The sequence below is a fragment of the Bombus pascuorum genome, chromosome 15 (genome assembly GCF_905332965.1).
Source record: "Bombus pascuorum chromosome 15, iyBomPasc1.1, whole genome shotgun sequence".
Classification (NCBI taxonomy): Eukaryota; Metazoa; Arthropoda; class Insecta; order Hymenoptera; family Apidae; genus Bombus; species Bombus pascuorum.
In genome coordinates, this window is record NC_083502.1 from 1,906,849 (window position 1) to 2,028,744 (window position 121,896).

The following is a 121,896-nucleotide window of genomic DNA, read 5'->3' on the forward strand; positions in this document are numbered from 1 at the left end:
CACCACTCTCTCGTAAAAGGAAAATCCAGTTGAAACTTTACGAAGTTTCACGTTGCCGTGTGAAGCTGAGGCCCCGAGAGGAGTGTACGTTTCTCGAAGAATGATTCTTCTATTGCAAAATGTAATTGTTGGTGTATATAATGTACAGGTTGGTTAATTCAATTCTTACGTGAAAGGCAATTAAAAGAACTAGGGCGATAAGTGCGTCGGAACAAATTTACTGAGAAAGGTGCCGTTTAAATCGCTGCTCTTTCTCTTTCAAGCGCAAACTTTCGGTTCCATCGTGAAGGATTTAAGTCACTGAAACGTCGAAAGTGTAGGAACGCAGATTGGAAAGCGGAGAAGCGGAGATGGGGTGCGAGCCGAGGATCACTTTGGGAACGTACTGTATGAAGAGGCGGGCTGTGACTCTGCAGGAATTGGATTTTTGTGGGCTGAAAGCCGACATGATATTTCGTTGCTCTGGCTCCCCACCCTTTTCCCCTTATCTTTCCGATTATCGAGGCGATCGTCAGGCCAGAAGCCGCTATCGTTTTCAGCTCGACAAATCAGGCTGCAAGTTCGATCGATCGATGGAACGGAGATCGCCGCTCGGATTTAATCGCGCCAACCGGCCGATACGACGAGCTTCGTTTCGTTAAAGGCTGCATTATCGCATTGGTGGCGAAGCGGGCAATAAAAAGGATGTGGTTGGTCGGCGGTAAATCTGCCAGCAACTTCTGAAGAAGCGCTAAAGTTCCACGGGCCAACTTGCAATCGGCGCCGAAGAAAATGGCCAATTTCGTCCTCTTTAATCAGACGGCCGCGTTTCCTCCACGCGCAGCCATTTTTACTTGCTAAACTGCAGAGTCTCGTGCAAATTCACGTTTCTCGGAATATTCGCTTGGCAACTAAGTGATTACGGATATTGTCGTTAGATGGTATCGACAAAATCCGCCTAGTCGATGTAATCGAGCTTTTCACGGACATTACGCGCATTTGCTGCAACGTTACGCTTTCCAAAAAGAAGCTACGAAATGTAATTTATTGCGCAAACCTGTAAGTATGCCATAAACGCAGGAGAATCCGCGGCCAGTGTATGGAATAGCGGAGTTTCTCTTTTTCGGGTTGAACTGCCCGAATTCCAAAGAATGGCGTTTATGTGCCATTCGTTACGATCTGCTGCGACCCGTTTGAAATCGACCCGTGAAACTGAAATGGGCAACTGTAACTGGACTTAGCGTCCTAAATCAAACTTCCACGCGGGGAAACTCCTTTCGAATCCCGCGAAAAACAAAAGGGGTCCACCGTTCTTTTTTTTCCTTTTTTTTTTTTTCGTTTCTTTTCTCTCCTGGCCCGTTACCTGACCAGGTTGTCTCATGGCTAAGGTATCGATGTCCTTCTAACGAGAATCGTTGGATCTCGCGGTCAGGGTCCGGTAAAGTGTCTGTGTTTTACGAGTCCAAGTTACACAATGTAGGAAAGTCGAATGGACCTCGCACTGCAACAGCAGACGTCGTAAATTAGCCGAACGAGGGTAGGCAACCTCTCGTAGGAAAGCTCCGTTCCTTGTTTTTTCAGACCTTTCTCCCGGCACTTTTCTCCGCATACTCGTCCACCATTGTTTGTTTATCCCGACCTCGGAATTCTTTGCAGCGGGCTTCTCGTCCTGTTCAACGATATCGCTCGTTTACTCTGTGCCATAAGTAGGCGAAACGATATATGTAGAGTCAGTAATAGGCGCTGGAACCTGAGTTTCCCAACGATACGATGTGTCTCAGGACTGTCGAAACTTGAGTCACTTGGGATACGTAGATTTAGATTTAAACGTTAGTCACTAATTATTCGCGTTATAGTATCACGTCAGAATAATTTACTTATAATTCTCAATGAGAATTGATTGCAAAAATTCTTCCAAATAAAAAAAAAAAAGCGAGCAGAAGTCTCATAGAAAGAAGATTAAAAAACACCCCACAGACCTCACTAAAGAAATAAAATAGTGAAACTCGAAGATGGTATCCTGCTGGGGGGAGTCCTCCACGTGTTATTCAGCAATTAAGTTAGACAAATTTAACAAAGGTCCAGCTGGACAAATTGTAAAGTAGAAATTAAATAATAAAAAAAAATCATATGAGACAAGAAATAAGGAAAAATAGAGGAGCAAAGGAGATTTCGAAAATCGTGTTAACCTAAACGTGACTACGTTTAAATAAAAGAAATAAAACAGTGAAACTTGAAGATGATATCCTGCTGGGGGTATCCAACCACGTGTTATTCAGCGATTAAGTTAGAAAAATTTAACAAACGTCCAGCTGGACAAAATGTAAAGTAGAAATTAAATAATAAAAAGAACCATATAGGACGATAAATAAGGAAAAATAGAGAATAGCCATCCACGTGTTATTCTGCAATTAAGTTAGAAAAATTTAACAAACGTCCAGCTGGACAAAATGTAAAGTAGAAATTAAATAATAAAAAGAACCATATAGGACGATAAATAAGGAAAAATAGAGAATAGCCATCCACGTGTTATTCTGCAATTAAGTTAGAAAAATTTAACAAACGTCCAGCTGGACAAAATGTAAAGTAGAAATTAAATAATAAAAAAAACTATATAAGACAAGAAATAAGGAAAAATAGAGCCAAAAAGATTTCGAAAATCGTGTTATTCTAAATGTAGAAATAAAATAATCAAACTGCAAGAAGGTATCCCACTGGAGGTGCCATCCACATATTATTCTGCAATTAAGTTAGAAAAATTTAACAAATGTCCAGCTGGACTAATTGTAAAGTACAAATGAAATAACAATAAAAAAAGAAAAAAAAAAAGAAGAAAAGAAACTTGGAATAGAATTCGACCCCCGACAGTGCCAGTTTACTCTATTTCACTTTACAGCGATACGTCAAATGCTGCCTCCATTCCCGTTTTATCGGTAGGTTTTAAAAGTTTCAAGCTTTCATGGCTTTACTTACCTTCCTGAGTTTCGAAAATTTGGCACTTAGTTAATAGTTAACAAGCACTTCATATGCTTTCGCCCAAACGGTGTGTCATCGACGCAAGGAATTACTTTACGAGAACCTTTGCGTCCGATAACATCAGGCGATGTCGTTAACCGCGGGTTAAACGTTACTGTCCGATGACATTACGTGCAAGTGGACTTTGACGTAAAGTTTTCGAACGTGGAACTTTGTACGGAAAATCAACAGACCTATCGGACAAAGTCACTAAATATTAAGCTGTTGCGTAAGAATCTTCCTTTTACAAACATCTGTCTTTTACAACAATTGTATAACAATATGAGATGTCAAATGTTGCCTTTATTTTAACAGAACAAAATGGATCATTCGTAGTTGAATAAAATAAAAATAATATTCGTAGTTGAAAGTATTAGTCGAAAGTTAATAGTATTCGTATCAAAATAAAATTCGTAGTTGAATAAAAATTAATAAAATCGTCGTGCATCTACTATGTCCATATAAAACGAGAGAATCTTTCAGCATAAACTAACAAATTTACACATACAGCAAAGTGTCCAAGAAACCGTAGAAAGTTCAGCATATTAGAAATGCGGAATTTCATTTTTTCAAGATTTTCTTCAAGGAACCCTTGGACGAACAATGTGTATGCGTCTTAGGTAATGCGTTTCGATTCGAAAATGTCTCACACAGTTGTTTTGCAACAGAGGAGTAACATTGATCAACGCACATAGTATAATAAACAAACTCTGGACAAAGCAATTTCGCTGCTACGTGCAACCGACAACCAGCCACAAGTTCGAACCTTCCCCCCTCGATCGGTATAAATAGACGACCATGTTCTGCAGACACAGTGAGTCAGTCGTACGAATCAATATCAGTATCGAGTCATGAAGATCATCGGTCGAGCGAATAAGTATAACAATTAGTATCAGTACCGCAGTGTCGCGCAATCTTACGAATAACACCGAGCGAGCAGCGCTTGCGATTAACTTCGTATTCTACAATTTAAAATTAATTAATCTACATACTAATTTAACCCACAACGCGTCCACCACAAATGTACGCTATTGGCAATTTTTCAGAATTCTCAACGCTATTGCACGTGTGCGACATTACCGTAACCTCGGACGATTAATAAACAGTACCGTCAAACGTTTCGATGTTATCGATAAATATGGAACGTGTTAGGGAAACGCAGTTTGCGAATAGCGCGGATTCGCGATAGTATAACGATGGTTCGAGGGTTTGTCTATTTCTCGTCGGTTTTGCAAAATTAAGCAAATGCGTTGGATCGCTCGTCGACCCATCGCCAACGATAGCCATTTTCTCACGTATTAGCTTTTTCTCGCAAAGGGTCGAGCTTGGCTGTCGAAGACGATTCAGGTTGGCGTTTCTAGCGAAAATAAAAGTTGGTCTGCCGGTCGATAAGGGACTGCTGTCGGATAAAGGACCTTCGGAAAAGTAAGTAGTCGCGCGGCTGCGGCGCAGAAAAAGCTGTGGCGCGGTATCAAACGGTGGAAATAAACGGGCAGAGGAAAAAGGAAAGAGGGAAGGCTCTCTGGGGTCTGCTTTCAGATAGCGAGACTTCTTTTTCTTCGCCGGCTGACCTCCCAGAAGTCAAATTTTCCCCGATAATAACTTTTCTTCCTTCCTTCTCGCGCGTCTTCGCGTATCTCGCGACGAAACTTGCAGCAATTTATTTACCGGGAAGCTTGCACTCGCGAACATCCTTTAGCGATCTACGGTTCCAGCTATGAGCAAGAAACGATATCGCGGCACAGATTTTCAAAAATCTGACAGACGAACGTCAAGAACTTCCGTCGACTTTCTCGGTCATTCGCTTCGAGATCGTTCGCTTTGCCGAGAACTGTCGTCTCTGGGCTGGTAGTTTGAAAAAGCAATAAGTAATCCGAGGGAAAAACATGCGAGGATCGTTAGCTGCGTTCTTATTAAATTGCTTGCAAACCTGATTGTATAGGCAAATCGTCTTAATCGATAAAAAGATGAAACTATCTTTCCGAGGAATATGGCGCACCTGGTGTAGAGGTAGCCGATATCGCTGTTCCATATTTGCAACACGATTCATGTCCGTTTAATGTTAATTCGATATTGGAAATTGTTGGCAACGTTAGGAATAAAAGATCGCACTGGGCGAGCGTAAATACGTTGCTCGACAGCCGCAAACATCCTTCGCTCGTTGCGATTGATCTTGCAAGGAGAAAGTTTCAAAGACAAAATGGTATTGTACGTTGGGTCGCTTTCCTCTGTAGTCGGAAAACGAAGGTCGACGGGCCATCGCTTAAGGTGATTTCGCTAACGACGCCTAACGATGGCAATACTCGATGACTCGTCGTTGACCATTAGCCCGAACTCATTATGCCTGGAATTCTTCGTCGCGTTCGGCAATGCCTCTCGAATTAGCCATTGAAAGAGACTGTCGTGCTTTCAGGATAAAAAAAAGATAAGGGACACTTTGAAACAGGGTTTTATGACGCTTTTGTACCTGGACTGTCGGACAAACCACTCGTCCATTGGCCTCTACCGCAAATTCGCGGACGCTTTATCGCGATTCGCCTACTCGCAGGACCCGTCATTTGCCGAAGGACGACGCGCCTTTGATGATTTTATTGACCTTTAACTTTCCAATCTCTTTCCAATTTGCCCCTTGTCGAGCTTCTCGAGCTTCCCTCCACCAAAATCAAACTTTGTCGGTACAGTGTGTCTTCTTCGTAATTGGTCGAAAGTGCTCGCTATTTTGTCGAATTTGGAAAAAGAGAAAGAGGAGCGAAGATCGGCTGGGCGGAAAGAAACGCGTCGATGTCAATGCAACTATTTTACTTTCACAAACAAAACCAAACGCGATAGAACTTGCGGTACTCGCGTGTACAGCCACGTTGATTTATTTCCTTCTGTCTGTTATATACACGCGAGTATTCACACTCCTCGTCAGAGAGGCCAAAGAGCTACCTGCAGCTTAATATTATTGAAAATTGCTGGGCGGAATGGGAAGCAGTAGCAACACGAACCAGAATTAAAAAATGCAATTGTACGCGAATGGGATACGTTAAGTCAAAATTATATCCAGAAACTATACAAATCGATAGCAAATCGTAGAATATACGTTTGATTAAAGTAATTATCAGTTAACGACGAAGCAAATAATGGAGAGATCTAGTGTTAGTGCCAGCGTTTCGAGTATTCTACTATCCAATCGCAGCACAGATTTTCAAAAATCTGACAGACGAACGTCAAGAACTTCCGTCGACTATCTCGGTCATTCTTTGCCAAGAACTGTCGTCTCTGGGCTGGTAGTTTGACAAAGCAATAAATAATCCGAGGGAAAAACATTGCAAAAATATCAAGCAGCTAAAATTGAAAAAGAAAGCTTCGTTAATAACAAAGCGCAAAGTAGAACGTGGAAAGTGCATTGGAAAAATAAATGGAGAAGCATGCCATTCTCAGACGAAAAATATTCAACTTGGATGGTCCTGATGGGTTCTAACATCATTTTCATGACGCAAGAAAAGGGACAATGTCGGCAATTCGACGACGAATGGGAGGAGGCAGCGTGATGGTTTGGACCAGCATCGGTTCTTTCGGCAAGACAAGTATCGAGTTCATCGTTGGGAGAATGAGTAGCGTCCGATACATAAATTTAATCAAAGAACAAATAAATAATCATGCAGAACGCATTTCTGGACCTGATTACATCTTTCAACAAGATAATGCATCTATACATACATCAAGATTGGTCCAATCATATTTTAATGAAAATAATATATCTACTTTGCCGTGGCCTGCACGCTCCCCGGACCTTAATATTATTGAAAATTGCAGGGCAGAACTTGTTCACGGCGTATACGCGAATGGGAAGCAGTAGCAACATGAACAAGAATTAAAAATGCAATTGCACGCGAATGGGATACGTTAAGTCAAAATTACATAAAGAAACTATATAAATCGATGGCAAATCGTACAATAGAAGTGATAGAAAATAAAGGGGGATGTAGCCATTATTAAACAAGTATATACGTTTGATAAGTAATTATTGTTAGTTACAATTTAAGTTGATTATTATTTTCTTATTGTACACGTGCTATCGTTTCGTTCTTAAAATAAAACAATTTTTTTGTTACACACTGAACCTCGTAATATTTTTAATTATTTTCAACGAACCGCATATTCTCAGCTTACACACGAAAAAGTCTACACGCGTCATTGAGAAATTAAAGATAGCTCACATGGACGAGGAGTGTAGTTGAGGAAATCAACTCGTCCCGTTATTAATTTGACCCACACCAAGTCTCGCACGGGCTCGCAATAGCTCACGTGGGCTGTCTCTTTGACGAGGAGTGCAATAGTATTTTATTTTATGCAAATATTCTTACTTTGCCAGAAGACTCGTTTTAGACAAGTCGAAGATGAAAAGGTATGTAGCGGCACATGAGCTAGATCATATTGTTGTTTTGTCTTGGAGTAGCAACATCGTTAGGATACACACGATGTATTAATAAACAAACTCCAGGAAAAATAATGTCGAACAAAGACGAATTTGAATTTTCCGACTTTCCCTCGACTAGCATAAATAAACGGACGAGATCGTAAGCAGTTCGGTTATCAAGCAGTTACCAACCAGTTATCGTTCAGTATTTATCAGCGATGTTATTTTGCGAGTCTCAGGGAATATTGTCTGTATACTAGTTTATTTCATTATTTTTAAATATATTCTCGTCTAATAAATCTCACGATCGAACATCCTCTGCACAAGTCCTCCGCAGGTACTTTGTCGTGGGCGATCGAATTCGAATCAGGTTACGCTACTCGCAACTTGTGTCAAGGCAAACACAATGGCCCCTCGAGGGCAGCTGCCCCCCGTAATGTTCACGACGATCGATCAATTACCAGGAACACGGGGATCCATTCTCGCGAGTAGGATTTTTTAAGAAGTTCGAGAACGAGATTGCAAAATCAGTGGCGTTAGCCGAGAACTCTAGCTATCCCTAACGACTGATCTTCCTTGTTCCTTTTTGCAACGCTAGGATCGCCGACCGAATGGCTGAATAAAACGTCCGAGCGAATTGCCACCGTGTTGCCGCGGATATCCGATCGACGAGTTGCTGTACGCGATGCGAGTGCAGTGTATCGCGCGAAATGATCATTAGAGCGACGCATAGAGCAGTCAATAGAGTAATCGTTAGAGGTGTGATTTAATCGTGGCGCAGCAGGCCGAAAACGAACTCTCGCGGTCGACAAATAATTCGATCGAACTTTATTCGCGACCGCTGCCGGCCAAATGAGTTTCCGAACACATTTAACGATAATGAGCTTCGACCCCGGTGAGAGGCGGGATTATTTCGCGCGCCGCTTATTCCAAAGGCTGCTTTCGCTAAATCTGGATTATCAGGCGGAGGGTGAGGCAGAAGGGGGATGGTTGTGGTTAAAATACGCGCTCGGTGAAAGTGCAAGTAGTCGCGATAACGTGGCAACCCGATGAACCTAAGGTCACGCGCGTACAGAGACAGAAAATTATCGGCCAATTGCTGCTCTATCGGGTGAGACCCTGATAATAAAGCGACGATAGAAGCTAGAAATATCGCATAATTATTGAGAAAAAGCTACCGATTTCGTAACCTAAATCGCTGTTATTACGAACAGAACGCGTAAGTAGCTGTACGTAACTAAATATTCCGAATAATACTCGTGGTGTCATTCGACCAAAGCGACACAAAGCGCTGTACCTTCGAAACGCAAGCTCGGCGCGCCTAATGTTCCCTACGGTGTCGATGTCCCTCCGGTTCTTTCGCCGAATATTCCGAGGAATGCACACGCGGCGACCTAATAAACGCGCGCGTAGTGGAATATCGAGGTAAGTGATAAGAGGAAGTGACATTAGCGTCATAGCGAAGCAACACAATTCGTTAGTTGTTGATTGCTAATAGTTCAATAACCTTTTTCGTTGAACATCAAGAGTGTTGCTTGTGGGCACTTTCAGCAACAACCGCCTCGTACTATACGCGGTTGTTGCTTGTGGGCACTTTCAGCAACAACCGCCTCGTACTATACGCGGTTGTTGCTTGTGGGCACTTTCAGCAACAACCGCCTCGTACTATACGCGGTTGTTGCTTGTGGGCACTTTCAGCAACAACCGCCTCGTACTATACGCGGTACCTTGAAAAGTACGTTCGCCTGTAAAGTAGCAGCCCGAACAACGGAATCTAAATGGGTAGGTACCTACCTAGGTGCTTTTGCGCGTAGGTACTTGGAAGACTAGGATTACAGAGTCGTTCGGGCGCTGTATCGACTACGACACACGTTCGGTTCTTGGTACATCGACCTACTTCACAGTTCCCGAATTCGGTGAGTTGTAATTAGCGAATATCGTGGTCTGCTCGCGTTGTAACTCGCAGCTACTTGGAATGGCCGATTTTTATTCGGCTCGCCAGCGGATAAAGTTAGGGGAATGGTCATAGATCAGGTGGCTACGTGAGTCTTGCTGGAGCAAAGATATCGACGCCGATTTATTATTCCGGATGAAGGAGTACGCGTGACGAATAGCCAAGCGGTGCTGGTCGAGCTACTCTATGCGAAATGGAAAAGGGACAGGGCAGCGTGGACAAATTACAAGGGTCGAATTACCGTTAGGACTATTAGTGGCAATTAGAGGCTGAACGAAGGACAACTTGGAGAATAGAAAGTCACTCGGAAGCGTATTATCCCGTAAGGGTATCCGGCGCTTAGATGATTTACCTTCGTTATCTTCGATCTCCGAACGATCTCTACGATATTTTCCATTTCCGATTTTCCGGACCGAATAACCACTGGAAATCGAGACGCACGGCCCGTACGTCGGCAGAAGATCCCGAGGAGTCTCGGGAAGACGGGAGAAGGGTAAAGAGAGAGAGAGAGAACAGAGAGGGGAAATTGAGAGAGAGAGAGGGGTTGAGAGGGGAAACAAGAGCGGTAAAAATGAATCGATAGGCGGAGTTTTTCATGACGCGGCGCTGGAGGCGCCAGAGGGTGGGGGTCGCGATAGGCGGAGTCTGGCTGATTTAGGGCCGCCATTTTGTGACAATGGACGAGAGGGGGGGTATGCCTATCTGATTGGCTGATCTACGGACTTCTCTCGTCCCGAACAAGCTTCTACAGATTGTTCGGTTGTACTCTCCGTCGGTACTCCAGCCACCCGGCGACCCGGCAACGCCGCCAACCCGTCCACGGCCCTTTCCCCCACCACCGCCACACGCACACCGCGCTTTTACCCCCACCCAGCCGACCCGCAGCGCCGTGAAAGCGAGACACGCGTCCTTCCCGCCACGGAATCGAACCGACCTGACCCGACCACACAATCACCGAACCCTTTCCTCGCCGAGATGCTTCTTTCGCTAAAGCGCCTATTACGTTGTTCTCGCGATTAGCCGAAAGGCTGAGAGCTCTTTTCGCATCCTAGTTCGGATCCTGCCGATCTTGGAAACCGATGGTCGATAAGACAACGAAGGAATATCGTTCGTTGTAAACGGTCGCCGAGGCATTCCTCCGTTTATGTTATCGTCTCGAGGTCATTTATCTTGCAAAACTCGTCGTCCGTCGCGATGATCCAACGACTATCTACTACTATCGTCGTACGAGGTAACAGCGCGATTAACAAGTTGCGTGCAAGGTTACTTTCTGTCGCGTATTTGCGTCGCAGAGAAGAGAAGCAAGAAGAATAAAGGACAGGAGGAACACCGAGGAATGGAGATAAGAGAATAGCTAAAAATAGGTGAATACGTGCTACGAAGTATACCGAAATTCTATCTGAAAGCTAATGTTCCTCGAGAATTTTCCCCAGCCTCGAAGGTAGAAAGCGGTTCCGAGAACGATCGCGCGTCCAAGGTCGTTGGCCCGTGAACAGATCCCGAATCGACGCGTTTAAATACTCTTGGGTGGAAGACGGATTCGAATTGCGTGTAGAGGTTCGAGAGGGCAACGTGGAAACCGGTGCAGTAACGCGCGGATTGTTAACGCGACCGTTAACGATCTCACGCAGGAAGCATAAATCAACGATCGGCCTTTTTCTATTCCCAGAGAAATGGACTTTGCTGGCCGAAGTATTTTGCAGTGGACTATACTCTTTAGAGTTTGAACAGGTTTGGAATTACGCGATAGGACGAAAGAAAGCTGACGCGTTATCGATACCTATCGATCGTCGGAGTCAATCGGTTACTCGTTAACGCCGTTTGGCGACGTTATCGACGAGTTCTCGCGGCTGCATCGCGATAGAGCGGATCGGAAAAGTCAGCCGCTATCGGATCGCCCGACCTGGGCCAACTTGTAACGCCAGTCGCTGCACTCTTGTCGTCTCATCTCTCGTTGCTTTCCGGCCTCTGGTTTTCGGAGGAGGGGCGTGTATCTTAATCGTCGTATCTCATCTAGATAGGCCGCCGGCATCGAGATCGGCTCACGGAAACGCGTGCACGCGTGTACCTGTATCTAGGTAGGCACGTAAGCTCTGTACGGTCGCCCGACCCGCTCCAAAACCGAACAACGCACCATCGAATTACCAGACGATCTCCAACCTGATCCTGTCGCTCGTCATTCTATCCGTCAACATCTACGACGTACGAAGATTACAATAGCGAATTTGAGTCTCTAAGGCGTCGACCATCGATCTTCACTTGCCGCGATGTCGCGTGGCAGCAAGGTCTTCCTACGGTACCTGTCTCGCGAAATTTAACTTCAACGCATCGCGAAATATGTATCCTGGTTTCTCGTAATTTCGGGGTTGTTCGGCCACGTTCGAGGTCGCCGATAATTTAAAAGCACGCGTGATGTAGAACGCTCGGCGTAGTCGAAAGGGCGGATGAAAAATTGGAAGAAAGGGCGGACGAGATTTCTTCGAACGGCACGCGGAATCGCGCAATTATCGGCGGCACGCGGTGAATATCCGCGGCGATAGAACGAGCGCCAGTGGAAAATTCAATGTTCCCGAGCGAATTTAATGCAGTTCTCACCACCGATTGGCAGATACTGCGGCTCGACGCTGCCAAATCGTTCCATCAGACCGTGCACGTACCATATGCTCGTACGGCCTGCTTTGAATACATTAATAACCCCCGGCGACTCGGAATATTTGCACGACAAATTTGCGTAGATCGCCGATAACCGCGCGTCTAACCTAACGTGCAAAGTGTTTTACAATGGAACGCCGGCGAAATTTACAAATGTTTGCCCGTTATAAATATTTCGGCACGTTACCCCTCCGCTACGTGTCTTCAACAGCTTTCGCGAGATTCCAAGTTCCGCCGTTTTAAGGTCCGTCAAAAGAAAAAATCGCGTCATCCAAATTGGCGAAGACCGCGTTGTTGTTACACAGATTTCTTATTCTACGAGTTTTATCGTACGATCCAACTGACTTTTGTAACAGGCTTTTGTAATAATTCGCCTAGGCAGATACGAAGATCAACTGTGCTAACCTTCGACGTACTTCTCATGGCAGTTGATCGAGACGATCGTATCCAGAGCGAGGGAAACGCAAGCCCCATGGAGACCTACGAACGTCTGACAGCGTACGAGGTAGTTGGTTATCCTCGCTGTGAGAACATCTCGACGAACAACAGGAACAACAGTCTCAACGACTGGGAAACAACGCAACATCGGAGACTAGGAAATGCGACTGGGAAAAGTGGACACCGTGGATGACGACGAACGCGGTATGGATGATGTATAATACCTAAACTGTTACATATAAAACTATGGTAACCAATTCGGGTGCGTTGCACGTGCGGCGCACGGAAACAACATCGCACGGTTGTATATAAATGCACCTTTGTTTGTTTGTATTTATTCGTTCACGAAATTCGACACAAACATCTATACACGCAACGTGCACTCGTTTCTTACGATTTAAACCGCCAGATATTCAGTCGTATAGATACAAATACAGTCCTTTAGCGGTTGATGTATACTTTGATGAAAATTGAAAGATTTTCGAGTGGTCTGCCCAGCGAAACGCAGCTAACTTGAAACGCGAGATTACCAGATTTGCAACAAGATACAGAACAAGAATAGAAACACAGCCGAACCCGTGCAACACAACAAACATCGCAAGAAGACTAAAAAGGAAACACCCAATAGACCTCATAAAAGATATAACTTAGAAAAAACGAAGCTGGCACCCCGCTGGGGGTAGCCGCCCACATGCTATATTATTTTTTATTTATATTTTTTTTTCTTCACCAACAAGATATAACACTTTACCAAATGTCCACAAGGACAAATTGTAAAATAACCAAAATAAAAAAAAAAAAAAAAAAAAACTTGAAACGCGTGCAGTGAATTTTTCCAACTTTCGTACTAGAAGTTTTTACCGTGGTAAATATATATTCTGTTTACAGTAGATATAATTCCATGTCGTGAAATTATCTTTATAATTGCCGTTCGATGAATTTTCCTTCGATCCGCCACTGTGTATCCGCGTACCTAAGGGAGCAGGAAGATAGCAGTGGAAAATGCAGAATCATTTGGATGAAGTAGTTAATTCTCGACCAACAGATAGCAACGTTCGACGAGGATTATTGAAAACTCGGTCTGGTGGAAGGCAAAGTGCAAGGGCGAGTGGCTTGCTGGTTCCTAGACTTTGCAAGTACCGTAAAGATGTCCCCCGGTGAAATCCAGCTTATCGAAGAAGGAATATTATGTAGATGCGGCTGCTAGCCAGGGAGGTGTTGAATAATTCCGTCGGATCAGTGCGCTGATTTCATCGTTCTCTGTGGCGAGCGTGTGCGAGCGCGTGCCTTTACGCAGGTGTACGCGCGCCTGTGTGCGTTTGTGGCGATGAAAGAGATGCCTTGCGCGATCGGTCGACCCAAATTTAGATCGGATCGAGGAAAACGGGAGGCACGGCGCGTGCCCCGCGCGAAGATCATCGCTCAGATAGACGCTTTCACGCACACTGTCCCTAGCAATGCGATTGAAAAAATCGCTCCGTTAATCGGCCTCCTACTCGCCGCTAGTCTTCGCCGAGCCTCCGATCCAGCTTCGTCTCCGATGCATTTTCCAGCACTGTTTTTTCAAATAATGTAGGTATGTAGGTAGATACCGTGTTTCGATAATAGGTTACTATGGATACAACGTTTGGCCGCGGTTCGCACTCGCAATATTAATTAAGCACACGTCTCTCGTTTACGACGTTCGTGACAAGAAAAAGGAAAAACACCTGCAACCGTTATCGGTTGCCGAAGAGAGCCTGTCACGTGCCTACGCGCGTTCACACACAGACGTCGCGATTATGCTAATTGCGATTCATTTTCCAACAGTTTCTTCCGCTCTTTCTCCGCTCGATCTGCTCCACGTTACAAAAGTGTAGAGAGTTGGAAGCGACTACGACAGGATCGTCGTCTGTGCGCGCGTATCGATTTCCTCTGAAATATCCTGCTAGACGGTAGTCCGAGTCCTTTTTCGAGGGAGAGCCGGAGAAAGGCGGAGATGAAAAGATTGGAAAAGTCGCGAAAGGAACATAGGAATGTTTCAGCCGGGTACGTAAATTTGCCGGCTGCTGTTGACGGATCAACCGGAAAGCAAGAAACTGGAATCGTAAACTCGTTAGCGGCTCTGTCAAACGTATTAACCGCGAATCCTCGGATTCCGTGCACATCCTCGATTCGGCAAGCGAGTGTAAAGAGGGCAGCCCTAGAACGAACAAGGGAAGGAAAAAAAGGCGAAATCGCGGTTGGAAAAACAAGAGGCTAGGCACCGCGGAAAAAGGAGCGCCGCTAGGGTCCTGCTGGAAAGAAGGGAGAGGGTCAGTGTTGACAGGAGAAGCAACACGAACACTGCTGGGTCGTTCTCGTTGGTTCTATGGTGGGGAGGGAGTAAACGCCCGTAGTAGGTTGGTCCGTGGCAATGGGCGTGACCGGGTCGTGCCGAGTCGTGCCGAAGGCTGACGAACGTTAACGAACGCTGGTGAACGCGAGGGGAACGTCGAGACCGGTGTTTTCGTTCGCCTTAGTTCCGCGCCGGGTGCCACGACAGTCGCATCGACTCGAGTTTACGTGCGCGCGCGCGCGTGCTTCCAAAAATCTTTCTCTCTCTTTCTCTCTCTCTCTCTCTATCTGTCTCCCCTCCCAACGCGGATCGAGCAGTCGAGCGAGAGGAAAACAGACGGCAGAAGGAAAGCCAGGGGAACGCGCGGAGACACGCGAACCTGACATCCCGACGACCCGGTTTCAGCACCAAGCCCAGCAGCTTTCCGTGCACGATTTACCGTGCTCGTTTTCCCTGTGCATCGGTTTCGTTACATCGTACTGTTGTTTCTCACGAACGGCTCGGCTACGACTTGGACGACGACTTGGACGACGACTTGGACGACGCGCGCGATACACAGGGGCCCAGCTATCGACGCGGGCAACCATCCGAACGCCACGATGTGCTGTGTGTGTGTACTGTGCAGTGTCTTCTTGGTGCTAACTTAGTGATAACGATATTGAAACACGCCCACAGAGCGACGAGACGCCGCGCGGCGACATACCGCGCCACTCGGAATTCATAACTGTTCAGGTAAGCGTGTTTGGCTCGTAACGATCGCGAACCGCCGCTCCATCGACCGCCGACTCCTTTTCCAGAGAGGATCAGCGTGTGCCACTCTGCTCCGCGGACAACGCTTCTATCCTTTTATCGGTGTAACGAACGCTAAGTCGAATTCGCAGTAGACTCCGTGACAATTCCCAGGCGAATACCTGCTAAGCGCCAGATCGCCGCACACTTTTCCTCTGGCGCCTCCGTTCGATTGTCTTTCGGGTTGGACTGTTCCCTTCCGAGTGTGCTATAGTTGTTTTTCCTTCCGCCGTACAGGGTCGTTGTAGGAGGTCGTTGTACATCACCCAAGGAGATGTTTCTGTTCGTGTTTCTCAGTGCGATGGAGTTGAGAGCGGAGTGAAAATCCGATCGCTGTGCAGCAAAGTCTGCGTCGTAACGTCGACGTATCGCGATAGAGTTGCCATCGGTCCGTAGATCGAACGTCGGAGAAATCGGAATTGTAGAGACCCGTGTGACAGAGTTTCGGAGTCCCATCGATGCTCCGATTCTCTTTCTGATAGAGAAAGTACGACTTTGGAATTTAGGAAGTCTCGAGTCCTTATATAGGAGAAATTCAAGTTGTCGGTAGATTGCTTTCGAAATTCGTACGTCTAACGTTTGCCTACCTTCGCGTGAAAAATGTAACGGCTTATAGTCGGGCGCCTGCGATTCCATACAAAAACGGCGGCGCCTTTTTATTCGGATGGGTCGTTGACTCCAGTCTATTTAGAGGTCGAAGAAATTGCTTGTTTGCTCACAGCAGTGGGACGAAAAGATGGCGCCGACGGTCGCTAATTCTCTTTCACGCTCCGCTGTTTATCTTCAGCTTGCGTACACACCACCCTACGAAACTAAAAGTTAACTCGAATCTTGGGAAAATTCGCTTGCAGTTACCTCGCGTATTCCTCGCACAGAGACGGTCAGTGAGCGACAGAAATGTCGCGTAATCCTATTCGATTGGGAATTTTAGGTTCCCAGGGGAAACCGCGGCATAGGAGAGTCCAGTTTTTCCGATCGATCGGATTACCGGCTTTCCATGTTAAATTAGAAACCCGATGCACGAATAATACTCGTGTAACTCGTTACGGTTGATTGCCCAACAGTTTGATTTCCACGAAAACAGAAAGAGACACAGAGTGTGTGTGTGTGTGTGTTAGACCGGAGTCGATCGAACTCCGACGGCGCAGGTAGATCGACCAATTCACCGGAAGAAACCCGGCGAGAACGCGTGGTGAGTCAGGACTTTCCGCGACTCAGGATTTTCCTTTGTTCTTGCAACGACCCTCTGCCTGCCGTAGCGAAATCTGTTGACGCGGAAATGAAAATTACGAGCGTCGTTAGTGTCTGTCGTAGGTATCGTCTTTGAGAAGCAACGAGCTCCGTAGAAAAATTGCCAGTTCTCTTCTAATCGATTAGCGAGCGAAGGACGATCGATTCGACGATGACGTCAGCGGAATGATTTAAAATTGCTGTAGCTAATCCCTATAGGGATACAGCGTGATGATTCGCCGCTTCGTAAACGAAGAGAATTGTCGCTCAAATTTACCAAATTCTCTACCATAGCGCGGAGTTTGGACTCGAAAGAATCGCTTTCTAAGTACAAGTTTCATCGTATCGCCATCGATTCGTATCCTGTACGCGGCTCGATCAGTTGCCTTTAGTTTCCACGTACGTTCCACTTAGCAGCTTATTAACATACGTTAACGTCAATCATATTTTCTTTCCAACCATCGAGTTGACAACTGCCGTGACCGATTGTCACGTCGGGTCGATCGCATTCCCTGTAAACACAGGCCGTCGTTCGTCTCTTTTCAAATTGTAAAAATCTCGTTCGGTTTGCGTTTGTAAGATTCCACGGAGTTTGGATGTCGAGTAAACAGGAAAAAATGGCAGGTCGAAAGGTAATCTGCGTGTTGCCATCGTTTGCAACGTGCCAGTCGGACGCTGGCAATTGAATTTTTCGGAGCGACAGGTAGAAAATTGGAGGACAGGGCGGCCAGTCGGCGAGAAAGTGGATGATTTTCAAAGGGAATTCACCCCTTGCAGAAGGGAGGCGATATCGGCCGATGGTTTGCGCGCGGCCTATAATTGCTAATTTGCAAGTATAATAAACGACCGTCGGTTTCTGTTTTCATTTATTAGCCGCGAAATGCCTCCGCTTATTAGCGCAACCATGCATTCGAAGCAATTCGCTCGTTTCTTCGCGATAAACATTCTCTTCGCCGACGAAACGCCGGCTGCTTCCTCCTCTTGTCCTCATCCTCCTCCTCTTCCTCCTCCTGCCTCGCCATCCATCGATTCTCCTTACTCGAATTTTTATTTAATTATTCTTCGTCCTTCGTTCCTCCTATGGAGCAGTGTATTTAATGGAAAATCACGAGGGAATTTTCCAGCGGAAATTCATATACGCGGATTTCGCGCCCTACCATCTTTAAACGTAAAGAATCGACTCTGTCATCGACAGATCGCGCGTTTTCGCTTCGTTTCATATTTTTACCGATTGCTACAACTGGAAAGAAATAGAAGAAGAAGAGAAACAGTATGGAAATAGGCGTTTGATTTATTAAATATCGCGATAAGTATCCTACTCTGGATATCTCGCGCATCTTTCAGACATCGTACACGAATTGTGTGCAGCGTTCTACACCCTCGAATTTCTTGTAAATGCGCAAGAAGCCGCGGTCTAGTCATCGGTAAATCGAAGACGACGATATCGCAGATCACGGACGAGTGCTCCATTGTTTCTGTAATGAACAATCGAATTATTGGTCGATACGATATCGAGTAAGATCTTCGTATTGCGAAAATTCTTGGTAACGTTGGCTCCAAGGATCTACGCGTTTTTCTGCTCGTCGGAAATCATCGAATCCGGTATTTCCCATTTATCAGGTTCGATGTGAATTACGAGATCGGGCAATTCTTCCTCGTAAAGACGATCGACGTAGGATTCCGTCGACGTCGTCGTCCACTTTGCAACGAACGTACAGTGTTTTATTCGACAAATTTCGCCTCCAGGGGCGCGTACTTGCAGCAACGTTGCTCGTTGCTCGGCAGGTTCGCAGGTCTGCGAGTATCGCGTTTCCCTGTCGGAGCCTCGATCCGACGGCTGCGAGTCGCAAGCGCGTCTTATTCTCATCTTCGTCGTTCGCACTCGCGTCGACCATCTCCATCGTCGTCGAGTTTTCGCGCTTTAGGATTTTCTGCCTATCCGAGTCTGCAGCTACCGCATAATCAAAATTCGCGCTCGGTTTTGCAGTGGCTGGGCAAGTGGCGAACGAAGGACACAAAAAGACTTTGTAGTTTTGCAAAGGCACTTGGTGAGAGCAACGAGTAAACGTAATTCGTACATAGCAAAGAATCGTTATAGGCTATCGATAAGGAACTTATGGTGTCAATTTGAAACTTTCTTTCATCCGACGATGAAAGTCGAATTTCGGTCGACAGCATAGGATTCTCCGCGTCGCTGTCTTTCGCTCGCGTTTCTAAAAGGTCTAAACCAATTCTACTTCTCCGCTGATCTCTCAAGAGATTCTAACGGCATATCGGAAATCTATAACACCTGATGCGATCTCCGTGGTAATTTAAATATTATTCCATCGCCGCTGTAATACTTGTAATTCCGACTTACGCTGCTTCGTCGGGGAATCAATTTTCCCATCTTGCTCGGACCGACATGACTCGAAACGTTACGCTTCCACAGACGCCATTCGAATACGCGTAGTTTCCACATATTTGCTTTTTCCATGCGATGTGATTTTCTGGTCGCCGTTAAAATAAAGTAGCCCAGAGAAAGAAGATGTGGGGAGGGACGAGCGAGCAGCGATCCAAGAGGCGCGTGATTAATTCAGGCTCGTGGAAAGATCGGCCGGAACAGGACAAAGATACGTTTCGCGATGCTTCGGGGAATAATCCGACTGGATACATTTTTTTCCACGTTGCACGCGAGTCTTTGGTGGACTTTGCTTCGAGTTCGAGGTCGTCGCGTAACGATTTTCGGCGCGGTGTCACGAAATCGGCGGCGATTTGCTCGCACGTGCAACGCGACGCCGTTCTTTTTTTTCGGACGGAACAAGATTAACGAATCTCGATAAGATTAGTCTACGCGATACGTGATCGGCCGGCTCGCTTCGATGGAGGTGTTTTTTTCGCCGCGATGATGTAACGTCGTCACCTCTTGCGATAAATCGTGGAACGTCGCGTTGCCGCGATTTTCGCGCCGATGACGCGGCGATGACCACGATGGAAGTTAACCGGGTTCTATCCCGAACCTTCCGGGCAAAAATCTTATCTCTGCCTCGCCGATAAAACCAGATAAGACCCGTTGCCTTGCATCTTTTCGCGAAATATCGTCGTTCCTGCGCGAAATCGCCAGATTTAATAATAACGGAGTTGGACTCTGAACTGCCAACGACTTGAACTTTGACGATTTCACCGTCCGTCGAACTTCACCTTCTCTGCCGACGTCCTTCGAGCTTTAAATCTTCTCGTCTCTGTATCTCTCGAGATACCTGGATTTTTTCAATTATTCTACCGGTAAAAGGAGATGTAGTACGCGAGAGGTGGCGAAATTACGTGGAATGGTAGAATGAAATATTTCAAAGCCACGCGCGCCTTCGGAATACTTCTCGAGATACAACGTCCATTTCGGCTGACAGTCGTAGGACAACGCGGTTAGATTTTGCATTGCAACTGCTGCGTCTGTAATGGAAGATTCGGACTGGAAAGGGTGGGACGAAAAATGCGTAAAACGCAGCAGCGTACATTCTCTTGGCTTATTTTCGACTTGTCTAATCTTGTCTAAAGTCATTTGGTAGTTTTCTTATCGGCAGGCGAGGTTGCTTATCTCGATGGTCGAACCATTCAGGCCCACCTCACGATTTCAAGGAGTGATCAGCCGAAAATATCGACGCCGGCAATCGCGATCGTCTTTCCGCTTATCCCCCGCCATCTCTGCCGTTCGCTTTCGCGCGATTCGCTTCCTCCGGCGACCCTTCGTCGTCGCGAAACGCAAAAATCGCAGTTGGGCCGGCGAATTCTGTCATTTTTCCGTCCTCCGCTCGACCCGTTTCTACGGGTTCCGCAATTTTTCTTATCTTTTGGTAGAATCACCGCGAGACTTCTCCAAGTCGCCCGACTTTGCGTATTTTTAGATTTCAGTCGGAATTTATGCAAAAGTTTTAGAAGTTGAGGATCATCCGAGACACTTGGCAGTACAGTTCTTTGATTTTCCAAACGCGAAGTTAGCTAGGCGAATAGCCACGAGAAAAGCACCGTGGACGTGCGATAACTCGAATTCGACAGAATCGTAATCGCTTGGAAATGGAATGGAAGGAATCGCGTCGTTAACAATTCCGCTCGTTAACAATGTCGCAGACGATGATAGCTCGGAGGTTAGAAACCGGAACGTTGTGCACTTTTCCCTAAATGGTGGAAAAATTGGCGATAATCGCGAGCGTAATTATAGAATTGTAATTAGCGTAGAAAGTAGCGAAGAATTATTGGAACCGCGTAGAGGCCGATTTCACGCTGTTAATCTTATCGCCAGGCTTTTTGTGTATATCTTATCGGATCTCGTTCTCGAGTATTTTGTTTGGCCTGGACATATAATTTTGAAAACGCCTCGTCCCTCTGTCATCGACTACCTGTACGTACGTAATATATTTTTGTAGCAATTCTATCGACCATTCGAAACATTTATTTCCTCAAATTTCTATCGAATCCGCCGCGTTTCCGTGGGACGATCCTCTGTCACGATCTTCCCGAGGAGCAAAGTCCTTGGAACCAGCGTATTATCATTTTCACGCGTTATATGTACAGTTACGTATCGTTGCCTACAGCTGACTGGCCGCACTCGAATTATACAGCAAACGGTTCTCTAACTGTAAATAAATAGACGAAAAAAGACTTTGTCCATTGCGGTGGTTTTCCGAGCGTACAGCGCTCTATCGATATCGGGCGATCGGTCCTTTAGGTTACGTCATCCACGACCTTGATCATCGACTGTGTACCCGGGCCGATTGATAAATCATTTGGAGGCACTCGATGGTCGAGTGGGCCGAGCACACATCAGTGTCGCCTGGCTGAAGCGCGCAGATCGGGAGCTAATTAAACGAGATCTGTCGGAGCGATCGGCTATCGTGATCGCGGACGGGTGAGTCTGGCCGCGAATTTCTTGGTTTGTTCGCGCGTTTATCTACGAAGATCTGGCCGAGAGATCGACCCACCACCGCTGCCGCCGCCGGCCGGAAGGAAGAGCCGTGGAAATTGGCCGGTCGATCGACGCCAGCGCGACCAACATCCGATTACCATGTTGGGCGTGCGCGCGCGGCATCTTACATCGGTTGTTCGCGCTGCTAGTGCCTTTTCCCTCTCGTTATCTCGCAGCTTTTCACGAAATTCGCCGAGGAGCGCGTATTTGCAGAAGAGACCAGCGACGTTCCTGTGTCTTCGTTCATCCGCGTGTAGTCGCCTAACCAGATAAACCGACTGTTGGCAGTCGAATCCCGCGGTTTTCGTCGGCCACGTCTCCAGTTTCGGTGATGTTCGTGTTACGTAACCCGCGAATGACATGTTTTTCTTTTAGTAGCAGCCGGAGCGGAGTTACGCGTGCACGCGTAATTTTCGACGAAACGACGTACGGCAACTTTGACCTTGCGCGATTTCAACGTTTCGCGCCAATGCCTCGCTTCGTTTAGCGGTACAGGCGGTTTCGTAGTTTCGTAAAATCGCTCGCGGACGAGTAAGAAAGTCGATGTACGTTGCCACGAACGAAGTGAGCGACTAACTTACGGACGACGCTGTGTACTTACCTTTCCTCCGTCCACTAACCGCACACGCTTTTCTTCTTTGTCGTTGCAGAAGGCGGGGTCAGAGACAGATTTTCCTCGCGATCGTGAACGAAGCGCCAGGATTACCTATGACCTGGCCGAGCGTCTTCACCACCAGGACCACGCTTCCGGCAGAGAGGCGTTTTTGGCAGCGTTCCTAATCCCCTTTCCATCTCCCTTCCTCCTCGCGTCCCCTTACCCCCGGACATCCTTCCTGGTTCTCCCCCTGCTGGAGCAACCCCCTCTGAACGATCCGATCGTCGACCTTTCACCCTTCCGCTAGTCGCAAGAACAGCATTCTCGACAGGATGGACATGAGCAGCGAGTCGAGCGCGGCTAGGTGGTACGAGCCCCCTAGGTCCACGCTGGAGCCGCCCTCGGGGGGCGCAGGAGTCGCCGGAGTCGTCGGCAATCCCACCGATTACAGAGGTTACTACCCCCACGCAGGACCAACCGCCCATCACCCCGCAGCCGCCGCACATTACGCTCACAGTAAGTGTAATCATCTTGTTCTTTTTCTTACCAGCGCTTCAAGCACGCTTCGTTAACGGACTGAGAATTTTCATGGGAGTTCACATTTTCGACGGTGTAACGAAGCGTCCTTACCGAAGCGAGTATGTACAGAAAACAGCGTACTATCAGGTGGTCTTTTACAGCGGTGCACCTTCGTACAAAAGTGAAACCAAGTGCGTAAAATGTCGCGGTGTTTGTCTCGACGGAATAAAATTCGAGAAAATAATATAAACGAAAAACATTGTGCGTCTGTTGTTTCCTCGTAAAACGAAAGACAGTTTTCGGATAACCTAATAGTTCAGACGTCCGTGTGTTTTCGATATTCGTTGGTTCGGGTCGCGTGCGTTCCAGTTGCGCTTTCCAGTTTCAGTGTATTCGCTACGACGAAGCCGATTCGTCGTAATAATTTCCATTTTCGTGTTTTTTTTTTTTTTTTTTTTCTGAGATTAGAGAAGGTGTGGTAGGAATTATTCCGCTTCTTTCGGTCAGATCGTGCAGGGTGCTGGCCGAATTTACAGATAAGATATCGTTACGTTTGCTTAGGCAAATACACCCGCGGCACGTAACCTGTATCTTATCGTCGTCTTCGCCGAATTCTTCTCGCTTTTCGGTGAAAAGAGACACTCGATTTCCAGTTGATGGATCGATAAATAAAGCCAAAGGAAGCTTCTTTATCGCGGCCGATCCTACTCGAATCTGGATTTTTCCTTCTTGCACGTTAACCCTCGGTGTGATCGACGAAAATGTTCAAATGTTCAGATGTACAGCGATAACTTTACTCTCAATTTTCCCTTACCGTAACGAGCAACGTCTCAAAGTATCCGCTCGAGCGAAAAGTCATTGGAAATTGCGATATAATTTCACGATGAAGTCGCGTATGTGCGTGACACGCATTGCTACGCGTTCACCTTGCCTCTTCCGTCGCTGCTTGGTAATTGTAATTTATTCTATCGATAATTGCTATATAATATATATATGTGTGTGTGTAATAATTATTACGTTAATGATTATAATTCGTAGTTTGGATACTAATAAACAAGTACCTGCGGAACGCGACACTTTGTATAATCTCGTAAAACTTCCCTTCGTAACTCCAACCATAATTTACTCCGTATGGGATAAGTGTATGGGGTAGCCGGTTAACCGCTTGTGTAAAAAGCGTGGGTATAAATAAGTTTGTCAAGCTTCGTTATACAAAATATTTTGCATACATTTTTCTCTCAAGAAACGAGCAGCAAACGTTAAACGATATTTTGTCATAGAACGTTAACGATTGTCCAAGGGAATGTAAAAATTGGTTACTCGTGTAACCGGTTATCCACACACGGGGGTTAAAGATTAAAAATTGGTGGAGGGAAGGGGTTGCCGCTGGCGTGCAGCGGTGTTTCCACCCCCAACAGTCGTAAAGCTGGCCGACATACTCGCACGGGGTAGAGTACGCGGGTCGCGTCGGTTGGTTTTTTCGCGTGTCTCTCGTGACTCGGTTCAACGATCGGCTAATGGCGTCTTGGTCTAGCTCGTTAATTACCACGCGGATATTTAATTATGTCGTCGTGTCCAGGCTGCCCTCCGGGGCACTAAAAAATTCCTGGAAATTTTGCAAAACATCAGCCTGGCTGCACGAAACTCTCTCCTCTCGCCGTTAAATTCTTTCGGCGGCGTTCTTTTTTCGCGGTTAACGATTCCCATGGTCGACGGTTTCTTTCGAAACTGCTGGCCATCGTTTCACGCGAAGACGGACGATCGCGTACTCGCCGGAAGTGGATGGAACGCCGGCCTCGAATTAGAGGCGAGTACGGCGATTGAAAACTAACATGCTGCTTCTTAACCTCGAGGCCGGCATCTCGGTGCGCAATCGAGCCTCGATTATCCACTTTCGAGCACGCGAACGCGTACGCCGAAACGGCGGCTCTCTTTCTCTCTGTCTGCTGCTCGCCGGTTCTCTCGAACCCTCGACACCTTTGGCAAATGACTTTTCATTTCCAGTCGACTATTTCACCGCGGTCGTCAAAACGAGCTCTACCCGGTTAGCTCAACCCTGCCGCGATCCTCGAAATTTTATGTCGCGGTTCTGCCACCAGCAAAAACACCTTTAACGCGTTGACTGCCACGACACCCGTATTCGGGTGACGGCAAAGTTTCCGGTAGGACCGCGTCACCCATACTCGGGTAGCGCTTGTTCGACTACCTGCGAAGGATCGTCGTAGGAATTTGAAAGGATGTTGCAGAGGAAATAATAAAACTATGGAATTGTTATAAAAGTAATACGAAAATGGTTTATGAAGAAAATGATTTAGAATGTAAAACTTTAAAGCATCCTATAGGTAGCTGAGGTTGGTCGGGACAATTTGGACAATAAGTTGTTGTTTTCTTTAAATTATTTTGCGTCTTTGTTCGCTCCATTCCACGTCTTTCATTTGCATAATGTAGTTTGTATGCGCGTCTAATGCTTGTTCCGGAATCATTTTTCCCAACGGCGATATTACGCTGACTCCGTCGAACACGAGGATTTTTTGTATTTCCAGACAACCCTAATAACTTTCAGCTAACTCTCTAAATATTCTAATATTTATATTCTTCCCTGTTGCAATTTTGTAACCCGTCAAAGCGTTTTCGACAGAAATTCGCAGAAGGAGTTGAACGCCAAGTTTTCTGTGCCATTTGATTCCTTTTCTAATTTTGGCGGCATAAGGAAGCATTTTGTCGGAATACCACACTTTCCTTCGTTATATTCAACAACGGCTAGTGGTTTTAATATTGCGAACAAACGAGACGAGAGATCATTCTTGAGACCACCACTCGAGCGACTCGCATTACTAAAATGTCGATGGGAGTGGCCTTTTTTTTATTTAGTAGATTATGTACAATCAATTCTCACACAGAATTTTAAGTAAATTTCTTTGGCGTGGTACTGTAACTTGGATTACAAAAGTTCATAGTGTGTTTGATTCTAGTTGAATCTAATGCTTCGATCCAAGGGGTATCTCCTTTTTAGTCTGCGGATCTGCTCCGTCGTGTCAAATAATTGCGTGATTCTTTAGCTGCAGGTATCTTAAGGTGGCGATGTATTGTTTGCTTGGTGGCATACCAAGGTGCATCTATTAAGGACCTTAGAGTTTCTGATTGGCCTGACGGAGATTTCAGTGAAAACACGCGAGCCAGTCAACGTGTTAACGTTGAAATCGAAAGAAGGATTCACAGGCGTATCGATTCTCTGGTATTTCGTCGAAGACTGTGACACAGGTAGTTCTCCATATCGAAGGAAATGGACTAATCTGAGCGAAAGAAGGCCGCGGGGTTAACCGAGCCTGGCGAAGTTTCAACGGGCCTCCATTCTCTCGTCGTTGGTTGTCTGTTTGCGCGTCGCTTTTCGCCCGTGTGTGTAATATGAATTTAAAGGGAGGACGAGGCCGAGAAAAAGCGATAGCGCGTACGGTCTAGGTAACGCCGATAGTTCTCGGTTCTCCGTCGCTGGCCAAGCATGAAAAAGCAGAGAAGAGAGAGAAGAAGCTGAGAGAAAAAGAGCGCAAAGGGACTGAGAGTAAGAGAGAGAGAGAGAAAGGGAGATGGCGGTGGGACAGAGGAGGGAAAGGAGCCAAAAAGTGCACGAAGAGGCACGAAACTCGATACAGCCGGTCGGATCTCGAGGCCCTGGAACGCGATATCCCTGATTCTTGCCGACGTGCATGGATCATACTCGGTCCTCTGTTAACTCGTGCTGCGCTAAAAAACCAGCGCCCTAATCGGAATCAAATCTCTATCTGTCGTTGGAGCCGCGGCTGCTCGCCATCCCTGCGACTTCTTTACGACTTCTCTCCGCTCTTCTTTCCCTCTTTCCTCTTTCTTGTGCTGGCTGCGTCGGTGCTTGACCCCCTGACACCGCCGGCCACGGTCCTCAGGAATTCCTGCTGGCCGTGTGAGAACGTGTTTCCAGAGCAAGCAGTCGTTTCTCCGTCTTGCCAACGTCTGATTATCGCCTCCGATTGAAACGTCACTACCTGTATCCTCCCCGTCATCCATCAGTGTACCAGTCGCTGTTTTGACAGCCGAAGCCTCGCCAACCTCGCGAGCAGCAGACTCCAGCACGCGTATCGTCCCACACGGATTCTTCCACTCGATCGAATCGAATCCTGTTTCACGAAACGACTGCCACGCCAGGAATTTCTTACAGCCATCGTCGTTGAGAATTTTTCACCAAAGTTGGACTGGTTTTTGGCGAAAATCCTCTTCGTGCTCGATTAACGCTAAATCCTCGATTTCTCTATGTTCGTGGGAAATTTATTACATTTCAATTGCGCGGGCATTTTGTTGCTCGAAGGTGCGTTTAACTTGTTCCGTGTTAACATAACTCTAAAGCTACCAACGATCGAAACGCGTAAGGATTGCATAGCAAGAAAACTAGCGTGGAAGATAGGCAGGAAAATAAGGGAAACGTTTGTCCGTTTATTTCACAAAGAATCGTTCAAAGTCTCAAAGAGTCGTCGTTGCAAGCCCACGAAACTCCTATGGAAAATCAGAAATTGGTCGCTTTGACCAGCCTCTGGCGTATACCTGCTTGCACTAAATGACGAGGCAATGTAATATTTCTGCTTTCTGTAACAGTTGCTAGGTAGAACGAGTGCACTTGTTCCACCGCTATTGTCAAAAATACTTGCCGCGTAAAAAATGCGCAGTCCAGTCGTTGGAAACGTACGATCGCTTGCAGTGTGGGGTCGTCCGAATCTGCCAGCCTGCAGACTCGTTAGAGAAACGGTTCCCGGAGGATGTTTCTGTCCGCGAGTGATCGATCGAGGAAAGTGCCACGCGGATCGGGGGCGTGCAGGGCGATGGGTAAAAAATAAACAAGACAGGCGGACGCTCGCGCTCCCCGGGATGCATAATACACACAGTGGTTGCGGCAGACAGGAAGGAAGCGCAGCCAACCGCGAAGCCCACGGGCTCTCAGAGAGGTGCATACGTAATTGCAGGCCACGCGGGAGGCGCTGCTTTTGTAGGTTACCCTCTCCTCTCTTTCTTTCTTTCTTTTCCCTCTTTCTGACTCCCTCCCTGTCCTCCTCTCTCTCTCTCTTTCTATTCTTCCATCTCTTGCTATCTCTGTTCTCGACCTGCCGATCCTCCCGCTGCGCTCTTCTCGTGCGTGTTTATCTCGGTCGTTTTATCTGGCTGGCGTTGCACCGCGCGTTTTTCCGTCTATCCGCTCCGTCTCTCGCATTTTTCCTTCTCGCTTTCCTTCGTCTACCTGCGGCCGCTTAATTGCTCTATTTACCCCCTGCTCGCTTCGGTCTCCTGGCTGCGTACGACCCCGTCGAAAGTTTCGCCGTGCAACAACGAGCGCGGAGTCTCGTTTCGTGCGAGCAAATGTGCAGGCCCGCCGCGACGAGCAAGCCGGAGGATCCGCCGGTCGAACACGGCGCACAGGTCGTGCAAAACTCGCGACCGCCGCCATCTTGCGCAAATGCACACGCCAACCGAAGGCGGAGCCTCTCCCGGGGCTCTCTCTTTCTCTCTTTCCAGGTTGCGTCTGTCTTGCTGGCCTCTCTCTCCCCCGGAGAGAGCAGAGTCTCGCGAGGCAGATGCAACTCGCGATGCAGCTTCGCCGCGATCAATCTTCCTCCTCGTTGTTGCTTCTCTCTCTCTCTCTCTCGTTCGCCTCTGGCTAAGAGGGTTCCTCCGGAGTCTCGAGCCGGTAGCCCCCTCTCGGTGTCACGATTCGACGGCGCGCAGGCTACGCTCGCCCTCCGCCTGGCAGATTTTTTACTTTTATCCAGAGGTCAGCCAGTTTCCTGGAGCCGCGATCCGTTTTCTTTGGAGCTGTCGCGAGCGCTCGTGGATTTTCGCTTCGTTTAGCCGTCGGTGACGGCGAGCAGAAAATAAGAGACGAAAAATCGATCTCGTGGTTTCTTCTTGCGAATAATTGGCGAGCGCTTAAGAGAGCTCGCGGCGAGGAAAAAAGAATCGATAAAGCCGGGGCAAGCGTATGGGGTGAAATTGCATGTTATTACGAGAAAGCCGCTGGTGGCGGTCGACGACCAAATGAGACGTTATTTTCTCCTGGAATTTCGTACACGCCGTGAATCTTATTACGACCGAGGCGCGCTCTCTCTCCGCTCCTCCCTACTTCCACCCCTCCATCTGGCCTTGTTCTTTTTCCCTTTGTTTGCCATCGTAATTCGGCGATTTACGACGTGCCGTGCCGAAGTATTTTCGCGAAAATAACTATCCTTAATCTTTACGTGTCTTTAATGCTGCGAGATAAGTCGCGTTTCGTCGGTAGCGTTCGATGAACTCGAAAGCTCTGCCTGCGCTGCCCCCTCAGCTTCCAGCCGTTGCCAAGGAAAATCGCGTCCGATCGAATGGCGAGAAAAATCGCGAGACGGTTACGAGTGGTCGGCCGATTCGTGGAATCGCGGACTGTTAAGGGCGATAGATGGCTTAATCGAGGAACGGTGCACGACGATCGCTCGATGACTTACTCGAGCAAAGAAGAGGCGACGTAACGAGGGAATAATTAGCCGGAGCTGTAGAAACGCGGTTGGAGCCTTTCCTTGGAATAGCGACGAGAGCCGCGCATAATTCACGCGATTTCCTTTCTCGACGCGATTTTCTCCTGGCTGGCTCGCAGTGAATGAAATGGCCGCGTTCGTTATCCGCCGCGATCTCTCGCCTCAATGGAAAACAAGCGTCCGCGAAATGGCCGCCAGAAATCAATTTCCATGCATTGGCCGCTGTTGAATCAGCGTGGTTAAAAATTCGTGCATCGACAGGCTTCCTTGCTTTCTCGTTACGTCTTTTTATACGTTTGTATACGTCGATAGGGAAAGGCTCGTCCTTTGAAAGCGACGGCCCGACGCTTTGAATCCTTTCCAGCCTTTCACGCTCGTCGCTCGTTCACGACGCCTGTGCACAAAAGCGACGCGGCCACAGTCAACGGTTACCTCGGGGCGCCTAATTATTTGGAGTGCAGCCGCTTTGATGTCGAATGCCCACCCAAACGGAGATACCACGCGTGTCGCCGCGCTTTCCATTCACCGGATAAATCGCACAGAGAAGATTTCGCGCCTCTGGAAACTCCGCCGATGAATGAGAGAATCCTCCGCTTTATCCATCGCGTCGCTCGCGAAAATCTCCCAGTCGCGCACTTGGTGCAATCCAATTAAAAGATTCATATCTTTATTGCATTTTCAACCTTATGGAAATTGTATACGTAATGTCGGATATCCGCCGACTTGCGAGACCGTACCGCCTCCGACCTTGAAACGTCTCATCACGCGCTCGCTTGTCTTTTCCTCTTGCATGGCAAACTCGTATTGCTTCTGACCTGCGCCACCGCGCGCGAGTATTTGGACACCCGGTGCAGCAATCCCATCGAAAGACCTGGAGCTTTTATGAGATTTTCTACGTTAGGAAAATCGTCGTGTAACGTTGGACACGCTGGCTAGAGCGAGATCGCACCGTGTTGGACATTGAAACGTCTCATCGCGCTGATTTATCTTCTCTTCGCAGAATAAATTCGATAAACTCGACGTACCGTGTTGTTTCTGACACATATAATCGTGCGGAAGTATCAGAACGCTTGGAACAATTTAATCGGTAGATTGGTATTTGTCGAAGTGAGTTCCATTTTAAGGAAAACTCGACGTCTTTTTTAAAGTTTAGTTTTCTTAGCTCGAGAACCCATTGAGTATTTTTTAGCAAATAAATCAATTTGAAGGATCTCTTAAGCATTGTAGCTTTCTAGAAGCATGCATTGCGCAGATGGTGCAACGGGGTACAGACAGGTCAGTTTTCCGTAATTGTACGAATACCCATAGACCCCCATGGCTTCGAAGCTCTTTCGTAAAGCAACGCTGCCAGCGGATCTGGACTAGCATACACATTTTACTTGTACTTGGACTTGCTCAAATATTTTTTTTTATTATTTAATTTGTACTTTACAATTTGTTCAACTGGACATTTGTTAAATTTTTCTAACTTGATTGCTGAATAACGCGTAGATGGTATCCCGCTGGGGATTTCGAGTTTGACTATTTTATTTAAAACGTTTGGATTAACACGGTTTTCGAAATCTCTTTTGCTCCTCTATTTTTCCTTATTTCTTGTCTTATATGGTTTTTTTATTATTTAATTTGTACTTTACAATTTATTCAACTGGACATTTGGTAAATTTGTCTAACTTAATTGCTGAATAACACGTGAATGGCTACCCCCAGTGGGATACCTTCTTCGAGTTTGATTATTTTATTTCTACGTTTGGATTAACACAATTTTGCTTCTCTATTTTTCCTTATTTCTCGTCTTATGTGGTTTTTTTATTATTTAATTTGTACTTTACAATTTGTTCAACTGGACATTTGGTAAATTTGTCTAACTTAATTGCTGAATAACACGTGGATGGCTACCCCCAGTGGGATATCTTCTTCGAGTTTGATTATTTTATTTATACGTTTGGATTAACACAATTTTGCTTCTCTATTTTTCCTTATATGGTTTTTTTATTATTTAATTTGTACTTTACAATTTGTTCAACTGGACATTTGTTAAATTTTTCTAACTTGATTGCTAAATAACACGTGGATGGTATTCCGCTGGGGATTTCGAGTTTGACTATTTTATTTAAAACGTTTGGATTAACACGGTTTTCGAAATCTCTTTTGCTCCTCTATTTTTCCTTATTCCTCGTCTTATATGGTTTTTTTATTATTTAATTTGCACTTTACAGTTTGTACAGCTGGACATTTGGTAAATTTTTCTGACTTAATTGCTAAATAACACGTGAATAGTTTATTCCCAGCGGGATGCCATCTTCGAGTTTGACCATTTTATTTCTTTAGTTTTTTTTTTATTATTTAATTTGCACTTTACAGTTTGTCCAGCTGGATATTTGGTAAATTTTTCTGACTTAATTGTTGAATAACACGTGGATGGTCTACTCCCAGCGGGATGCCATCTTCAAGTTTGACCATTTTATTTCTTTAGTTTTTTTTTTATTATTTAATTTGCACTTTACAGTTTGTCCAGCTGGATATTTGGTAAATTTTTCTGACTTAATTGTTGAATAACACGTGGATGGTCTACTCCCAGCGGGATGCCATCTTCAAGTTTGACCATTTTATTTCTTTAGTTTTTTTTTTATTATTTAATTTGCACTTTACAGTTTGTCCAGCTGGATATTTGGTAAATTTTTCTGACTTAATTGTTGAATAACACGTGGATGATCTACTCCCAGCGGGATGCCATCTTCGAATGCTTAACACTAGAACTACCACGCTAGCCAACTCGACTGGTTTTACAATTTCATTTTAAAATTCCTACTTCGTGTCATCTTTCCTCCGCAATGATGTAATGACTTTCGCAACGACAACTAAGAGAATAATATAATGAATTTTATTTTGTATTTTATTTATTCAAACTGAAAATAATTTCGTATCGAGACTACTTATGCCAATACCAGCCAAAATGTAAAATTTCTTGCAATCTGTTTATCGAACTCCAATTAATCAGTTTCCTCGGTTTCTACAACTTGCCACACGTTTTTCAAATTTTTACCGCGTATCGTTCGATGTGACGATATCAGTTATCAGGAAAATCCCAGATCGATCGTTGGATCGCTAGATGCTAACGTTAGAAATACCACAGTAATCAAAACTACTGATTCTGGAATTTTATAAATTTGTCAACCCTCGTTTAGGAATCCCGAATGGATTAATAACACCAAAAATGTGCTACATAACATTGAATTGCTTCTGTCAGAAAATAATAAATCAATAAATATAAAATTATTCTATTAATACGTATTTTTTTAAGACCAGTCATTTTCACTGGTTTTGGCAGAAATAGCTTCGTGTTAACTAACGGTAGTTCTAGTGTTAAATATCTTTTTCTATTATACATTCATCCACGCATTTCCCCCCACCCTTCTCTCTCTATTACGAGATAAAACCTTAACAGTAGTTTTATTAAGTACGTTTGCAACGCTTCGTTAGAAGAATTTTTCTCTGCTGTTAATTCCTTGCTTCTTGCCTGCTCCGCTAAATTGCAAGTAAAACGTGGAGTACAACCATATCGATCAAGTTCCGTATTTATCTTCGATAAATAGCTGACGCTTGATCGAATCTGTAGAACCTTGCGGAACGTGGTTGAAAACACATAAGTATTCCACTTATTCCAAGATCTCGGTATTCAACAAATACGTTTATATTCGCTGAATTTAGATATTTCCCTGGAATCAATGTGATCCACTTTCGATTACTGCTTCCTTATTTATAGCAATTAACGCGAGCTATTTATTTGTATCAATTTGTATCTATTTTGGTTGGCAACCAAGTCATTAGGTGGTAATGACAAAATCCGCAAATACTTAATTGCCAACCCTCTACGTATGTGACGTGTATGAGATGAGATGGGAGACGAAAATCAGTGCTCTATAAAAGTATCTGTTTAAAACTACAGAAAACTCTTATGCACGTACTGCACGCGTTATGTAACGCGTTTTGCAATTTCATTAACACTGCAACGCCTCACACGACTGTCGTGATTCATCGAACTTGAAATGGACGTTAGTTGAGAAGGTATATAGAAATTGCAAGCTGTTTATTGCAGACGTGAATTTACTACGAAATTATCAAATAACTGGAATAATCATCTTGCGTGTAGTAAGTGTCACATTATCCTACTAAATAAGTTCGAAGATTTATCAACATGACGAATCGAGTCGTTTGAATCGTGAACAGAGATTAAATTAAACATCTTTATTCCAAGTATACTTATCGATAATTTCCACGTGACCAAGTACACTTACACGCGTCAATGTGCACGTTGTGTACGCGGAAACGTCGAAATTAGGAGCGAAAGTTTATAAAAGAGATAGGCATGATCGTTCTAATTAATCTCGGTTCGAATTAGTATGCGCATAGTGCACGATATCGCATCTATAGGTGCGCATCTATGCCACGTAGAAAACGAGCTGTGGAAAAAGGCGTTCGAGGGCCAGCAACAATTGCACGCAAATTCGTCTGCTCGAATCGAAAGGAATATAGCGGCGAGCTATCTCGATCCGGTTGCTAGATATTCAGCCGACGAGTCAATTATCATATTAACAGCCGGAATGTCGTATCGCGACCGGTGTGACTTATTGCATCGAATATTTTCAACGCGCGTGGGCGTAGTCTGGCGAGGAGTCGTCGCGATCGAGTAAGCGATTAATGGATCCGATCTAGATTGCGCGTAGATCTCGCCGCTTTATCGCCGACCGATCGTGTAGCAGTAGCTGCAGCTCTAGTCGAGAACGTACGTCGCGTCGTTCGAGGACGTCGAATTCCTTCCGCGAAAACAGGTTTCCACCGAGAGACGCACGAACCACGTTCTTTTCCTCTTTTCCGTTATTCCTGCCATTTCGTGCTTTTCAAAAGAATTTTCAAAACATCCACTGTCATCACCGACGTTTTCTCGCCTGTCGCCCATCAGCTCCGATCAGAACTCTTCTATCCCGGTGTCTAAGGTGCGGATTTGCCAGCTTAGCTTAACCCACGATTCCTCTAGCGGACTATGTCCGTTTATCGCGCTCTTTAGATTTTGCGTGGAAAAGTGGCAGCACATTCGAACGCTGACGACCGATGGTATTTTGTATTTCATTTTTATCTTCTCAGCAATTTTTATTTCTTGGAATATTCATAACAGTATGCATATTTAATAATATAGATGTTTCTGACAAAGTAAGAAATACGACGAATGCTATCGTGTCGCTTGTTGCTCCTCGCAATCGATTAACGTTATCGCGCTGTCTGGGATTTTTCGAGCCTGTTTCTTCAAAGATCCCTGCGAGCCAGACGGATATTCCGCCTGGCGCTGGAGTTTTTCCTGGGTTTTCAGTCTTCTTAGCGACTAGCTCGTTGTGTTTTACACTGCTGTCCAATTAATGATGGCTTAGGTGTATCTTACATCGTGTAAATTAGCGTTCCACGGCATCCTATTTCGCCATGCACTTGTCTCTGTTTCGTTTGTCGTTGCAGCTTCGCGGACCATCTTCTTCGGTTTCGATGTCTGCGCGTAGTTTTCAGTATCTCAGGTTTCGCTTGTTCACTTTCCACGCGCTTTCCTTGCTTTTTCCGACGCTCTTCTCCGACATTCGACCAACAGCCCCATGGGAGGTTGTTCGTTGCAGTTCGGCGAAAAAGTTCGTTAGCATAAGGCGAATAACGCGTGCAAGTTGGGCATCGGGAAAAAGGAAAACAGGCAGCGCTCGAGGTGGAAAAGCGGCGCCATATTAGAAGCGACCTGTTTCGAAACGATCGCCTTGGGAATCGACGCCTGAGCAGCTCCTCGAGACTACCTTAACGAGACCTCTTCGCCTTTTTCTTCTTTTCCCGGCGTCGCGACGTTTGCCAATCTCGTTGCCGGTGAAATTCACGCGTCGATCGCTCGCCCCACAGAAAAACTTACTCTCGGCCGTGGGTGGAGGAGAAGCGAGCGTGAACGTGAATGAGAATGTCTCGGGGATAACGAGAGACGCGGCAGCTTGCGAGATGGCGGCCGCAAAAAGCGGAGAGGACCGGCGCGCAAACGAACGAAAAAGAGCGAACGTCTCGCAGAGAAAGGAGAGGTAGCGGCATGATAAATATCCCTTAGCGCGAAAGTTTTTACCGAAGGAAGTGCGAACTGGCTTCTGCCTCTCGTTCCATCCGCCACGTTGCAAAAATTAACCCGTGAAAATGACGGATTTCCAATTTCCTGTTTTTCCAGCTGCTGCAGACATCGACGTATTTTTTTGTTTAGACGGTCGCGTAGGTCCGTTTAATTCAATTAATATCGTCTGAATTGTAATGATTTACGCGTAGAATGTTTAAGCTACAATTATTTGCTGATCTCGCCGATTTAGTTTCTTAGTCGTTCCATGATCTCGTTGTTATTCTTGTACGACTTTTTTATTAACAAATAACGTTTTCTCTGCTTTCGTGTTTATCGATCTTAAGTGGTTGATGCCCGCTCAAAGGCACAGAAATGCATAAAAATGCGTAGAGAGGTATAGAGTCGGACTTTACGACAAGCGGAAGTATCTGAAATCACCTGAGAGCTTTTTTATCCTCTCAATTATTAGCACCTCTTCGCTTACCTGTCTTTGTGATAATTAACCCTTCGCACTCCATGTCGAGTGTGATTCGATATCAGTTTTTATCCGAGGAACTCCTTTGTCGAGTGCCACTCGACGTTCTTTCACGTCCAAATCGACAGATGTCCTAGAAAACTAGGATCGCGTCCTGGAAATTGTATCAGGGTATATTATACACTTAAAAATTGCAAAATACGAAAATAGAATAAAACTGGAATTTAAGTGAATTTCTTCCTTCCTTTATTTATTTCAATTGTCTTATTTTCTAGTTGAAGTAAATTTCAAATAAAACACTTAAAAGCTGCTGGTAACGAAATTGAAATAAAATTCGGATTTTCATGTCCAAATCGACAGATGTCCTAGAAAAATAGGATTATGTCCTGGAAATTGTATCAGGATATATCATACACTTAAAAATTGCAAAATACGACAATAGAATAGAACTGGAATTTAAGTGAATTTCTTCCTTCCTTTATTTATTTCAATTGTCTTATTTTCTAGTTGAAGTAAATTTCAAATGAAACACTTAAAACCTGCTGGTAACGGAATTGAAATAAAATTCGGACTTTCATGTCCAAATTGACAGATGTCCTAGAAAAATAGGATTATGTCCTGGAAATTGTATCAGGATATATCATACACTTAAAAATTGCAAAATACGAAAATAGAATAGAACTGGAATTTAAGTGAATTTCTTCCTTCCTTTATTTATTTCAATTGTCTTATTTTCTAGCTGAAGTAAATTTCAAATGATACACTTAAAAACTGCTGGTAACGGAATTGAAATAAAATTCAGAGCGCAGAGGGTTAATATCAATATCGTTCGATTTCACCGAAAAATAACACGGAAATGGCGAGGCAACGTGGAAAATGCATAAAACAAAGTACCGAGTACAATGGTCCAGGTACTTAGGAACAGTAGCCAAGAACGTGGCGCGAGGTATTTTGCAAAATTGGCGATCGCGAGCTTTCACCGAGATCTTTCTCTCTTGTTTACTTTCCATCTAATGCACGAGATCCAATTACAGGCGGGGCATCGCTGCATTCGATTAATTGCATGACGCTGCAGCTGCTCGTCCCGTGCTCTCCCTCTTGATATTACGTTTCATGCTCCTAAATTTAGACGACTTTCCACAGCAGAACCACGTGCATCTTCAACTCGTCGTTCGTTGCCAACTAAAACGTTGATCGCGATACGATCTGTCTCGATTCTCGGTGATTTCGGGCCACTTTCGTTCTGTCGGACGACAAAATTTCTGACGACCGAGTGGCGGCTGGAAGAGCCATAAGGCCACAGGTAGAGTCGTAAGTTTAGCGAGGAATACGGAGCGTGACGTCGACTCGAAGCTCGAATTAACGGTCGTAATTCAGCTGCGCCGAGGGGTGCAACGGGGTGGAGTTTGGCAAAACATTCGCTCGTTATCAGCGTATGCCGCCGAGGTGGCGGAGCAACGCCGGCAAGAACCATTCGATATATCGATCGTGCTCGTGCAACTTGCACCCGACGTAAGCAGGCTTGCGCCCGAGTCACGAATTTGCACGAAACGATTCCTTTTCGCGGAACCGGGTGGAGGCAATGGTTGGAGGAAACGCGAATCCTGGATAGGCAAGGCTGCAACGTTGCAACGTTGAAATCGTTAATGAACTTCTAATTATACCTAGCCAGAGGCGGAGTCAATCCTCTCTCCCGCCCCCCTCTCTCTCCCTTTCTGGTATAAGGATGTACGGAATATAAGGGTGAATGCACGATCGCGAACGTTAGAGGGAAGAAAAAAGGGGGAGAAGCGATGATAGCGCGCGTGTCAAGCGAGAGCGTGGTTTGCGCGCGTAATTAAGATGTCCTCGGCAATTAGCCGCCTTTACGATCGACGTAAAAGCCGATCATTCAGCGCACGCACGAATCAGGTTCTTCTCTCGGGCGCAGGGAACGATCGCGTTGTTACGAGACCTGTGGAGCACGTCGCGTCGCGACCATCTCTGTCTTTAGGCGCGTTTGATAGTAGATCGACCTCGCTGCAACGATAAGCTTGCGGTCGAAGCTGGAACGCTAATACGATCGTGTTTTGCTCTCAACGAGATATCGCGCAAGGTGTTGCCGATTCTTTTCTTATTTTTACCAACGTATCTATGGTGTTTCGTACGAGGCACAGCTTAGATCTATGTAGATAGGGTGCTTGAACGTAGAAGATTGAGAAGGAAAAGAGCGAAGAGTCGTCTAACCAATCCGTTTGCGTGCGTTCTTTCAGCAAGGATGTCGAGCAGCGGCGTGACGAGCGGACCGGTGAGCCAGGTCTGTCGGCCGCACTTCCACAGTTCCGTGCTGCATCCGTGGCTATCGGGTAGCGGGGCGGACACTTCGAAGACGCCCTGGGGATTCCCGACGACGACAGGCTCGAGCGGCGGCGGCGCGGTCAGCGACGATAAACCGCAGAGCCCCCTGGGCTCGTCCCTGCCGCCGACCACCGGCAGCCTGTCGAGTCACGGCGGTGCCGGGGCTGGCCACCATCTGTTTTCCTTCCCGCCGACGCCGCCGAAGGACGCCACCCCCGACAGCATCACCGCCAGCACCACCTCCAGCACTACCAACAACAATAACAACAACAGCAGTAGCGCAAACAACAACAACAACACGAGCAATCCTCTGTCAGGGTTAGGTGGAGGAGCGAGCAGCGAGTATCAGGCGGCGGTGGCCCACGCGGCGGCGATGGGCGTGTTCATGCACCATCAGGACGCGCTAGGTGCAGGAGGCGCGAGCTCGTGCGACGTAAAACCGAGCGTGATGTTAGGCCACCATCACGGAGCACCATCGCCGCCGCATCAGCAACACAACGGGACGACGAACACAGGAAACGCTGGGAACGGGACGAACGGCGGAGCGACCGGTCAGGTGAAGCAACGAGAAGGTAATAACCAGTCGGGCAGCGTGTCCGGCAGCCAACAGGCGAGCACCACGCAACAGCAACAGCAGCAGCAGCAACAGCAACAACAGCAACAAGAGGCTGCGTATCAGGGGAACAACGTGGCGGCGGGCGGTGGTGGCGGTGGTGGCGGTGGTGCGAGTTCACCGTCGTGTAGGGACAGTTACGCGGCCGCTGCCGCCGCCGCCGCCGCAGCCGCGGCCGCGGCTGCCTCCAACACCCACCATGCCACCTCCGGATCCCAGTACGACCCGGCAACCAGCGCGTATAACATGTACCAGCACCTGCAGTATCCTAGTACCACCCACCACCATCACCATCACCATCATCACGGCGCCTCCTCGTCGTCTTCTTCGTCTTCGTCCCACAACCCGCACAACGGGACCGCGGTTTCCGGTATTTTCGGGCATCACGCCGCCGCAGCCGGGGCCGGCAACGCGACCGGCGTGGCCGGCGTTAACGTCGACTCGAAGTTGTTGGTCGGTCACGCGCACGCCAACACGCCGAGCTCGCCTTCCGCGCAGCAGCAGCAGCAGCAAAAGCCCAGGAACAAGTCGAGGACGTCCGCCGGTAAGCGGCACGCCTACCACCTTTCCCTCTTACTTTCTTTTTTCTTTTCTTTTTATTTTCTTACTCTTTGGGTTCTTTTTCATTGTCGGAATTCCTTGGTTTTCAAAACGCAACGGCCTAGCCTCCGCAAGTTTCTAGCCACTTTTCGGAACATCGAAACCGCGCTCGCACGCTACAACAGAGAACAGCGAACGCGACATACCCAGACGTCCGTCTGATGGGTTATTTCTCACAGGCAATCGCAATTGCATCGCGTATCTTTGCGCGTTTAACCAGATTTACGATTCTCCGACGCGTTACTTTACGTAGGAACAGAAAAATCCGCAGTCTAATCGCGAAAGAACACTGTCGGCGACGATCGACCGACCGTTTAGGATCATAGATGTTCGGCATAAATTACTTGCTCTCAATGGATTTCGCTTTCTAGTAACACCATTCGTATCAGCCGCGTCTCGTAACGTAAAATGCTAAGCGAGGTAAAATTTCTTGGAATCGTGGCCACAAAAAGTACTCGCACAGCATTGTATCGCAGCATTTACATAAGCATTTACGCGGAAGGTGTTTGTACACCGACGTATTTATTACAACGTATTATTTATACATATCGTTGTACGTATTATTCACAATTAGTCAACTATATCGAATTATATGAAACTAAAGTGCGCAACCTGACAAAATGCGCTTCGTCGTAAACCGCAAGCGTGCGTGCCAATACGTTTTGTAGCCACTGTAGGTAGCTGATACTAATGGCCGGCAGTGTGAGCACGCGTATTGGCCGAAAGTGCCAACGTATACAAGTAGAATAACATAGGAACGCGTGACAGTGAGCGATAGAGAACAGAGTATCTACCTCGATCGTCTTTCTTTCGGTTATCTTGGTAGCTGCGCGAGTACCAACGTACTTACGGAGACGAGGCCGTGCGAGTGCTGTCGTTTCTGGTCTTGGACTTTTTCCCTGTTGGACGTAGAACGTAGCAAGTTCCACGCAGTAGAATGGCCAGTTCGTGATCGGACGAGCCTCGTTCCCACCGAAACGGCCGCACCCCATTTCACTTTTTCTTTCCTTTGGTTTTACCTTAACGCTTTTGGTTTCCTTAATTTTGCTTGCACGCACGAACCCCGGTGCACTCGACCATCCGCAAGCACTCGAAGCACCGGGATTCGCGCGGTTTTTCGCTTTCAGTTCCAGTATCCTTCGTTTGCTTTCACTTTTGTCACACCGGGTATTTTTTCGTTGGTTTTATTTATCGACTCGAGGTTCGCCTGCACGGCGTTCCTCGCGCCAATCGATATTCCTCGAGCACTCGTTCCTAGAATATAGCGAGGCACGAAGAACACCACTTCTTTCTCCAAGGAGAGAAACCTCGAGTCGTCTTTCTTTTTCTTTCTTTTTTCTTTTCGTTTTCAATTTCGTTCCGTTTTTTGATCCCCGAACGAGCTTTTGGTGGCGGTCGTCTTTCGCTTACGGTTCGTTGATACGAACGACCAACACGTCTCTATATATATATATATTTTCTCTTTGTTTTTTTTTATCGAAACGAGCTGAGTGTTGTCGGCGAGAGGGAGACACACCGACGCGTATTTTTGTATTTTTGCCTCACCGATGTGTTTTTTGAGTGGCACCCGCGAGACGTCGAGCGTGAACAGCACCACACCTGATTGATTTTTATGACGAACGTGGATGCACAGGGCGGGACACCGAGAACGGCAACGCCTAGACGTCTCTGATTCCAAACGTATGAGAATCTCGTTTATTTTTATGAAAAACGTCTATGCTACGGCAGACGGTGCACGGTAACGTCTCTCGGTAATTGTCCGAAAATGGGCACACGCGCCGAGCAATTATCGGATCGTGGAATTGACCGCGAAGCTACAGACGATGTGTGCCATTTTGCATGGAACGTGGAAAAGGACAGCGCGAGTGAAAAAGGAAGAGACCCGAGGATTGGCTTTGGAAAACGAAGCATATGGGCGAGACAATATTAACCGCGATGACGAAAGGTTTTCAATTTTGTTATATACGTTGATCTCTTAGCAACGCGATATCGCTCGCAGCATATTTGCATATTAAACGACGTTAACTTATTTTCCGTGGTTTGTTAAACGCGTTAAACTTCACCGTGTTTGGTCTCGTTTTAATCAGAAAAATCTCGCAAACTGGTTACTCAAGGTTTAATTTACAAAAATAAGTCGCAGGTAAAAGAGTTTCGTTGTTGCGTTAGTATTGTCACGCTGACGTTTAAATTCAGATCGGATTACGCTGGTCAGCGAACGAGACTCGCGCTGCGTCAAAGGAAACTCTTGGAAGAGGCTGGTTCTAGCGATGCAGATGACGACCGGACATTTACCAAGTATGTACACCACGGTGGGCAATTATCGAGACGTTACCGTTGCTCTTATTTTTTTTCGAGGCGTCGGAGACGCTCGAGCGTCCGCTTGCAGGCGACTCGACTCGGCGCATTCCTTTCTCTGTGCCTTTCTCTCTGTATAGTTCTATTATATATATATATTTTTTATAAATACACACAGGTGTAAGACACACACGCGCGGGCGAATCAGCACACACGTACCTGTTTTTTTTTTCTATGTATCTCTCTATCTCGATGTGGTGTGGCTACATGCTACTCGTTTTTTGGTTTTGTCACTAGCAAAAATCTCCCTCTCGAAAAGAGTCTGCGGACCAACGTTTTTGCCGTGCTTTCTCGCACGATTTTTCTCTGCGCCACGTTGCAACGAAGCGTTCGACCGATCAACTCAACAGCCAATTCTTTGATTCGGGGAAACCGCCGCGGATACTCGAGCCGTTTGTCGGGAAACTAAAGGGCGGCCACTCGGCACAGCTGGAAAGCGGCAGGAAAATCGGGCAAAACGGAAATCTGGGTCGTCGGTGGCGATCGAAGGGGAGGTAGAAAGGGGCGAAGGGGAACGGGAATGGGAATGAAACGGTTGAAAAATGCCGGATACGTTGATTGCGGTAATAATAGCCGGTCTGTGGCGAGGACGGCGCGGCGTGGTAAAAATCCTAATTCCGGGAACAATGGCCCGACTTCGCGGCGTGGAAGTCCGCTAATTAAATCGACTTACGACACACACAACGCACAGCGTGCCAGCCTCGATGACGGCGAAGCCAGACAAATTGTGGGCCTCGTATAAAGCTACCACCAAATGTATCTAAATGCTCTTTTAAATCGGTAGAATTCGAACCATATTAATTACAACTTATACAGGGTGTTCTCTAATAAGCGAGCAATGTTTGAGTAATCGTTGCTCGTATCCACTTGGGTTCCTTCGATCTCGTTTACGAGATACAGCCAACTTCCTGTTCCATCGTTTCGTGTCTAATTTGTCTTCGGATACGCTGCGAACGATTTCCTTGCTTTGGAACGCGTGTCCGGAGACTGCTTCGATACAGCCGGATATTTCTTAAATTTGTCGAAATCCTCGTTCAATTTGTTCAGTGTGTTCCAAGAAGTTGAATAGGTGTGGATTATACGAGAGACTTGAAGCACGCCCACGAGGAAATATGCAATGCACGCGTGCATTGAGACGCAAGGAAGTAAATTTGAGTACGAAGGTAATCAGATACGAAATGATAGAACAGCAAACTCGTTACGCAAGTATATCTCGTAAACAAGATCAAGCAGCGTCGATTGGTAGCTCTTTTTATCGTTTTTGAACGCTGTATCCGTTGCTGAAATATCGCTCGCTTGTTATGAAACACCCCGTATACGTTATAGTTGTATGGTTTCGGTAATTGGAAAAAGAAAAAAAGAAAATGTAAAAATTCTTCGTTTTGACGAGTTGCCGTGGCGCAAAGGCTGTCTGCGAAGAGAACGGACAGCTTTTGCGCGAAAGAACCGCGTCACGCCGCGCCTATCGAGTCGAAAGTAAAAATTTAGCATTTCTAATTCGCGAGAGTTACGAGTCTCGAAATACACGCGACGCGTATAATTTTCATCTTCGTTAGAATGTTTCTTTCTGCTAATAGCCATAGAGAGATTTCTCTGCCGCGGATGGTTTTATTAATTAATCGTTAACGAAGACGCGTGTTTTTGCCACAAGTGAAAATTGCAATTAACGAGCCAGCTCATATTCCGTTGCTTTTCTCCTCGCAGCGTTTCATGCTCTTTAATTCGAGCGTCGTTTTCGTAAAAAATCTTCGTAGGCCTGGCGATTCGAAAGTTTAGACGACAACGTCCGAAACGCCGAGCGTTTCATCGGCGACCGTTTTCGCGCAGCAATCGCTCGAAATCGGAATTGAGAAGAAGAAGAGGAGGAAGAAGAAGAAGAATAAGAAGAGAAGAGTCAGCAGCAACGGCAAGAGTCGCCGGGCCAAATTCGTGACGGAACGCCGGTTTCCTCGTCCTGGATCATAATTCATCCGTTTATGGCAAAAGTGGCACGGCTTCCATCGGTCTCGTTCCCCCGGTCGAACTCGTCTTTTCGTCGAAACAATCCGCCTCTTTCTCGTAAACATCGTTTTCTCGGACGCGATACCGAGACGTTAACGATCAGCGATCGCAATTAAAACAATCTCGAGTCGTCTCTGAATGAACGTCTGGGCTTGCGACACGATAAATCGCGTTAAAAGAGCAAAGATTACGATTAAATTAGAAATCGTCGTATGTGTCTCTTTTTCTTCTTTTTCTTTTTTTTTTTTTTTTCTTCTAATATTTTCCTGCCCCCTTGATTAATCGAAGAGTTTTCGAATCGCTCTTTGGCCACGTCGGTTGCGTTAAGGTTCGATACGAAAAACGCCTCGGCGCAGTCTACAGATCTTTTGCAGTCATGGCGAACGCTCGGTTCAATCTCGAGGAGGATGCAGCTCGAAGGACGACTTCGAGAGACGCGGATTTCACGGCTCGAGGAAAATTCTTGCCCTTTCATCGGATAAAGTTCTCCCCTCCCTTCTCTTCTCTTCTCCCTTCGCTCGATTCCCAAAACTTTCAGGCTCGTTCCTCGTTAAGCAAATAAAACACTCAAAGCAATAAAAACGTACGTTTGATCGATTTATGGCGAGTACACAACGTATTAGGATTTTTATCAAAGTGAACGAATGAACGATCGGTTATTATCTAATTAGGAGCAACGACTATTACTTTTTCATGAAATCATGCCATAAATCTGTAATTGCTTTGAAAAAAACGTAGCAGTAACATGCTTTGATATTTATTATACGTAGGTACTGCCGTAATTAACTACGGTTAATTGCCGCTGTAATTAAGAAATTTTAAAAATCTGAAGACGAAGGATTTGTTAGGTAACAAATTAATTTTATACGTCCTGGGAATTGTACACGTCGGATTTATCATTGCACATTGATTTCCAGTAATCGGTTAAACCGGTTGTAGTATTAGTATCATACGTAGTTACTATGATTATAAGCGATATAGTCATTGCCGTTTAATTTGTCTATAATTCTAACTAGATATTTTACAACTGTAACTGTCCTACTTGTTTCTATCTCTTCAGACGTCTCTTCTTCTTCGTCTATTTTACTCGTAGAACGGTCTGCATCTCTTCGCACATTTTCTCTGCTTAAACCATTTTGCTCGTAACAAGCGTGAAATAGACAAAAGGTAGGAAGATCGCGTTAAATGGTAAAACCAAGTATTGCGATGTATTTGGGGTCGCGACAGACCCGGGTAGAATTAAACGGACGATAATTAATCATCGAAAAAGAATACGACGCCTGAAACTTTTGATCCTTCCTTTTCCGTGTGCTGTCTGGTGGGGGTTAGAACTAACGATACCAGGTCTGTTCATCCTTCGTCGTGCAATCCCATCTGAAACGTCGTCCCCGCTATTAACAAGCCGCTATCGGACGATCGTGTTCGATCCTTCGAACGGCCACGGTCCTAAAGAGACTCTGCTTTTGCTCTGGTAATCGCTTGATATGGTATGTCTGTAACTGCATGCGACTTCCATCACCGATCCTTGTGACTTGGTGTCCGCGTCGGGCACGCTGACTCGTCGAAATCCTTCCACTTTCTTCTTGAACGATCTTCGTCGACCTTCAAATTTTCCACTTGTTCGGTCGTTTCGAGAAGCCAGCGTGCTCGAGCTTTTTCCCAATACGCTCGATCGGACGATATTTCAGCGGAATTCTTCCAAACGAGGCAAAGTAATTTACGAACGTCGTACAAATCGTCAAGATACTTCTGCATGGTCGGAGCTTAGTCTAGAGCGTAGTTTCCGTGTGTTTTGAAATTAAGCGAAATGAAAGGGTAGCGTAGGAAGAATCCCATTGCCGATCGTTCGATCGACGTTACCGGACGTAGCTTCTCTTCGATACGAGGCGTTCGAACACCGAAGGATTAATCAATTTGTTGTTTTGACGGTGCGACACCGACAGAAGGCCGCGAGTGTGTGAATTGCGGCGCAACTTCCACGCCTCTGTGGAGACGAGACGGTACTGGTCACTACCTCTGCAACGCTTGCGGACTCTACTACAAGATGAACGGACAAAACCGACCTCTCATCAAGCCGAAACGACGCCTGGTAAGTACCTAAGCTGAATTATTTTGCTACACTGGCGTGCGCAAGTACTTGGACACCTGGCGCCATCGGAAACTTCGCTACATTTTCGACAAGCAATGATTCTCTGCTTCTTACGTTAACCAGAATCAAACGATCCGTCAAGTCGACATTGAAAGAAGAAAGAGTTTCATATTCATCTGCGATAGTAAAGTTTTCGAAGTTATTCTCGGGTCGCAACGCCTACGGTTGCTGTGCAAGCGCATTTGATTTTCGTAGAATTTGTAGCGTTGTTCCTTTATCTGTACTAATTAATATTAACTAAGGTTTTCATCAATATGTGCCAAGCGTACATGGCCGTTGTTCGAAGTACGTTTTATTTATCTGCGATAATTCGTGAGTGTCGAAATGCTTATGCATGCCGGTGTATTTTTACCGGGAAGGATCGAAGACGCACACAGCCTTCGTGCCATTTGCATTGTAAAGTCGTGGAAAGGAAACTTTACGTAACGGCGAGGCGCCGTCGAAAAATGTTAGTTGGAACGTCGGACCTTGGCTAAGTGGTTTGACCTGTGCGCGTATCGGAAATCCGAGATTACGGCGCCGCTTGCAAAAGTGTCAGTGCAAAAGTTTTCGTTCGGAGTAAACCGGAGGGAACCGACGAATCGTCTAGGAGCTGGTGCACCTGTCTGCCTCGTAAAAGCGTGTCCTTGATCGTTTCCTCGGTGCGCATCGAGCTGCACATTACACTTAATTAATACACGCTCGCGATACACGGCAGTTGTGTGTTTCTCGCGATATGCAGATGCAGTCATCAGAATGCAAGATAAAACAAGGCCAAGCTAATTTCCTATATACGCGGCTATTAACACACCACGTTCCCGTCCGCGTATTCCTCGTCGATTCCAGCGTTACGAACTGTCCGAAAATCGCGCACAGACGCTGGATTTTCTACCGAATGAAGATGGTGTCTCGGAGGAGCAGGTCTGTTTTGGAAAAACGATTGAGCGCGTTAAAAGGAGCGAAGCGATTTAGACGCAAATTGTCCGTTTTCCGACGATTCGTAGTTTGCTTCTGACAAATAACTTTCGACAAAGAAAACTGCTGACTTTGAAAGTGCGCTGTAGCAAATAGTAGCAGGAAGATATATGCAGGTTGGTCGTGAGATACGATCAATCTGGTTCGATCAAATGCCATGAATATCCATTAGCGCGCAGCCGCAAAAAATTCTAATTTATCGTTTCCCAGCTTTGCACCTTTCTCGAATGAATTATTTGTTGCTCGCAACGAGTTTGACAAAGCCGTCCGCCAGCAAATATACCACCGCGCGACGCGTTAGAAATGGAAATTTCGGATCACCAGGTATCGGTAGGGGCGGATCGATAGGGCGAAGGGTAACCGGGGCTTTCGTGCGATCGGCCCGTACGACTCGTGCGAATTCCATCTATTTTCGTCGAGCAGACGCTCTGGCACTTACGCAGACGGAATGGCGAAACTCGATATCTTCCCTCCTTTCTACGTCACATTCATAAATTCGCGTGTTTCTACGGAATAGTTGGCTTTGGGAAAAACGTTTGGCCGACGAAATCGCCGAAGAATCGTCGATTCGAAGTGAAAGTGCAGGCTTTCGGCCAGTGGATCGAGGCGAGTCGCGTTCGCGAGAGAAGAGTCTGCATTCCGCGGATGCAAAAGCGCATAGCACGGTGACGTTTCACTATCCCTCTCGCGCGCTTTCTCTCGTGCGCGATAGAGCAAAGCTGATGGATTCAAGCTTTTTCTCGCCGCCACCTGCTCCTCTAATTACGCCGCTCACGCACGCACTAGATTTATTAATCGTCGCGTTTTTGCCATCATTTGTCGGCCGGCTGCCTCGGCCTATCAACTCGCCAAGCGCCATCCCCAGCTTTTGTTCGGGTTCAACAAATCGAAGCGGTTTCCAACGTGTCGCATTTTTTGTCCAGCGAGATGCCATTGGTTTTCGAATTAGGTGCCTGTTTTAGCGATAGGAAACTCTTGCAGAGAAACGGGGAAAGTGGAAAATACATGCGCTCGCGACCGTTGATCATCCCCAGGCTGCACGCGTGGACAAAGATCGCATCGCTGTTACACCTTTCTGCTCGTTTTGTTTATCGTTTCATCGGCTTCCACGTGCAAGTTAGTCATCAAGACCAGAAGATTTATTTCTTCGTTGATTTTAACGATTCACAGTGTCTGGGTAAAAAACTGTAGCTAAGGAGACGCGTGTAATGCGAAGTATGTAAATACGCGACTCTCGTTTCCAACGCCAAACGGAGCTGATCGCTTCCAAAGTACGCGCGAGTGCCAGAAAATTCCAAGCGCGTGTTTCAAACGCCGCAACATCGTACGGAAAAACGCTCGATACCATGGAACGGAGTCGTGGATCGTTCGCCCCTGATATAGTAGCTTTTCCCGGAAACAGCGCGAGGGTCTAACGATCGCCGCGTAGTCAGCTCAAATATTATGACAGCGCGACGAGCCGAACCCGCCCACCTATCACTCACACAGCAACGACGTACTCGCGTAGATCGGTAGGCGCGAGCCGAACCTATAAAATATGTATCGGTTTAAACCGGTAGGCGTCGCCTGATCGCCGGCACGCGTGTCACATTTTCGGCCCGACGCTATAATTTTCTTGCCGTGGCCATTTCCTCAGGCAGCAGCAGGCTTTCTCCGCGCTGTGTGTTTTAATAATCGACCACCGGTCTCCACCAAACTTTGCCCTCCATGTTACGCGAAAGCACCGGCCACGAATAAATCATTCAATAGCGTCGTGTTTTTTGGTAATTGCTACGAGCCCTGTTCCTTCGCTTGCCTCTTCCCCCGAGCTTCTGTCACTTCCAGCTTCGACTCCTTCGACTCGTGGTCGAACTCGGATAGAGCGTCGAGAGCGATCAATTTTTGCTTAGAAATATGTAGAAGGCGAACGTCGGGTGATAACATCAGCGTGATATTTTAATTCCTTAGAGGTTTATCCCCAGTGCAATATTATCGTACCTGATCCACAGTATCCATCCAACTGCTCTGTAATTTCTAGTTGCTCTTCGACATTTACAGTGTAAATCCGCACTGTCACCAGGTGGAATTCTAGCATTTTCTGGACTAATCTCGTGTAACAATTCGCGAGGCAATAGATTGGTTAATGCGAGAGGATCCAGTGGATAATTATCCCTGCTGCTGTGCTCATTCTACGACACAGACTGATTTAAAAACGTATACTGAGTCATTCATTTCCGTGTATCATTCGGGACGTACCTAAATATATTGTGGTTCTATAATACTTCTATAATATTTCTTCTTCTACAAAATTAAAATAAAATTTTCTATATATAATGGTTTCTTAACTATAGTTCAATCTATTGTTTCTGTACAGTACTGAAACAAATTGTTCAAGTTGATAGGTTTTAAGCACGTTTGTACTCGGTGCGCGTATATTATAAAGGTAAATCGCGAAGCGGACAGGATGCGGTAAGCGGGAAACGTGAGTTATAATTGGAAGGGAAATTTCGAAATACGATACCGTGGAAGGAAAAGATGGGAATCGTCAGTTACATCGAAACTGAAGGCTGCGCTACGAAACGCGGATTAAAAATGGAAATACGACGAGCTGGGTATTAAGAGGGAAGAGGCGTGTGCGCTATGGGAGGAAGAGCAAGAATCGACCAATGTGTAGTACAAGGTTGAAAATAAGCAAGGGGAATACAGTTACGGAATTAATCAGTAGCCTTGTAACACGGTGTATAACTTTGTAAATAACGTCGATCGATTAGCATTTTCCACTTGGAATCTCTCGATACGCGGTTACGAGATACGCGGGTCTGTAGCCCTTCGACGGTCCCATGAAATTTATAGTTTCGATACAAAAAACCTGTATGCTTCCTACGTTGCATTATACTTTTGTTGGTGATAATCAGCGTGAAGAAGAAAGCAGAAAGTGTGAGCGGAACGTACAAGTTGGTCGTAACAAGGCGGCGTGGAGGAGGGACGGGGGTCGGTCGACCCCCTCGCGAGACCTCGTGGAAAAAGGCCCCGAAAAATAGGAGGAGCCACCCGGGCCATATGCTTTTCGCACAATATGTCGCGTTTTTACGGGGCAGAGCCATGGGAGCGAATCCGGTCGCAGATGTGACGAGAGAGGAGAGAAAGAGGGCGGCCGATACGATCAGCGAAACAAAGGGCGGCCACCACCAGGTATTCACCCCCTTCTTCCCCGTACTCTGTCTCTGCGCCGAAATAATAAAGTCGTGGCACATATCGGGCCACGTGAAAACGCATTGTGCCGACGTGTCTCTTCCACGGAAATTCCAGCCGAGCGTTATTATGAACGGGTACGGTCTAACGTGCTCGAAAGCCCCGATGGGCCAGATAGCAAGGGTTGAAACCCTCTCTTCGTCGCTCGGCGCGTCGTCCCGCTCAACCGACCGCCGCCATCTTTGATTCGTTGCGCAGATAGCCTGGAACAGCTGGCAAGTTTTCGCCGCTGCTTTTTTTTCCTCTCTTCCTTTCTGTCCGCGCCGCGTTCTACCTTCTCTTTTTTCTTTTTTGCCGGTTCCTTGCCCGGCTGGATGTCTCTGTTTTACCGGGCCGCAACAGGGGCGAGAACCACCCCTGCTGTCATTGCTTACGGTTACCTCCGCAGCGGACGTGCCTTTCGTTATAAAACTATCGCGAGTTTGCCCGCCGGAGTATTTAGCTTTATTTGTTACGACGGAGCTCGATTTCTTCGACCAGATTTCGCTCAACGCGCGACTAACTCAATTTTTGCAAGCTGTTAGGTCGTCCGATAAGTTTCTTTCGATTTATAAAATAATAAACGCGCAATTTTTTTTTTTTATTAGTTCATTGAATTATGAATAGAAATATGACGAGATGGATCGTACCTGATTCGATAAAATAATATAAAACAGAAGCTGTCGTTCGTCTATTATCATCTTATAAAGCGAAAGGAACTTTTCGGACAAGCTGATACTTCACGGAGCGGACGAGAAATGATACAAAACGAGGAAAATTGGCGAGTTTCCATTACGAGAACTCCGGTTGTATAGGAGACAAGCTCAGATAGAGTTTTATCGCAGTGGACACTGCGTCGAGACTATTCGCCAGTATCCGAACCGATGACTCTGTCGAGTCACTGTCGACGCAGCTTACGAGGAACACTGTCGAGAGCAGCTCGTGATGGTTTCAAGCTGCAGCTCCAGCCACGAGCTAAGTTCAGCTAAATTCGAGAACGTTTGCTTCGACGCATCTGTACGAAACCGTGTGCACCGGAAGCACCAGACGACCACGTCTAATCCCGCTCTTTCTGTACGAGTGACGATTCAAATTTCATCAATAAAATTCTCCAAGACTCTGAAGCAGAACTGTAAGAGCGAGCGAAAGTCATATCGAATGAGCGAATCTATGGAGCAGATTTAGTAAGTTCGTGGACATGTTTGCGAGGAGAAAGATGGTCAATAATTTGAATTGTGAACGTTGTGCGCAAAATGCCAACACGTTGCACAACGTGATCCCTGGCTGACGCTAAATGTCTCTTTAGTTTCACGCGCAAACGCATTTTCTCGACAGAAAATTATGTCACACGTGTCCGACTGTTAACTGTATCTATTTTATTATACCGCGGCTTATAAACGCGTGGCAGAAAATATTTTCAAGTCCAACTTTGCTCGGTTTAACCCGCCGCTGAACCTCCGGCTTGGGATACGCTGAAATGCACGCGGAACTGGACGCGCGTTGCGTCGACCGAGAGGAGAGGAATCGCGAGAGCGAAGATACTCGGCGGAAGATTTTCCAACGAACGAATCCTCGAGAACGTCGTGCAGCCACGAGCGGTGAGGCAGAGGGCATGCGGGGCGAGCGGAGGGGCCAGGCTTCTGCGAGGAATCGCTCGTTAACGGCTGTCCTACACGCTCTCCCTTTTCTTCCCTCTCGTCCTGGCGATGGTTATCGCGCGCGCCATGCCACGCCGCGCCGTGCAACGTCGAGTTACGGTCCTCCGGGCGTTCCTGGACATTCCGGTGGCAACAGAAGCGCCAGCGTCGCTCGCAGCACCCGTTAATCCGGCCGCAGGAATTTTTTCCCCGAACTCGCCGTCGTCTCGCGTGCCCTTTGACATTTTTTTCGCCGAGTCCGTGGTATCTCCAAGGTGAAAGGGAAATTCGGGAAGAAAATTCGTTTGTCTGTTTCCTGTGGCTCGGCAACGCGCAAAGCGCCTTTCCTATGGCTCGCAAACACGCACGGCACAGACAGAGTACATTACCCGACGTCGAGGTACCGGAAAGCACGCGGAGAAACAGGAAGTGAAAGTTTGATGGGAAACGCAAGATGCGAAAATCGGGAAGAAGCAAATACTGGGAAACCTGGTTGTTGGTGGGAGGAGCTGCACGGAGTTTGCGAAATATCGGAGATGGGATCGTTGAAACGTTTAAGAAGATGTAGAAACAGCTAGGAATCTGGAAGATTGTGCAGCCACGAGTAAAGTCGACGTGAGAATAAAATATCGAGACGCGATACATCCATCGGAGGATGTAGCGAACTGGCGGAGATGCGATTGATTGCTACGCTTAAAGAAAGCAATGAGAAAATAAGCCACGTAATGCTAGTTTATCGAGCGAGGGACTGAGCGAGTGTGAGAGGAGTAGATGAACAAGCGTGAGCATGTGTTGCACCATAGTTATCGCCAACCTAGTCCTGTTTCTCTCTCGCGAGGTTCGAATCGAACGAACATCCGACAGACGTCCGATCTTTCTCCACGCCTCGTGGTCGTCTCTCACAGCCACACCGCAATCTTGCGCGCTCTGCTGCAGAGATTTTCGAGTATCGAGTTGCGAGAGACGGCCACGTGTCGCGAGCAGGAATCGGCCAGCGACTCTTCCGAGAAAAGAATCTGCTCCGCTTGGCGCGGAATCTCGAACGACCGACGAAGAAAACGTCGTTCGCAGTCGCACAATGCGACTAGGTGTCGTCGTTATCCGAGACAAGCATCTACACCGCCATTGTTGCGATTCGCGCGTACAGTTGAATTCGTGAAAGCGTCGTCGCTTGATTTTCCTGCTGATCGAAAGTAAAGCGAGTTTTCGCCGCTTTGCGAGAACCATCGCGCGTTGATTGTTATACGGAAGTGGACGTGCCAATGGAAGAAGCAATTGCTGGGTGCTCGTGGTGGAAGCTTCGAAGCTTGGAAAGAGAAGGAATAAACCCGAAGAGGGGGAGGAGGCGGAGATAAAGAGGAAAAAAAGGCGATTTCCCTGGCAGGCGGATTTCGTGAGATCGGCACGGTGGTTTATGAGCAGCACACGCAGCCATGGTCGGGGGCAGAAACGTCGACTGAATTATGTACCAGATGCAAATGTCGTCGTATTGTCCGGTGCCGGCGGCGTGCTCCATCCATCTTTCAGCTTCCTTGAAAATTCCGCTCATGAGAGACGAGATTTGCATCCGTTCACACTTTGAATACGTCGCTGTCCACCACCGGAGATCCAACCGCGCTCCACTGCTCTCTTTCCTTTTTTTTCCTCGAACGAGAAGGCAAAAAAAGAAGAAGAAGAAGAAGATCGTGTCGCGATTCGAGATCTTCCTGTCGATTTCTTCGCCCCTTTATTTTTTTCGTTGCTTCTCTGCGAAGTAGAAGTTACTATTTGGTTGAAGGAACAGGTTCCTTCTTCCATGCTCTTCGAATCCTGAAATTCTTATCGGCCGCTGGAATCGCGAATTAGATCGACGATCCTCTTGCCGAGCGAAGTTGCGAACGTTTTTGTCGTCTGAGATTTCAAGGAAACAGCCAAATCGGACGAAGTTTCAGTCATAAAGCCGCGCGTCGTTCCTTGTCGTCGCGACGTTGACGTAGTTTTTAGACGCGGACCAGGTCGATCGACCAATAAGTTGGTCGCGCGTCTCGTTTCGCCGCACGACAAGCGCCGCGATTTATTTCGCGAATTTATGCCTGGCCAGAATTGCCTACGTCTCTCGACTGCGCCAGTCGGAAGCAATTTACAAGTTAATAGGTTACGCGGTCTTCGACCTTGCATTTATTCCGTGCGATCGCCTAATTGGCCGGTCTACCTCTTTCGTGGCCTAAAGGCGTCCAGCTTCTCGTCCAGCTTCACGCTCTGCTGTCGAAGTTTCCAATCCAGAAACGGGAATCCCTTTCGTTCGCTGGAAAATCCAGCTTTCTTCCCTTTGGTGCTTCTTTTCGTCAAAGAGGCAGGCACACGCTACCGTTTGAACATCAAAGCAAAGAGCAAACGTTAGCACATTTGTCGCAACATTTACGTTTATTGAAGGAGCCAATGAAATCTGAGCGAAGTAGCGTGAAAGGATAGAAAGAAGATTTGTAATATTGACGAATTGTGATATTGGGTTGGTAATGACAAAACTCGCAATCACTTAGTTGCCAACCCAGTAGATGAGAAGCTAAATTGCAACAGAGAGTACGCACACGTGTACACATCACGTTGTACGCTACAAACGATAGGTAAAATATATTTCCGATGCTGAAGAAGGAAAGACATTGGATTGGTAGGTAGATATTAACATTAGAACTACCGATAGTTAACACGAAGCTCTTTCTACCAAAACCAGTGAAAATGATTCGTCTTTAAAAAATACCTCATAATAGAATATTTCTATATTTATTGATTTATTACAGAAGCAATTCCATGTTATGTAGTACATTTTTCGTATTATTTGTAGCACACGAGTCACAGGACAATTCAAATCATGTTGTTTTGCCTCGGAGCAACCGTCGAACAAAGACGAATTCGAATTTTTCGACTCTCCCCGGACCAGTACAAATAAACGAACGCGATCGCGAGCGAATCAGTTATTAGCAGTTATTAGACGAGTTATACGAGTTATCGATTAATATCTTCGAGTTATCTGCGAGAGATTGTACACCGTCTTTGCAAATACGTTTGTAAGAGCGACTTTGGACATTGTCTACATTTATTTATAATTTATGTAATTTATTTCAAATATATTTGACGGGTTGCAACGGCAAGTTCTCGTCACCGTTTTATCAATCCTCTACAATTCCACCACATGTTATTCCAGCTGGGACCATGATCCCTAACCGAGAGTTGAAGCATTTATAAAATTGTAGAACCAGTCGTTTTGACTGCCGTGACATTTCTAGCGTTAGCATCTGGCGATCTAGCGATCGATCCGGAATTTTCTTGATAACTGATATCGTCGTATCGAAGGATACGCGGTAAAAATTTGAAAAACGTGTGGAAAGTTGTAGAAAACGAGGAAACTGGTTAATCGGGGTTCGATAAACAGATTGCAGCACCCTTTTACATTTTCACTGGTATTGGTATAAGTAGCTTCGATACAAAATTATTTTCAGTTTGAATACATAGAAAACAAAATAAAATTTATTATATTATTCTTTTAGTTATCGTTGCAAAAGTCATTACATCACTGCGGGAAGAAAATACAACACGAAGTAGGAATTTTAAAATGAAATTGTAAAACCAGTCGATTTGGCTGGCGTGGTAGTTCTAGTGTTAAATAGCAGGGACTGTGCTAGCTCTTATAGACGGCAGTATGTTTGGAGGAGGGTGCAGAGTTTGAATTTGAATCGCAATCGATGCAATAATAAGAGAGTGGAATCGAGAGTGGACACCGTTAGCTCGAACAATACTTTTTTCTCGTAGCCGGCCGGCTACTTAAGATTCGGCACGCCACGATTGGATGACCAGTTTCGACTGTCCGACAAGTCGATCGATCATTCACCGACACAAAGAAACAATCGGCCGCTCGATAAACTACCGTGCTGTACAAGCGACGCTCTCGAAATTGATTTACCTCGGCCAATTCGGCTCGCAGCGAGATCGCTCCTCTTTTTACGCCCCACAGATTTGTTGGGAAATTTTCATACGCCGCTTCTTACCTTTGTATTTCACACACAAAAAAAAAAAAAGAAAAGAAAAACGAGAGAACGTGTACAGAGTTAATCCGACGCAAAAGTGTTTTCCAAAGATTTCCACGCAACCGAAATGGAACAATACGCGGCGTTGGCAGTGGAAGAAAAAATTGGTAGGAAATTGCAGGTGAAACGTAAGCGCAAGGAGCAGCGCGTAGTATTTTGCGCGTAAAAGCCGCGCCGCCGTGACCACGCGAGAAAGTACGAAAGAATTTTTCTCGCGTGCGTCCGCTCGCTTCCGTGCTCTGGCCGCTGCTTAAAACGATATTCCCCTGCCGAGAAACCTCGCGGCTAAATAATTAAACCGGCCGACGAAAGAAAATCTTCCGCCTCGATAAACCTTGCCCGCTCGTGAACGATAACGAGGTGGAAAAAGACGAGGAGAAGGGACGGAGGGTTGGCTGCGCAACGAAAGAGAAATTCATTTGCAGGGAAGAAAATGGAGTACGAGTGGATTGCAGCCCGCCCATGGAAAAGTCGATCGTGGCCCGAAGAATGCATTGTTTCGAGGTCAGCGCACCAGCCCGGCGTCGTGCACACAGGTGCACGATGCAACCATGTTTCACGGTGATCGATCGTGTGTGCAGCTTGCGATTTATATGCAGGAATGTTTACTCGCAACGAACACTCGCCAGCGTGTAATTACAGACAATCGCATTTACAAAAACTCTGTTCCACCTTGCCCGAGACCTAGCAATTTCTCTTATTGTCTGTTCTACTTTCGTTCGCCCCACGCGGAATCTCCGAAATTGTTATCGTTTGCCACATGTGAACGTGATTAAGGGTAGAATGTTGTGTCGTTAGGGTGGAGAAAGAGGTTGGCAAGGGAAGAGGAGGTAATCCAGGCTCCTATCGTCGTTTCGAGGCGTCAGCCTCGCTGCCCCTCGTCAAAAGGGAGAAGGAGTCTTCGGAGAAGGATTCGTAGATTCCCTAGGGCAGCTGCGCTCGCTATCATTGGTCGCGATCTCGATGGATCCCACCCGAGTCCTGGAAACGACCCCTCCAGCGATCGAGCACCAATCCTATCCCGTGTTTCCCATGCCGAGGGTAGATCCCTGCCTGGGGTGGATTTTTCGGAGCTGCCGTCCCCGGACGAAATTACACGGGGCGAAAGATCGGAATCCTCATGAGAAACGTTAGCCCCGCAACTTTCCAGATATCGCTAGGACTTTCGCCTTATCTTCTTCTTTCTTTTTCCCGAATTTTCCGCAACTTGCTAGGCATTCCTAGCGAACGATGAGACAGCTAAAATTTTCCCTGCTTCGTCGTTGACGAGCATTTTATCGAGAAACTATCGTCCGAGGAAGACCAGGAAATAATAATAATTCGTAATAATTAACATCGAATCTTGTGTTTGAAATGAATCGTAAAATCTGATCTTAACTCGTCGCGTTTTATCGTTGTTAATCGACGATCGAGGAATTTCGATTTTCTATTGGCAAATGTTCCGAGTAATTGCATAATATATTTATATTTTCGAATAAAATATAAGTGCAATTTCCCTTCCTAAATAGCTGTTAATGACGCTTGAAAACGTTATGAGAACGTCGCCTCTATAGAGAAAAACGCAAGTGCCGATAAATAAGAGTTAATTGTTTCTCCACTTTTATCTGTGTCGTCTATCTAAACGAGTGGAACGAGCAGGTACAAGCTTCTCTATGGATACTTTACGCTGTTCTTTTTCACGAATTTCGACCACGTTGTTGCGCAAGCTCTATTTTCCACGAACACTTTTCAATCTCCCTTTACGAAACGCATCTCACGCGTTCATTTCCAACTTACGATCATTCGAATACAGACATTCGCATCTATCATCTTTTACTTTCTCACCGCATTTCCCACAAACGGTCGTACGATACATTTACGATACGTCGAGGCTTATCAGAAGCCTGTGGATTTCCACGCGTTTGTAGGAGACGTGAAAATGCAACATAATGCGGCTTGCGATTATCTAGCGAACAAGGTAATTTCCATTCTGAATTTAAACGCCGCCTCATTTACAAACTGTCTTTAAATTTCAACCTTTTCAAACTTCTATTCGCAAAATATGAATCAGAATAGACGTCCGCTGCTTGTTAGAATTTCAAGCGCCTCGGAAGGGCTGTAAAGTTTCACCGTCCTGCTGTTACCGCGATAAATATCCCAGTAGCGTTCGCTGTACTTAAACCTCGCGAGGGAAGAATCGGACGCGACACAGAAAATCGGCCAACGACGGGATCGTTCCGTCGGAAATCGCCACGGACCCGGTGGAAGCTGGCGCGGAACGGCTACCAGAAAAAGGGTCTCGTCGATCTAAAAAGAATCGTCGTGGAAGTCCATAAATCTTGGCGAGGAGGCGGAGAGGCGCGGGTGGACGGGGGTGGTGGTGTAGGCCGACTGGTTGGCTGGCTTCTCCATGGTTGGGGCCCGCGGGCACGAAAAACGCGGCTGCCGGTGGCGCGGTCGAATAAATCAAACTGGCGTGAAAATCAATTGTAAGACACTCGCCTCGCGTGTAGTCGTCCTCTCCCTCTCTCCCTCTCTCTCTCCCTCTCTCTTTCTCTCTCTCCCTTGTGGCGTGCTCTCGTGGCTTTCGTGCGTTATCCGTGAACCGAGTCACCTTCCTTTGTGTCCCCCGCGTTCCCCGCGTACGCTCGTTCCGCGTTCGTTCTTTGTTCCTGCGCGCTCGTGTGGCTCGCGCGGCGAAGGGTGTGCGTGAGCGTGTACGCGCCGACTCGAGCGAACGACACAGAGAAAGTAAAAGGGAGAGAGAAGAGAAGCGTCGTGGATGAACGAGGAGGGCGAGGGGGAGGGACGTCGGAGTCGCGGGGACGCGAAGAATCGCAGAGGAGAGGGTGTAAAGTCAATACGGGTGGAAAGGCGCGCAGACGCCTGGCGTCGACCAATGCCGGTGTCGGGCAGCGCGCATGGCGTCCCTTCGGCGCTGGCGTCGCTCCATCTTGCCACCGGGACGCCGCGGGTAGTTTCTGGTCGACGGCAGCTTCGAATTGCGGCAGAAATATCCTTGGACGTCGCGACGCCCTACCATGATCGCGGTATCGCGAGGAAACTTAGGCCAGCAGCATTGTCGGTACAGAACTTTCGCACACGGTGGCGGACACAGGAAACTTTCAGATTCCTACGCTATGAATTTTGGTAACTTTTCTGCTAAGAACATGCATTTTACCATTTTGCCATTCGTTCACGCGCGCTCTATTCGTCCGTTGATTCTATCATATACAGGGTGGTTCGTAATAAGTGGGCGGTATGTAAGGATTCGACGTCTGAAAACGATGGAAACGGTTCGTACGGGTATAATACGTGCTCCCATTCATTTTGTTTACGGGACACAGCTAGTTCTTTGTGCTCTGTCGTATCTGATCACGTGGCTTCGTACGAGACGCTGAAAACGACCTCCTTGCATTTCAATGCACGCGCACATTGGATTTTTATTTATGCGGGTACTTGGAGTCCATTGAAAGCGTCGATGCGCTACTTTGTTATGAAACCGCACGAAGAATTCGACGAATTCGGGGAGTATTGGAAATATAGGAATCTCGAGGCATGGAAAGCGTATCCCCACGTCCACATAGCGAGACAGCAACGACGTCTCCGCGTTGAAACGCAAAAAAATCATTTTCAGCATCTCGTACGATAGAACACAAAACTCGCTACGTTCTCCTAAAGAAGATCGCGATAACGTACGTCCGTGTCCTGACGTATTCTGTCCCTCTTCCGTTGCTCTAACCTTCCATTAAATATTTCCCCTTACTATGAAACACCCGGTACAAATCGATCTGACCGAATTTTCGTGTCTCGTTGTACTTTCTTTCTATTTTAGAATCTTCCCCTTTCTCGTCGCTGTGCTACCAACACCAGCTCGGCCTCCAAAGTGTCTTTCGTTTTACAAGGAAATAACAGATGTACATCTTTCCTTTTAAATTATTTTATTCGTCCATTTTGTAGCAATGGAACAAAATTGAATTACGTATGACGCATCCTGCGTTAATAGAACAGAATGGGTCATACATAATTCAACGAAATGATATGAAACAAAGATGTGGTGCATCTGTTTGTTATTTGCCGATTATAAAATGAAAGAAACCTTTCGGCAAGCTATTGGGCTGGCAACTAAGTGACTGCGGATTTTGTCGTTGCCATCTAATGACAAAACCCGCAGTCACTTAGTTGCCAACCCAAACATACGTATCTGCTTGGACGCGACAATGCCGCTCGTAACCGTCCACCGGCTCGATTCAAGGACCGGTCAGGTGCGTTCTCGAAAGTACGCTTGACGAAATAATACGTTCACCGGGGAAAAGTGCAGCGACCCCTTCCTCGAACCGTAACAACGTCGCGTTATCGAAGCTAATAACAGCTCGAAACCAGAGTGGTCGTTAACGAAGACAAAAAGCGCAGCGCGCAATTAAGCGATACGATTGGAGCGGCTGCTGCAGCCACGATATTTGCTTGTCACTCTCCGTATCGCAATCGAGACGGCCGCGACCCGGCCGGCCCGCCAGTCAGAACGAGTAGATCTTTTTTCCTTTTTTTCTTCTCAAGCGGAGTTTTTGCTCGACGTTATCTCGCGCGTTGTAATCCGGTTAGAAGGCAGGCGAAAGCACGGAGAAAGCAAGAGACACAAAGGGAAGGAAAGAGAAGCGGAGGGGGTTGATAGGGTGGTCGCATCCCGCAAGAGCAATGAAATATACATATATTACGTTACAATATGCCTGAAAAACTTACTTGCTAATTTAACGCCAGCTCGTTCAATTATTTATGCTACAGTATCATACTAAAATACAAATTAGCGGAGGATTTGAAATCTCGCGGAAGTTTCAAAAGTGTTCCCGCTTGAAAAATAGAAAGGACTTGGGATGATTTTATCCTCTGTTGGAGCTGTCGTGCGGCATTACCTGGTTACGACGCGATAAGGCTTACTCTTACGAGTTAATATATGTACGTTGAAGGGATCGATATCCGCAAGTGTTATTATTCGAGTAGCTACGTTATCCGCGGATCATTTGCTCGACAAGCAACGGATAAGATAACGAGGATGCTTCCAAATTGACAGACCATCGCACTCCGCTTTATTGTAGCAATTAAAAATCTGTTAACATCTCGACGACTCGTGTATTTCTAATTCCATTTAATACCATTGCCACGATTTCAAACAAACGTTCTATAACACAGAATACAATTAGATTACAACAAGTAGTTAAAAATATACTTTTCATCATTAATGTTGATGTCATTGGATGTATGAACAGAGGAACGCGTGGATTAATTGCAAGGTAGAAAATATATTTTAATACAAAAGTGCAAATACAAGAAGGGATATAATTTGAGCTAGCAGTGTTACCCTATGACTGAAAACCCTGAAGCCATCGTCGCCTGTCTACTGTCTATGGTCTACCTTCGACCCAGTCTTTTAACTATACGCTTGAGGAAACTAAAAAGACCAGATGTAGAGTTCTCTTAGAAGTGGTGGCCACTTCAACAATTAGTTTGCCATCGTACGGTTTAGCGACGATCTTAATAAAAATTCCGTGTACGGTGTTACTTTTACACGTTTCGGTCTGCGCCGAGGAAGACTGCTGGATCCGCCACTGAGGAGAAGAGCCGGTCAGCCGTGGTCGTGGTTGGTGATCGATTGCAGAGCGTTTCCGGTGGAAAGTCGGGAAAGGAATAATAGCGTGCGCGCGCGGGGGTGGCCGCGCACCCCCAGGAGGAGCCGTGGCAGAGGGTGAGCGACAAGTAATGGCCGCCGCGGCCGTTATTTATCGCTCTGTCTCGGTGCACACGCGAACACGTAGGCGCGCACCGGCAATTTCCAGCGATAAGCGAGCGCGTGCTCGCGCTCGCTCACGCCTGTCCCGGCGATTAGTCGCGCGACTGAATAAACGGCGTGACGACCGCTCTAAACTCGAACAACACCGGCCTCGCCGATTAACCGCGCGTCTCCTCTTCGTCTTGTCGTCGGCGGCCTGAAATCGCGCGTACCCATCGAATCTTTCGGCTCCTTCTGGACGCAATTCTTATCCATCGAAATAAAATACGACGCAGCGGTCGAGTCGGCCATAGGCTGATCAGGACACGCCTATCGAGATCTTGGAATAAATTACACGCTTTACGTGGCTTCTATTGTCTTCTAGTAATTTTCCTGCAGATTTGTTATTCCGTTCGTTCGTCGTTTCAATTCTTAGTCGGTTCAGTTGCATTGTATTAAAAAAGAATGTAATTAATCGATCTATATAGATACGTAGTGACAAGCTTCCCTTTCTTTTAATCGCTAGCTTCGAAAATCCGTTTCTCAGCTTCGTTTCAAGCTTTACGTCCGATACGTCTCTTCTTAATTTCAACCAAATGCAACGATGTAAAATCGTAAGTAGCTTTTTAATCAGTCAGAGAATATTGGATTTCTTGTTGTTATTTATCTAATTTCTGTCCGACTAGACTCGATTCATCCTAGAAACGGACTTTGCTTACGATTCCTTTCGTTCATCCTTTCGTACTTATCTATATCTGCCTTAATGTCGCTCCTTATTCAACACCAGTTGGCTATTTACTTCCAGACCGTTCTACTTTTATTTCTACTTTATTGCTGCCTAACCATATCGTTGGTTTTGCTCGCCCACAGGATATTTTACTTCCTTATTTTCCTATTTCTATGAAATTAATCCGCGCAAACTGCAGACTCAATTTCCTCGGTTTACAAGCTGCTGGGATAGAACGATGCGCGTCTTGTCACGCAGAACTCTAAACGGAGTATTCGTTGGAATCGTCGAGTAAACACGACAAATGGGTATCCTAATTACGTACGGCGTGCAGTGTGAGCGTATGCGAGTCCGGAGGACGATGTTGGTCGGAAGATGGGAAGCCAGGTTTCTTTGGCGGACCACGCTGCTGGAAACAGCTGGGCGCCAGGATTGGAGGATCGATGGAGTCGCGGATGTTGGGAAGTCTGCGGGTGCAACCGCGACGAACGTAATTTATCGCGACCATATAAACGCGTACGAACGCGCAACAGCTATTCCCGGCGACAGTCATGGGTTTTACTGCCTAAGATACAACACTTACCATTCTCATCATTAAAACGTCGGCCGGTTGGCCGACGCTCGGGGAATAAACCACGCGCAGAATGTAAGCTACGTACCTAGTCGACCAAAGCGAACACATGTAGCGATAAGCGCGGCTGGTATAAATTACGAGCGATAAAAAGCTTTTACGGTAAATATTAATCCAAGTATTGGCTCATTAAGACGAGCAATCTGTTTGGTTCGAGCGCTGCCTTTTATTTCACCGTTACGCGGAATAAATTTACACGCCGCCACCTTTCCACGGTCCACGATCGATTCCCGACCGTGCTAACCGGTGTATCCACTTTCTTCCTTGCAATTTTACATCCTGCGTCTTACGCTTTGCTTCTTCCTTTTCCTTTTTCCCAATAGAATTTCCACGGAGACCGCGTCGCGTGGAAAATCGCGCGCGCCGCTGATTCAGCCCGACCGATTGTTTAATTCAGCCATTACACTTACGTAAATAATAACCGCGATTGCGTAGACGGCACGGCCGAGCCTTGAATATTAAAACAATCGTCCCGACGATACCGCCGATCTATCCCGGCAGCGGTGCAATTTTATTTGTTCGTTGGCTTCGAGGGCAACTTTCTCCGGCGATTAAAACGTTCTATAACCGGATCACAGCATGCACCGTGGAGGATGGCAATTTTTCGGAGGAATAATCGCTTCTTTTTCCAAGATCCGCAGCCGTTGGAGCGTGCCCAGACCTCGGCGGAATAATAAACGCGAGGCAAGTGGGTACGCCGCAACAAAGAGCCTTTCTACCGTGCTTAGACCGTGGCATTATTATTTATTTATAGCGTCATTATGTTGTCTCTATTGTTGTTGCGGCTCGAGAGCGTATGGTAAATGTTGACCGGGTCTCTCTCCCTCTTTCTCTCTCTCTCTCTATCTCTATCTCTCTTTCCTTTCGTCCTCGCGCCCCCACCTCTCTCCCTCTCTCTTCGACCGCTGCCTCTCGAGCCACACGATCGAGAATACATAATTATCGAACGCTTTTGCCGACGGCAGGAATCAAGGACGATACACGTGTATTTTTTCTTCCATTAACAATTATAATGGACTGGACCGAGAGGTTCGAGATCGAGCGATTCCAGAGAGAGGAACGACGACGATTAGCAGCGGAAAAGTTGCACGGAGGATGGAAAATCGTGGTGGAGAAACTGCCTCAGCGCGGTGTTTCTAACCCTCGTGGTAGACAGAGTTTTGCATAAATATTTATCTGGGGTAGTTTATTTGATTAATTAAATTCGTATCAGCGAAATGTTTTACGGTTTGGCAATTAAGTGATTGCCATCTAATGACAAAACCCACGATCACTTAGTTGCCAAGCAAATATTTTCTTTGTATTTACTCGAGCGGTGATTGTACAATTATTCGACTAGTAATACGAAGAATTGTTTCTGCTTAATTTCGGACTCTCGCTATTAATTTAGCAAATAATTAATTAACCAGGGACGATCAACTTTCTAATTCGTCGTTTGAAAAAGGTTGATTGTAAAAGGCAATGTTGCGACAACCGGACAACGTAGCTTGAAAATATATCTCACGGTCGGTACCATGTCCATCCTCGACGTAGCGCATAAATATTTATGCATAATACATAATTTTATCCGAATAAGCTCTTATCTGAATAAGTTATTCGATGAAACTTTTATTAGGATAAATTCTTACACGAATTTCTTGTTCGAATAAATCCTTACTCCCTGTGATATTTATACATCAGCGACGAATAACATTTTATTCCTTGTTTTCTTTTCTTCGCTATCTGTTGCTCGAATAAAGCTTTGCCCAACTGTCATCACCTCAAACCCGATATTCACGTTGTTCCTTTTTCATACACATCGAAGTTTCGCTTTAACGCGTCTAACGATGTCTCGTTCTTGCGAAATGTGTTTAGTAGTTATAATAGTTTGAGATATATAGTTTAGTAATTATAATAAAAAATATTTCTACCGTGGAATATGTACGTTTCAACGAGGAAAGTTCACTTGCACAAGTGTGGTGAAAAACGCATGTTAGCCATGATATTTCCGAACGCTACATGGAAAACTTGTAGCAAGAGGGTTAATACAATTAACCGGGCGAACGTGACAACCCAAGACGGATTGTCACGAGCCACCGTAGATGACAGCGGTTGAATAATTACCGGCAGCTAGTCTGGTTTTATCGTTGACCGAACAAATAACAGAGACCTGAGTGTGCTTAATGCGGTTGAAAAAGGGAGGAAAAAGGAAGAACGCAGGTGATGAATGACCGGCACGTGGAAACTCGGCGTGTTTACCAGCTACGCGGAAAACCCAGGAGAAAAATCACAGCCGCTTTTTTCCTCGTATCGTTAGAAATGTAAATCCACTCACACCGAAGCCTCATAATCACGACGCAGGCGAATGATTAATTCAAATTCGATACGGATCGTTGGATAGGTTGTCGTTTTTATCGAGAAACGGAAGTCGATCAGGCCACTTCTTCCTTAGACTTTGTAACGCGAAGAAGCGGACGAGCGGTCTGCGATGGCATCCGAAACGTTTCCCGTTTGAATTTTCCATTGGGAAGTTTGTCTCGAAAGTTTCGATCGCCTCGAATGCCCTTGAAAGCAGCGATAGACTCGAAACGAGATCAAATGGAAAAAATTTCCCGGTGATTGCGACAAAGCTTGTGAAAAAATAAGCTTACTGCATATGCATATCGCTTATTGAATAACATAATCGTGTATAATGTAACGTAATGCATGCAACGAAGTAAGTAACGTATGCGCTTAAATAAGTCGATGATTAAATAATGATGATTCAGAATACTTTTATGATGGATTTATCTGATAACAAAAACGTATCTACAGCTGTTAATTTATGTCGCAGACTATAAACACAAGTAGAACGTATTTACGATGATACGAACTCTTCGCACTTTCTTTCGTATTTTGTACCGACGATGACATTTGGGTTCGAAGATATTGACCATACGCCAAGCTTCCAAAGCTCGTGAAAATAACCGAGATTTTCGAAATCACGCACTTTCACAAGACTCATCGAAGCAGCCAAGATCTTCAGCATCTCCGTCGGTTTCGATAGTTTTACAAATTCTTGGACTTTTTCGAATTCGAAGCTAATTTTCGAAAAACGTCGAATCTCTTGGAGACCGACGTTCGAACGTTCATCGCTAGCGTTGGCCGAATGGAGCGTAGCGCTATCGCGCCGCGACCGGTATCAAAGTGGCAAGGCTGGCCACCTTGCCCCAATAAGCCTGAACAGGATATTCAATCCTGTGCCGTTGTCGGCGTGCCGCGTTGTATATTGTCTGACGTGCATACAGCTGGATTGCACAATTCGTGGCACGCTTATGCACGACAAACTCGCGATATATTTACCTGTACACGGTTTTACGTGTATTCGCGCGCCTCGTAACCACTTGCCCGCGACGATGGAGTTGAATTACTTTGGTTACTCTCGCGGATGATTGGCGTGGATGCAGCGCGCGTTCCAGCTTTCAGAGCTCCATGTTTCTCTCCACTTTCCATATTTTCGTCTCCACTTTGCACGACCATCGCGTACGATTCGTATCGCGTAATGCGATTTGAATGAATTTTATTCTCTCGTCGTCGGTGTCACAGAAACGCGATCTAGTCGTACACAATCGCTTTCGTATAACCGTAACAGCTCGCGCGCTACGGTACAAGCATTTTGCGCACAAGTCTTTCGCTGCAATTCAATAAAAATTCAATTAAGACAGTCGATACTGTCGTTGTATTTTCGACGTCGCTCCCTGCGACTAAACTTCCCCGTGAATTGAAACTGAAACGAGCAATACAGCTGCATCGATCGAGTTCCATAGTTGCCTGTAATAAATAGCCGACGCTTGATCAAATCTATAGAAACTCTTAGAAGGCCAGATGTTTCGGATTCTAAGATCTTAACGTTTGTAACAGATACATTTAAAGTGCCGTAACTTGCGTGTTCCTCGATTTTCTATCGTTGCTGCTTTATTCCTACCAATTAATATCGACTATCGATCGGTTGCTTTTCATCGATATGAACCAGCCGCGTATATGGTTGCCGGAGATAAGGCGAAATTCAGATCGAGAAGCTTAGCAGCTGGAGGCACGTTTCGTACGTCTGCAATGATCCGCGAGTGTCAAAGTACTTGGGCACGGCGGTGCACGTAAGTCGGAGAAAAGCGAAGCAACTGAAGCTGCAGCCAAATCCACGGGATTTGTGACACTGTCGTCGAAGGGATCGCGTGTAAGTTGGAACAACGGTGTCTAGTTACGAACGCGCGGGCGTCTAGGTGTCGTAGCAAGAGAGCAGCGTTGTAAAACGACTTAAATGCCACACACCAGCGGCGTTACACACCTGGATAGCGATACTCGTCCGTTGGTGAGGTAGGCGACGCGCGAGCGCGCTGCCGCATACGAACGCGCACGTGCACCGACAAGGACGCACGTGTACTACAAGAGACAAGAAGAGAGACAGAGGGTCGTGTACGCGGCGTTATACGCGTCGGCGGTGGCGAAGTTTTGTCCAGTGACGTAATTAATGCACTGGCTAGGCTGGAACTTTCTCGTGTCGAGGCCGGTGTAACACCCGCCAATTCCGCCTAACGCGGATTATATTTTGGATGTCCGAGCATTCCCGCACCTGGACCTCTAGCTCGCCTAGAGCTTCTAAAAATACCAACAGCCAAGCTATTTCTTTTCTCGTTCGCTTCCAGCATTTCTCGAGTACTCGTTCCTCAAATTACGAGTAGATTTATCCACGTTATACCGTGACGCGTTAGGTTGCGTTAGACAATTCCATTTACCGATACGTAAAGCTTGTACGCGATCGCCGTTGTCATTTAACAGTGGAAAATATAGCAGGCACAAGTATGTACGTATATGGGACGGTATCATCGTGCATGGGATGGGTATGGGGTCACGTCGTCGATGAAATCCGAACCCAACAATAAACAGCACAGCTTTCATGGAGCAACTAGACTCGCGTGGTTCTTCGAATAAAGCGCATCTTCGGAATATCGACCTGTGGGGAACAGCGAGTAATTGCAACGTAGAAATTCTCCAGCGATTCCAATCGAAAACTCCAAGATCCTTAATAGATGCTTCGTATGTTACCAAGGAAACAATACATCGCGACCTTGAGATAGCCACAGTTAAAGAAGAAATTAGAGTTAACAAAACAGAGTTAGTTACTTTTATTTTTACTTTAGATTTAAGCATTAGATTCAACTAATTTACGTATAATTCTCAGTGAGAATTGGTTGTGAAAAGTCTACCAGATAAAAAAGAAATCTTCAAAGCATACAAAAAGGACCGTAAAGGGCGCCAAAGCTACAGACAGATAAAGTAGGAAGCTAGTACGCGTGGAAGAAATGAAAGAGAATAGGAAAATGTTTGTAAGGCAAAAGACACGATGTTTCTGTTATTCGTGCATTTTATAGAAAATCGTTCGAATCTGTAGAAATGCACCGTTGCGGGTACAAAATTTCAATGGAAAGTTACGAATCGAGCATGTTGACCGTGGCAGTTGCAGCGTTAATGGACAGAATGAAAATTGTGTACGTGCGATGCGACGAATTTTAGGTTTGTGGCAAGCAATGGAGCGCCGATCCAATGGCATTTTCCTCTCGCGAACGCGTAGATCCCGTGGAAACGGCTTCTCCTCGCGCGGCAACGTAATGGATAAACGTTAGCCGGACACGGCATTAATATACAGCGATAATGAGGCTCGCGAAGGAGGGGAAACGATTAACGTTCGATCGAAAGTAACGCGACGCGCTACTCGCATACGGCGTACAGACAAGATAATTTTTCCTTGCAACATAGTCGTAGCTGCGGTAAAAAAACGTCTCTAATTGGATCGGGCAATTTGTCACGATCGACGACCACACGGAGAAATCATCGCGTAAGCCAGCTACGATTTTCAATTATCGGTCGATCTTGTCTTTCACGTTGATCGCGTCTACCATGTAATAGCCGGTAAACGACATTGCAATTTTCTGATAACGGGAATTGATTTTAATTCGAGCCGTAACGATGCTCGTTTAGAAGCCACGGGCGCCCGCACCCGTCCAAACCTTGCCATATATTTCCTGCGCAGAATTCGCACGTTCAAGGTTGAACGAATTCCCCATCTCCATAAACAGCGAAAACGATCGATCGGTAAATTGAACGCGTTCGAAATTGCCATCTCGTTCCAGCTTTCCCACGCCGGATTCTACTTTTTTTCTACTTCCCGCACGAGTTTCCAGCTCGTCCTTTTTCCATCCGCCACCCGTTACATCGGATACGCCCGGACGAAAGTACACGGTCGAGTGTGGGTGTGTGTAAGAGGTCCAGCCTTGCCTCGGACGGAGGCTGGGTGTGGCCGTGACTAAAAGTTCACTAGAGCACACTTAACACACTTAACACGCGGTTTCTCCGCGCGATAGACGAAGGCCCCCGACCGATATGCAGGTACACGCTGCCAAGAGAAACCGTTTCTTCGCCATCCATCTTACAATTACAGTCCTCTGTTATCGTTCATCCTCCACCAGCTTCACCGATGCCCACCACTTCCAATCGCAGCGAATGTCCGCACGCGCCGCACAATTAGGATCGTTGTTGTTATACTTGGAGTAGCAACCGATACTCTAAGATACCCGAAAGTGTTGGAAATTTTGGTCATTTAGAAAGTCTCGCGAGACACGAAGGTCTTGGCTATATATCGGTAGGCGTTTTAAAAGCTTGGCGCGTCTTGAAAGATATTCGAATATCGTCGTATTAATTTCGAATTTTCAACGTGATATTGACTTTTCCGTAGACGTAATTTCATTGTTCGTATATATGTTGTTTATTATTCGAATCGATAGTATGCTAGGCAGTGTCATTGACGTAAATGTCGGAGAAAATGTAACAAGCTCGAGATATCGGAAATGCATTACGTCAACCACTACGAAGACACTTTCGACGATTTTGTGGCATAGAATCGTTTGCAAAGTGAGATCTAAATGTCCGTCGCTGAGCAAGTCTTTTTATCGCTCGCTAAAATTCTCTGGAAAATCGAGCAAACTTGCGGATGTACGCGGCGTTTCTTCCCACGGTAAAAAATCAACGAATTATGAAACTCTTGCGCGATTATTTTCTGCTACTCGAAATTACTCTTCGATTTTGCGTTACAACTCGTGGACTGGATGAAACTAGAGATAAAAAGAAAAGTACTTGGTTTAATTAGAAAAATCATTCGGTGAAGAGTTTATCGATGTTACGGCGATTCGCAGCTGAAAATCGGCAAATAGTTCGAGAGACAATTTCACGCCTCGAGAATAAATTTGGACAGCAAAAATAAATCTCGTAATGCACGTCTGTATATTCTCTGCATATTGCCAAAGTTTCCCAACTTTTTGAATTTGCGTTTCTAGGAGGCATCTTTCCTCGTTGGCGCGAAAGATGGAAACCAAATGGAAAACTCGTAGGTTGTTGGTTGGTGCGAGGGAAAATAGCCGATTGGAATGAATAATCGGCTCGATGGACGAGTTTCTACGGCGGTTTTTTGCCCGGAGAGAAATTAATATCGCGTCCTGATCGAGTGGAGAGCATTTGCATATCGACACGTGGAAGATCGCGTCGACTGCCGTTCGAACTCGGCTCCATCTCGTTCATGGCAGAATTGATGCGGTTGTGATCGCGAAAACTCGACCACCCAGTATCCCGCAGCCTTGCGAGCGAATTTTTATCGAATTTTTCCAAGCCTGGCGTACGCGAAATCGACGCCTCTCTGATTTACAGCTTCACTGACGATGATGACGACATTAACGTTATCGATCGTTGGCGATCTTTCGCGGATACTCGAGAAGTTGTATCCACGTCCTCTCGGAGCGATTAATAGCCTTGTCGCTAGTCGTTTTTCAAGCGCGCGTCGAGGAAAGCGTATTTCGTTGATTCACGAGAGAATATTTTCATTTTCCGCGACGTTTACGCTGGGATCTCGGATCGCGTAAAACACGACGATAGCGATCGCGATGGTATTTCGACTGTCCAGGAGTTGCTTAATGGCTGTCCATTTAGCTGGCAAACATCTTCTTCCCATAAAAAGGGAAAAGCAAAAAGAAAAGAGTAGGGGAAAAAGGGGGAAAAACAGGTTAATAGCGTGGAACGCTGGTGTGATTTTTTCCAGCCGGGCGTTACGGATTGACTGGTGAAACGAGAGAATATTCAGCTGGATCGACGCGACATTAACGATATCGTTAGCGTAAGAAACGACGACCGATACGCGCGGCGTTTGCTCGCTCGATCGACAATTTATTCGCTCCGGACGCGGATCGTTAATTACAAAATTACAGAAATCAGTTAAGTCAATGAAATCGCGTAACATAGTGTTTGAGGCCCTGAACGAGGAGGATGATGATGCCATTAAAGTGGCATCGAGCCTCCGTGAGGCAGAGAGAACGGCGCTCGCGCGCTCCGGCCACAGACCACACACGCCTGTCTACACGTGTCTACACGCCAGCCAACTGTATGGTAATCGTAGCCAGGCTGCCAGCCATCCTATCATACCGTATATTATCTAACTGCGGATTACGGCCGGCGAATCGCAATTATCCCGCGTCGCCTCGTGCCTATCGTTTCGCGCGCCTCACCGAAAGCCACCATTTTACCGATCATTAGACAACGTTTGTCCGTGATTAGTAGGCTGCGGATATTTACGCGAAATTACATTTTTATAGCCACGATCCAGCAGGAGATGCCAGCTAACCAGACACGTATTTATTAAGTATCCTTTTATCAAGTATCCTGATGAATACTTAACGCACACCTATACCGTTTACAGATTCTTCAGAGAATGAGGAATATCGTCGCAATATCAGAAGCATCCTGGTGCTTTCACGCTTTTGCTGTATATATTGCTTGGCAACTAAGCGATTGCGGTATTTTGCATTACGTGGTATTGACAGAATCCGCGATCACTTAGTTGCCAACCCAATAGCATACCTTTGAATTCCATCAGCGGTATGTTGTTAGCAGATTGGCAAATTTAACGAACGAATTCAGAGACGTAAGTTTCTTCGCGCCTACGTCTTCGTTCCAATCAAACGTACGAAAAGCTTTGGCAGGTGGACTGGACAATCGGACGATTACCGTTGGATGGTCAGAAAAGTTTCTTGATAGACGTACTTTTGTTTTATATTATCTTGTCGAATTGCGTACGATCGATTTTGCTCCGTCGACATAAACACCGCGATATTTCACACGCTTGTTTTCACGTTTGTAGGAAGGTGCATTGTTGTAAGAAACACGTTTGCGAAAGAAAGACACTTTCTGAAGGCAACCTAATATATCAGCATCGATCATGTACCTTGCGACATTGTAAACAAACAGTATTGCGTGTTTTACCACTGTTAGATTTTTTTAAATGGAAATAGAGAAATGGTCAACGAGTTTTCTCTATCCGTCTGTCTGTTCGTCTCTCTGTCTCTCGTCTCTTTCATCTTTTTCTTTGCAATTCAACGAGAGGCCGACGAGCAGGGACAGTGATCCGTGGAATTTCACTTGGTAATCGCGTTGCAGTCACTTCACAATTCTCCCGATCTCGATATTCTAATTCGGCCGCGGTGAGAAACCGTATCTATTCAAATTGCCCGCCGTCCCATCGGTCGGCGGCGTGAATTTAAAAAGACGCGTATACGCGTTGGTGGGCGGTGGAAAGGTTAAGAGTATTCACCACACGTTTTCTGCGTGCACGCGTCCGACGTGGGAATTCGTAAAAGCTGCGGCGTCCTACGATTTTCGTTGGCGATCGACGTTCCTTGAAAAAATCGCCGCGCCAACGAGACAAACGTGTCCGCAGAAGTTGTTCGCCGAGAAACGACTCGAGACACTCAGCGGCGGCGGCTGGCCCCGTACAGTAAAAAATTGCTCGTTGTTGGTCCATCGAGGACGAAGCTCGAGGGAGCAATGGGATCTGTCGTTGGAGAAGAAAGAGGAGAAACAGAAAGGAGGAAAACCGCCGAATCTCGTGGCGAACGCATTCTCCGTCTCGAATATTCATCGGAATTCGATTGCGCAAGCTTCACCTGCCGATCGCGAAGGAAAAGATCAAGGTGGAAGAAGGTGGACTGCGAGAATACGTGGAAATCCGTGTCGAACCAAGTTCGCTATTGAAAGATCGAGCCGGTAGAGATTTATGTCGTGTCGGGACCGTTTACTTGTAACGCCTTGAATCGTAGATGGCTATCCTTGCGGAAAGCCGCATACGCGCCACTATCCCGCGCCAACAACCAGCCGTTGAGGTTGAAATCGAGCCGCGATTCCGTGTCATACGAGAGCCACGAGCGGTTCTCTTATTCCTCTCGCTGCACAACGACGATTCCAAATTTCTACGTTTCGCGAAATTCCTACGGATTCCTCGAGTCTTGCGCGGATTGCCAGATTCCAGCAATTTGCGAGGTTATTTGTATCGCTGGAAAGGCGCGGTAATTACGGCGAGATACGGCGGTCGCGGACAACCGGTGAGGAGTCGAGAGGAGAGGAGAGGAGAGGAGAGTCGTCGGGCGGGTCGTATGCGTTAGCATTTAAGCGCGGGTCCGTTGGACTGGCAAGGGCAGCAGCCGGGGGCTGCCGGCCTCTGAGCAGTTAGCCAAAGTCATAAATCGAGTTTCGAGAGCTGAATCGCGGCCACGGGACGCACACGCACTCGGAACGCGCGTGCTTTATGCATTGTACGCGCGTAGATAGGGGTGGCCCGCCATAATTCACCCTGCTTCTTCCCTCTTGGGATTTTTGTTTCGTTCGACTTTATATAATACATCGGCCACGATGTCCGACCTGCTATATCCTACCTCGTTATTCCCTGTTTATTCCACGAAACGTGAAACAGAAAGTTTCTCCAAATAATACGGTCGTTTGTTCCACGCTATCTGCTGCCTTGATGCTACGATCTGGAAAAAAATTGTTCCGTTCGCGGGAAATGTAAGTAGATCGGGTCGTGCTTTGTCCCGCGTTCTCGCTTCCGGCCGTGGTTTTAGCTAGGGAAAATTAATTTGGAATTTAGTATACGACCTTAATGGCCGTGTCCCATATACACGTAGATACGTGTACGTAGGTAGGCGACGTGTACACGTGCAGCGAGATGCATTTGAACGCATCCTGGTGTAACTGGCAGCATTGTGGCGGGCCGGTCGATCGTGCCGGCGCCGCTTCCTGCTGGCGTAATAATTAACGAACAGACCGGCCAGCTTTATGTTTGTTTAGGCAGCTGAACGAGCTTCGCGTGAACTCTCGCCATCTCGGGAAAACTATAATGAATCTCGTGTCACCTCGTTGAGTGCATAAAGAGCTGACCTTAATTGCGCGCCGGCTCGCCGCGACGCCGCGCCACCAGGAAACCAACTCGTTTGCCGCGCCGCGTCCGTCCCTTCCTTATTTCCATCAATTCCTTCGGACGAACATCTCCCTCGGTTCGTTCCTTCTAATTGCTAGCTGCGATTCGAGTCGCTGACATGTTCCAGCGACGAGGATGATGCACGTTCGCTCGTCAAAGCGGCAGAATTCTTTGCAACTGTTGCGATTTCAATTATATTCTACTCGGGTTTTTAACGAAATTATTAACGTGGAAATAAAGGATATTCCGTATGAAGCGTAGAGAATATTAAAAATGATGTTTCTATGAAAGCGGATAGGGCAAAATGATCGTAGGAATTGGAAGGACGTGGAAGCAGAGACCACGCCGCTTCGAAGCTTCTTTTCGAATCGCAAAGCAGATTCCACGACGAGGACACGGTCGAACGAATCGCAGTTTCGCAAAACGCCCAAGATCCTAATCGTTCGTTGCATATAGCGAGGAAAGCACCGCGGCGCTCTCCCAGGCACACGTTATTAACCCATTGTTTAGCGCATGGTAGCACTTAGAAGGCAAGTGGAAGATGCAGTAATTTAAACGTCCTTTGATCCGCGAGAGTTGTTTTCAACTATCGCCCCGTAAATCATCTCGCGCTCCATAAAGCTGCGGCCTCCGTCTCGCTCTCTACTCCACTTTTCTCGCTCCTTCGCCCCCGCTCCGCGGCCAAATAACAGGCCACGATTTACAGCGTAGTAATTTACAGCCGAACGTAAGCGTTGCATACCGCGGCCTCATCGTGTAAATACGCCACTTTATTTCGCCTGGGTCTGCCCCTTCCATGCGGCTCTCTTCCACGCGATTCCGTCCATTTCTGAATTGTCTGGCAGTGTGCGCGCATAGAAAGTACAGTCAGCCGAGAAATTCCTCGCTAGAGAGAAAGAAGGTGGGACACGCGCGAACGCAAAGTCCAGCAGCTGGCCGAAAACGCGATGGAAATGCCAGAGAAAAAAGTGGTTGGACGATGAGTGGCAGAGGCAAGAGGAGCGCGGCATCTGTAACGAACCCGCGAACCGATTGCAATTAGCAGGTAGACAGTTCAATAATGCCAGGAGAATTCCATACGCCAACTAATTATCGGTTGCTTTATTTCGCCGGTTCGACGCGTACCGTTATTCGCCAGCTTTCTGCGCTGTAATTTTCATCCCGAAAGCTCTGTCCGTCGCGCTTGCTCCCTTCAAGCGGACGGCAAGAGAGAGGAGGACGCGCGAAACTTCATCTTCCTCGAGTATCTCTCGATAGGTTGCCGATAAATTGCTAGGGCTACGAAAAATCGAAGGTATAATTGTTAGTTCCGCGTTGCGATCCAATTAATAATCGGCGGTGAGGAGGCCGTGCGAGGCGGATACGCTCTCGGGACCGGTGCAATCAAGCGGTGCACAGCACGCGTAAGCCGGAAACCGGCTCGATGGCTTCTGGGTATCTATTTAACGACGTTACTGCGTGGCCCGTTCGCAAAAATCGCCACTACCGTTCCTTGTACCTTCTCGTTGCTCCTTTTATCGCCAACTCTTATAATCTCGCCGATAATAATTCTTCGTACAAGTAATTCCCTCTGGCGGTTCCCGTGGCAATTCCAGGCTACCCTCGAAGGGGCGAGTCCCGTCGTTGGTTGTCGTTGGTGTTCGCGTCGTGCCGTGCGGTCGTTTAAAATTTTAAGCGGAACCGTGGCGCGGAGTGTCGAAAAGAGGAGAAAAAACGCGTGGCAGAGAGAAACGAAGGGGGCCGAAGAGGGTGGGAAGAGCAGCGGAGGTGGTTCGGTGGCGTTGTCCCACGGGGCGACCCACCGTTCGACTTCTCTCCGCCTTATATAAACCGGCGATCCAGCACGCTTTGCTGCTCCTTTTGCTCGATTTCGATTGCGCCGGCCCAGAAGAAGCTGCTGAACACGCTGGAACATTGCTCGCAATTTAAATAAATTCACCGTGTCGTCCCCGTGGCTCTGCTCCAACCGTTCCTACCTTTCCTCCTCCTCCTCCTCCCTTTCCTTCTTCCACGCTCCTCCGCTCAGCTTCGTTCGGAGATCGCGACAGCAACGACTCTCGATTTTTCGAGTCGCCGCGAAGCGCCAGACAAAGTAGAAACGCAGAAACGTCGCCAAGTAACGAGCATTACGTACGAGTCGGCGATTCGGCGAACCAACTCGGTGAACGATAAGGAACGCGGCTGTTTCGGCGTAAACGTCGAGGTGGCCGAGTCAGGACGACGAATTAAGACTGGTCGGTGATCGGAGTGATTAGAAAGGCAGAGAGGAGCGTTGGATCGACGGAACGCCGCGGCGTGGTCGGCTACGTCACGGCGCGTATCGGGTACGCGGTGAAAATCGTTTGCCACGTCGCGTCGCGTCGATCCGCGTGCCGCGTTGCGCGTCGAGCGGATAGAAGATGAGTGAAAGGTTGCCTGGCCGGACCAAGGTCTGTTCAATGTCTCGTGCCGGCTTCGCCGGAATAGCGACGAACCGTAGAAAACGGGTCGTTGCATCGAACCCGGTCGCGAACGAAATTTACTGGCTCGATAGTTGGCAATTGGAATTCGCAATTTGAAAGGAAACGTCAGTTTACGGATAATTCCAACCTCGAGGGACCACCGATCGACTTGGTTCGCGTTAAATCTTATTGCTTCCACTCTCGCGCGTATTTTCTTACGTCTATCGCGTTTAAAGCTTCTCCTCTTTTACTTCGTCCTCCACTGTTCTTAACCAATTAACTATCGTCCGCTTTTCGCTCGCCTTCCTCGTCGCCTTTCAGTGCGCAATTTCCTTTTTCTGCTGTTCTATTTGGCAGAAGCGTAATTGGAGAATTAATCGAGTCTCGGCTTCAGAAAATCAGGCTTCTTCTTTTCCAAGAGTTACTCCGTCTAAACGAAAAACGTTGCTCTATTTTCCGCCAGCTGGACGATTAATTGGATGCCACGTGAATTCCTCTCGGCGAATTTGTTTTCGCGCCGGATTCGGTATGACGTGCTTCTTCCCTTCTTCCTCCACGACATCGACCAACGTTTCGCTCGGCCGAGAGGGTCCGAGTTTCTCAAGGATAGGCGAGGCTGGTTAATAGCGCGACACAAAGAGACTGTTACGATGTCCTTTGCTTCGTTAAATACCAGCGACGATCGCTCGGCCGCGATGCATCTTCCCTTAATAGAATATTATTCATCGGTGAATCGCGCGTGGCGAGAGAAAAACGGCTGTTCGCGCGATTCACCCGACTCGTTTCTGCAGCGTTGCTTTTCCAATTTTCTACGCGGCGATCGTTTCCACCGGAAGCGCAAGAAACGCGTCGAAGACTGCAGGGAAAAAAGCGGAGGCGCGATACAAGCGGCGGGTTATCACGGCGAGCAGGGAAAAATCCGGCTGGAAAACCTGTCGGCGAGACATCGGATACGCCGGTCATTAATATTAATCGAATAAATCCAGACGCGTTTACGTGGCAGGCAGCCGTTGCGATTTTCACACGACCTCGTCAAGGCGACATCGCGTTCTGTTAGAAAAATACGCAAAGTATGCGCAAAATAGTCTTCTCTCGAAAGCGTGTCGCTGGTTTAACTAACTGACGCGTGACTAGCCGACAGCGGCCATCCTTCGTTCGCTCGTCTGCCCTCGCGAGCCAGCAATTCTAATAAATTCTAATCGTATGAGTTTCAAACGCATAAACCTACAATCGCTCGTAGCAAACGCGATGGGAAAGTTGGAAGTTTCTTTGAAAGTTAGAATAATGGGAACGAAGGAAAAAAGAAACGTGGATAAAGTTGAATGTTATAAAGTGGAATCGTGCGTTTTGATTGCTCCAATTGTCCAAGTCACCGGCTCCTACACGATCCGTTACAGCAGACGCGATGAATATCGGCGAGCCAAGCTCATCTCGCACCTCTCGGTTTCACGCTAGATCGCGAAATGTGTCGCGAAATTGCGAATTGAGAACGTTTAGGCGTTTTGCACGAACCCTCGCATCGTTCGTATCCTTCTCTAGCCGGTGGCCAGGACTCGTGGAACGGAAAACGGCGAACAGGGGAGGAAAGAGACGGGGGAAGAGAGACAAAAGGGGAAGGAGAAGGTGCACCGAGAGCGGGTCGAGCGCGCGCTAGTGTTAGGAATGTGGTACCACTGCTTGTCACAGTCACAAGCGCACGCTGCACGGTACCACCGGTACCTTGTATTATGCGGCTGCGGTTGCGTATAAGTGCAGCGCGAGTAGTGGCCCGGTAGGCGTACGACGCCTCGTGCGTTCGTCTATAGTTTATATTGTATATCGAGCGGCTTGCCGAACGCTGGCCACGTAGCCGCTTGCTTACCTGTGCTTGCCTTCGCTTCTGCGCGTCCAACGACCTACGATAATTGGCCCTGGCGTAACAGGTTTCGCAAATCCCCTCCATTTTCTATCGGTTCGAATTTCGGAAAATTCGAAAACTTTCTGTTACGATCGAATTTCGCGCGCCTCGCTACTTGTCGGTTCACCGCGCTCGATAGCCAATGGTCGATGGTCGATCGGTCGGCCAGTCAACCGAGACAATCGGTCGTGTTATTGTCGTTTTTATTAATCGTTATTATTATTATTATTGTTGTTGTTATTCGCAGGCGATTAAATACAAACGTACATATCGTAACGTCTTGCTCGAAGGTCCGAGCGCGCGACTAAATTCGAAACGCGATTCGGTTTGCGAACATGAATCTCGAGGTGTATCGCGCATAACCGGCATAGTTTCGCCTGGCTGAAATCACGAGGCATAAATTATCGCGCATATCACCGTGGCGATGCAATCGGCGTACACGTAGGATCGGAAACGCAATTAAAATAAAATCAGGGTCCCGGCCGGTGCGCTCGCTGGCCGCTCGCCGCCAGGGAACTGCGCGTCGAATCGATGCCCCTCCCATTGTTTTCAAAGAGAATTGCTGTAAATCGGAGGATTACCAGGCCGGCCGGAGAGATCGAGACTTTTCCGGCCGGATCGTACGAGTACGAGTAAACGATCGTTTTACGAGCGTAGCCCCGATAACGATCTCCGTGTATCCTTGACTAAATCGTGACTAGAAGCGGAGGGAGTGCGCCGATACAACCTCGATACAAACATTGTTCTCATCGGGATACAAATTGCTCGTATGCCGATGCGGTTCGGCCCGTGGTAGGAGAATAAATAAAATCGAAGGAGAAAGGGAGAGAGAGAGAGAGAGAGCCCGGACAGCCACGTCCTTAAGCAGCCTGTTCCTAGAACAATTGCATCGGCGATTCCAGGATTTTTAACATCCTCCGCTTAATTCCTTCGACGAACTTTCAACTATGTGTGTACGTATGTACATAAATCTAGTGTATACGGTGAAACAGGAAAGTATTCGCACAATTGGAATATGGAAATAAAAAGAGAAACCTTGTCCGTGTTATCAAACATATACGCGTAATTATAATATCGTACACAGACGTTTACGGTAAAATAAATACACTGTACGAGCTGTTTTAATAAGCTCGATAAGCGAATAATTTAATTAACGATTTATTCGCTGTGACACATACAACAGTTAACACAGCAATTTGCAGTAAGAAACGTACGAATTGTGATAAACAGCGGGATATTCAAGCGGAAATATTTCTCTGTTTCCACGTTACGAAGACCTCGTCATCGTTGTACGGTACGCGGCTGTTCGCCAGTTTCAGTCGCTGTTATCTTCAACCTTTGTTTAACCCTTTGCACTGCGAATTTTATTTCAATTTCGTTACCAGCAGCCTTTAAGTGTTCTATTTGAAATTTACTTCAACTAAAAAATAAGCAATTTAAATAAGTAAAGGAAGAAAGAAATTCACCTAAATACCAGTTTTATTCTATTGTCGTATTTTGTAATGTTTAAATGTATGGTATATCCTGGAACAATTTCCAGGACGCGATCCTAGTTTTCTAGGACATCTGTCGATGTGGACGTGAAAGAATGTCGACTGGGACTCGACAAAGGAGCTTCTCGGATAAAAACTGATGTCGAGTGACACTCGACATGGAGTGCAAAGGGTTAAAGTCGTCGGCGAAGCTTCGTTTAGGATTTCTGTAAATAAATCATACAGCGTATCGCGGCAGAGAATTCGGCAATGATAATTCTATCGGCGGGTGAGATCCGGCTGCGATTTAGGTACAACGGCTGCAGCGGTAGCGCGATAACGGGATGAGAGCGAGAGGAAAAGGAAACGAGAGTCTGCTACCGATACCTCGGTGAGAGCCACGCAAGATGCGTCTGTCGGCCGATCGAGCGTTATTAATTAACCCGATAGGCTGATTAACGAGCGGACTCGCGACCGCCGGTGCTCGCACAGTGTACGTCTTTCATCCTGATCGATTCCGCCTTTCGCCGAATCGGCCGGTTTTCGCGGAATCGCTCGACGATCGGGGACACGCGCGCCGCTCCGCAGGAAGTTCGCCGCCCAAGATTTATCGAAGCGCGAGTTTACGACGAGCGAATATAACAGCGGGCGCAGACTACGTACACGTACGCTACCGTGCATAAGCGCCTGGACACTTATGAATTATGACAAACATATAGAACAATAAAAATAATGCCCTGTTATACAGATTACGCTATAGCACATGTATTAAGAAGACACGTGTACGCGAATATCCACACCACGAAGCTACAAAAATTTCACGAATGCCCAGCTGGACAAATTGTGAAGTACAAATTAAATAATAAAAAATACCATATAAAACGAGAAATAAGGAAAAATAGAGAAGCCAAACTGTGTTAACCTAAACGTGGAAATAAAATAGTCAAACTGGAAGAAGGTATCCCATTGGGGGTAGCCATCCACGTGTTATCCAGCAATTAAGTTAGAAAAATTTAACAAAGGTCCAGCTGGATAAATTGTAACGTACAATTTAAATAATAAAAAAAATCATATGAGACAAGAAATAAGGAAAAATAGAGAAGCAAAAGGAATTTCGAAAATCGTGTTAACCTAAACGTGGAAATAAAATAGTCAAACTGGAAGAAGGTATCCCACTGGGGGTAGCCATCCACGTGTTATCCAGCAATTAAGTTAGAAAAATTTAACAAAGGTCCAGCTGGATAAATTGTAACGTACAATTTAAATAATAAAAAAAATCATATGAGACAAGAAATAAGGAAAAATAGAGGAGCAAAGGAGATTTCGAAAATCGTGTTAACCTAAACGTGACTACATTTAAATAAAAGAAATAAAACAGTGAAATTTGAAGATGATATCCTGCTGGGGGTATCCAACCACGTGTTATTCAGCAATTAAGTTAGAAAAATTTAACGAATGCCCAGTTGGACAAAGTGTAAAGTACAAATTAAATAATAAAAAAAACCATATGAGACAAGAAATAAAGAAAAATAGAGAATAGCCATCCACGTGTTATTCAGCAATTAAGTTAGAAAAATTTAACGAATGCCCAGTTGGATAAAGTGTAAAGTACAAATTAAATAATAAAAAAAACCATATGAGACAAGAAATAAGGAAAAATAGAGAAGCAAAAGAGATTTCGAAAATCGTGTTAACCTAAACGTGGAAATAAAATAGTCAAACTCGAAGAAGGTATCCCACTGAGGGTAGCCATCCACGTGTAATTCAACAATTAAGTTAGAAAAATTTATCAAATTCTCAGTTGGACAAATTGTAAAGTACAAATTAAATAATAAAAAAAACTATATAAGATGAGAAATAAGGAAAAATAGAGAAGCAAAATTGTGTTAATCCAAACGTAGAAATAAAATACTCAAATTCGAAGAAGGTATTCCACTGGAGGTAGCCATCCACATGTTATCCAGCAATTAAGTTAGAAAAATTTAACAAACGTCCAGCTGGACAAATTATAAATTTACAAACTAAATAATAATAATAAAAATATCAAGTACAAGTCTGTACATTGTGTATTTCGATTCGTGCGATTTTACCCGTGTTATTCCAGTAAACTGTAAATTGTACATCGAATTACTCTAAATCTTCTGTTAATCACGCAATCTTTTAGATTCCCTGGATATTTGTGTATTAGGTGTATTAAGTTGTGCAAAAAGTGTCTTTCTTTCGCAAACGTGATTTTTACAACAGTGCACGTTCCTATAAAAGTAAAACCAAGTCTGTGAAATATCCTGGTGTTTATCTCAATAGAACAAAATGGATCGTACGTAATTCGGCAAAATAACATAAAAGAAAAAACATCGTGCGTCTATTATTTCCTCATAAAACGAAAGAAGCTCTTCAAACAACCTAATACGTTAGGTACATTAAACGCATTAGGTAAGTTTAGATAAACATGAAATATTGCACGAGTACGCGTGTAATAAAAGGTATATGGATTTAATACACGTGAATTACAAATCTCTATTAGACAGTCGATAGCGATGGATTTGAATGAAATTATTGGATGGAGAGTCGGAGAACTGGATCGCAAGAAAGTTGATGGTTTCCGTCTCTGATCTTATCTCGGGCAAGCATATACGCTTGGTGGACACTGATAACAACGATCATTCATATTAATTAGTATAAATAAAAAAGCAATAAATGGAAGATTGATGAAAATTGCTCTAAGCGTAATGTTGAGATTTTAGAATAAGTGGAGTACGTATTCGCGTTTCAAAAAGTTTCTATACATTTGATCGAGCGACAGCTATTTATCGAATACGAATATGGCACTGGATCGACGCAGGTAAACTCCTTCCTGCAATTTTAATTTAACATTCGATCGCAGGTATAGCAAGAAGCGAATAATTAACAGGCAGAGAAACGTTCTTCTAGTATAAAGCGTTAAAATATCGATCTTACGATTGGATTGCACCAGGTGTCCGAATACCTATGCACGGCTTGCGTACGTCATAACCGGTACAATATCTCGAGGACTGAATTTATTATGGAACGGAAGAGGATAAATCAGCGTGTGATGAGACGTTTCAAGGTTCGCCACGGTACAGTCTCGTAAGCCAGCATATCCGGCGTTAGATACACGACAATTTTCATAATGTTGAGAATGTAACAAACCAATCGATCTGTCGATTGCATCGGGTGTCCAAATACAAACGTACGTGCGCGATAGTGTATATCGATCGAGAGAGTGACGCGCGCGTTGACTCGATTCCGATGATCGGCTATTATGCAAGCGGTTCCGAGAAATCGAGGCTGGAAAGCGAAAGAAGGACACGAGTGGATGGGCGAGTTCGGCAGAGTCGGATACTGGAGCAGGCAACGGTAATAATTGCTCCCGCGCCGTCTGTCACGAGCGATCGATAACTCGCCGGCAATTAACTTTGAAAAATCGTCCCGAGTCACGTACGATCCGGTTTCCTACGGATCACGCCGCTCTCCTCGTCCCTCTGTTTCTCCGTCAACCACGATATTAGATTCTCCTGGACGAACAGTCTCTCGTGCGCGCGGTCCAACAACCACGCGAGCCCTCATCTTTCAAAACGTGTTCTTACCATTGTTTGAATTTCGCGCGCCTCGATGGCTGGTCCCGAGGACCATTAACAGCGAATAATCGGTCGTGCGGATCTTTATCGCGTTATCATCGGTATCGTTGTTATTATCGCGATCGTCTACACGCGAATAAATAGCGCGCAGCAGTTAGACGAGGTTTCGCCGATCGTTCAGCCGAGAGAACGAGCGACTGCTCAACCGGGACACCCGTGCACGCATTGTTGAGCGATTAGGCGGTTGGAACTTGGAACTGCGTAGGATATTCCCCTCGAGAGACGGCCTTGATCGAATTGGCCGCGAGGAGACTGGTTCCGTGGAATCGCGCGACGCTCTCCGGACCTCGATAGAATAATCGAAAATCCTCCATCTTCTGAGAAATATCGTTGCGAAACTAAGACGAAAAGAGGAGAACCCGCTACCGTGCGAACGCGCAGGGGTTGAAAGAGTTTCTCAACCGAGATTGGCCTCTACCCCGCAAGATTTCTCGTTTCTCAGCGCTAATTTCTCAGGTGATTCCTTCGAGAGCTCGTGGACGTCCTCGGGAAATTAAAAACGCAGCAATCGCGAGACATTTGCACCAGGCGGAAGTCCTCGCGCGAGCTTGACTCCAGACGACGCACGCAATTATCACAGCAAAGCGGAGACGAGGAAGACCTGTAGAAAGGTTTCTCGTTGCTTGTGATTGTTCTCCGCGGTCGTTCTGCCTAACGTTGGAATCGGCGTACCGATCAACGGCCCATCGTAACGAGCCGTAACACCCTCGCGAGCGCAGCCATGTTGCGACGAGGATAAGAGCGACGATAAAATTACGAACGAAGCTTTCGCTTAACGAGTACCCTGACGTGCAAGGGATTTGCAATTCTGAGAATCGTCACTCACGGGGGTGGGAGAGCCGACGATCGAGGCCTAGCGCACACGGTGCCACCGATTGGCCGTGTAATCGGCGTTTCACAGGGTGGTTAGCAGAGTGGGGACGATACCGACGCGATCCGCGAGCCGGGAACCGGTTGCCTTCGAGGAGGCACACAACCGTGGACACTGACGGATATGACATTTCTGAAGTTCGTGGCCATCTACGTTTCTCTTCTCGTTCGTTTTACCCGCAGCTCGTTCGTTGGCCGTGTGCGAGCGTGCGCGCTCTCCTCGCATCCTCGTCCCTTCGACGTCCTCCTTTTATTTCGATTCGATTTTTCTGCCGGTCTTGTTCCCTTATTATCTCGTTTTGCTCGTCTCCGGGCCACGTCAGTTTCTCTCTCTTTCTTCGGCTCTTACCGCTCGGTGGTTCTCCAGCGTTTCGCGTGCATTTCATTTTGCCCTCCCTGTCCGTCCGCCCGTCCAGAGGGAGGCTCTTCCTTCCACCCAGTGCGGCGCGACGGTTCGGTTCGTGCTTTTATTTCCTGTCGACCTTCTTGCCGCCCCTTTTTCCTTCGACCAGAGGGCCGCGCGCGGCTCCTCTTTCACGTCCCACGAGTCGTTCTCGCGTCATTCTCCAAAATTCTTTTTTATTATTTAATTTGTAGTTTACAATTTGTCCAGCTGGGCATTCGGTAAATTTTTCTAGCTTAATTGTTAAATAAAATGTGGATGGCTACCCCCAGCGGGATACCATCTTCGAGTCTGACTATTTTATTTCTTTAGGGAGATCAGTGGGCTGTTTTCTTTTTAGGCTTCGATTCTCCAAATTGAACGCTCTCTTGCAATCGAATTTCGTCCGATCGCGACGGTTAACAATCGAACGAGCACCTACCTTGGCGTTAATATTACTTTACCATCGTCCTAATTATTATCACGAATACTCGAACAAACGAATTCGTCCGTTGGAAACGGTGCTCCCCTTCTTTCTCTTTCCCGTGTTTCATCGAATGTCCAACTTTCCCAGACAGCTTTTCCTGATCAATTTGGAAACAACGCAGCTCGGTGGAACGAGCGGCAGCTACGCTTTTCTCCCTCGTTTAATAACCATTAGACCGACCAGGCCTCGGACGATTTTCAGGCGACTCCACCCCCTCGCGTCGGAGGCCGGCGGGCGCGAAGGTGAAAGGCTGGACGCGGCGAGGGTGTGAAAGATCTAGAGCAGATAGGGGCCTCTATATTGATGAGCTGGCTCTCCGCGTATTGATTGCACGCGGAGGGGCTCCGCCGGGGCCCGGAGCACCCTGCAGACCCCTTTTGCTACGCGCCAGCCCCGATAAGATCCGCCAGATAAGCCATGATTACACACCGCGTCAAGCCACCCCTCTTCCAACGTTTTTCTCTCCTTCCTGTGCCACCCCGCCACCGACTGTGTAAACAGTCTTCCGCCTTCATGGCTGCTTCGTTCTCCTTGCCGTCCAGATAACTCCCAGTTTTCCCTTATATTATTTTATTCGCACCAACAGTTACCATTACGTTGCATTTCCACGATCTTACGCAGGTTAACACTGGAAATACCACATTCCTACTTCATGTTGTATTTCTTTCCGCAATGATGCAATGATTTTCGCAACGACGATTAAAAGAATAATATAACCAATTTTATTTTGTCTTCTATATATTCAAACTGAAAATAATTTCGTATCGAGGCTACTTATACCAATACCAGTGAAAATGTAAAAGGGTGCTGCAATCTGTTTATCGAACCCCGATTAACCAGTTTCCTCGTTTTCTACAATTTGCCACACGTTTTTCAAATTTTTACCGCGTATCCTTCGATACGACGATATCAGTTATCAGGAAAATTCCGGATCGATCGCTAGATCGCCAGATGCTAACGCTAGAAATACCACGGCAGTCAAAACGACTGCTTCTGCAATTTTATAAATGTGTCAACTCTCGTTTAGGGATCATGGTCCCAGCTGGATTAACATGTGGTGGAATTGTAGAGGATTGATAAAACGGTGACGAGAACTTGCTGTTGCAACCCGTCAAATGTATTTGAAATAAATTACATAAATTATAAATAAATGTAGACGTTCGTTTATTTGTACTGGTCGGGGGAGAGTCGGAAAATTCGAATTCGTCTTTGTTCGACGGTTGCTCCGAAGCAAAGCAACATGATTTGAATTGTCCTGTGACTCATGTGCTACAAATAATACGAAAAATGTACTACATAACATGGAATTGCTTCTGTAAGAAAGTAAGAAATCAATAAATATAGAAATATTCTATTATTAGGTATTTTTTAAAGACCAGTCATTTTCACTGGTTTTGGTAGAAAGAGCTTCGTGTTAACTATCGGTAGTTCTATTTTTAGAGAGATGGTGCACGCGCACAGACGAGAAACTAAAGACGAAGAAACCGCATTTTGAAAACTGCCTGTCATGACAGAGTGGCTTTTATATCGTGGGTTTTCTAAAAAGTAGGGTTGAAATTCTGTTAAAGAAGTAGAAATTGAGTGATAAATTGATGGGAGAAATGGGCCAGCTGCGTTGCGTAATAGTCGTTCGAAAAGAAGTTTAGTTATCCGAAAAGTAGCTTTCGTTTTATAAGAAATAAATGCACGACATTTCTTGTTTTATATTATTTTATTGAATTACGTTTTATCCATTTTATTCTATTACTACAAAATGGATCATACACAAATCCGTAAAATAATATAAAATAAAAAATGTCGTGCATCTATTATTTCACTTATGAAACGAAAGGAACTTTTGGGACAACCTAGTACTTATTACTCGAGAATAAAGCTTCTTTAATTCGTTCGCCATTCGCGAATAACAAGTAGCTTGAATTTATTCGTTGTTTGAAATGTCCAACCAAATGGACGATCTATATATTGCCAAGGATATAGGTAAATATAATACATCAAAATTATTCGTCATTGTAAACAGTTTTAGAGGAGCAAACGCGTCGGTATCGAGCAGATCGGAGATTGTATCGGCACAAAACCCAACAGTAAGCAATTACCGCGATAGCCTCGATTGTCCACCTCCGATTCCAAAGATCTTCGAGCGTGAAACGAGAAACGATCGAATTATCGAGCTGCTTGCGATTACGAGAATTACGCGTACGCACGGATTCTTGCGGCGTTTTGTCGAAGCAAGACAGGCGAAAACGGTTACATTGTGCGGATGACAAAGGGCGAGACCGCCCTGTTTCTCTCGAGGACTCTCGAGACGAGGACGGCACAGAGACACCGAAGAAAAAGAGGAAAAACAGTTGCGTGGACATTTTATATTCGTGGACACGCGCTCGAGAGACGCATTGTGACGGGGGCACAAAGGGGGTGCAATTTCGACGACGCGTTTTCGCTCAAACAGCTTTCAATCGGTTTTCCATTAGAGCCCTCCCTTCCGCCTGCGTCCACAATGCCTGGATCGGGTCTGCTTTTCGTTCGGAGGTTAAGTGGCCGATGAATGGAAAGCGAGAAGGACGATTTCCAAACGAAATTCGACGCAACCTGACCCTGTGAAGAGCGTGCGACGATCATCGAGGACCTGACAAAAGATATACAATGTTTAACGTAGATTATAGATCATCGATCGCAACAAGGATCCCAGAATCTCTCGAGACCCAACGAGATTTAGTACGCTCGATGCCACGCGCGAATTCTTCTAAAAACGTTCGAGTCGCGCGAGTATCGTTGTTGGAAAGCGCGTGCATACCTCGAGGAGACAAAGTTGCTGAAAGAGTCGATAACGCGTAGCGTTTTTAACAAACCATCGAGCGTATATTTATTTATACACCGATGCTACAGAGTTGCATAGACCGGTGCTGTCACGTAAAATCCGTAACTGTCGAGACGACGCGACGAATCCCTTGGTTCTCGTTCGCCGATGGGGAAACAGGTGTAGCGGAGACGGTCTCCGATCCTTTTACGAGACTGTGATCCGGGCTCACAGGTAAGAACACGGGCTCGCATTTCCAATCCCCGGGACGAGGATTATGGGCGGCCGATTTCACGCGATCCCGGCTCGGTTTCTGGCTTCTTGATTCTGGAAGCTTCTCTCGATTCTCCTCCCACGAATCCCACGGCCGGAGAAAAGCTGCAAAGGAATCCCTCAGACCAATTCTGTCGTCGAAAGCTTCGCCCCCTGAGTCCACGGATTAACAGTTTATATCAACTTTTGGCTGCAAGCGGGCCAAATCGTTCGAACAAGTTGGGGGACAAGACAGTTTCGATAATAGAAATTCGCCAGACAGTTCCTACCGGGTTCTTCTAACAGATTCGAATATGTATCGTCGCTTAAGCGTTACGATTTCAATCGTTCCTTCTTCGACGCTCGAATTTATTTCGAATACGAGTAAATTACTCAGTTACTTGACACGGATCAGAGCCGCAGGCTAAGAAGACTACCCTCTAGATTTGAACATTAGATTCAGCTAGAACCAAGCATACGATGATAATCATTTATTATTCACGTTATAGTACTTACTATAATTTACTTATAATTCTTAGTGAGAATTCATTGTAAACTACTTCCAAATTAAAAGAAAAAGGAAAACAAACGAGTAAATGACTGCATGCATTAGTGTACTCGTTACAAGAACAAGCGTTTGTACCGCGGACATCAATTGATTACAATGACTACCAGACTATGGTAGCTCGCCATTAACACTAAGCTCACCAGGCTGTATCCTTAGCCAAAAATTGAGAAATCGATTAGTTTGACGAAATAAGAATTTTCGTAAAGTTGGAAGAAAACGAGAACTTTAAATTCAATTTTGAGACCGGTCATTGTGAGGCCTGGTAAGGTTAGCGTTAACCCTGCAAACGAAAAATCTGTTGCAGGATCGGTAAGTTTACGCAAGGATTATTGGTTCCTTTTTCTTTTTATTATTCAACTCGTACTTTACAATTTGTCCAGCTGGACGTTTGGTAAATTTTCTGACTTAATTGCTAAATAACACGTGGATGGCTACCATCTTCTAGTTTGACTAGTGAGGTGAATGGGGTGTTTTGTCTTTAGTCTTCTTTGTATGAGAGTTTATCGGTGCGTGCGTGTTCGATCCTGCCGATCCTCGAAAGCCGAGTCGACCGCGATCCTAGAAGCTCGAGATCGGGCTGGAAGACGGCGAACGACTCGGTTGGTTAATGCGTTACAGGTGTGATATCTGTGTGTTTTCTTTTCCAAAACTGTCGCTGCAGAGCGCGGCGAGGCGGGCGGGCACCAGCTGCGCCAACTGCAAGACCGCGACCACCACGCTGTGGCGGAGGAACCAGGCCGGGGAGCCAGTCTGCAACGCGTGCGGCCTCTACTACAAGCTGCACAACGTAAGTAATCGATCATACATTCCCTCCGTATCGACGTTTCCTCCGCTGGATCCCCAGCCGCGACCAACCAACCAACCAACCAACCAACCATCTTTCCATCGGATTCGACGGTTCAGTCTCGCGTCCGCCACGCCAAACGCCGGTGTATCCCTTTGTCAAACGTCTTTGGAACAAACGGTGCTTGGCTATTATACTTTATTTGCCGACAACTTCCGTTCGGAATCGGGGCGAGCGATCGAAAGCGGAAGATCCGTACCACTCGATACAATGTTTTCGAGAAGGGAGACATCGACAAAAGGGGCCCGGGTATTAAAACGACGGATACGAGATCCGACGAACGAGAGCGGCCCTTCGATAAACAGCGGAGGCAAAAGGTCGTTCTTTGGCCACCGTCGAAGCCACCGATCGTGAACCGGCCCGTGTAACGTAATATCGGATCGCTATTGTCGCGACCAGCCTCTCCAGAGTTCTATTGTCGACCCGTGGAACCTAATTCCTCGATCCTCTTTCTGCTGCGAGCCGCGGTGGCCGGATTTTCCTCGCATTCTCCGCCACTTTCCAATCTCGCGGCGCGTTACAGCTCCGACATTCCATCTCTTTTTAACTCGTGTCGCGCGCCAACCAGTTACTATACCGCGGATTTTTATTAATTGTTTGTTTATTTAACGGGCACAGGGCCTTGGGTGTCGCATACCAGCTTACGCGAGTCGAATCGTAAAAGAGCGAGCTCCAATCTTTTAAACTGAGATTTTCATGCAATCTTCATGAGTATAGTTAGAGTAGTGCAATTGAAATAGGCTCTTGCGTCATTTACTGAACGTTATACGTAGCACATGTATCAATGATCGCCGCGTACACGTCTATACGCAGAGCTTAACCTATGACCTGTTCTCGACAAATATTTTCGTCACGAAGAAATATTTCGTGTTACGTGGAGCCCTGTAACAAAATTAAACAAAACAGAGATTTCGTTAGGACTTAATTTTCTATTACATTTAACAGCCACACGTGCTCTGTGTTTTTACAAAGTCTTCAACGAGGTCGCAACAGCCAACTCGTTAAAAATTCGACAGTTCTCGCGACTCGCTTGCGCGCATCTCGCCGCACAAATCGCGTGTTTCTTCGCGTATTACGGTTTGCAGGAAGGAGCGTAGGAAGCCGCGTAGGCAGCTTGCAACGTGAATCTGGAGGGTGGTTTGCTTGTTTGCGAGAGACGCGAGAGAGCGGGTGGCCACTCGAGTCAGCCCTTCCGCTTACGCGACGCGACCCTCTGTTGTGGCAACAATTAGGGTGCTCGGCGGGTCGCCGGACGTGCGAAGAGTGTCGCCAGGATCCCCCTCGAGGCGGCGGCGGCGGCGGGGGTGGAGCGTGCTCAACGGCGTGTGACACAGGAAGCAGCGAGGAAGACAAAGGGAGGAGGGAAAAACGGACATCCTGCGCGCAGTTTTTCTCAGCAACTCGACGTATTTCACGCGGCTAGCGATCGCCCTGTGGAGACGTTCGGAAGAACGCGGCTTGGCGTCGACCTATTTAGATCGAACTGCGCGTCTGATCGCTCGTTCCAATCCGAGAGACAGCGGAGATAGTTTCTTCGCGAATCATCTCTTAGGTGTGCTATTTTCTCGCAACATGACGCGCAAAATATCCAAATAGAACACGAACAACCATCATTTTACTACAAACGCGCCGGCTCGTAACTTGGCGCTCATATTATAATCGTCGAAATATCTAATTCGCTTCGGGGAATTTTCTGTACGTTCAGTTGAAAGGAGGACGCGAAAGAACGTTGTATGTTCGAAAGGTAAAGTACACGTCGTGTAGCGGAGACGCGGACATTTCAATGAAGCGCCGAGTACTCGCTCGTACTTTCTTGGTTTTTGCGATCGACGTAGCAAATTGAAGCGGTTTTCAGGCTGTAAGCGATCGTACACTGCTCGTTTTTCTTCGCCTTGGCGGAGTTTTCGCGGCTCGGAGAGGGCAGGCCAAAAATAAGGCGCGTCTCTCGCGGGATCTCGATAAGGATTCGTTTGCGGCTCGCGCTAATTGGCCCGCGATGACACAACGGCTCCCACTGTCCGCCCCTTCTGCTGAAAGCAAATGGTCCGTTCGAATTTACGCGGCTTTTTTCCCTCCTCTGCCGACTTATCGGCCCATCTTCGCTTCAAATACGAACGCACAGCGAGCCTCTGAGTCCTGTTCGCGATTCCCGTCCCGAGTTATCCAGATTGCACGCAGTTGCAACGCGTACTTTTCGCTTCGTGCTTTGTACTTTCCACTGGAAATCGCCGGACCAGCGCTACAATCAAATCACCGACGGAGGAGAATCGCGTTTTCTCGCGACGTTTGTCCGACCGAATCGATAACGAAGACGAAGAGAAGGGTGAGGCAGTGGCAGGATAGCGACCGAGGCAGCAACGTACAGCAGCAGCAGCAACATCCTCGCGCTGGTTAATGCCGGGCATAAAGGCCAGGCCCAGACACGTTTCCTGGTAATCATTAATTAAGCGTAGGGCTCCCTTCCGCCCCGCCTAGCGACATGGGACGCCGTGCACGCTCCACCAAGGGGGGAATAAATTCGGCGACTCTCTCGGTGGATTCTTCCCTTCTTCTCGTGCGGCGTAAAACGTCGAGACGGAAACGCGCGAAACTCGTAGCTCCGTTTCCAAGCGACCTCGTCTTTCTTTCACTCGCGAAGAACCGAGTAAGCCGGAATAGGCGACTGTCTTCGGTGACGTTAAGCCGACACGTTACAGTCTCTCGCGCCGAATCTCGGTTGCCCGGTCCGGCCACTCCGTCGAACAATCGGACGGCGAGGATTAGTCCCGGGGTCCGTGCACTCGTCCAAGGTTCCCTGGATCGGTCGTCGACGATACAGAAAATTCGATGGAGCAACAACTACTCCGGTAGAATCGACGCGCGTACACGACGCAAGGGATCCCGGATCTCGGCTGGACGAAGGAAAGGAGAGCGGGTGAAAGGTGGAAGGAGACGAACGAGGAAGAAAAAAGAAAAAGGAAAGGAAAGAAGAAAAAGAGAGAGAGAGAGGAAAGAGAATCGATGGCTACCAAGTATGCGTAAGGAGGCTCGGGCGAGAGATCAATCATTTCGAGAGCAGCGTCTCCGGCAGTTTCTCTTGTACCTGCCACCAGAGGGTATACGGCTGTTGCCCGGGCTTGTCCCGAGATTCGAGATAGACACCGTTGCTCTGTGGCGCGAGTGGTAGAGGAAGAGAAAGGAGAGGGACGCGGAACGACAGATCTGGCGTCGTTAAGATAGAGCAGGCCGATAGCGCGGTCGCGGTGGCGCGCGCGCCATCCAGCCAGCCATCGAGCCACGGCTAGTCGAAAATACACGGATTATTCGTGCTCTCGGCGCCGAGCTACCGGCTGCTCGAAATATGGTAATCGCCGCTCGAAATCCTGGCCGGAGGGTCGCTGGGGTCGCCGGAGAAATTCCTCGAACGAGGACGATACTCGTCCCCCGGAAACCGCGTTCCACGATCGGCAAAGGAACCGGAGACTCGAGAATTAGACGCGCGAATCTTCGCCTCCTGCGCTCCGTACAATTTGCGAACGTTCGATTTCGCGGCGATTCGCACGCGTTTAAACGAGCCGCAGGATGTTTAACGTAACACGAATTACGTATACGCGTTAGATACAGCGCGGTCTTGAATTAAACCATTTAAGGAAGCAACGTTCATTGACGTAGGCGCACCCAGAATCGTGCGCGTTTTGTTAAAGCGTTTGAAATCTTGCACCGCGCAACATCCTTGCGAATTGATATTCCGATTACGATCTATCGCTGAAATTACGCCGCGTTGCTTTCCCGCCGTCGATCGCCTCTTCTGCTCCATGCTTCTCGTTACGAATTAGAAAGCGCGTCTTTTTCTCCAAAGATGCTCGCGACTGCTTTTTTTTATTTCTCCGCAGAAACCTCGTTACACGCGTTTCGACGCTCCGAACGTACAAACTGCAGCCACTCGCCGATTTTACGATCGACGCGTCGTTCGCATATCGTATCAACAGCTGGAAAGGAGGAAAACGTCGCGTCGATTGCGATCGCCGCGCGACTTTAACTTACTTTGTCCGAAATCGATTTCGTCGGTCGAGTACGCCAGCATATCGTGAGTTGCTGGAGGAAAGAGGTGGATGATATACGCGAGAGGAGAGGCCGCCTGAAATTTGAAATGGAAAAGCGACGGAAATAGCCGAGTCGGGGGATCGTAAACAGTGGGCCGCTGTCTTTTCCCGATACGTATCTCGATGTCAGGTTGAAGATAGGCGCGTGTGTGGCCCGAACGCCGCGATCGACCGATAACACCGGCAATTTTGGTCGTTTCCACGGCAGATCGACAAGGTTCTCACACTTCCTTTTCATTCGAAGCGCGGCTGCGGATAAATCACGCGGACGTTCGACGAACGCAACAGCGCATCGCGTCGCGCGGCTTTGTCCCCCCGAGGAAGTTGTAAAATCGCGCTACGGGGAGGAGGAACGGCGCAAAGGGCCGCCAATTGATATGCCCCCGACGAGCCGGCTACGAGACATTCCTCCGTGCCGCTTTCTGCGAACGTTTTAGCCGAGCTAGAGATCCGAGTCGCCTCCGCTCGCCTCCGTTCTCGTTTTCTACGCCACTTGCAAACTCCTCGCAGAGGACGAAACACTCGCGTCGCTTCCGAAAATCCGCACGTTCGTCGAGCAATTTTCAAAATTGTCGCCGGTCGCCCGTAAAGTAATAAGACGCCTCGGTTCTTAACTCTTCTAGTCGCATTCTTCATGGAACCTGTGATTAACCGATCCACGATCGATGCAAATTCGTAATAATACGATGGAAATTCTACCGGGTGAGCGAGAAATATTCCTACAACAATGTCAGGCTTTGGAAACTTCAAACTCTGTTTTCTCTGAAGATGTGGAACAGTTGAGAACTAGAGCGACGAAATGCATTCGAAAATGTTTTCTTTATTTCCAACTAACATCTTTCCATATACTCGCACGCCTTACACCAACACTTATCCCAATGTAAAACGAGTACATACGTATACGTAGATATCTCTGTCGCGAGTTTGCATAATTATCGTTGCACGCTGTCCTCTAAATTTAAATCATCGTTTCCTGCGAACCGTCCTGCCAGAAATTCTTTCAGTTTTACGAAAGGATGGCCCGTTTGATAGGTCGACGCGTTTGGAGTATAAAATCGTAGACACGTTTCTTGATGTTCAGGACGCTTGCTATCTCGCACACAGTCCTACCGTTCGTATCGAATGCTCGCAACCATCTTCTTACCGATGATTCATCGACAGCCTCGCAGCTATACCGCGAATTTTTATGCACATTCGTATTTTTATAAACCTAATTAAACAAACGGAGTCTAACTAGAAATTCATACATCCAGTGATTATTATATCGCTTGTTATATTTTTGCATTGAATTTCGACAATTTTAAATTTCCTATTTTAAATGTGTACACTGTTGCATTCGACGGCGAATTTCTTTGCACGGCAGTTTTTAACGTTTCAAAAGCGCGTGAAAGACCTTTGAAAAGAAACCATCTTCTATAAGCACGTTCCATCGTCTCGTAGAAGAAAATTCGTCAACTATACTTGAACGCGGTCAATTCCGGACTGAGATTATGTAAATCGAAAATAACAGGACGCTTGGTTCCCGAGAGAAATAAATAAAACTCTTGGCCATAGATCATAGATCATAGATTACAGAAGAGATCGTACACAAGGTCAATTCTTAACTAAACACGCGCATATCCTGTTTTCTTGAAAATGAATAAAAGCAAGCAATTTTACTATCCGCTTTTCCACGTCTCCGCTAACACCTAGTTGTTATCATCGTTATCAGACTGCGCATAGAAGATTTGAAAAAGCGGAGTTGCACCAAATGCGCATAATATTGTTTGGGGCTTTTTACCATATTTTACCAAGGTTCTACTTTCTCGATTATATTCCTCAGAATATGACTTTGCATGAAAATTCGTTTTTTTTTTTTTTTATTTTATTTTGGTTATTTTACAATTTGTCCTTGTGGATATTTGGTAAAGTGTTATATCTTGTTGGTGAAGAAAAAAAAATATAAATAAAAAATAAATATAGCATGTGGGCGGCTACCCCCAGCGGGGTGCCAGCTTCGTTTTTTCTAAGTTATATCTTTTATGGCATGAAAATTCGTGACAAAGTTTTGAAAGCAAAGTCTCGAAAGACAAAAACGTGTCGCTCCATCTACTTTTGCACGTAGTTTTTCGCCAGTGTTCTGGCTTGTACGATCGCTTCATCGACACCTCGCGTAACTTGTACGTTGGACCATTAGAAACTTGGAGTTTTGGAAATGCATAAAACTTGTGGAGCGCCTGTTTCGACAGCTGTTCGTTAATTCATGAGTAGCAGACCTCGTATTCGAGGAACGAGCGGGGAATCGGTGTTAGAGAGTGGAGAAGGAAATTCGACCGTAGGTAGGCTCGTCTCCGATCTTTCATTCATTGACCCCACCCGGCGCAGGTTCGCGGCGCGATTTCGTATGCGATCGGTGTGCGGTTGCATCGTGTGTGACCACATCAATCTGCATTCGAATCTCCGCGGATGGGGCCGTCTCTCTCCCTCCGGTTCGCTCCTCTCTCCGTCTCTGTCTTTCTCTCTCCCTTTCTCTTTCCCTCTCTTTTGTTTGCACCTCGCGCTCGGTTTCGTCGCTCGGTTCCTATTAAAGCCGCTCGTATTGTATTCAAATCGGTTCGAGCTTTCTTTCGTGTCTGCCTGCCGTTCTTGCTACTTTTGCTCGCTCATTAAGCTTCATCCGTCGATCCGCTAAAATACTGCGTTTTCGAGCCTCCCTCGACTCTCGACCTTCGATCCTCCGCTCTCGCCATCCTTCCATTCGTTCGTCTCTCGTCCACGAACGTTATCTCTTTCCACTCATATTCGTGACACACGCGGATGCATATTTATACGAAAGTGAAGCGCGTCGAAACTTCGCCTCTTCGTAAACGACGACTCTGCGAAATCTATCACGAAGTACACATTTGGCGTAAGCTCGCCGTCGAATAACGAGGAATAAAGTAAAATCCGCTAGAATCCTCGGATAATGGCAGCGTGATCCTCGCTAGCGAGTAACATGGTGGTCGCGTGTGACAGTGTGACTGGAATCGGCGACGAGAGTCAGAGATCGTTGGCGATTGCGTTTAGCTGGTGGATAATTTCAAGGCGTCCCGGACAAAGCATCTCGATCGTCGATTCGTCGATGTAACCGATCGATCGAAAAAGCTGGTCGCAGAGACGGCAGATTTTCGCGTCGCAGGACCAATTATGCGTGCGTGTGTGCGCGCGGATGCTCGCGGTGCGCGTGCAATGCTTAAGTACGAAATAACTAGGTATGCAAGTGTGGTGTGCCGCATGGTTGCGGCGGCGGCCGCGGCGGAGGAGGAAATGCACGGGCGGCGGGCGGAGGGGCAGGCGGCAGGGGTGGAGGAGGAGGCGGAGGCGCGCTTTGTAGTTGCCGCGACGTGACGCAACTGCCAACTTAAGGAAAAGGTTCCTGGTATTGCGGGATGCGCGAACGAGCCTCCGGAGGTGGCGGTCGTGGCATCATCCTCCCTCGTCCTCCGCCTGCCCAGCCCCTCTCGCCTTCTCTCTTTGTCTCTCCGTCGCGTCGTTCTCTCGATCGCTCGTCGCCTCTCCTTCCCTCCGACACCCAAGCCAACGTCCAGACGGTCAACGACTCTTTTCGGAATTACGCGATTGCTCGAATTTGCCGAATTACGCCCGATCCCATTAGAGTCTCGGCACGCTGCGTTGCTTCCCCGTGACCCTTCGGCCGCACCGAGCCACCAGCGCATCCTTCGCGACTAGAGTTCTAGCCCTTTCGTTACGGTGGTTTCTGCTCGCCAACACTCTGCCACCGCGTGTACGTATATGCGGCACATTCCACGTGCTGTTACATTCGACGAGCGTTCAACGTTATCGGCCGACCATAGCCAACTATAGCGACGTTAGCAACTTGCTACATAGCGAGCGTGAGAAGTGACTATAGCATTCGGTGACCATAGCCGCAGTTGGCAACAAAAGGATTAGACGAAAGTTACGGTTGGTCGATCTGCCTCTGAACTGTTCTCAACGCGTAGAGAAAACTGAGTTGCGCGTTTGCGAAGTTTGACGTTGTTGCACGCAGCTGGGAATATTCGCCGCTTCCTATATGAGCTGCTAATCCGCTAATTGCAAACAGCAGTGTTTCCCTGGCGAGACTCGCATGGGAATTGGCGGGTAGTGACCGGCACGCGAATCTCTTAATTACGGCTTGAAGAACGATTGATCGAGCCCGCTCCCTTCTCTCTCCTTGTCTACGCGTATCAGAGGGCTGATTTATTTCCATTTCATGTCACTTGCACATCGGTTGCCCTGGTTGGTGAGAAGCCGCGTTAGATTAAAGCCGATCGACTCAACGAATTGTTGGCTACGACTCTTGCAGGTGAATCGGCCGCTGACGATGAAGAAGGAGGGCATTCAGACGAGGAACAGGAAGCTATCGTCGAAGAGCAAAAAGAAGAAGGCCGGCGGCTGCCTGGGACTTGGCGGCGTCATGGGCGATATGATCAAGGCCAGTGGTCACCTCGATCTCGACAACAAGCCCTTCCATTCTGGCTTCGGCTCACCTATGAGTAAGTACTGCACGCTCTATTCTTAAACTCTCCGACAGATTTTCTTTACCTTGTCCACGCGATGCTTTCAATTTCATCGGTGAATTTTAGTTTTGCCGGTTACGCTGAAGCGCCACTCGGATCTTCCGCCGACTACTTTCCCAATTTCTTCTTCTCATACCGAATGCGCGTTTGTCCCCATACTTGGCAATTATTATTTTACAAATTCACGTTAATCGTAGGCAAAACCATTGGGTTGTCCGAAAAGTTTCTTCCCTTTTATTAAGAAATAATAGATGCGCAACGTTTCTTGTTTCGTATTGCTTTATTGAATTACGTGTGATCCATTTTGACAGCGTTTGGCTCATTAGGTTTCATGTTTGCGCAAAGTTACATTGTTTTATGAGACATGTTTGTAGAGGAAAGACACTTTTGAAACAACCTGATACAATTTAACCGTCGACAAACTTATGCATTATCCACTTTGTTCTATTTAAAATACAGACCACAATGTTTGGCAGATTAGGTTTAATGTTTGCGCAAAGCTACATTGTTTTATGAGACGTGTTTGTAAAGAAGACACTTTTGAGACAACCTGATACAATTTAACCGTCGACAAACTTATGTATGATCCACTTTCTTCCATTTAAAGATAAAGACCACAGCGTTTAGGTGATTAGCTTTCATGTTTGCGCAAAGCTACATTGTTTTATGAGACGTGTTTGTAAAGAAGACACTTTTGAGACAACCTGATACAATTTAACCGTCGACAAACTTATGCATTATCCACTTTGTTCCATTTAAAATACAGACCACAATGTTTGGCAGATTAGGTTTAATGTTTGCGCAAAGCTACATTGTTTTATGAGACGTGTTTGTAAAGAAGACACTTTTGAGACAACCTGATATAATTTAACCGTCGACAAACTTATGCATGATCCACTTTGTTCTATTTAAAGATAAAGACCACAAGGTTTGTCTGATTAGTTTTCATGTTTGCGCAAAGCTACATTGTTGTATGAGGCGTGTTTGTAAAGGAAAGACACTTTTGAGACAACCTGATGCAACTTGATAAACTTAGTTCCAATGACTCGATTGAGAGTTCTCGTAGCTTTAACTTGCCGCAAGATATCGTACTATAGTAATGAACTATGGTTTCTGTATTTTGATTGTACATTTATAACTCGCGTAGCTCGCACCGGATCCGGTTGGCGACCGGATACCACGATATTTAAATCGACTGCTTTCTCAATTAACGCCACTACAGATTACCAAACCCGCCAAAATAACGGGTTCTCCCGATTTTTCATTTTTACAATTACCGAAAACATGCCGACATTTTCAGCTTAGACGGAGACCTAATTACATAGATTTATTTGCTTTAATTAATTGCACTCGAAGTGTGCTGTCTTACTTATAACTATGAATATAACACTAACTTTATGAGGCGCGGTCAAACGACCGGTTTCAAAGTTTCATTGAAAATTCTGCACTCGTCGTTGTTTCCCTTGCTCGTCTAACTTTATGTAAATCCTCCTATTATCCGATTAATCAATTTCTCAATTTTTCTTGACAGAAGAATCTACATGAATAAAGTTGGACGAACAAAGGAAATAGCGCGAACGAACCTACAATCTTAAATTGAATTCTGAAACCGGTCGTTTCGCTGAACCTGGTTCCTGTCAAATTGTCCCATCGACGAATATTTTCTCGCAAACTCTCGACACTCGAACGAGCTAACCGCCTACGCACATCGCTGACTTTCGCTACCCGCGAAACATTGAATTTCATAGGAGCAGGAAATACGAGACGAAAATGATTTCTGATTGCAGGCACGTCGCAACATCATCACACGATGCACCCAGCTATGCAACACTACATGTACCACACGGGGGTGGGAGTGGCTGGTGGTCTTCACCAAGGGTTCGCGCCCCCGGCGCCTCCACCGATCCATCCCCACTCGCATTCACACTCCCATTCCCATCACATGACGAGTCTTCAGGGTCTCCAGCTAGCCGCCACGACGAACGCGATGGTGAGTCCTCCATTGGCCACGTTTCCGCCCTTCTAGCTGCCCTGCTTATAGCCGCGTAGTGGAATTAAAGTAGACGGAGAGAGCGGTGGTTCGATGGAAAAGCCACATGGATGTTCTGTTTGTCTGGTTTCAGACCGGTTGGCGATCGGAGTACACATGAATCGCGAGTGATCAACAGCTCAGGACGCAGCCCACCACTCTAATCTCGTTCTAACGTAATCGCGAGCTCGAGCTCTCCTCTCTTTCTCTCTCCGCGAACGATACCGAGAGACGTTCGAGAGGCGCACACTGACGGAAAAAAAGAGAACGACGCGAACGAAAAAAGAAAAAAAAAGAAAAAAAAGAGAAATTAACGCACGAGTCGCGATCCATTTAGAATAGTGCGTTGCCCCTTTCTTCTTTTTTTTTCTCCCTTTCTCCTTTCTTTCTTTTCGTTTCTCTCTCTGTGTCATCTCGCATCTGTCCCCTTTCGTATCGCGGTCTCGCGTCGCTGTAAATATGTAAAGTTTCGCACAAAAGGTAGGGCCGTCGAGCCCGGGCCCCAAGTACAAACAAAGTCAGCTATAACTTGTATCTGAGTCTAATTAGACGTGCTCTGTACATAGACGACGCTATATCTTAAACCAAGAGTTTCTATTACGTGCGTGGCGTGAAAAACGGGGGTGAGCGCAAGCCACCCCCTCCTCCTTTGTCGTGTAATCGATCGTCCCTCCGAGGAGGCTTCGAAGACGATTCTTACAGGGTGAACCAGCGGAGAAAATTATTTATTCGAAACGTTCGAAGGTGTTCAATTGTTTTCGAAAGGGTATGAAACCCTCGGGAATCGGAGTCGGTCTTCGGAGGCCGGTGTGAGTAATATTAGATATTAAGCGTGTATCCGTGAGAGAAATCGTGCAATTTTCAAAGTCTTTTTATTAAATGAGAATCCCGCGTGGGGACCATTGGACGCCGATTTTCTTCGCTCGCTTCTCTACGTTTCTACCTTGTAATCCTCAACGCCGTTCTGCCTTTTCCACGTCGTCGGTCGCTTTCATCCGCGCTACTGCTCCTAAGTGTCCGGACGAGTCGTGACGACAGCACGCAAAGTCTACTAGAGTATACAAATTAATGCGAAGTTAATTATCAGAAGCAGCCATCACCGATCTGCCAGCATTTTTAAATGAATTTGTAAAAGTACATTAACCTCTTGGGTACGCGCCACTATAGTGGCTTTCGCGGATTTTCTACATTACGACGCGCCACCATAGTGGCTTTCGCGGAAGTTCTATATTATGACGCGCCACTATAGTGGCTTTCGCGGATATAGTGGCTTTTGCGGATGTTCTACATTACGACGCGCCACCATAGCGGCTTTCGCGGATGTTCTACATTACGATGCGCCACTATAGTGGCTTTCGCGGATGTTCTACTTTACGACGCGCCACCATAGTGGCTTTCGCGGAAGTTCTACACGACGCGCTACCATAGTGGCTTTCGCGGATTTTCTACATTACGACGCGCCACCATAGTGGCTTTCGCGGAAGTTCTATATTATGACGCGCCACTATAGTGGCTTTCACGGATATAGTGGCTTTTGCGGATGTTCTACATCACGGAGCGCCACTATAGTGGCTTTCGCGGATGTTCTACTTTACGACGCGCCACTGTAGTGGCTTTCGCGGAAGTTCTACATTACGAAGCGCCACTATAGTGGCTTTCGCGGATATAGTGGCTTTTGCGGATGTTCTACATTACGACGCGCCACCATAGTGGCTTTCGCGGGAGTTCTACATTATGACGCGCCACCATAGTGGCTTTCGCGGAAGTTCTACATTACGAAGCGCCACTATAGTGACTTTCGCGGATATAGTGGCTTTTGCGGGTGTTCTACATTACGACGCGCCACTATAGTAGCTTTCGCGGAAGTTCTACATTACGATGCGCCACTATAGTAGCTTTCGCGGAAGTTCTAGATTACGGAGCGCCACTATAGTGACTTTCGCAAATGTTCTACATTACGACGCGCCACTATAGTGGCTTTCGCGGATATCTTACATTACGACGCGCCACCATAGTGGCTTAGTCTACTAACTAATTCGTTCACCATTTGAACTAAATAATTTATTCAGTTTGTTTTGCTCCACACTTTTTTACCCTCGCAATGTTTTTTGACAATGTTAACAATACATAATTTGTTTTTGATACGCCAGTGTCAGGAATCAATTGTTGCTTTTCGTTAAAATAAATATACCATTGTTAGACGCTGTCTTTAACATGTTGACCCGTATCCTTATAATTTCGTAGAATCTTCAAGCTGAAAGTGTCGCTTCGAAATAGAAAACGAAGAGCAATTTGAAAAACACCATCGCGCTATGAGTGTGAAAATTCTGACGCGGTTCTATGTGTTGTACCATGATTTAACATATATCACACTCAATTGTATTGTTAATTATTAACAATAGGTTTACGGACGTTTCTTATATACCTATCTCTATGACGACCCGTCAAATTGACGGGTAAATAACGCATTTTCTTAAAAAAGTCGATTTATTCAAATTAAGTCTGAATGGAACAATATTAGGCTTCACGTTTAAACAAATTATTAATAAGTAAAAAATCTTTTCCTTTTAAATTATCATGGAAATGATAATAATATTAACGCTATAGGGTAATCATATTTATTGAGCACATTTTTTACAAATGTTCTGAATTTTGTTTGTGCATTTTCTGCATACCATCTTCTTGCAATATATACAACAATTGTTGCTTCTGTTCCTTTTTTTGCAGTAGCCCACTTTTTCGCACTTCTGACGTTGAAAGTGACAGAAACGAAGCGTCTGATCTTAAAATATGAACTCCTTTCTGGATATTTTCGATCTGCTGCACTCTTTACATAATATCCACGCGTTTATCGCTGCCAAATCTAAAATATTGAAAAAAGCTTGAAGGGATCATCGCAAACTCCCTGCTTTCTCGCTATATTTGCGTGCCATCTGCTCAACGACGTCCACACCAAACTTTGTTTTATTATAAAAAGCAACACTTTTACAATTGTCTTCTACTTGTACACCTGTATGTTGGTACTTACAAGGACTTTTAGGTTTACTTTTGTACACAGTAAGCGTGCAGTTTTCTGATTTATATAAATGTGAGGAGAACAAAGTCATCTTGTCTTTTTTCCCCTGAGCATCGAGTTTCATCTCTCCCCATAGAAGGGAAAACATTCGAAATATATTTCGTGTGGACGTCAAATGCAAACCAAAACTTAAAGCCAAATTTATGAGGCTCCTTCGGCATATATTGCGAAAACCTGCATCGGACTTTCGTTGGAAGTAATTGTTCATCTATTGAGATATTTTCATATGGCTTGTAACGAGCCTGGCTATTACTTATAAATCTGTTCCATATTTCGGATATCAGCGCAAATTTATCTGTTTGTAATCTTTCGGAGGCTTTCAATGATCTCGCTTCATATGCGCCCCGGGCACAGAGAATTCCTAGAAAACTACGTAACTCAGCAACTGTGATTGTCCGTCTTTTCTCAAAACTCGATGCGCCTCGGCTTCAGTGCAATCTTTTATGTGTTCCATTATGTGTCTATCGATTATCAATACGAAAGCACAAGTTACACAACTCGACATATTTCTCTTAGCATAGCCAGTAGGTCCTGCAATATCCTTGAACATCATACGAACGGGCGTCCTACCCCTAGATCCGCCTGCTTTCAGTTTTGTGTCCCGAAATTGCAATTTCAATTTCACTACGTTTTGGCATGTGCTTGGAATGCTCGTCCTTCCATCCTCGGAGTCAGAACTAGAAAAAATTCGCGTCCTTTTCTTGATACGATACACTTCAAAGAAGCTTTCCATCTCTCTACTTTCAGTGTATTCAGAACTTTCACTGTCGGCTTCGCTTTGGCCTAATTCACACTGATCTTCTTTGAAAGTATCCTCGGAACGATCTTCATCGATGTTGACAATTTTGCTCAATATCTTATTATATCTCCTGGACTTACTCAGGATTGCTGGAAAAGGGGAATTGGTGAAAAAAGAAAATAATGTGTCCAAATTCAATTATCCTATTGTAAATACTTAGAATAAGCGGACTGTCTGTCTTTGAAAAACAGTGTGTTTATTAAATCAACTAGGTTTCGTAGAGATAGGTATGCTGCATACAGATTTCAAAAATTAGAAAGCCTAGGGAAAAATAATCCTGCGTATCGATTCTTTGAGTGAAATGATTAATCTACGATGCAAAATGGTTAAAATTAATGCTGTGCTTTTTGGCATATTTCATTTCGAAGTTTAAAACTCGTCAAACTGACGGGTCCCGTAAACCTAGTGCTTGTAGTACGTGCATCATATGTTTAAGAAAAATTATAATTTAGTCATCAAACACATTGCGATGTGTTTGCGTAGAACATTATCCGTCACACGTTGCTGTGCTCTATTTACGCGTAATTCAAACTTCGCGTAAAATTCCTAAGAGGTTAAAGGCGTAACGATCATATACTTTGCTATCCATTGAGCACACTGCCACGTAGCTATACCGTTGAAGCGTCATAGTTTGAGCCATTAAAGCTTCGAGTTTCTGTAGCTGCTCCAGCTGAAGAACCTAAGGATGAAAAGTCGCGAAGTAAAAGATTCTATACGGTGTGGCAAATTGCGTGTTTATCATCGCTACATCGGCGTTCGAAGATCGATCGATCAAATTTTCTATTATAATTTTCCATCAGCCGATTACGAAGAACAAAGTCAGCGAATTTCAACGTTGGCAATTAATATACGTCGTATGGAAGAGAAAGAAAAATGTCCGGACGCTTTCGAGCGCTAGCGCTGTTCTGTTTCGGTTTGCGAGCACCCTGCGATTATTCACAGCGACGGCGGAGAAAACGTTTCGACTCGCGAAATAATTCCGCGAAATCTCGCAGTGTTGGGCAAATCTCTCACGAACTGGTTACGTTCGTTAGCGTTGTGAAACGTTTTCTGTCGCCACGAATATCTCACGTCGATCCGCGGCTTCTCCATCTTCGACTCGCATCACTCGACTATCGAATAGTTTGGGTTCGCGTTTTAATTTTCCCAGTTCCGGTCGAATTTCATTTTCCTTCGTGAAGGAGACCGCCGCAGAGAAAATTGAAGCTGAGAAAGTCAAATATCCTAAACGCGAATAGTCCGACGTATAATAAATTATTGTCATCAATGGTCTGCGAATATTTATGGAAATTCGTATTTTTGTAAATATTATTCGCAAAATCGATAGGCGAATGTTCCACCTGTATGGAACACAGCCGTATTTTACGTTACATGCACTTTTGTATCCTCAAATTTCCCATAAGCGTAGATTTAAAATTCTACCGTCTAGTGATCTGTAATCGGTAAATCAACAACGCCGTTTTCAGGGTTAATAACACGGATTTCTCCGCTAAAACTTAGTTTCACCGTTCTTCGATCGCGCCCCATTTTTACGCTTACTTTTCTACGTTTCCCTCTTTTCATTTTAAATGGCAGAACAGCTTTCCACTACCCGTCGACGATACGCTACGCCGCTGACTTCGTATTTGCAGATAATTTTCTTATTTTCCTCCGTTTCAATCACTCGCTTACGGCCACTAGCCGCTTGCGGACGAGGCCGCTCGACGAGCGAGCGTCGCCGTCGAAGTACTGACGCGCATAGTTGGGAAATTGCACACGTTGATGGTTTTGTTCATTGCCCAGGCTTGTATTATTTTTATCAATATTTAATTCCTTATCATTATCACTGCTACTAGAGATATCGAGACTTCTTCTACCTTGTCAGCTTCGAAATAGTATTCGCCGTCGCTACTATCGAACATGTCCCTTCTGGGTTTTAAAAAAATTGATAAAAAGCTTGCCGAGTGGTCTGGTAATGCCATTGAAAGGTTGAAATTCGTTCTGGCTCGACCAGCATCCTGCGTCGCGAGTTTACGTTAAAGAGAAGGTCTCCAAAGATCTGATTTTCTTTCGTCAAGAACATAATACTATTTCGTTTACTATGCGTATTATTAGCGAGAAAAATAGACGTAGACCAGCTACTTGAAAATAAGTGTCAGAAACTGTGAACAGATTTGGGCGGCTATGTGACAGGCGTGCGGAACTGTGAAAAGACTTGCGCGACTATTTGCCGACACTCGTCCGCGAAGAGCTAGTTGTCCTTTGGTAAGTTCGAAGGAGATTTGGCGGATGGCGGAAGGAAGCTCGCGAAGCCTGGTTTCTTGCGAGCGACGTTCCGTTGTTTCTTCCCGCGTGGCGCACGCAACGCTCTCCCCAATTTTTCCGCCGGGAAATCGGCGTCCAGTGGTCCGAGCGTCGCGTCGTGTGTCGTACCGGTTTAGCGATAGCGAGCAACAAGTTAGGTGTATAAAGCACACGTAGAGAAGTCGGTAAATTATATGGAACTTCCGGTGATCCAGATCGCGAGTCGGTCGTCCCCGTCGAGAAATCGAAATTGTCGATTCGAGGAACGAGCGAAAAGCAAAGAAAAAAGGACAAAAATAAGAGAAGATGGAGAGGATAAGAGAGAAGGAAGACAGGGACTGGACACGAGAGACGGAGCACTGGGCGGAAATGCAAAAGCGAAAATACAAAAAAAAGAGAAATAATTAAATAATAAGATGAAGAAAACTAGGGTAAAGAAGACGAAAAAATCGTGTTGTAAATTTTGTATCTTCGAGATTGTGTACCGTTATCATTGTAATAATAGTATATATATATAAATATTATAAATATATATATATGAATATAAACGAAAAAGTCTATATATACAAAGATGAATATAAATATAAATATATATATATAAATATAAATATTATAAATATTATAAATAATAGTTGAGGTGTGTGTGGATGGTGGTGTGCGTGCATGCGTGCGTGCGTGAGTGGAGGCGCGCGACTGGCGAAAAGCAAAATGAAGTCAAAAGGGTGGGGAGGAAAGAGAGGAGTAAAAGTGATTGTGCATAAATTAGCGGTTAATTGCGCATCGTAAGATTTGCATCTAGATAGTCGGAGCGCGCGATGGTAATTAAAACGATTTATCGCGAGCGAGAAAGGTTAATAGCCGTGAATGACGATTATCATTATTATTCTTATTACTATTATCGTGGTCGCCGATCGGCCGGTATCGCCGATTATTCATTAATCTCTCCTTCTAATTAATTAATTAATCGCGCGGGCACACTCGGCACGAGCCGGCCAGATTCGTCGCAATTGCGATCCTTTCTTTTCTCGATCTTGCTAGGCCGTGAATATCGAAAAGGGCAACCCTCCGTTCTTCGTCATCTCGCCACCCCTTCGAACATCCGATCTTTCGTCTCTTCCTTCGTGCAAACGTTCTTCTTTCCCACCTGTATTCTCCGCGTTCGCTTTTCGGTCGCAACGCAGATCAACGTAGATTTTTCTCTCTTTGGAAATACCTTGCCAGCCATAAGCGTACGGACAATCGATGGAAATAATTTCGTAGAGATACGAACGCTGCTCGCCGCTTTCGTTTCTTAATTACTTCGTTACTCTTACGCTCGAGTGTTACACACGCGCCTTATAATTAGACCGTGCTTGTTTACGCGTTTCTTTCTCTACGCAGACTTCGCATTTCGAAAATTTACAACACGCGTATGACACGCAAGAACCTACGATCTTTAGAGTACTCGTCGCGATACGTCAGTGGGCGAAACGAAATTTCTATTTAAATTTCTGCTCTATTTAAATGCCGTTTGTTCGTGGCCGTAGAAATAGAAAACCACGTAAACATCCACGGTCTACTTATAATTCGACTTGTTCGAGTAACGTTTGTTCCAGTCGTTCGATAGACGTAGCCAGCAGCTGTCCCTATGCTTATGACGTAAATGTATCTGTAGATTTCCAATTTTGCGGTAGTTTCGCCGCGATGGCGTGCACAAATCTCTTCCAATTATTTTATACTCGAGAAACGATATCTAAAAGAAATTCGAGTAACACGACGTCGGATATATAGCGAAGAGTGTCGTGACGCGTAGTCGTCCAGGTGCTTCAAATTCTTTGCGATATCGTCCTCGAGATGTAACGTAACGAGAGACAGAGAGATCCATCCGACTGGAAACTTTGCTCGTCACTGCGTCGTCCTTGCAGATTCTCGCGAAATAGAATCGCGCGAAAGCTTTCGAACCGAAGCTTTGCAAAGCCGATTACTGGGATTCTGTGCGAGCCGATCAGATAGCGAGATTGAAAGACAGACGCGGTGGATCGATTGTTCGAGGTGCGAGATCGTTTCGTTCGAAGAGATGGCGGGCGACCTGGAACGGCGCGGTGGCTTCGAAAAGCATTGGGACGAGGGAAACGAGAGAAAAGTAGAAGGAAAAAGAAAAGACTGACGAGAAGAGGAGGGAGAAAGGGCGGCGGATGTTTCGCCGCGGCCCCTTTTTTCGCGAACGGGTCGGTATGAAACGAAGAGACGCGGACGGCGGAGAGAGGACAGATTATTCTAATAAAATAGTATTATTAGGGAGTAGCGTGTAGACTGTATAAAGAAACGCAAACGCGATCACACAGAAATACAGACACAGGAACGCGGAGGAAACGGAGAGGGGAAAGAGCGCAAGTACGATGATTCGGAAGGCTGGACGTTTAGAGGGATGGAAGAAGAGCAGGAGGGATGTGACTGGAGGCCGAAAGTGAATTCAACGACAGAAGTTTCGTGCAGATACTGATTTCGTGAACATGTATAAAGCGACATTGTAAGATATCGTTGTAAAAAAAGGTTTTAACTTAAAATAAATTAACGATAATTCACGCATAAACGCGCATGTTTTTAGCTTCCGAAGCATAGTTTCTACCAACAGGTTCGCTGCTACGCGATCCTCGCCGGTTTCCTGCGTTTCCTACGATCGTTACAACGAGCTAAATTACACGGACTGGAGGAAAGTGCGCGATCGAGCGAAGCACGAAGTATCCTTTCGATATTCGAGTATCGTTCTCGTCAAATCGATCGCGGCGAACGAAACATCTTCTATGAGGCTGTTCAGCGACGTGTTCGCGTTCGATTTCAGTCTCGTCGAGCGTCGTGCGGATACCGTTACGACAGCAAATGTAACATCTTGGAAAAACTGTAACGCGAAACCGCAGCGAATTTCAATCGGTCGCAGCTGTCAGGCCAGAGCAGAGAAAATTCGCGTGGCAGTCAACGCGTCAGCCGTGTGTTCCAATTCTTCAACCGGCCCTTTGCTCTCTTTCGCGGAAACAGCGCAGCTCTCTTGGAAGATAAGCATCGGAAGAGCCGTAGCGTGTTTTTCCAAGACGATTTTCGACTCGGATGCGACACGAGAACCTTATTAATTAGCAGGTGCGAGTTAATTAAGCGTTATCGAGCCGACGCGACGTGTTTACATGTAAATCAAAGGCCGGTGCGCGAGATAAGTCGGCGGCTTTCGCGAAAGCGAATAAATTCCCTGCCGCCGACCGATGGCTATCGATATCCGGCCGAGGGACGTTTCCGAACCGGAGCAATTCCCGCGCGACGCAACAACTGCTACTTACGCGATCGCTGCGTTCATTTCGCTTCCATACAATTTCACGTGCGTAATTGACACAGCAGCTTTGGCTTCTCGGCAACTCGAGCGAGCAACCGGTCGACTTAGAAGCTCGCGCGACCAGTACGGACGACGCGGCTTTTCCACCGGGTGGCGAAGTTTCCCGGATACGAATTAGCAGTAACGGTCTATTCGCGCTACGACGTGAATTTTTTGCCGAACCGATCGTTCGTCTCTGGTACAGCGGCACACACGGTGTATTCTCTAGAATCGATCGCCATTATGTTTCTCGTAATTGATCGGTGTCGTCTCTGCTACTGGCGGCCTCCCCTTTGGGGGATCCTTGTGTTCCCTTTGAAACATGACGAAGTTCGACGGCCGCGTGACGTAACCTGATCGAAATCGGTGCAGAAAGACGCTTGCGTGAAGTAATAACGATTATCCTATTTCGGAAGATGATATCGAGCGTCCATTTGCCTTATTTTTACGATTAATTAATTACTTCACGCAAGCACAAACCCAAAACGCGCCGATGATACTCGTTTCGAAGGGAATTGCGATGGACGTGTCTTGCTGCCTCGCGTTGTGCACGGGGCTTTACGCACAGCCATAGCCGTAGCGGTACCGACAGTTCTTTGCGAATATCTCGGAAATTGAACGAGATAAACGGTTATATGTATAGGAAAAAGTTGTTGGAAATTTTGAGCTTTACGACATATTCAAAAATCATCGACATCGGAGAGAACGGGACGGTTGTGCAATTTTGCTGTTTTTTGTTTATACTTGAACTCTTGTGCAAGATTCTTAAAGTTTGCTCCTTGGGAATTTATTATTGGAAAATTGGCGAAGGTTATAAGTAAGGACAATTGTATTTCATTTTCAAGGTCAATGTTTCGTTTTTTTTATCTTTACCTAGTTAAACCTCATATGGCACTTCGATACGAGCAATGTTTAACACTTTGCGGTAAAAGATTTTCTTTACTCGCGTTAACTCGAAGCAACTTGAGCACAAGGAACATATTTACACATAGATAGGAATGCGCGTAAAAAAAGAGCTATAGTTGTATCGTTCGTGATTGTTGTCGCTATTAATGACGTCACCCATTCGGAGTGCAGCGTAATTTTGTTTGGTAATCTGATACGTTTGTCCAATACTCGAGTATATCTTTGTGATTGTATCTTATCTCTCTGTTATGAAAACACGCGAGGTCACTTGTTGTTTTTGTCGCGACGCTACAAACTGTAAAATTTGCAAATAACCTTAGCATTCTGAACAGCTAAAATAAATAAAAGGAAAAGGTTGGAAGATTGTTTGCGGTGGAAGCGGACTCCTCGAGTTTAAAGAGAAATTTTTAATGGCTCCGTAGCGAAAACAAAGGGTTAAAGAGTTCAAGAACGAGTAACACGTGGTTATGAGGGAAATTCGAAGGATGGAACCTAATCTGTCCGTAATTATTTTGCCGCGAGACTTCGAAGGAAGAAAATGTATTGTCGATGACTGAGTGAACATCAAACTATTTTTTGGTAAGTTTACACAGATCATTTCGATCGCGACCAAAAATTAGTAGAAGATGTTATAACACTAACCCTTTGTCGTATACCGTTGTTGAAAATTTCACGCAGCAATATTAGTTTTTCTAACGTAGAACGTAAAATGAAGATCGTAAGATCGGTTCCCTCTGTCTTTGTGTATACCTGTTTTAATAATTTCGATAATTGTGCAGCGACTATTTATCAGTTAATTAACGATTTGAGATTTGTTAAAATACTGAATGGTTTTATTATAGTTACTGCACTCATTTAAGTTGTTGGATAACATCACAGTCATGTAAAATAGCTTAGACTATTACTTTTATGCAAAAAGAGAAATTCCATGCGATATATTGTTTAAATGGTTTAGTTAAATATTAGAGATAAATTGTTTTCTTTTGTATTTGTTACAGGAAAGCTACTTTGAGGACACACACAGCAATCAGGAATTCATAAACAGGCAACAGAAATCAGGAGATTATGAACAGGTAGCAGCAATCAACAACAAACAAGAGCAACTATGGGTAAACGGCATGAACGATCTTCTTGGGAATAATTACATAATACGATAAGACATGAAATTATTCATTGTAAAATAATTGTACAGAGTGTATTCAGAAGTTTCAACAAATTAGAATAATTTAACAGCATTTTACCATCTTGTTAATAACCCTTTTCATTATCCAATCCCAGAAACGGTCACAAATAATTCCGAGAAACGACGTCATTTCCAAGAATCGCCGAGGTTCGTGCCACCTCCTCTGTCTTCATGTTCCCCTGATACAAAACTGAGGTTTTCTTTCCACACATTTCTCGTTCGAGCAATAAATGTTGTGCTCTCGGGTTTCTCAGAAAATGACATCATTTCCAAGAATCGCCGAGGTTCGTGCCACCTTCTTTGTCTTCATGTTCCCCTGATACAAAAATGAGATTTTCTTCCCATACATTTCTCGTTCAAGCAATAAATGTTGTGCTCTCGGGTTTCTCAGAAAATGACGTCATTTCCAAGAATCGCCGAGGTTCGTGTCACCCTCTCTGTCTTCATGTTCCCCTGATACAAAATGGCAAAATCGGAAATTTTGGTCGAAATTTCAAAAATCTCGCTTCCATGAATTCCTGGTAAGTGACGTCATTTCCAAGAATCGCCGAGGTTCGTGCCACCCTCTCTGTCTTCATGTTCCCCTGATACAAAATGGCAAAATCGGAAATTTTGGTCGAAATTTCAAAAATCTCGCTTCCATGAATTCCTGGTAAGTGACGTCATTTCCAAGAATCGCCGAGGTTCGTGCCACCTTCTTTGTCTTCATGTTCCCCTGATACAAAATGGCAAAATCGGAAATTTTGGTCGAAATTTCAAAAATCTCGCTTCCATGAATTCCTGGTAAGTGACGTCATTTCCAAGAATCGCCGAGGTTCGTGCCACCTTCTTTGTCTTCATGTTCCCCTGATACAAAACTGAGATTTTCTTTCCACACATTTCTCATTCGAGCAATAAATGTTGTGCTTTCTCGGGTTTCTCAGAAAATGACGTCATTTCTAGGAATTATTGCTCAAACCATTGAGAATTGGAAGGACTATAAGGACTGTGGATGATGCGGAACTCCTTGTTAATTTGCTCAATTGAGTTAAGCTTTGTTCAATTGAATTTGTTTACAATAATTGTACAATTTCGTAAAGAATTCATACTTTTCTGCGTAATGACTTGTCTAATTATGTAACGTTACAATAACTATCCTCGCAATAAGTATCCTCGTACGACGAATGCGATGCCTTGCAAGTGAATTTTCATCGAGCCTCTTCAGCGTTGTTTTCGTACACGAACTTCCTGCGAGAAGTTGAGACTTTCCCGAGATCTTCCTACGCAGAAAATCATGGAAAGATGCATCATTATACATAATTCCTTGCTACATTTTATCATGAAATTTCATTATAAACGTAAACGTGGAGTATCATGATGAAGATGCGATAAGTGGAAAATGTAAGTCATAATTGGAAGGGAAATTTCGAAATACGATACCATGGAAGGAAAAGATGGGAAGTGGGAATCGTTACTCTGAAAGTGAAGGGTGGAGTAAGAAATACCAATTAAAAATGGAAATATGACAAGGTAGGTATTAAAAAGGAAAATGTGTGTGTACTCTATAGGAGGTCTGACGGGAAACTGAAGGCTAAGGATCGGGGAATACGTAGTACAAAGTTGAAAATAAGCAAGGGGAATAGAGTTATGGAATTACAAAGTACCAGATTAACCGGTAACGCTTGTAATACGGTGTATAACTTTCGAAATAATCGCAGCGTTAATAAATTAGCATTTTTAACTTCAATCCCTCAAATGCGTAGTTCATTCCGAGCGTGACCAGCCGCGTCGTCGCGTCAGAATTCTTTTTATTCCTTCACCAGTCCGATAAAATTAGAAGGTTGGGATTAAAAAACGTATACCTCTCGTAAATTGCAAAATACTTGTATTTATGATAAAGAGTTTATTGCATCTAGCTTTGTTTAACGACGAACCTTCGTCCACGGAAAGATTTCGTTTCGGTGTAATTAATCGAATACACAATTAGTAAAACGGGCTAAATTTTGGATAATTCCTTCGTATCTGTTCGTTATCTTCCGTAAAATCAACACGAGTTCTCAATGATCGAAAATGAAAAAAGAGACAAGCTATTGCATAATATTATTATATAATATCTATAAAGAAATAACAAATTCGTCAGACTCGACGCAATTATGAAAAAGCAATTGGTAATTTTATATGAAACCATCGAGGTGAGCTGAGGTTAACTATCGTTCTGTCTCAAATTACCCCTTAAACTATGCAACCAATGGTTTACAGCCGCGGCTATGAAGAGTCGCGGAGGAATCCAGGCGATTGGCGAGAAATAAGGCGATTCTAAGGGTGGAAGGTCTTTCTGGAGAAGGCAGGGGCTCGTTTCACGGCGAATTAAATCCGTGTATAGGTTTCCACTAAGTCTCGGCAGCTGGCCGGCAAATGGCCGCTTGCGAGCAAGGGGAAGATCCGGAGGAATCGAAAGGAACAGCCATGGGTAATAGTGGTCGAAGAGAAGATGCGTTGGTCTCGGGGAAAACTGGCTGGGATTTCGCGTAATCCCGTTCCCTGGGAAGCTCCTTTACTCCTCGAGGTCCTCGAGTCAACCGACTCCTCGCTTTTGCCTCGCTTTGCCTTTGCGCGGTTCGCCGCAGCTGTCCCGAAATCGTCGTGGGTCGATCGTGGAATCGATAGCGCGATTGTTGGCAGAATATTCTTGTCGAGAGACGTTTAAAAGAAGGCAATTTCGAATGCTAGTTATCTCTCGTGAAAACTTGGAGCTATATTGATCGTTTAATTAGCTTTAGTCAGTCTGACTTTATTATCGCAGTGACGCGACGGTCTACACAGTCAGTGGTACTCTAATTTCGTTATTTGTTTGAAAAAGAATATCCAAAGTTCGCGTACTTTATGCTTCTATCGAAAGCAGAACTTCAAAGTTCACAGCAAAAGATAAACAGCTGCTGATCGGCCGCGACGAGTGTCTGCCAGTGTGGATTGAGCTTTAGGACGACACGAATCGAGGGACTTACGCAGATAGCGAGGCGAACTTTCAAACGACGATGGATACCTTCGCTAAAATTCGTTCGAAGCTGCGTTATTCGTCGATCAGACTAGAGTCGTCTCGATGTTCTATGTCAGATCGATGGCCGTCCTTAAAGGTCCCCCTAGCCATAAACTGGAAGCGGAGACTCGATCTACGAGCGACTAAAATTCTTGCCGATAAAACGGAAAGCCTGGCACAGCGCTGGATTAAACGTATCGAGGTAAATCCGTTGGAAATCGAGTGTTTCCGCGTCGATTGGCAAAAGTGACGCATGGACGCGCGACTCTCGTGCCAAGAATCGGTTGCAAACCCTATGGAAAATCGGTGAGTCGAAACCGAAACAGGCTGCACGTAATCCCTGTCGCGTATCCTGCCGCGTGGGTCAAGCGGCTGGGGTCAGTCTCACGTCGAGTGTGAAACTGCGGGATTTCCAGCTCCTTGGGGAAGAAACGGGAAATCAATCGGCAGGATTTCCACTCCGGGCACCTTACGGATCGCTTACGGTGACGTCGTCTCTCCATTGACCGTATGTTTCCACGAGGATGATAGACAGGTACGGGGGATCTCTTTTATCGGTTAGCCATGACGTTTGTCCGCTTTCTACCGGAATCTGTTCGCTGGCAGAGCGATGATATAGAAACGGAGAAGAAGACAGAGAGTAATGAGAGGAATCATCGAGCCGTTCTTCGTGATTCGTCGATTTAGATGTGTTCCGATTGTTGCCAGCTACGGCACGCAACGCGGTTTAACACGTCACGCACTTTCAAGACGGGAATTAGCTCGGATTTCTACGCGCCGCTTCCACGAAGCCTCGATTCTCTCCACTTGACGTTACGCGGACGATGATTTCTGCCCAGCGCATCGTCGTCATACGGAACATTGCCGATCCGTCAACTTCCTCGCGGAATCTACGCTTCCAGAATCCGCAAGCGTTTCATGTAGAAAATATTAGGAACAATTTCTTTCGGTTTATAAGATGATCACAGATGGACAACAATTTTTGTTTTATATTATTGTATTGAATTAGGTATCCATTTCGTTCCATTTCTATTATTATTTTCGTGCATAATTCAATAAACTAATATAAAACCAAGGACATTGTGCGTCTATTATTTTCCCATAAAATGAAAGAAACTTTTAATACTTTCTTACGGATAAAAAACAATTGTTGCACGGATAGAACAAACTACAGCGCAGTTTCGATTACCCGAGTCCCATTTAACCGAAGTTTCGTATTATCCGTGGCGTTCCCTTCGTTTTTCTTCGAAATGTTCACACCAAGACTACGAAAGCGTAGATAGTGGAGTATCGTGTAACATACCTCTAATTAATAATTAATCAAATCTAAATGTACCTGGCGTACTTGGATAAATGTAATTAAATCCGTAACGTGCGGCGTTAGGTTGTCGAAACGTTTCGTGCGATTGTATTACGCCAGGTCCGGGTCGCGGTGAATCATCGAGCTTCTACCGCAATACGAATCTATTCGGCTAATTACAAATAACGTGAGAGCGACCTGTGAAATTCAAGAAAGAAGTTAGCACTTCTCAGACAAAGTGGACAAAACACTTGGCTTTCTAATTTCATTTCATTTCAAAATACGAGAAAAACCCACCGAGCTACGAATGCGATCGAAACGCGCTGAGACAAGCTCAGAGGAGCTGCGGTATAAAGCAGCAATCGTTTGCAAGTTTACGCGTAAACCTACGGGATGAAGACGCATGCAGGTTGGCGAGTATCCTCGAAGGAGCCTAGAAATTTAGTAATTTTAACAGCTGTGCACAGTGGGCGAAATTCCAGCGATCTTTTAATTGGCTGTTAACGAGATGCCGAGCAATCGACCTATGGATTCTACTCGGGCAAAAGCTTCAACTCGGCGTTCGGACCGGCGCAAATTCCAGGCCAATGCTCGAACGAGAAAAATCAGCTCGGACAAGGGGAGATCGATTAGCAGAAAGGCAGCGGTGTATGGAAGAGTGGAACGAAAGGAGGTTAGAATCGAACGAGAGAGTCGGATAGGAAGGAGGAAGGAAGAAGAGGAAGAGGAGCGGGCGCATTGTTTCTGTGGGAGGATCCCATGCATAAGTTAGAAGGGCTCGTACAGGTGTAAAAGAAGAATGCTCGCGCGGGTATTATGGGTGGCAGAGCGGGGGCGAGGGAGGCGGCAGGGCTGGTTGGAGGCTGGCGTACAAAGGCGCGAGTTTCGCCAAGTAATCGTGCCCATTAATAACGATGCTGATCCACCTCCTCCGACCCTCCTCCGCCAAAGACTCGGCCGCCCCTTGGACACTATCCCCTCGAAAAGCAACCTTCCATCTGACCGATTCCGTGTTCGTTTCGACGATTCCTTCCACCGTCTTCCAATGTCCATTTTTAGCCCATTTCGCCGTGTTTGTATATCGCGATAAATCGCTGCACATCATGCGCGTTCGCTCGCTTTTCCGATCAGAACGAGCAGCGTGCGGCAACGAGAGTTTCCGATCGGTAAACGTGCGATCGTTGGAAGCGGATCGGAGGATCGAGGGAGACGGAGGATCGCGATCGTGGACGCTTCTCGCGATGATTCCTCGGCGATTAATTTTAACGGCGAACGGGTCACCAGCGCGCAAGGGGAGGTCGATCCGGATAGGGTTGGCCGATAGGATAGAAGCGCGGAACTTTATCGTTCAATTATCTACGGAGGCTGCAGCGTCGAAATTCAGTTGGCCGATTTAATTGCAGGTTGATCATGAACGTCGGCTCGCGGAGACGAGACGAGAGGCATCGACGCCTCGTAGACGCCCTCGTGCTCGATTTTCGAGCGCAAGATCGCGGCTCTCGATCGCTTCTCGCCCGGCACCTCCCTCGGACCGACCGATCCTTTTTCCCGCTACGCTCTTTCTTCCCCTTTTGCTGCCTGGCCTCTCTTCTCTCTATACCAATCACCCTCCGTCCTTCTTTTTTTCTTCCAACTCTGGCGATATAGCTGACGGTGCTCGGTTTTCGATCGAGAGGAAGAAGGCGAGCGTTCGATCGGCCACGTCCACCGGATTAATCGCATCAACGGCTGATCCTGTTAATCCAATTCTTCCTTCGGCGCGATAAGATCGCGGTCGATAGGGAAATTTCGCGCGTGGACGTCCGGCTAACGGCTCGACGCCTCCCAGCCATCCTGCGCCACAGTCTCCTTAGCCGTCGCTCGTAAGATGACGCGCGTCATAGGAAAATTTCTGAGAGAAGCTTCCAGATAGACGAATTTCCTGATACGCGGTTACCTGCAAGCTCCGTTTCACTCTGTTTCTCTTTCTCTCTGCTGCGATCGATCGCCTACCGCACACATACCGTGCGCTCACTTAACGTAAAATTTGACGAACGACGAACAGAAGCCAGAGATCGTAGTCGAAACGAAAATACAGGATTCTCAGATTCGTTGGAAGGTCTATGCGCGAACAGTTGCGGGAAATTGAAAAATCTGGAACAGGGCGCGGGGTGGTTGGACGACTCGCCATGTCGAGCGTGCGGTGGCAGGTCGCGAATAAGAAATCGCACAAATCACGATCGACTAGTTAAGCGAGACCGAGATAAAAGGAAAGAGAGACGGCAGAGGCTTTAATAACGGCAATTATCGGCGCCCTCCCGTTACCGAATCGTTCGATCGTGGCAGCTCGTATTCGGCAGAGATCGAATAAGGTAGGCGCGTGTTAATCACCGACAGGCAGTAAGAGAAAGAGAGGCAGAAAGAAAAAAGAGAGAGAGAGAGAGAGAGAAAGAGGCGAGTTAAAACGAAGAAAGAGAGAAAAAAGAGGAAGAAGATAGAAGGTATCCCCGAATACCCATGGATGACCAGTCATTGTTGCCTCATAAAGCCAGTGAATGCCCTCCCCGTGATTCCTCCTCGATGGGGCAGCCAAAAAACGATCGGGCTAATCGTCCAACGATTGTAATAGCTTTTCTTCACGGTCATTGTCCCGCCTCGGCTCCACTCCCGTGCACTCCCGGGTCCAAGAGAACGCGGACTGGCGCGCGAGCCAGTTTCTCTCAGCAGCAACGTAAACGGTAACGCTAATTGGTAATTTCATCGGGATCGTTGAATCGTACGAGAGGAAGAATCGCAGCGGAGAGAAGGGGACGGAAGTGCGCCCAAAAGGAGAGCGTAAAATCTTATTTGCAAACGAGATTTCGAGTGTCCCACGGGCGGGATGGAAAAAAGAGCGGACAATGAGGAGCGTGAAGCGGCTCGGACCGGGAAGGAGGAGCGGGCAAACCGATTTGCCGCATGAGCTGCCCTGTTTGCTCTCCGGATCACCGCCACCTATAATTTCCTCTCGTCCTGCGTCTCCGATTTGATCCTGTTACGTGAATACCGGCGACCAGGAATCCATTCGAGCCCCTAATCTGCCTATTGTCGCGTCCGCTGCGTCGCAACAGACTCTCCGATCGATCGAGGGATCTGCTTTTCCAGCTTTCTTTGCGAGTCGATCGCGTCGCGCGGTTAGTTAACAAACCCAGGCCGAGCCTTTCACGGGATTTCTCAACGGGAGGGAGGGGAGCGTGGAACTGGGATGGCCAGGGTTTATGAAGTCTTCGCTTCATCGCGAACGAGCAATCGTTGGAAAAGGAGGGAGACGTAGGTGTTCGGCCGCGCTCTACCCGCTAGTTAGCCTCCCATAAAGCCACGGCGTAAATTATCCGCGAGACTGACACTCTGGGGAGTGTTTGCGATGGTCCACCTCCCGTCGACGCCCTCGAACCTCCGCTCAGGCAACGCGAGCTTGCACGAACGCAGAGACGAGACTTTCTCCGGACGCGAAATCGGCTCGAGCCTCTCGAAAACGTTTTCCACGGGCCGGATCCGCGACCACAAATTCATTAACGAGCCGAGGATCCCCCGGAGGGAGCGAACAATGCGTCGCCTAATAGAAATCAAATCGCCTCGCCGTTTATAACGACCCGCCTTCCTTTTGTTTCCCCCTCCTCCCCCGCCCGCCATGGACCTCCTTCGCGCCGCTCTTTTTCGCCCATCACGGAATAATCGAACAAGATTGATGAGAGCGGCGTGACTGGCGCTTAGACGGAGACAACAGACGCTCGATTCTCTTCGCTATCTTTCTCTATCTCCGCGTAACCTCGTTCCACGGAACGTTCCACGGAAGGTTCCCTCCGGTGTCACGGGGCCCCGTGACACCGTGCTTTATACAGACACCAGCTCCCGACGTCCGGAACATCTACGTTTCACGCCTGGAATTTCCATTGTGGCCAGATGCTTCAGAAAAATCGACTTGCACGCGCGACGTGGCATTCGGAATCGGTGCGTCCTCGCTGTTCCATTCCAATTGGACGACGATCGGACGATGCGTGGAGATTGTTATTAGTTCAGATCGACAGATAGACAGCCTGCGTGTACCACGCTTACCGCGTAGGTTCTTGATCGATGCGATCCGATCGAGACATCGATAGTTTTATTGTGTCGTCTTGTGCGATAGCTTACATCAACTTGGATCGATAGTTTCGTTCGTTTCGTAGGGAAATGACAGATGCACGACATTTTTCGCTTTATTTCATCGAATGATTTTATCGATTTTTATCGACCGACCCGTCTCGTGCTGATAGAACGAAATGGATCATACTAAAATGATATTGTAGGATCTTACTACGATTAGTTTATTTACGGTAAATGGATTAAACAGGTGTTGGTTAAACGATGGTTGTTTAACGTGAACTAATAACGTACTATAATTTAGACAACTAGATAGTTCATTTGCGCTTCAACTTTTTACAATTGTAAAAATTGTATGAAAATTGACATTTTGAATATAAATAGAAGATACTTTGAAGCAAAAAGTGACCCATTGAACAATTAAACATTATTATCAGAACATTGATAAAAAAAATGAGAAGAAATCTTATTATAACAAATATTATTATAAACACACCTTGGAAAATAATTGTAAATGCTGCTTTATAATCATATAATTGGAGTTACAAGTGTGCGCATACCTTGCTATTGTAGTATCGTAAACTATTACGATTAGTTTATTTATAATAATTGGATTGAACAGATGTTGATTGAACAGAAAGCGATGGTTATTTAACATGAACTAATCACAACAACGTATTATAATTAAGACAACTAGATGATTAATTGGCAACTCTCGTCACCAGAGATTCAATTCTCTGTCAACAACGTTAGCAACACTCTCTCGACAACGCAATTCGCACTCTCTGACTTCTCAACTCAGAATGACTTAATTCGTCTTTGTCCCTTAGCAACCCCCTGTCTTTTGTCTTAGCCAAACCACGAAAATGTTCCGCAACTGCTTCTTTATAATTCGCCCGATATCTCTTAGACCTTTCGTCCACGATACTACAGTATAAAAAAGATGTTGTGCGTCTGTTACTGAACCCTTTGTCCTAAAACAGCGAGTGAGACTCGTGGTAAGAAATTTGGGCGAGAAGCAATAAGATTTAAGCACAAGATTCGACAAGAATCAAACACACGATAAACGTTTCTTAAAATTATTAAAATTATTATTTGTACGGCAGAAAAATTTACTTAGAATTCTCAATTGATCGTAAAATTCATGCAAATAAAATAAACAAACAAGAGCAACAACCACCAATAAATCAGTCGGACTCGACAATTTCTTATTTTACTTACGCGTAATTATTTCTTACGTTCACACGTTTAGATTATAATTTCCTTAAAGAATTAGACAACCCTTATACCCATCGTATCGATAAAAGG

General features: G+C 46.2%; 1 protein-coding gene across 4 annotated transcripts; it reads left to right on the plus strand.

The window, feature by feature from the left end:
* The first annotated feature begins 22,510 nt into the window (after positions 1-22,510).
* Positions 22,511-109,317, plus strand: LOC132914896 (GATA-binding factor C-like). 4 transcript variants are annotated; one of them, XM_060974401.1, is made up of 8 exons: positions 22,511-22,829; positions 38,202-38,987; positions 39,069-39,443; positions 45,799-45,941; positions 89,744-89,881; positions 98,345-98,534; positions 100,346-100,548; positions 100,682-109,317. In XM_060974401.1, exons 1-8 carry the CDS (start codon positions 22,646-22,648, stop codon positions 100,706-100,708), a joined length of 2,046 nt encoding a protein of 681 aa, XP_060830384.1. In that variant the 5' UTR covers positions 22,511-22,645; the 3' UTR covers positions 100,709-109,317. The 4 variants fall into 4 exon arrangements, with proteins under 4 accessions (XP_060830384.1, XP_060830381.1, XP_060830380.1 ...); XM_060974398.1 differs by having other exon boundaries at positions 38,202-39,443; positions 45,799-45,944; positions 89,756-89,881; XM_060974397.1 differs by having other exon boundaries at positions 38,202-39,443.
* The last annotated feature ends 12,579 nt before the right edge of the window (positions 109,318-121,896 follow it).

What these genes read in the sequence shown, in the direction of transcription:
- LOC132914896 (XM_060974397.1), top strand. Translation starts at nt 22,646, where the DNA reads ATGGACATGAGCAGCGAGTCGAGCGCGGCTAGGTGGTACGAGCCCCCT. An exon ending in CAAGTCGAGGACGTCCGCCG is followed by an intron (nt 39,444 to 45,798) that starts GTAAGCGGCACG and finishes CGACACCGACAG; the next exon opens with AAGGCCGCGAGTGTGTGAAT. An exon ending in TCATCAAGCCGAAACGACGC is followed by an intron (nt 45,942 to 89,743) that starts CTGGTAAGTACC and finishes TCTTTTCCAAAA; the next exon opens with CTGTCGCTGCAGAGCGCGGC.